Source organism: Chiroxiphia lanceolata, chromosome 4 (assembly GCF_009829145.1).
Source record: "Chiroxiphia lanceolata isolate bChiLan1 chromosome 4, bChiLan1.pri, whole genome shotgun sequence".
NCBI classification, from domain to species: domain Eukaryota; kingdom Metazoa; phylum Chordata; class Aves; order Passeriformes; family Pipridae; genus Chiroxiphia; species Chiroxiphia lanceolata.
The window spans coordinates 19,850,921-19,995,099 of NC_045640.1; the positions used below are offsets into that span (position 1 = coordinate 19,850,921).

Below are 144,179 nucleotides of genomic sequence, written 5' to 3' on the forward strand. Positions count from 1 at the left end.
CACGCTTGATAAGACTGCAGCACATAATTGGTGGTGATGCAACCTGACTGTGCTAAATACTGACAGGGTATCAGCCTTAAAATGAATACAAAGGGAGAAATACTGCTTTTTGGCAATTTTTTTTTTGAGGCTTTGTTTAAGCCCAGGGAGGTTCACCTGCTTCTGTGTCTTGTCAGACACTGCTGGTTATAGGATGTGAACTTGAGGGTCTCTGAAGAAGGATGCAGTGGGGCCTCTTGTGTGCCCACATTTCAAACTCAGCATGTTGTTGTGGATGTTGGACTACTGATATGTGCAAACAATTATCTCTAGAGAATAGGCTTTATGAAGGACCACAGTGCTTTGCCAAATGACATTGTATTTGGCTGAACAATTTGAACAAATTGTTTCTTTTGGGATTATGACCAAAATAAATGGAATACTTATCAAAAGAGTTAAAGATCACAATTTGTGCAAGACAAAGTGTGTGACCAATTTCTGTGCTTTGTTTTAAACAAAAAAGTCTGTATCATGTTGCTAAGAGACAAGTTGGAACTTGATAGTCAAGGACAAAATATTATGTTATAGCCACCTAATATGTTTTAGTAGGTATCTGATAGTTCATTTTTTCAAGAGTCATGTGTTCCATGAATGGTACATTCTATGATTTTTTTTCTGAAAAAGCCTACCTAGGATAGTTACAACCTGAATACGACCAATTATAAACAGTGTATCAGCACAAATATAGATTGTAAAGATCAATAATATTTAATTTTCTATCTGTTCAGTACTATTTATTATCTAAATTTGTTTGATTATGTCTAGTGTCACAACATTTTCCCTTTTCTCCCATTTTTTTTGAAGTGCATCTGGGTTACAAAAACATAAGCATTGCTTTGAAGCCCAGTCATCGTTCATTAATGTTAACATCAAGTTCTAACTATGGAAAACTGGCATAGCTACAGCTTGTGAAGGAAGTTCAGTTGCTTGCAGCGCTCACATTAGTGGTGAAGAAATTATCTCCATAATTTCTGACAATAAGACATAATTAGATGGTTAATTTTAGTTTGTGATACATTTGAGATATTCTAACTAAAAGCAGTTTCTGAAGGCGTTACAGTTAACAGACATGGGAAAGTGGTCTTATGAGTATTAATACCTTTCACCACTAACACATAGGCAGGAGAGCTTGTCTCCCAGCTCTGCCTCATGCTCATGGAATGCACTTCCACTATGGGGAAAGCTACTCCTGAAAGAAAAGATGTGTGGAAAAAGGTGCTCAAACTCTGTAGACTGTGACGTCTGCAACACAGAAAGGGATCATTTGCTATTTGTATGTTTAACAAAGGGATCATTTGCTATTTGTATGTTTAACTTTGTTCTACTGACTTTATATTGCATCTTTATTCAACAATTAAAACATATATGTCAAAAGGTAAAAAGATGTTTCTGAATTCTTATTTTTTTATTTTAAAAGCTCAAATAAGTTTTGTTGATCATGTGAAAGATAAAGTGTCTTTTTGGTACGTTCATATAAATTTTGAAATTCAAACTCATACCACTGTTTCTGTTCCAGAGCTTTATCTTCTCCTCTCTTTTCTTTTTCCAATATTCAACAAACATCCTTACATAGTTTTGCCTTATCTGGTTTTCCTGTCTTTGTGAATTACAGTTTACAGCTTACAGAAAATATAATCCTTTATGATTAGGGCTCTTATCTTTCCCTGAGAAATATTACGTTTCTATTCTGCTGTGAAGGAATCCTGGAAAAACTTTAAAATTTTGGTATTAATCCATTTCTGCATTAGGTGGTAATAGGCATAAGGGGTAAGTGCTGTAGTGGAGAGTCAGTTTACAGCAGATATTTAGGCAGATAATCAATATTCAGACCTGAAAACATACAATTAAAAGATGGAAGTAGTAGATGCTTGGGCTTGCAACACTCTAGGTTAATAAAGACTAAATAAAGGTTTGAAATCTTAGAAAGCCAAATCCATGAAAGACCTTCCTGTCAGTGCAGTGCTCCCAAAACAGTAGGGACTGATGCCCGAGATGTTTTCTTGAACATCCTATGCCACCATTCTGAATGCAAACACTGGAGAAACTTTGTGGAGAAGGGTTGTGCTGCAGTGTGCCAGGCTTTCTGTTAGAAGGGGATAATGGGAGAGAAGCATGGAAGTTGCAGGCACCACAGTAAGTGCAAATTTTCTCAGGCTGGATGTTAAACTATGTGCTTGCTCAAAGGTGGAAAAAACCCATCAAAGACCTTAGTGATCACCTTTCCTTTGAAAGAAATCACACACAACAGTGTTATGTACTAACTTTCAAGCAGGTAATGGAATATATTCCCAGAAAACTCATCCCTTTTACTGAACTTTGGTTGAGGGAAGGGCCAAGATGGTAGATTGCACAAATAAACTTCTTTGTTTTGTATACACTAGATCTTTACACAGTATTCTAGAACATGAGGCTAGGACAAAATAAAAGTATTGTTTTCACAGAAAAAACCCAGAATGGTGAAACCTGGGCAAAGAAAAAACTAAATATCATCTTACATGGTATGTACAATAAGAATCTGTGATGTTAGAGTCTTTACGCTTTTTTCTACTTTGTCAAACTTTTCCTCATCTCTGCAAAGTGGTGAAATTGTCCCCCTGAGGTTTTTCAAAATATTTTTTTTGTAAGTAAAATGTAGGGGTTTTTTTAACATAAAGAGCAAGAGTCTCTCTGACATGTAAGGTTCATCTTTGCCTATTCAGATGTGATTTTTTTGTTTTCGTTGAATAACAAACTTTTTATATTATTATATGTATTTGTATTTTCTCTAGTTTAAAAGCATTAACTGTAATCTCACAGTTATTCTGTGTTTTCAGCTCAAGGCTGCTATTCTTCTAGCTAAGCAATTCTGAATGATATTATAAAATCTCAGTTCAGTCTGTTTTACTTTTATAAAGGAAAATATCACCTTTTTTTTCAGCAGCTCAAACACATATGCAATGTAAAATGTTATAGAAGAAATAGCCCCTCATAGACACAGGCTTTTTGTTCACAAGTTCCAAACAGTTTAATGAAAAATATTCTGAGTTACACTGGTTTTGTAGTCCTGCTTTTATAGAATTTACTGCAGATCTCTCAGAAAACTGGGCACAACCCAACCAAAATGAGCGTGTTCTCCATGTAAATGTAAGCCACCTTTACAATTTTCTCTAGACTGAAATGTTGCCCCTTTTTAGAAAACACCATGGTGAGATTATTAAATGACAAGTGCAGGATAAATTACTCTTTCCTGACTTCAGCCCAGACATTTAAACACAGAGATGGTTACTGATACTGCTCAGGAAATTGTTCCAATGCAAACAGGTCAAATCTGCTTTTCGTGGGACTGGGCCATTCAAAGGCAGGGCTATTATGGGAGAGAAACATTTTTTCAAGACTCCATGCTGTATTAAAATTTTAGTGAGGATTAATGCAAGCATTCAAGATTTTTCTTTCCACCATAATGGATTATATTTTAAATTTTGACTACCCCCCTTATTTAATTGTGAGTTTTCAGGCCATCAGTTAGTCCTAAAAGAGGAAGTTGATAGAATTTAAGAAGTATATCACGCATTCTTTATGGCTTAAAACTCTAGGGACAAGGCAACTGCTCCACTTTGAGGACCAATACCCACTACCATACTTTATAGTTTACTGCACTCTCTCTCCAGTAACTCTGGATAGGTGTCACATCTGCCTCAAGCCTTCACAGTTCAGAAGCCATTAGCAACCTCCTAGATGACCTTTAAGGTCTCTTCCAACCCAACCCATTCTATCATTCTATTAACCTAATTTTTTGGTTCTTGTAGCTAACTGTTTCTCGAGCTTGTTTGTTTTTACGGATTAAAAAAATATAAAGACTGAGTAGAAGGGACTAGCCCCGGAGTGATACTGAAACTTCCAGTATTGAATGATCACAGACACTGATTCCAGGTGAAGGAGAACACTGCTGGTGTTAGCACAGCTAATCCCACTAGGAATACATCTTTGGAGCCAGATACTTTGCTGAGTCTCTCTCTAGTCCTTCAAGATTGGTTCTGAAGATATTCTCTGAAATTACTGCAGCGTAAATACAAAGGCAGTTAATAAATAATTAGGAAAAGTTTACCTCTTGCTACTGCATAATCATTCAAACTCCTTAATGCTGTGAATACTTACCTTTATGGTTGTTTTCTAGTTATATCATCCCAGTAAGGCTCCTCCCCTCCCCTCATGTTTGAAAAGTTGTCAGATCTCAGATGCTTATTTTAGTAAGAAATGAACAACCTGAAGTTCCCATCACTCTCTATTGATTCTAAAGGGATTAGGAGTTGACTGACTTTGATTTAGACTTTTAGTTGAGCCCTTCCCCATGTTTTCTATTAACTACCATGAAAAATTTAAAAAGAACTGCTAAAACTCATTAAATAGTAGATAAATAGTAAAAAATATGACCTGTCCTATACAGGTCATATCAGAGAAAGCTAACAAACATCATTGAATGCAGAACTTTTTTGTCCCACCCCTAACCAAAACTCTCCCAATTTCATCATGAAGGCAGATAAAGGAATAAAAAAAAAAGTCCAGATCCAAGGAATATCATGAAAGCTTGTTCAACTCCAGTGCTCAAGGATTGCATACAACCTTCCAAGTACCACAGCCTGCAAAGCAGGGACAAAAATGAACTGCGTGTACTGTTTCTGAAAATGTAAACAATGGATGAAATTTTACTCTTTTCCCTGAGAAACAGAGCTGTTTGTAGTAAGTCATAATGCCAAATGTCCAAGGTTGTGTTCTGACAGTAGCAAAACCATCTGTATTCAATGACCTTGTAACTAAGCGTATGGTCTCTGATGCTTTTTCTCCATTACCCAAACCAAAACATATAAAAATTGAGGCAAGGACAAAATACCTGTTATGTGATTTTCTCAGCAGCGGTCTCTACATCTCCTTCAACTTTCTGGGTGATTTGAGACTACCTGCCTCTGCCTCTGCAGAATGATCTTATTTATTATGTGCTGTGTCACTCACAGTACCTGGCAGTGCATGCCATGAATCTAGAGAGCTCCTATTTATTTACAGGATGTGCAACTTGCCTGCAGAAATTCCAGGAAACAGTCTGCTTGCTGTGACCTTAGAGCAGCCATTTCAATTTACCACAAACCATCTGACAATAGAACTGTATTTACACGATACATATGTTCACTAGGTTTTTTATGACTTGCTGTTAGTCACAGATCATGAGAATATAATCTCCCACTCACTGAAGCTCTGACCTCTGATTGAGTGATTGCTCATTCCACTTTTCAATCAACAGCTGCTAAAACTACCAAAAGCACACTTGAAGTAAAAGCTCTGGTCACTTTCTTCTTGCTTCTTCGTAAGGTCATAAATATTCTTTGTTCTTATCCCAAATTGTCTTAGAGGGGCAAATGATTTCCACTGTAAGGCAGACTCCATCCTGACAGTTCCTGTTACAAACAAGTAGGAACTTTGTTTTCTCTGAGTGAAAACATACACATCCCAGGAGGCTGCCTTCAATACTTGCTGCAATCATGAGTACATGCAATATTATTATGTCCAAATTATATTTATTAAAAATTGTGATTTTTTTCTTCTATTTCTTTTTTGCACAGTTGGTCAGTATGTTTATTATAAGATAAAAGCTACTCGTGTGCAGCAGTGACTTTCATCACCTCCCGATTGTGCTTTTTCTTGTTTCCTGTCTACCAGGAAGGAAGGGAATAAGAAGACACAAAGCACTGGCTGTCTCTGCTTAGGTAATGGTGGATTTAGAGATTTACTGAGATTCAGGGAAGGTGAAAGAAAGATTATGTATATACTGGATCTTTTTTCTTTTGCATTTGGCAATGAAATGATCTGTACTCCCTTTCCTCTGAGACAGCCTTTTTCAGTGAGTCACCTCTATAGCTATCACTTCTGTTTTGACATGGATTGAATTCTCACATTGCTTGAAAACTGAAAAAGAGACCCAGCAAATTATTTTTAATGTATGGATTTGTTGTGTTAATATTGCTGTTCATTAAACATCAGGAGTGATTATATTGATCATTTAAAAACAGTATGAACTACAAATGAACCGATTATGTCTCTACTGTAGATGCAAAATTGCAACAATCAAAACCTTCTTAAAATTTAATAAGATGCCCAGACTTTTACAGTCTGGCAATCAATTGGGCAAAACCAGTTAGTGAGGTATGTTCTGGGTAGGTCAGATGAGGAGAGGAACTCTGTTACATCATGACCTCCAATATTGTACCTTGGCAGTTTTTAACATACTTCTGATTACCTAAATCTGCATTGTATTCATTCCACAACCATTTTTGTGTTACTCCAAATGCCCTTGAACTGTCCCAACACCACTTTGTTGTAACCTAACTGACATGCCAAATAATACTGAGTCAGATGGCAAGATCCCTGCTCCTTCATCACTGGTAAGATTGTGTCCTGGCAAGCTGCTCGGCTCCTACTATAGATTCCAGAAATCAAAGTGCTGCCTGAAATGTTTTAGCCACTCATTCTGCCATTGTTTTCCTTCAGACTTCATATCTCCGGACGTGCCTCCAGATTTTGTATAAGCAGATTGAGTCTTTGTTTATTTTTGAAATAAACAGAATCCAACCACAGTCTGCCTAGCCAACATCTTCTAGCTGGAATGGCATCTTTGTTCCCATAAAGAATTCAACAAATTGAAAAAAGCTTCCATGAAAATAGGAGACTCAGCTGCAATGAACATTTTGCTGAACATGGTACGCTCCAAGACTTCTTTTACATTTGTCTTTACTCCATAAATGTTATAGAAAAAGAAGCCTTCTGCAATACTAGTGACAATGTTGATTGAAAAAAATATCTAAAATTAGGAGACTTAATCAAAAAGTTCTTTGCAGCTCTGCAGATCTGGTTTTCACTTAATGACTGCTCTTTCTTGCTGATTGAAAGATATTTTCTCATTTTCTTCCAGCATTTTAGCCTATTACCAGGCAATTTGCTCATTTGAGAGATACACAGACTCTTGGCCATTGATAAGAAGATCATAAGTGCTAATACTCTCATCAGATAATGAAGATGTTTCATTCATTTCCATCCTCTCTGTTCCAATTTCATTATTGGACTGCAATAGCATCTATAACCCATAGTTTCTTAGTCCATTAACAGCTTGGAATACAGGACTATTTAAAATACTTGGTTAAGTTTCCTCTTGAACTAACGTCTTTCCCTCCTCAAAAAATAAATTTCAGTAACCCGGCAACAATTGAGAAGAGGTTTCTAAACCAATCCTCTCATCCTGACAAATACAAAGCATATAAAATTCCACCTTCATCAGAGGTTTTATCAGTGCATGAAATCTGAGAACTAGAAAGTTTTATAATTTGGGTGCAGATATGAGTAACTTCTCTAATCAAGAGAAGACATTTGAATTTTACTCTCAAGCTTGTTCAAAATTAATGCTTCTTTTCACATAATTTGTAGATTTAAATGTTTATTGGACAATTTACCAGTAATCTGGTGGTCGTTGCTTATTGGAATTTGAACTTTGTCAGTTTGTATTTGCATTATTTTTTAATAAATAAATTTCATTGTCTGAATCTTCCTCTCTGTAATGTGACCTTGCATCATTTTTTTCAGCTTGTGCTTTGTTTCTGTTTTGCCAACAAGTTTTCTTTATTATCAGCCTGGTTTATATTTTTGCTCATGAGTTCTCACATCTACCCAGAGAATTCACAGCTTGTACTTTAGAGATATTGTAAATGGCACCAAACAGCAGCAAAAGCATTTTTTCCCCTTTATTCTACCATTCAAACCTGCTTCAGGGGTATTTTAGGAATGGCTGAATGTATACATTGTAAAGCACTGTGGGCATTAAACAACTCTGAAGATTATTTCCTCTCCCTTTTTCTGTTCAGATAAATCAATGTAGTGATTAAGGCTAGGTGAATGATAAAGTTGCTGACAGAAATGGCAACTCAAAGCAGTAAAATACACACTAATGGAAAGAAAAAAAGCTTTCTGCTCCAAAGGTCAATGGAAGGATAGAGGACCGGACTCAAAAAAAGTCTCTCATGTTATCCATACAGCAAAGTACACTCAGAAAATTCAACCAAGACTGTAGGAGTCCATTAATACTGAGCAGGATTTATGACAGAAAATAACATAAATGGCTGAATTCTTAGATGTTGAGACCAGTTTGCTTCCTGCAAAAGATAAACATACCCACTTGTGGGGAATACTGTTGCAACACTCTATCAACAGGGTTGCCCAGGCCAGCGCCAGACCTTCTGCTGCGAAGGTGGATGTATTCAAAGCAGACCAGGTCATGAGCTTCCATGAGCCTGCACAGCCATGGGGCACCACAGCAGTGGTGACCAGGCTGCCCATCTGCCATGGCCATGTCTGTGTCCAGATGCTGTTAGGTCCAGCATCCACTGCAATTACGTGGGAGGGAAGTGACACTGGCTGTGAAGATCTCCTCATGTCTTCTGGGTTCTTAGGCTGGCAACCATGCACAGATTTTGAATATGCCTCTTCGTAGCCTTTAGCAGCTGATAGTGATCAGTGTCCCCATCCTGTCCCACCTCTGTGAGTCATCAGGGTTTCTTCATTGCCCTTTTTCTCCAGAAAGGGGTGTCTTGTGAAACTGCCCAAAGATGTACTGGGTGATGACCTGCTAATCTGGATCCCAGTAGCATAGTCCATGCTGAGAGCCCTCTCCTTGTTGTGTGCTCCATCCAGTGCCCCCACACGCAGATATTACCATTTGTACTCCATTCACACCAATGCCAGCATGTCTATCACAGCTGTCTACACCCAGAGGCAGAGAAAACCATCAAACCAGTCTCATTACAAGCAAGCAACCCTAAGAACCACAGGCTCTGCTGATGAATGGGCAGGTGACCTAGCAATGAAGGATGGTGAAAAGGCTGACATACTCAAAGCCCTCTTTCCTTTGTTCTTTACTAGCAAGGTCAGCCCTCAGGCCTCACAGAGCTCTATTTGGCAAAGTCTGGAGTAGGAGACTACTACTGACTGTAGAGGAAGGTTGAACTGGGGACACTCTAGCAAATGAGATGTTTGCAAGTCCTCAGGACTGGGCAGAAGGTACTTGTAAAGGTGCTGAGGAAGCTGAGTAATATTATTAGGCTGCTTCCTATCACCTTTGAAAGGCTGTGGCAATCAGATGGGATTTCCAGTTACTGGGAAAAAAAAGCAAATGTCACATCTATCGTCAAAGCAAAGTACAGGAAACTACAGAACAGTCATCCTTACCTAGCATCTCTCTCAGAGGAGATAATGGAGTAAATCTTTCTGTAAGCCTTTTCTAGGATGATGAAAGACAAGTCAAGACAGAAAAAGCCGCACAGTTCTACCAACACCATTGCCTTCTGTCATGAGATGATTGGCTCTATGGTTGAGGTGATAAGAGCGGCACACATTATTTTTAGCATGGTTTTTGCCATGGTATTCACAGCATCTTTGTAGTCCTGTAGGGACTGGGTAAGTGGATGAGGAAGGCGGAAAGCAGTCTGAACCACTCTACTTAAAAAGTAGCCGTCAACAGTCCAAAATGAAACTGCCATGTGGTTATGAGTGATGTTCCTCAGGCCTGAGTAGGGGGGTTATATCAGATGAACTCAAAAGGTCATATATTTTTCTCTGATTCTGTGATCAAGCCTTATAGGGCACTCAGCAGAATTTGTGTCCTCAGTATTGAAACCAGAACTTGATTAGGTTACTGTGGATTAAGGGGTTAGGCTGAAGCCCTTTCTTGATTCTGAGCTCATGCAGCTGATTCTGCACAATATGAAGTGGCAGTGCATCATGAGGTGTTTCCAGTTAATGTGCTTCTCCCTGTGAAATCTTCTGCTAGGGTGACCTTCCACCAGCTCCAGAACACAGGCATTGCTTGAGAACAATCCTTTTAATGCTTCCCTGTTTGGGTCATAGTTGAAAGCAAGAGGTGAAAATGAACTGATATCGAAAGAGGATTTTTAACAAGGATAATTTTCTATTTCAGGCTCAGGGCATTTTCATTGAAGTGCTCTCCATTAGTGCCCCCATCTCACAGCTATTCTAATACATGGCTTTTCTTCATAGGACTCATGAAGTCCATATCCTTTGACTGCAGTGGCTCTCAGCTAAAATAGTTCACACTCCAGGAAACTTGCCTCTTCATGTACCTTTCATGAATACCTCTCTGTTTGTATTTTAAAATTAACTAATTAATTAAATTAACAGCTGGTTTCTTCATTTCCAGCTGGGAAATTTACTCTGCTCCAGCTCCCCTCCCTAAAGTTAAACAAACTGAACAAGCTTTCTTAAGATACAGGCTTTACATTGTTCTCTTTGCACAAGATCTGCTCAGATACTGTTGGTCTCTAAAGGCTGCTGTATTAACCAACAGAAATAATAAGGCTATGCACGGACTTCACAATTCAAACACAACTCATTAGGTTTAGACACATTTTCCAAATCTTCATATGAGTACTTTAAAGTTTTGGTATTTTTTTTTCCCATAAAAATATGGCTCAGCTGGGATGGAGTATGCACGCCAACTATGTTGCTAGGGAAATTGTTTCCTGCTGCATTTAATACTGTTATAGGATTTCACAGTTAGCTTCACAGATTTTGCTGACCTGCAGAAGTACCTTGTACCACTCCACTTCATGCTCCTGTCTGCTTAGGGTCTACGAAGCCCGCAAAGGCTTTTCTCAACTCTTTCAACCCCCTCCTGTTATTTCTTAGGTAATTGCGACGGTTAATAGGAAATGTAATGTTTATATAGCTTTTGGTATCTGTGCTGCATTATTTTCTCATATTGTGTACCTAAGATATTAGATTGAATTCGATCTTTAAAGGCTATGTTATTCTCATTAAATGTCTCTAAACAGAACGGTGGAAAATCCCACAGGTTTCAACAGGAGAAATAGATTTTACTCCCATTCAGTGACTTGATGGAAACACCTTAAGCAAAAGCCTTTTTTTTTCAGTCAAGGTTTTAATCACAATGACATCGGGGTTTAATCTCTGTGAAGACTCAGTTTTCTTGATTTCAGTTTGTCGGATCATATTTGAAACGCCTCTTTTTTTTCGTTTTGTTATTGTTTTGAGCGTGCTGCAGCACACACCGAAACTCCTTTCGTACTTCCCGTTCAGAACGCTCCTCTCAGGTGCCTGACCGGCGGCGTAAAAAGGGCAACAAAGTCTAAGGTCTCGGTTTTGCGCTGTAGCCCAAAATGCCTTGTTTTCCCGTTGTGCCTTTCCTGAATTCGGCCAAGCGCCCAGTTTGCTCTGAGGGGTTCAGCGGCCCGGGAGAGAGGCCCCTCGGTGGGGTCCGGGGCGGGCTGGCCGGGGCCGCTTCTCCCGCAGCCGGACACAACTTTCCCACCGCCCGCCGGCACGGCCGCGTCTTGCCACACTCCGGGCGCGCCGGTCCGGTCTGCCCGGGGCTGGGGATCGGGGTCGAGACCGAGATGGGACCCGGCACCGAGACCCGGCACCGAGACCCGGCACCGGCAGCAGACCCGCGCTCCGCCCGCCGCTCCCTGACGGTGACGTCACGGCGCGGTGACGTGTCGCCCGGCGGCGCGGGGGCCGCCGGAAGCGGCGGGTGGTGGCGGGGCCGGCGCGGAGCGGGTTCGAGCCGCCGGGGCGGCAGCGGCGCAGCCGGAGCTCTTGCCCCTTCCTTCCTTCCTTCCTTCCTTCCTTTCTTTCCTCCGTGCTCGTGTTCCTGCCTTCGCTCCGCTGCAGCGCGGCACCGATGAGCGCGCTCCGAGCGCCCGGCGTGCGGCCGGTGCCGACCTGGCTGCTCCTGCCGGGGCTGTTCCTGCTGGCGCTGCTCCTGCCGGGGCTGCTCCTGCCTGGCGCCGCCGCGGGCGCGGGCTGCGACCTGGAGGCTGCGGCCGGCGGCGGCGGCCGGCGGGGAGGACGGGGAGGTGCCGCCGCCTCTGCGGCGGAGCCGGCGACAGGTAACGGCCCCGCGGGTCCCGCCGGGCTGCCGGCGAGGGGAGGGAGCCTTTCCCGCGGTGTCCGCGGCGCTCCCGAGCGCCTCCGAGCCGGCCCCTTTCGCCGCGGGGCAGCCGCGGTGCGGCTCTGCAGAGGGCGCCGGGCCGGGCTGCGGGGGGTCCGGCTGCGGCGGCGGCGGCACTGCGGTACTGCCCGACGCGGCCCTTCCCGGGAAGGAGCCCGCCGCAGGATGTGTGCCGGGTCCTGTTGAATAGCGATATTGTTGGGAGCCGGAGCCTCCGCTTCCGCGTTGGCTCCCGCGGTGCCGCCCGTGCGGGGTCTGTGTGTGAGCGCCGAGCGCGGCTGCGGGGCCGGCACGGTGGGACCCGCCCCGGCACCTCGCGGGCCCCGCGGTATCGGAGCGCTGCCCCGCGCTGCACAGGAAGGGATGTCCATCCCTGCCCTCAGGGGCGTTCAGTTCTCCAGGAAAGTGTGGAAAGCATTCCAGCCCTCACTTAATTCTGTTAAGAAAAGTGAGTATGTTCATACTAAAGTACTTCAGGGCAAATGGTAATGCCTGCAGTTAAAACCAGCAGTTGGGCTGAAAACGTTTAAAACAATCTAATTTCAGCAGGCTCTGGTGGCTTTGAATTGCTTATACGCACTCTGAATCTGTTTTGTAATGAGTGGTAGGAAGCTTTACAGTTTTTCAGACAGTTCACTTAGGAAAATGGGATTTGCATGCAGGGAAGTGCTATAAAACATTCAGGAGTTTGTCATATCTCATAATGTGCTTTTTAAAAAGCTCTGTAATTGGAAGGAGGAGCATGGAAGGTGGAAGAAAAAGAATAACCTGTACCCCTTCATAATCACAGTAGTGTGGTTTCTTATCAGAGAAAAACTTCTGATGTTGTTTGGAGTAGTATTGACACCCTGAGCTAAAATTTCTGAACTTCAGTGGATGGGATATGCATGGATTTCTTCCCAGCCTAACACATCTTAAAAACATGAATTTTAATTATAACTAATGAAACTTCAGCAGTATTCACGAAATAACTCTGAGATGGAGATGCAAAGCTACGTGATCTAGCGGTCTTGTTTGAGGACATGACATTTCTGAATTCTGAATTGTCCAATCTGTTGGCTTACTGTATAAACTAAGGAAGTTGGAACATCCGCAGTCTGTGAAGCAGCAGTTGTATCTCCCAAGGGTGCTGTGAAAATGCTATATCGGAACAGCTCGCTCTCTCTTGTTTTTTTTTTTTTTAATCATAATTAATCTGGTTGTAGGTGGTATTAAATGTTTCTTACTATGTATAGTGCTGATGCTTTCTACATTTTGTGCTTAATCAATTTTGATGTGTCTGTATGGAAAAAAGTAATTTTTTTTTTTGTATATTTTATGGACTAAAATACTGAGATGCCTGTCAGCCATGCCCTCTCCCTCTCAGCAGTGAAGAAATGCAATCCTTCTTCTCTGGTGAAGAAATACAATTATTTGAGAAATCTAACATGTTATAAGTGGGCTTATTGTGTTACATAACATTTTGGTCTGGAAAATAAATATGGTTAAAAGCCATCTTAGAATCAGTTTTAAACTTTAGGAGGTTTCAACGTAGTTCCCTGTTCATCAGGTTGATCAATACGGTATTTCAGTTGGTCATATAAGTTTGCATGTCAAGTAACTAATCCCTAAATAACTTTAAATTACTTTTTGCAAAGCTGGAGGATCTCTTGAAAGTTGGGAGAAAACCAGATGACTTGTTCTGGGGGTGATTTTAGTTATATTATCTATCATTTTCTTGAAAGTTAAAACTTGCAGATGTACCACTGAGTTAGGAGGGAATGCCAACACTTGTCTGGAAAAGAATAGAATAAACTTTTAATTCAATCATTTTAACAGGTTTGGGAAGTACAACCCAAAAGTTAAAAAGCTGCTATGTACAAAATGCCACACTAGGAAGAGGCTGTAGGATGCTCAAATACAGATGTTTGGGAAGCAGAGGTGTAGGAAATAATTCAGGACTCCTAGTCACAAATTGGTCTGTGAGCAACATGTGGATGACAAAAGTGGATGTTATCCTTGGATATGTGGAATCAGTTTAAGTTACAGAAGGCTTTTATTTTTTCTTTTTGATTGCACTTTTGTGTTTAGTCTTTGGTATTAAACAACCCAAAAAGTACAGAGGAAAGTAGCAACGTGGATTGAGAGGCTCCAAACCCATGAATAATTTCTTTTTTTTGTTGAAGTATTGCATTATTTTGGTGTGGTTGAAAAGGCTGTGGGATGGGTATGTATGCATGCAAGAAATAGTTCACAGAAGCACTGTTCTCTTTTTAAACTTTTTTTCTTTTTTTTTTTTTTCTGTGGTTCTGATGTAGATTAAGAGGAAGTAAATTTTAGTGGGTGAGATTTAGATTAAATATAGGCTGGAAAGTTTTTACCTATAACAGTCAAATTACATAGATTTTTAAACAAGTTCCCATTATCAGAGGTTATTGGTGGGTTAGAGCAGAAGCTGGCAAAGATAATCTAAACACTTGACAGAAAAGAGATGTAAAATGAATTTTAGCACTAGGGAAGAGCCTAAGATTCTATTTTTGCCATATTTCTTCAGGTATTCAAGGATTTATTTAATTGTTTACATCGGTTATCATTACTGTTGTTTTGCCTGTGTATACATGCCTTTTTAACAGTATTTTTAAATGACAGCTAAATAGGTAACATCTGACACTGTGCTTGAAGGTATTTAGTTGTGGTTATGAAAATTGGATCAACAAAACTGTGTCTCCACTGGATGGAACACCATGAGGCTGTTTCCCTGCTCACGCTGGCTCTGCTTGTTCCCTAGTTAATTTGGTAGAAAGTTTTAAGGAACCTTCTGTTCTGAGCCTGCAGATGACACTGGGTTTTTGCATGCTGTTTATTCATTGACTTTTAAGTTGCTTTGTAAGTCTGGATAATTTTGGCTAATTCTGGATTCTTTTCTTGTTTAAATTTAATCCATGATTGTGGATTAATTTGCTGCCTTTGAGGTGAGACAGAGAACTTGGACCTGTATTTGGCTAATAAATTTCTCTCAAATTATGTCTTATAATATTGAGCTAGATCAGTTTTTAATACAGCACTACATTGTATTTACTGAAGGAACAGTGCACTGCATAACATCACCTTTCCTTAAAGTAATTCAAAGATTTTTCTTTCAGTTGAGTTTCTATTCTGGAATTAGCCATCATCTTAACACTGAGCTCTTCAAATTAATCAAACTTGGGCATTTGAGAAGCGAAGGTTTCTGGAAAACATGGTTTTAGATGCAGGTTACAATGGGCTTGAGCCATTCTCATGGGGGTGACTGTTGAAGTGTGGCTTTTTTCTCTGGAGTTGACCCCAGCTGGCCATGCAAGCAATACTGTTAGCACAAGAGAGCTAGTAGGAGTAGGCATGCTCATCCCACTACTTGAAACCCAGGAGGAGGGAAGGAGTTCATGCTCCCTTTCTACTTTGTACCTGGGTTGCCCCTAGTGCCGATGAGCGCTGTCTGTTGCTTTAACTTGCTTGGATGTGAAAAAAACCACAGGCAACTGGAAAAATTATGAATTTCTTATCCTGACTTGCTTTAAGCACTAGCACCAGTGCAAAGAAGAGGGAGGACTGTGTGGGTGGGGGTCAACAGGGGTGAACAAGGATGGTCTGCTTCCTGTGATGGCACCAAGTGATGGTCTGAACAGAGCTGCCCATAGAATTGTATCACTAAGGTGACTGTGAAACTGTGGCAGTGACCTTTTGAGGCTTGAATAATGCATTTGGAATTTGGTGGTTGTGTGTTAGACTTCATGTGTGGTGGACTAATACAAAGAGGATGATGAATTTGGTCACATAGCGAAATGCTTTTGCATGATTATTTTGGCATGCACTGGTCTTAAAAGTTTGTGAGCTGTGAGATTTCTGCTGCTTCCTTAGTAAACTGCTTTTTACGGCTAGTAGATTTTGCTAGTGATGAAAACTCAACATTACAGGTTTGGGATATTTTTAATTCCATTACTTCTATTTGTTTGTCTGTAGTTAAACTTATTGTGATCTGGTCTTACCATTTCTGTTGAGAGGACAGAAATTTCAAGTCCTCTCTCCTCTAAAGGATGATGACTTCAAGCTATCCTTTACTTTTTGATAGCTTCTCAATGCAGTCATCTGTCTTGGAAATCTAATTAGTTTCTCAGTTTAATTAAGTTTTTAGTTTCTTATCATATTTATTTTTAGTGATAAAGAATAGGAGAAATTCAGGAGAGATCTGTGTTTGGATAGCTCAGTCAGCAATTGACTTGTTGTAACTATGGCAGATAGCTAAAAAAGCTGTGGATGGCTGGATTTGCAGAGGGTTTTGAAGCAAATATTAAAAAACAATTAACCAGGAAAATTCTTGACCTTTAAGTAGCTGAGTGGCATTGGACTCCCAGGCAGAGTTAAGATATCAAGCACTTGTAACTTCCTTTGCCCATAGTTGAGTATTTTTGCCTTACAGCCTTCCAGTGTTTTGACTGTAACTCTTCTGTGCTTCTGCTAGTGCATTCTGCACCTTCTGGTGTCCTGTGAGCTTTTTTCCTTGACCATCAGCTTCACCTCTTCTGAAGATTCGGTCTTACTGTTGTGATTTAGTCAGATTATTTAGCTGGTATTTTGTTCTCGTCTTACAGTAGTAATCTGTAGTGGACCCTTTCTTAAAACCCCTCTCTCCCTGAAACATTTGGACTCTTGTGTCATCCCTCCCTCAGCAGGTTTTTGTGTTGCCCTTTCAGCTATAAGCTTTCTGAAGACAGCTCTGCTTTTCTGAGGACCTCCTACCAGATTCTGGCTGACTGGTCCTACGCAACTTGGGCATGACTCATTTTCTTCTGCCTAACTCCAGGGATACTGATCTATCATGACTAGATTGAGCTGCCATATATTTGTCAAAGGAGGACTGTACCCAGTGACAGGCGCAGTTGATCTGGATAAGATTTCCCATGATGATACTATCACTATGAAAAACACCTAAAAATACAGGGGTTTTCTAATGTTTGTGTGGAGTAAGCAGTTTGATATCCTTTAATTGATTTTTAGCTTGCCTGCTCTAACTTGTATGTCTTTTTTGTATTTAGAATCTGTTTTCAGTCAGCATTGAGGAACATGTAGCAAAGAGTTGTGATGTGCAAAAGCTAAGAAAATTAGTAGTGCTCCCTTTTTTTTTTTTTTTAAGGCATTGTCAGAGAATGCTCAGAAGTCAAGAATATGTTATTTTAGACATAAGTGTTGAGTAATTTACTGCGGAAATCCTGATGTCTGAAAAGACTTCATTGGGATTAGCGTGTTACATCCTATCTGTGAAACTGACTTTTTAAAATACAGGGATTTGAGATGTTTATTTTGACCATAATAGGGTGTGTGTAAAGAATAAATAGCCACTGTGTTTGTTGTCCTAAAATAAGCACATATACATTTTAGAAACCAAGGTGAGTTTCAAGTTCTTACATAAGTTAGTGCTATTCTGCCTTTGGTTACTACTAAGTCTCTCCTGTTACTATGGAAACTGTCTTTGCATATCTGAAAGGGGAGGGGTGAATAAAATGATAATGCGTTGTTAAAATTTAGAATCAGCATAAACAGAATGTGATGACTGTGTGGGTACTAGAAAATTTGCATTTGTTTACTTCATTCCTCTGAGCACTTCAAACAACTGAAGGGAGTTTTATTTGTGATAGCTTTCTTCCCCGTGCCCTTTTCTTCTGGATCTTGCTCATTTTCTTTCAAATCCAAAAACCATGGCATTTTTCAGAGACCTGGTACAAACATCTTGAAATCTGTGTAATGAGTTTTAACTAAAAACTGTCGTGGAAATTGAAGGTAATGTGCTTGTCAGAACAGTTAAGAATTTGAGCTCACAGTGCTCAGAACTCTGTTGATTCAACAGAATTTGAATTAACAGGTAAGAACCACTGACCTTTTAAATCTCATTCCTGTGGTCCCTTGCAAAGATCTTGAAGTATATCTGGAGAAAATTTACTCTCTGTGCAGACAGTGTTATGCTACTGCAAATGAATCTTGCTTCTCCAGTGATTCCTGGATGCTGAGGTGGGAAGGAAGTCCATCACTGACTTCTTGCAGCTTGTATTGCCAACCACAAGCAGCACCACAGAAGCTTGTGTACCCTGGAATGGTTGTTGAGGCTACTTGGATTGTGTGAAGCTTTAACTTTTGCAGTAGCTGAGAATTTATAGAAATGCAAAGATAGATTTGATCTTTTTCCTCTAGGGAACACTTTCTGTTTTCTGCCTTTTCTTCTGCATCATGAAGCTTTTAAAAGTGGTCAGCAGCTCAGCCCTCTGGTACTGTCTCCAGTTAAAATTTTAATACCTGATTTTTTTGTGTGTACCATATATCTGTGATTAGTGTTCATTTGTAAGAAGTTGGCATGTTCTCAGCTTCTAAAACTGAGATGAGCAATAAACAGTAGTTTATCTGAACCTATTTAAAGCTGTGTTTAAAAGCCAACAAACCTCGTGGTAGAGTGTTTAAGCAAGATTATGTTGAATAAAAAACTGGTGAAGACATTTTGGTTTTTTAGGCTCTGTGTACTTACTCCTTGGAAAGGGAAACCTTCCATACCTGAAGGTGTTGTATGAATGCTTTCTTGCTTTGTGGGTTAGAATAAAGTAAGGAGTTAATTGTATGCAATTACTAAGCATGTGTAGTAATGTGACACAGATAAAGGAACAGTTTTTCTCAGTTCCATCTAGTGTCTCTGTGCACTGAATTACTTAAAATTCAGAGCTTTCTGCAAGTTAAATATGTTATTTAGAAAGGAAATTTTCACACAAATGCTGTTTTATTCCTAATAGTAAATATCTCCACTTGGCTTCCCTGGAGTTTGGTTAACATTAATTCCTGAATGTTTCTTGTTTTTGTGTTTTGGTTTTTTTTTTTTTCCTATGTGTAGCATTTGATGAATGAGTGAATGGCTCAATAAGTGATTTTTTATTTTTGAGATTTATTCTGTTTACATGTAGAAATATGTTCAGTCAGCTTTGGTAGGAAATTATCGATTTTGACTAATAACTTTTGTCAGTCTGCTGAATTTTTTTTTGCCAGCCACAGATTTTTACTTGAAATGCATTCCTACCCCCTGCCCTCACTAGATGCAGTAAGCAGGTGAATCTTTTGTTTGTATGCCCATATCTAAAGCAAATAAAAAGAATGTCTTATGTTGTTTCTCTCTAGTAGTCTTAAAATAACAAGCTTGATTAGTTTTTCCTCGTTCTGAAATGCTTCACAATATTTTATTTGAATAACAATGACCAAGAAATACTATAGTGTTAACAAATAAAACCCACACCCAAATCACGTGTTCTGGGATGATTTTGAAACAAATATGAAAGGTAGTTATTCTGAGTAGGAGACTTCCCTCTACTGTAGTTTTAATTCTAGATTGCTATATATAGAAGGTTGCAAGGTAACTTGCTGTAACATTGTATGCCTATGTGAAAAATACCTTTGGCTTAGTTATTTTCATTGCCTGAAGTATTAAAAATTATTTTGAAGTGAAAATTAAAAGACTTTTTTAGTGCCAAGTATTGTTTACTGATTTGCTAAATATGAAAATTGGACTATATAGTGTCAGATAGTTCCAAAATTTATATTGTCATGTGTCAGGAAGGGAAAATATATTTATATCCTTTCCTACTTGTGGTTTTTAGTTGCGGATGAAATGCATGAAGACAGCTCCATCTTTCTCAGCATATGTTTTTAATTTTTATTTCAAAAACTTAACTTTGTCAGTATTGTTTTTGAACACGGCTGCCTCAGTCTCTTGTTCATACCTGGCTGGCTTGTGTGGCCTAAATATATTTACTGAAACTATCAGTGCCATAGAGGGTATTGTAGTTACTTTGGAAACAACACAGCGATATGTCAGTCTAAAGTACAGATAAGAGCCCATGAAATGGATTCTATTGACTTCGGTGTACAAACCTCTGTTATGTATTTATTCACTGGCATTTCATTCTAAGGCTGCCTTTTGGTTTTGGTCTTGTGAAACTCCACTTACGATAATTGGCCTTACTGCGTTAGTGTTGCAGGCAGCAGTGCCAGACCTCTGCAGCCTTTAAAGGATGTGACTTCCTGACTGGTTTAACCTGACCTTGGAATTGGCGGTTTCTCAGAAAGGGCTGCTCCTGCTTTCTGCGTGTTGCTTTCTCTCTCTCCCGGCCTATTCTGTGTGTTCCAGTTGCTCACTTATCACATCTGGAGTTGGACTAGTTTGGGGGAATTGATCAAGATGAAAGTTGTGACTGATTTTTAATTTTTTTTTTTACGTCAGTATCAGGTCTTTGCTTCAGTTCAGTGCACAGCTGCACAACAGCATCTGTGAGAAGGTAACAGGGCTGGAGGAAGGTATTATTAACCATTTCAGTGGAAGCCCACTCATGGCTTCCACTAAATAGTGACTGAGAAAGGTGGGTAAGGGAGACTTAGGTACTCACAAAAAGCAGTGTTTTACACAGGTCATACCAACTGTGAATCTGAAAAATGACATTCAAAATTGATAAGGAAATACCGAACTATCCATAATATTTGCAGAGGGAGACTTTTAGATTAGCTGTAGAGCCGTGATTTTAGTAGGGCTTCTTAAAGAGATTAGTTATTCTAGATGATAGTTAACTGATGTTAGATGATAATAGGTAGTAAGCTTATATAAAAACCCATGCTCTGGAATGAAACCTGTCTTTCAGGAATTAATTTGGGTTTTGCCAGTTGATTTATTTTAATAGAGGTCACTCTCAAAGCTAAAATTGCATGTCTGGTATAACTGTTTACTTCTATAAAGTAAATCTGATGAAATATGATTTTATTACTACAGCATAATAGGAACACGTCCCATTCTGATTCAGCTGTAGATGTTTGAAAGAAAAAAATTCCACCTATCTGAACTCTAAATGCATCCAATTGACTACTTTTAAGCACTGTTATAAAAGAATGCAAGTAAAACTGGTTTGTTTCCTCTATGAAGTAAACATCCTAAGAAAGTATGCATCTGTGATGTTTCTCTTTTGTCTCAGAAGCACTGGGAAGCTGGTTTTATGTTGCCTCATGTCTGTTTATAGTATCCTATGAACAGTAGTCAAGGCTCTAATTTCTCTTGATGTTGACAAGTGGTAAGACTTCCTTATTCCAACCAAATGGAAGCTCTGTGTGCAACCTGGCCTGTGCTCAGTTTCACGGAAATCGCAATTTCCTTACGAAAGAGTGATGAGCAATCCCAGGTACAGTGTTATCTTAATGGAAAGAAAAAGGATGCATCTTCACAGAACTAGAAGGTTACAGATGGAGCATTAGAAGGGAGTGAAAGTTTGGTGTGTAGCAGGATGATGAAGTGGGACTCAAGGTAAACTACTATTGCTTGCAGAGGTCTCTGGTATTTCACAGTATGTGTGACTGTGACAGGGTGATGAGATGGTAGTACTGAAGTGCAAAAAAGTGGTGCAGGGGGAGAAGAGAGGAAGGAGCTTACTCTAGTCAGTACTTTCAAACCATTAAGTGTATACTTGGACTGGATTTAACTGATTAATTAAATCTCTGATTAGCTGTTATACTTGAGATTTTTTGGGAGTAATAGTGGATTGTTCTTTGGAAAAAGCCTAGTTATTGCTCAGGAAGAAATACTACAAATTATGAAGACAGGGAAATAAAATACTAATCATTGTCACTTGAAAGGATATGTAAAACTAGAAAATGTTTGAATAAAGTTTGCCAGTCAGTGCTTTTATAAGTATGTTTTTGTTAAGAAAAGAAAGTAGGACTTTTTGGTGTTAAAAGACCTGCCTTGTGGCTGTAGTTCTTCAAAAGCTAAAGACATTATGTGTTGGCGGCTGTGGTTTAGGCCTTCAGCCTGTCCTCTTTCTCATGCTGAGCTATTTCAGTTTAGTTGTTGGGTTCCTTTTTTTCTGGAATAATATGTTGAAGTTAGCTAAACAAAGGTTGAATGAACAGTGGACTGGCAGCAAGGAAGGTCAAGGAGAGGTGGAGAGGGGGATGGAAAAGCACTGTGGCAGCCAGAGGGGTTTTGGGTCTTAGGAGGTGATAGCGAGGATGTCGTAGACCTCTTTGAAGGTCTACTTATCTTGAGTATTGTAAGGGAGGCAACTATAGGAAGACTGGTACTTATTTTCATGCTGTGAGGCCTGGAGGCATTAACTGAAAATCAGGAGAATGTTTAAAAATATCCCCACCCCACTTCCCAGTTTCCAGGGCAAACGGGCAGAACATGCCTGCATGAACAAGTAGAATTGAGTTAGAAAACTCACTACAGCAGACTGTTTTGCAAAATAAAAAGGTGTTGTTTTGGGGAAGGTTTATACTTCCATCACCCTTTGTCCTGCACCATTTGCTGCTAACTGGTCCTCTGCAAGGCTGAAGTAGATGGACACCTTTGAGTCAGTGTGGCCAATTCACATAGTTGTGCTAGTCGTCTGAAACTGTAAGGTATGGTTGTGTTGTTTGAGACAAGACACTTTGACAAAATAGTTGCTCTTTCCATTAGCACTTCAGTTTTGTTGTTGTGCAAATGTTTAAATTAACTGCTAAAGTGGAAAGCATAAGGATAAAATGCTTAAAGGAGAATGACATAATGTTGTAGTAAGCTGCATCATAATTTATGTGGTTAGTTTTTGGGAGGTGTAACTAGGTGGATGTTTTCAATTTGAGGACTGGCAAAACTTTTCCTGGCACTGGCTCACTTTTTAAATTGATTTTATTGAACTGTGTTTCTTCTGTTGATTTGTATTGGTTTTCAGTCTCCTAAAACTGAAATTTCTTTCCTGCCAGGAGTTAGCAAAATTACAATGACTTTTTTGGTTTTGATTTTTTTATCACAGTTAGTTTTCTGTGCCCAAAAGGTTGTCAGAAGCAGATTAACATTCTTACAGAATCCAAAGAACAAGACAGCCATTGTCTTGTTACCCAAATTATTGCTTTTATTCTTTAAATATAAATATAGTAGTTGATTATTCATTTGAATTGAATTTTTTTGATGCTTTAGTACAAATGTTTTAAAAAATGCTGCTTTAATTCTAGTAATTTGTTGTTTTGATACTGTATTTTTTGGATCTGTGAAGTGTTTGAGAAGGCTTTAGGCAGAGGACTAATCATCCCAACCGAATATACTGAATTTTCAGAATACTGTAATTTTCAGAATACTTAATTAAAGACTAGATATCGTGCCTTGCTATCTGTGATGGGAGAACCAGTCTGTTGTCTTTCACCTTCTGATCTGACTGTGGGTGAAGATCTTAGGCAGCTGTAATGTTTTAGATAGTAGTGTGGCAATTTTAGAGGTTGATCAACCCATTTTTGAAGATCACTCATCCTGTTTGCTTTGGAAAATGGGCATTCACTCTGTAGTTCCTACCAGGCCACTCTTATTTGCAGGGTGTTGAGGGAAAATCACTAACTGTTCAGACTTTGTGGCCTCTTGTATCTTTTATTCCCACCATCATCCCTCCCCCCCCCCCCCAAAAAAAAAGGGTTTAGAAGGCTTCGTGGAACAAAAGTAATTGTTTCACTGCTTCTTGTATCATTGTCAATACTTGAAGTGAAACTGTCTGGTCTTGCCTTGGGTTCTGCTCTGAAAACCGACTGCAGAAACGTTTCATGAATGTCTGGTTTAGTTTGCCTTTTTCAAAATTTTTTTGCACACGATTAAAACGAAAGTGGAAGTGAAACAATCTGCTGGTGACAAGAACATCTTGCACATGAAAATAAAGAAAAGCATGATGTTCCAAGGAGAGAAAATTGAGTTTGCTTTTTCGGGTCCATGCTGTATTTTTAATGATCGTAAAGGAGAAGCTTAATTCTAGTACGTTTAGTTTATTGGGAGTGTAGTAAGAGATTGGTTAGCAGCTGGAAAGGAGCATGTACTTCACGATAAAGACAGAGCTATAATTATATGTTCCTTGGCAAGTTTTGCATTCAGAATTTTGAAGAAGACTGACATATATAAAATTCTTCAGCGCTTTCTGCACATGGATAAAAACAACAGCTTATGTCCTGGGATCAGCACAGAGGCTGCCATTCGTACAACTGCTTGAATATTTCAAAGAGCTCCTTTTGGTTGGCTAGGTAGTGAGTTTAGCATCAGAACTTGACTACGGAGCATTCCATATTGTGTGGAGCTAAAGCATATAAGGCATTTCTTAAAGTATTTTACTTAACCCCAGGGTTGTTGGACACATAGTTCCTGAGTATTTTCTTAGTGTTGGTGTGTGAAGTAAGTTAGAGATGTTGTAAAGGGTGAATTATGACGTTCATACTGGTGTCAAGTAGAACTGCCAACACCAGTAATGAAGTTCTCACAGTATTTCAGTTGTAAGTGCTAGGGCAAGGTAAGTGCTGTACTTGTCCTGTGCATCTTGTCCAAGAGCTGTAAGTAGCCTGTAATATTTGCATGAATCCTGAGCCATTGGCTCTGACATCTTCACGTGTTTTATGAAATACCCTCACCTGATGGTCTTGGATGTCTCGCTTATAAATATTTTGAAACTTGCTACCTCTTTGGCCTATCTTGAACTGTTGTTAAATAGAGAATGCTTCAAAGTACAAGTTTGAGTTAGTTGGTTTGTTAAATAGGAGAAATCCCTTGATTTTACTGATTGTAATTTTTTGTTTAGCAATTAAAATGGATATGAAATTTAATTGTAATGAAAGTAACTTAAATTATTTAATTCTTAACCTGAAAGATTTTAAAGACAATAGGTATACCTATATATCTGAATATTGGTTAAATACTTTTATGAGAAATTATATTTTATTTTTCTTGAGGTGTCATCATCCAAAGGATGGCTTTCATGCCTCCTACAGCTCTTGTGCAATTGTTCCTTTTAGAGGAAATAGGGAAATAATAGTTTGCATTTGGCAGAGCAGGCAGGAAGTTTTGCTGTTGGCCTCAGTGCTGGGTGAAGCATTTGTGGTGGCTACTGGGGAGGTACAGGGCCCAGAGTGGAGGAAAGCAGCCAGCCCAGCAGCAGCTGTTACTGCCCACGCTGGATATATCCAGCAGCGAGCCTGCTTCCTTCTCCTTGGCTTTTCTGAAAGGCTGTTGCTCATGCCAAGGCTATTGTTGATATACTAACTCAGAAAGAATCGTGTCTTGCAGGATATACCACCTAAGGAGTCTTTCTGCTGTGCCTTTTGCAACCGGAGGTGTCTATCTTGTATTGGCCTTTTTAGCCACCAGCACGCTGGTAACAAATGTGGGTAGAGCCCCTCCCAAATCCTTGTTCGTGAAGCCCAGCCATGAATGAATGAGACTTCGAGAAAGCCAACATCATTTGGGAGATGGTGATTCAGACCATGCAAACGTCAAGATGTGGTCAGAAAAACATACTTGGGCAGCCATTATTATGCACAGTTTCTGCTTCACCTATTCATATTACTTTAATTTGGTGTTTAACATTGTCGAGTTTGTAGGGCCCAGAGGTGTTGAAGCACATACCCATGGTGTTACTTGATCAGAAGCTTTAAGGATGGGATTCATTTCACATCTCTTGAGGTGTCACCATCTGGGCTCCTTCTCTAACAGAGCAAACTTGTTTTGCCATGAGGTAGAAAGCCCTGTTTCAACATATGGATCTTGTCACTAAGTCTGCTCACTGTTAGATTTCTTTTGAGTGTGAAGGGGACACTTAGTTCAGATACAGTGCAAAAATATTGCTCTTCTGGCTTTATATGAGAACTGTTCTAGAAGCAGCGCCTTAATATGCCTTATTCTGTTTAAGGAGCCTCTAATCTGTTTAGATTTATATGTAAACTTAAACTCTTTTTAGTCAGGTATTTTTGTCATATTTCTTTCATGTCTAAGTTTTTTGAATGCTACAGAATGAATAATTACTGCTCAGGTTGGATATTAATTTGATATTTATGTTTGCAGTGCTTTCTAAGTGCACTTAAGCTTTGTTTTCTGTGTGATTTAGCTTTCAAATGCTGCAGGATAAGATTTCAGCCAATCAGTAATACTACCTAGGAAGCTATAATTAATATGTTACTCAGGGAAAGGGAGGTGGTGTTAACTCCTTCTCCCCATCTTTGATAGCCTTGTTAGAAATAATTTATCACTTTCAGAAGGTTTGAGACTTCTTAGTATATGACTTATTTACTAGAGAAGATGATCTATGTTGGCATTCACTTCACCTTTTGAACTGTTTTACTGACTTCATCTGAATGTTTGGGTTGCAGCATAAGGAACATTTTTAATATGTAATGTTTCATAATATATTTGGTAAAATTTTTTAAAAATGTTTTATCTGTTGCATTTACTTTGCCTACTTCACCCCAACAAATCCTGTACATGTTTCGTATGTTCTGATTGTGTACCCCAACCCTCTTTAACAGGCTTTCTCAACTCATTTGATTTACTCCTTATTTTTTGCTCCAATTTAAGAATGGAAAAGGAATATTGAAAAGCTAAATACAGCATTTCTCTACTGCTAAACTTTTGCTGCAGGAGTTGTGTGGGTCTTGTAAGATGCTGGGTGCAGTAGTACATAACTGAAAACGCTGTGTAGGTTCCAGAAAGAATTTCCCTGCTTTGCTAAATTTATTTTTTTTGTGGGTGTAAGATGCGCAGCTGGTGCTGCCTATGTTCATAAGGAATATCAGAAGTAAAGAGTAGCCATCAACTAATGTAGTTCTGAAAACTCCTAACAGAAATATTTTAGATCTGTAGACAAGACTGAAGCACAGCTATGGAAAAAGGAAAGAACAATTCCACCTCTGCATTAATTGCATCAGGGAAATTCAAGTAACACTTTGTACTTTGTAGCAGAATGTTGTACTAAATTAGAAGTAGTGATATCCTCGCCCACAATTGTTCAGTATCATGCAACTGTGATTGGTTTAGTCACAAGCAGAATGCTGTGCTGCCTACTCTGCTTTTGAAGCTACCTTAGCCCTGGAGTTGCTCTTAGTGGTTCATTCCTGTTCAAACGTGTTTTGCAGTTGGAAGGATGAGAGTTGTGGGCAATGACTTTTCTTCTGATGGCATAGGCTTGTCTTTGAAAGATATCAGAGAGACAGAGAAAACCCAGAATCTTCAGGAATGTTCAGTGACATATAATCTGAAGCTTGTTAGGAGGCTACGGTTGTTCTGCCTTTGAGGATCTTTTAAAAGTTGTTGGGAATATTTTATAGGATTCTCCTGAGTGTCTGTTCATTTTTTTGGACTAACACTGGAATGTGCAGAGAAGTCTTATCTGTTATCTTTGATTAATGCAAGTTGTAATAAGTGAATTATGCTTAAGTTCTGTACTATAATTTTGAGCACAGCTGAATGTGTTTCATGTAATTAAGACTTCTAGAAATCTGCAGGGTAACTCTTTATATGCAAATATTTTAATAACTAAATAATATATTTAGAAATACTGTTTTTTCTAGTATAGAATGATTTATTCTGTCATGTAATTTTTTAACTTAATGTCTTTTTTTTTCCTTGGGCAAAACTCTGTCTTTGGATGCCTGTCCAACATGACCTTTCCTTTTGGTCACACCTGTTATTTACTTCTTCAGTTGAATGTCCAATGGAACTTGCTAAGTGAGGTGTTCAAAAAATATTCCAGGAGTAAATTTCTACGCAGCTTTTGCTTTTACATTTTTTATGAGGTGGTTCAGTTCAGATGGGGGGTAAATGAGTACTTGAGAAATCCGGAGCTTGTTCTTAATAAATATGATGCAAAGCAATTTAGATTAGTTAAGGCCTCATTACTGTCTGAACTTATTTTGACTTTTTGTGATTTCTGCCCAATCAGTGAATGCCTGTATCATTGCAGTCAGAGTTTGATGATTGACCCAACACTTAATGTTGGAAATGATTTTTGTGTTCAGTTTAACACAATATATGCAAAAGGACCTTTATATGTTGTGTGTCTGTGTTAATATCTCCTCTGAACTGGGACCTTAGTAATGCTGAATATTGCATGAATATTAAATATTCTGTAATTAAAAGTAGCATAGTCAACTTTCAGCAAAAAGTATGTCAAAGTTAAGTCTTCCATTCTGTCCATGCACCTGCTTGGACTAATATGTGATGTCTCAAGCAGCTGTCACTGTTGCCCTACCAGATTGCAGAAAGAAAAGAGTAACTAAGGAGAGGTTGCTGGTCTGACCTTATGAACGTTCAACAGAAGATGGATACTGACTGAGCATGGATAGAGAAACTAAGTAAAAGTTGCCAGTGGAATAAGGGATGGGTTGAGAAAAGCTCTGTAAAGGAGGGTAGCAAAGATTGTCCATGATGCACAATCCATTGTAAAAAGGCTGCATGTGTTTAGAAAAAAACCCTCTTGGCATTAACAGCATGCTGTCCTAGAGAAGTGCAGGTGTTTAGGATAGCAGTGGTGACAGATTTGATTTGTGTAGGGTTTAAAGGTTTGCATATGCAGTTCCCAGCAGTGAACAAGTCAGGAAGCTGTGAAATGTTGCTCAGGATTATTCTTTGTCTGTCATTCTTTTGGTGTGTTTGTTCATGTAATTAAATAATAATTTTTTAGCTGTATAAAGTTTATAACTGCATAAGAAACAATTATAAAGCAAAACAGAAGTGCTAAATTAAGAAACATCTTTAATTACATAGTTTATTTTTATATGAGAAATGTGGTGATTCTGAAACTTTCCACTCTGAGGGCGCCTGGCAGGTTACATTTTGTATTCTTTATTCCACTCATGGCATAGTCTTGCATACTTTTGTTACGTGACTGAAAGTTCTTAGCTAATTAATTGACAAAGCACCTTTGTTTTTAGGGTAGGTTTACTTTTTTTAAAAAAAACTTCATTTAGCAGAATTTATGTTAGTGTATGCATGAGAACGGATTGTCCAAAAATTACTAGTACTGAAAATACACTGCAAAAAACCCTAAATGCTTCCTAAATGCTTTTTTCACTGTTCTGTACATAATTAGCTTTACTTATGACTATTTATTTACTTCCAAAGACTTGGAAAACAGACAAGGAGGATGCATGTATCACATTCTTCTGTTACCTCGTTTTTTAAAAAGTATTAATGGAGTCAAATTGTGCATGTGACTGTAGATCTTCACAGACTATCAAAATATTGTGTTCAGAACAAAGTGGTCTTGGGCAATATTTTTACTGCTTTCGTAAAAGAGCCAACTTACGTGCATTTCTACAGAGCATCTATCACTGTCTGTTATTCAGAACCATATTGGTAAAACTTCACTTCCTGATAGGAGAGTGGATTCAATTCCTGTGGGATCAACTTTAACTAAAACATTGGTGTCTGCTTCTTTAAGCTAAAAGCCATGTATATTATCCATGATGGTGTAATGTAGAAATCCATGGAGACTCCTTAGGGAATTGTATTTTTTTCCAAAGACTGCTCTTTCAGACAATAATTGATGCTAGGCTTTTAGGCATATTATGGTGTGCTTCTCACCCCTTGCTGGTCCAGAAGTAAATGGTTAAAACCTTGTTTAAGAACCTAATAATTACCTTACAAATTCAGAAAAATAAATAGTTTATCTAGTATCTTGAAATAACCTTTCCCTGGAGCTTGAGAAAGGATATTGCAGGAAGTCTAGCACATAGTTGCAGCACAGCAATTTAGTATAACTCTTCCTAACAAAAAACATTCACTAGTTGCCTTGTGTCCTGAAGTGTGAAGGCTTGTTCCAGACTGCTTGATTTTTATCTTATCTAAAATAAACATGGCTTTATGTTCCAGCATGTAGCTCTCACTTGGAAAAAAGTTTGATGTCTTGGACATGATGATCAATTGAACTTATTGTCATAATGGTGTATTACACCATGTAAAGGCAGTTTGTCTCTCTTTTTTTTTTTTTTTTTTTTTTAATTAGTAGCTTTTCAAAATACTATCAATTTGAAAAAACCTCACTATTTGGTTTACTTTCTTTACTTTGTTTTCTATCGTATGCTTTTTGCATATGAAGATCTCCCCTTTCTTCCTTTGGAATGATGCTCGTTCTGTTTAGAGATGAGCAGAACAGCACACAGTACTCAAGCAAGGAAGGTGTAATTACCTCTGCTTTTCTCTGTTTAGCAACTTTTAATAGCTGCTTATTAAGCAAATAACTTAATGTAGTTAACACCAATTAGGAGTCTTTCTGGTAAGAAGTTCTCTAAAACATTCCAATATGTTTAATTACCTTGGGTGACTTAGTGTGGAGATCAGCAGTGGTCAGCTGTTCTGTCCCTTCCCCTCCACATCTCCCTCTCTGCAGCTCAGGCTTGGATTTCTTTGCAGATTGTCATAGATGGCATTTTCTGTTAACATACTTTCCTTTGTCAACAGCAAAACTCAGTAGGAAGGAAGAAGATCATTATGCTCGGTGTCATTTCTGCAATTGAACTTGTAGCTTTCCAGCACTGACAGGAAAAAAGGAAGTCTCAGTGTTTGTTTCAAGTATAAACTGCATGGTTCTAAGCCTCTGAGTACAAAAGATCTGCTCCATATGTTGTGTTCAATATTTTTCTTCGGCATTTACATCCCATCTCTGAAAATTGTCTTTTGTTTTGTTTTACATGTTGTACTCTCTCTTCTGTGGTGTACAACCGCTTATGACAAGAATTTTGTATGATTTACTGGCTGTTGAATTTGTCTTCAGGTAAAATACTATCTCACCTTCAAGAAACAAAGTCGAAGCTTTTCAGGCAGAATTGAATGTAGCTGTTTTTCTCCTAGAATATATTTATGCAATATTTATTGTATTGATGAACGAAGAGAAAAACTCAAGGCACTCTGGTAGACTGAGTAAAAAAAGGCATTAAGGGGAGAGGTAATTTTCCCATATTTGGTAAATGTGTTAAATAGCAAACAAATGGAGGACATCGTATCAGGAATCTGTGGCTCTGTATGTCCAAGAATTCCTGTGGATTCAAACTGAAACAAGGCAAAATTTTCTTGATTTCTGCTAATAAAACATTTTACATACCAAATGAGGAATGGTATGATTTTTTTTTTTTTTTAACTAACTCCTATTAAGAAGCAACATTTTATGCACATTTTTCACAAACCTTCTTTGGTAATGTTGCTTAGATTCTAGTGAGTTACAGTATATCCAATTGAGTATGTAATTATGGGGATATTATTTCCTTTAGTTTCAACACATTTCTTGTCTCTCTTGTCCCCTAAAAGAAGAGAAAGTATTTTCCTGGCTGTGAATTGAGCACTGTGCAAAACCACAGGCTGGTGGTTCTAGTTGTGCTGCTCAGCGATGTGCTAAAAGTGATTATGTTCACTTTGTAAGTCCTGCCTGAGGCGAGTGCAAGCTGAGTTAAATATTTACACCCATACAGAAAATCTCAAGACTGACTTAGGAAATCATCTTTCTGTTATCTGCCTGATTAGTTACTGACGCACCAGAGGCTGCAGCTTCAGCTTGGACTGGGCTTGTGCTGCAGTTTATTCTCCTGTCTCGAGCTTGTGCCAGGGACCTGGGAGTGTCTTGGCAGTGGGGCTTTGGCGGGACAGGGAAGATGCTAATGAGAAGAGAGAGGTTTTTGAGTTAGTTTGCAGTCTCAGAGGTGACAGGAAGACATGATGCAGCAGACATAGCTGTATGTTTGGCCTGATTTCCTTGTTTTTGCTTGAAGCCTCTCTGAGGTGTGGCTTCTATCAGCCACATCTTCATGTGGGTGGGTAACTCTACACTGCAGAGACAGATTAAACTAATGTAGAGTGTGCAGGCAGAGCTGGGGTGGCATTTTTAGGTTTGGATCAAGATCATGGGGATGACTGAACAGATTCTAACTGACATTTTTTGGAGGAAAAATGTAAAATGAAACTGTTGCCCAAGTTTGTTCTTTTTAAGTTGCCATTTGGCCTAATTTTGACAAGGTGGAAAACCATTCTTGCTTCAGTGTTTTACTGGGCTACTGCAGGTGTTGTTCATATGTAGGTCAATGGGCCTGTGCTCAGTTATTGTTATATGAACTTGGCATGTACTGTTGTCGTTTACTGTGTAGCAATACCTACAGAAATAAAAATAAAATATTTGAGGAAGCATAAGTCTTCAGACCTCATTTGCATCAAGATGTCCCGGTGAAAAACTGGAGCTTAAATCCTGCTTGTCTTTATTTTAATTTTTTGCAGTTGCTTGTGTTCTGTTACTTCAGATATCTTTCATTTAGCAATTGTCTACACTCTTATTTGTCCTGATGAGTATACTGGGGTTTTTTTGTACATACATAGAATTATATTATTCTGACAAATGCTGATCTAATTTGAAAAGTGCAAGTGGGTGTTTAAGCATATAAAAGCTTATTTCTTTTTATGACAGCCCTCACCCTCGTGCTGTCTCTTTTTTGGAGTCATTTCAAATAGGCCTGCAGGTAGAAAGCCCTTTCAGATAAGAAAAGCGTGTTCTTGTGTTCATTTAAGGAGTTTTTTTTTAAAGTGAATATATGATGTTGCATGTGATGGAATGTGGGCAGGAATTACTTGTTACTTGTTTTTAGAATAAATGGAATACTTGCTTTCAAAATAAAAGGATGTAAAAATCCATGTTCTGGATTGATCCATGGAGCTGGGTATTTCATTTGTCACCTCACTGGTCTGCACTTATGGAATTTCCTGTATTTGTTTGGCCTATTCTGGAAAAATACTGTAAATGACGGCAAAAGGAATGATTTTTTTTCAAAGCCGTGCTTTGGTAGCAACATGGGATTGTATTTTTAGTAAAGTAGATTTTTTTTTATTATCTCTGTAGGTATTTGCAGAATTTTGTTGTAATTTGAAAAATTGTACTTGGCTCTCAACTTTCCTGTTGTTAAAGTTAGGTTTTGTTTTTTTTTTTTACTTGTTTGACAGTTTCTGTAAGTTTTTGGTATTCTGTACTTGGAATAGTATATACTTAATTTTTGCTGTGGTCTGGGAGTCTTGCAGTCCTGTCTATGGCTTTAAGTTGTGGTATAATATTTATTTTAATTGCCAAGCTAAAGGAATTCTAATAATCAGGCTTTACTATAACAGATAATCCTTTGTAAGGGATCAGTAAATCAATAACCATGTGATTTTGTATGTAACAAGGGAATTTAAAGAACCCAAGTGTTTAAGTTTGTTTGTTAAAACTTCTGTTGAAATAATTACGATTCTTGGGGGGAAAAAAACCCCCCAACAACAACCGAACAAAGAAACTCTTAGTGCTGAGATTAAATTTTACTACCAGTAATTTACATTACCTACTGACTTCTGCATTCTCCAAAGCTTTAGATTTAAAAGCTCAATGAAACTTGCAGTTGTTTACACCATTACATTTAGTAAACATAAGCAATGTTTGCTGCAGTGATTTCTTTATGTTAGTTTGCTACTTGAGACTGATTAACTACTGGTACTTAAAAATGTTAATAGCGTTACTCTACTTACTAGGTAAGCTATTCCTGGCAAGTGTTAGAGAAAAGGTTTTAATTGATTGCATTAAAGCCTACCCTTAAGTAATGCCCAAGTTCAGTGTGCAGTTACATGGAACAGCTGATGCTGCTCAGAAAAGGTTGGAATGAATTCTTGTTGGTGTTCTGTTTAAGCCCTGAATGTGTTTCAGACTTTGCACCTTCCCTAAGATGATGCTGTGGGTAGTTACACACTACTGAACTCAGTATTTTTCATGTTAAGGTAGAACTTGTTTCAGCTTAAGAACTGATCTATTGGATTAGATTTGGATACCTTTTCAGGGTGCTGGTTGCATTAATTCTGCATATCTCCTTAATTTCACTTCAATTTATCTGATTTTGATTGTTTCTCTTTCTTAGTGCAATAATATGTGCAATAATTTCTACAGCTTTCCAGTCAAAATATGGCTAAAGTCTGTTACCTAAAATGGCAAATAATTATTTTTTTAAAATATATTAAATGTTTTTTGTGAGGTGGTTTTTTTACATTGCTCTAAGTCAATCAGTAAAACTGATGATTTACTATCTTATCCACACTCTTTCCCTTCCCCCTGCTCTTAACGGCAACTTAGCTAACAGCATCTTATTTTTGATCAAGATTGCAGTTGTAGTGCAGTAACTTATGTAACACTTTTCATTAATTACTTTTGCAGGTTATAAAAACAGTAAAAGCATTTTGAAACAACCCTGTCTTTTCTTCCCTTCTTCTGCATATGAAAATTGCTAATCGTTCTCAAAATATTTACCTTTAAACTTTGTAAATGGCTTATGGCCGTTAAAACTTTTTTAATGTATTAGTCCCTAGAGAATCTCAGATGTCTCAATTTTTAAATCACTGAAAGGAAAAGTGAGGTTTCTTACCAAAACAACATGGAATCTTACTGGAGCTTTAGAAAACTAACCGTGTCAATGTTTCTTTGCTCTAGCCATGGCACAAATGTGTAGACTTATGCAATTGTTCTCACTTAAAAGTGTGAGTTGTCATTCATTTGTGGCTAGACATGGCCATGTAAAGTAGATTTCTAGCTTTTTTGCCTTTATAAGATTGTCTGTAGAAAATGCCTCTTTGTGTAAAAAGTATTTCTTGTGGAACTACAAGGTGCAAAGCAATTTTGTACATCATAGTGTAGCTTTAAAAAAATCCCTCGTTCTTGAAATGAATGTGCCTGTTCTTGTTGAGATAGATTTTCAAGCTCTGGGCTTCTATGGGCATAACAATTCTTGACACCCTGTTCTCCTAGCATGCCTTAAGTTCAGCTGAAACTCATCTCTCTTCCTTATATACAATGTACTGGTTATAGCTGATGTGATGGTAAAAACATACAGATTTTACAAGGCATTGCTTAGGAGAAGTTGATTTGTATGCATGAATACTTACTATTGACATGAGGAGTACGTATACATGTTGAAAGGAAGTAAAACCTGTGCACAGATGATACTATTTGGGATTTCATTGGGATTTTCCAAGGGCTTCTTCAGAGTTGCCTTGTTCTTTCTTCTGCTTGTTATTATTAGGTATTTACTTCATACTTTGGGATGTAAATGTGCTGGGTAAGCAACTTCTTCAATAAAGAGTGCTTCCTAGGAGCATCCTAGGAACATAGGGTGAGGATACAATTAAGATTTTGTAAATAAGGTTGGCTGCTGCAATTACATGTTTATTTGTATTTGTGAATTGGAGCCCCCAGTATGGGGGGAAGAGAGCAGAAGTGACGATTACCCACAGTTGTTACTGTAGAATCGGCCTTTCAGAAGAGGTGATGGAGATGCTGATTGAAGAGGGACCACTGAATGTCAAACTTGTGCTTTGAGCAAGAATGTCACCAATGTGAGATGATGTCATCTGGCCGGGTCCTGAAAGCTGAGAGAAGTAAATCTGTAGACTTGTTTAAAAGAAAGGTTTCAGATTGAATTTCTGATATGCCTGGATGGAAGACTTTTCCTTTAATGCTATGACACTTCCTCCTTTAAATATCTTAAGAATACCAAATTTAAATTTTAAACTAGAAAGGAAGGACAAACTGAGAATTTAACTGATAATTGCTAAGCTAGTAGGGTAGTGGGTCAGTAGCGTTGTCTGTCTGGTGTAGGCTGTGTGTAATGTTATCATAGGTAAAGGGAGTGAGAAAATAATTCTGTGAGATTGTTGTCTGCTTACAATATGGTGAGCATACTAAGCTTTTGATTTGTGATGCTACCACTTTGAAGTAAACTATGAAAATCATGGTTTTCAAAGTTGGGTTCTGTTCTCTTCTTGTCATAGCCCCATCTTTGTCACATATACACATATTGCTGTTCTTTGGTCTGTCTCCAGCATGTTTTTCCAGAGAGAATTTCTGAGTAGGAGGGAAATTTTCCCTGAACATATCCTCCTAGTTTGAAAAATTTTAATTCTTTTTGTTTGGATAATGTTAACTGACTAAGTTTAAAAATATTTTAGAGGCAGCATTACCTGGCTTTGTTTTAGCGTAGGTAGTAAAACTTCACTTGCATGAAGAGAACTTCAGCAAATTTTTTAAATGTCAGAAGAGGGTTTTTTTTATGTTTCTCTCTTTTCATGGTAACTGGAAACTTTTACAAGTGATACCTTATAGGTGTTAATTTAAATATTAGTAAAGTAATGAAATTTAATGAAAGAGGGAAACTATTTCCTTTGTATTTTAATAGAACAAATAGAGAACATAGCATTTTGTTTTGGAGAGTAAGGCATAAATATGCTACCCGTTTTCTGGTGTCCACTGTAGGTCTATGGTGCTTGGTATTCCTCAGAAATACAGAATAGAAAAACAGTCCCCCTGCTCCCAGCTGATGACTTGGTATAAAAATTGCTTTAAAATTGTTACAGACAAAAAAAGATTTAAAGCAAAGTTTTATAACAAATCACTGTGTTAGTACAGAAAATATTAAAACATTTGTGCTGGTTGATAGATATGACTGACATTGAATACTTGATTTTTTGGATGTCAGCTTTGTCAGGTATTGCATTTAGGGCATGAGAGTAGGCCTTGGAGATAAAACCTGGAGTATATATGTCCTTGTATTTGATTAAACCAAAGTGAAATTACAAAGCAGAATAGTATTACAAAACATGCCTCTCTGAGATGGGAATGAAAAACTTCAGGTGCACTTCATTGTCTCTGAAAGCCATAAACCAGCAACAGGACACCTAACAAAACTAGACAGAAACCCCAACACTAAACCCTACTGGTTTAGTAAAGGTGTTTTTTCTGTATGGTCTATTTTTAATGTGTTTCAGTGGGAAGCAGAAAGTGTTGTGTGAAATTAACTTCCTGGGTTTTTGAAAATGGAATCTAATTGAACATATTGAAGTAGAATTAATCTGTCATGGTTCTGGTTTGTTTTTGTTTATGTTTAATGACGGGCAAATGGCTTTTTTTACTTTATGAGGTCACTTGGTTTTTGACATTGAAAATGATGGACTGCTGCCTATATGTGTTGATATTTGATATATTAAAAGGAGTTAATGTAGTGGAAACACTTGTCTCTTGCAGTTTGACTCTGTGCCTGTTTTCCTACTGCTGTCTGTTACGGAGAGCAAATAGCAACAGAAGCATTGGTAATGCTGTGCATGAGACACACAGCTCAGCTCTGTTCACAGTATGTGTCCAGCAGAGTTTAAAAAAAAAATTAGGATATAAATTTTCATGCTTTATTATTTTCAAATATGATAGATACAAATCAATATTAGTGTTTAAACTCTTATGTGAGAGTCTAAAATATAGACTGAAATTTTATGTTTAAATAAATTATATGCATATATGTCATAAAGTATTTGTAATGACTCTAGGAAGTAAAAGTAGTCATCATCTGGAAAAAGCATACTACCCTTCATTTCATCTTGACTTTTCCCAGTACATGTCAGGAACATAAGACATAAGACTTAAGAGTAGATTATATATAACTTAGTGTTAGTGGCTACCTTTAAAGATATCTTATACCGATATTCTTTTGCAGTTGGTTGTAACCTCAGTTATCACAGTGTTAAATTATAAAAGATCTTTATACTTTCTTGTTCTTCCCTTTAAGCTTTCCCTGAGTGTATTTCTGGCTGTTTCTTATCTTGAGAAAGCTGTCATCTCGTGCTGCCAGTAATAAAAATTTAAGAAAGGCTCTGAAGAAAGCCAAAAAAATCCCCAAACACAAACTCATTTGGCTTTATGTAGCCAAGTGTCATAGTTTGTCAGCCTTGGGATGGATTCTGCTATGCTGCTTTTTTTATAGTCCTGTGTATTTAATTCTTAATGCATGCTCTGGCGCCAAGGTTTTGGAAAATGAATCTTGAATGAAGGCACAACATAAATTACAGCAGTATTTGGGGCAGACATGCACTTAGCAGACACCTTGAGCTTGCTGGTGTGTGTTTGTAGAGATGTGGTGTCTCTCATGACCTGCTGTTTACGATGTGGTGACTGACTGCCACCAAAGCCGGCTTTGCCTGGAGCTTTCTCCAGGCTCTTGGGGAGAGCCTTGGAGAAAGGACAAATTCTGGTTTTGCTGGCAGTGGTGGTAGAAGTTGTTTTGTCAAATGTTGTGGAGTTTTATTTGTGTTTGCTATTACTTCATCTCTTATAGCGTTACACAAGTCTGTTTTAGGTTTTATAAGGCCACAAGATCCTTGAAAAAAACTTGTAAAAACACTTGATAGTTAGTTGCAACAAGTTGCCTCGGAGACAGCCTTGTCCTATGCCTCCTAGTAGCAAAACCCAGAATCTAAAAAATGAGGTGGAGTTTTTCGCTCAAGTAGTGTAGATGCTGTTCCACTACATTAATTCAATTTTTTCAGTTTATTGGTCACCTAGCATGTTGCTGGTTAGATTCACTTGTAACATGGGGCACGTCAGGACCAGGGTTTAGCAGCAGCACTGGCTGTAAAGTGCATTTCTCTCTGCTTCTACATGGATTTCCTCCTCCTCCCCTGCACCGCTGCTGTCACAAGTGCTTGTGCAGGCGCATAGAGAAAACATTCAGACAGAATCAGTTTCCTGATCCTTCTTGCATCACGATTGCACAAATGTGCTTGTGTTGGTACAAGAAAGGAGATAATACAGGGACAGGAATGAATGGTGGGATGGTGGGGGCGTGAACAATTAGGAATCCTTTTAGCGTTAGTCTTTGGCTTACTGTGCCTTAGAGCATATGTGAAATTATTGCCTTGGCTTTTCCTTGTATCCTGAATATGCTCGTGCTGTTGGGGAGCACTGATGGTGTTTGAAGCTGTACAAGTAGTACTTGGCAATGTGTGTTGTTCAAGCAAATGCAGAGTTTTTGGGGACCTTTCTGTTTCCTTCTCTATGCAACCACTTGAGGTTTATGTAGAGGTGGAATACTGTACTTTAAACTTGTATCCAAATTGTATCTAACTCGTTTTGATGGGAAGAGCCATGTGTGAACTTGTATGAACTTCTTTTAAAAACGATCCGTCTGAGCTAAATCTCTAACATGATAGGACGGAGTTCTTATTTAATTGAATTGAGTTTCTCTTTTTCTACTCTGAGTGATTCCAGTTCATGACTTTATGCACAGAGTATGTGCTGAGTGTGTGCTCATTCTGTAAGAATTGCCTTCTGTTTTATTCACCACTTTAACAGCTACAAAACACGTGTTGGAAAACTACAGCATTTCCTACTGTTTTTATGGGCCCTGAAATACATTTGTTGGAACAGTATCGACCAAGATGTATCTGAGATATGCGCAACTATGGCTTTTTCTAACATTCTGATAATTGTAAATCTTACTATTTGTGCTAAGTTTGAGCCTGAGCATAATGATGTTATCTCCAGAGATGTGTATCTAATTCTTAAATTTTTTTTTTGCTTCCTTAAAAGCTTGTTTTTTTTAAAAGGCTCTTTAAATCTAATTTGCATCAAATAAGCCAAGGTGAACTGAGACGCCATAAGTAGATTTGTCAGCCTGTTTTATCACTTGGTGAAATTCATCATGAGAAAAATATTTAGCAGCATATTAGTAGGAGCAAAACTGCCAGTTATGCAATCTGGAGTTGGAGTGCTAACAGCAGAGCAGTTCACGTAAGCCTCTGGAAGTAGGTTAGTCCTTAACTAGCCAGCAATCTGTACCACTAAATTTTTGCATAAGCTAATAGGACTATTTAAAGAAACTGATATTTATACATACTTACAATTACTGATATATCGAATGGTGCTAAAAGGAAGTGTTTCATTATGCTGTTATTGATTAAATAAAATGAATCTATGCACTCTGTATTTCTGAAAGTATAAACATAGGCTGGCAATTTAATACTCAAATGCTAGAATCCTAACAGATTGTGTCTTAAAAAAAAGGGTCCTGATGCTTTATTTCAATCTTCCTTTATTGTTAGTATTATGTTACATCTTTTTAATTTAGGTTTCAGTTGTATAATTCTGATATGATCTCTTAAAGTATAAATACATCCTGACAACATGTTGTTACAGGAACTTTGAGGGAACTGATGATGCTACAGATGGTGCTCACAGAGGATTAAATTTGATTCCTTGGTTGGAACAGTTAATAATATGCGTACTAGATCAGATGGTGTAGAAGAGTGAAGCAATGCAGTAATGCCAGCAATGTCATGCTTACATGCCTGATTCATGGATATAGGATAGGATTATGAATCACATGTGAAAACAAATATATCAGAGGAAACAATGACGTGATTAAAACTTTAAAGTTATATATGTAAAACGTTTTATATGAAAATAATTAATTTGACTTCATTACACTCCTAATTTTAGCAAATTTCTTTTTATTTGTCTGAAAGTGTAAAGTGGCTTTTAAATCTTAAAACTACATCTGTAAAACTTCTTATGCCTTTTACTACACTTTTTACAAAAATTTATAACATGATAAAATCCTTTTCCAGTGCTTCTCCCCTTCTTCTTTTTCAGTCTTAAAAGTTGTGAACTACCTTTTCAGTATGAATAAAAAAAATTGTAAATTTTTCAATCATAAGCCATACTGTCATGGTTGCTGTATTCTGCATATCACTGTCTTCCAAAAAGGAATTTAGTGCCTCGTGCTCTTTTTAGCTCTTGGGCTGTATCTGAATAGAAATTAGTACATTGAATATTGACTACAGGCTTTCAGCAGGAGGCTGAAGATCCAGCTTCCAGATTAATGTGTTAACAAGGATGAAATTCTAAGCAAGAAAATGAGGCTTTAGTTAGAAAATGATTACTATAGCAAGTTTGCTTTGGAAATCACATGAACATATTATCAGTCATTTGGAGATCACCTGTATATCAGTCCTCTGATTTCCTGGCCAAATTAAGAAAGTGGCTTAAATGCTACGCTGCTGTTCTTTCTTAAGAACTGAAAAGCTCTTGGGCAGATTAAAGTATACCATCAGGGATATACTGCATCTTTTCCCGCTTCCTGCTGTTAGAAGAGGGAGGAAATAGCAGTAAAGAACCAGTCAGACCTAAAATATATAAAAACTTAGATATGTGTTGTTATATGTGCTTAGATGCCTATTATGCATTGTCACTGAATATATATAAATACACGTCTGTAACTTACTTCATCAGCTTAATGAATGTTCTACTGACAAATGAACTCAAAATTCAAAATTGTATTTCTTAGATAGCTGTAACTTCTGAACATGTATGGAATATAAGGCAGAAATACTTGACTGTCCTTTTTAATTTTGTCTGAGTTAAGGATGTGTGTTTATTCCAGGTGAAGTTAGGAATTTAGGTCATATTCGAACCCCTGTAAATTTTTTTTTTCTTGGAGCTATTATAATTTTAGCTGTTGATAATTGCTCTAATGTGCAAAGAATACATCATACATTTTTAATGATGCATAAAGTAGTTTTCACTACCAAATCATGAAAACTTAGATTTAAACTACTTTAAATACTTCCCCTCTTGGTCTTTTACTAATAAATATAAGTAAAGTGAAAAAGACCTTACTATTGCTGAGAATAAGAATGAGACATCTGGAACTTTTTTTTTGCACTGAATATTCATATATGTTTGCAACTTTGTATAGTAAGTATCATAGAAGTACAGGTAATGTTGGAAGGAGGAAAAAACAGAATTTTAGAGGCCTTGTGTAAGATGCATCTCCCAGTTTCCTCTCATCCTGCTTTGTTAGGGTTGGCAGGAGTTCCTTTTCTAAATCAGTCTACTTTGACCATTGTATACAATAATTGTCCAACTTCCTCTTCCCTTCAAACTGTGTCATTGCTCAGGGAGGGTGTGGGAAGGAGATGGAAAAGCCATGAATCCATCTTCTCGATTTTTATGTAGTCAGAACAGTGTTGTAATTTTATAATTAATTTCCTATCAGTCTAAATGAAGTGTTTATACTGATAATTTTGTCTTGTCAGAATAATCCTTGGCATGATTAACATATTCAAAACCCTTTTTGCAATTTCCTTTTAAAACAAGCATTGCTGATTTGGAATAGTTGCTTTTAATGCAGTTAAATTAAAGGAAAATTAGATTTGCCATCAAATATAATTCTCTGGAGAATTCCTATTGTATCTTTTCCTTTGAGTAAATGGTTTTCTGGCTACAAAGTTCTTAAATAGTTATCTAAGATAGCATAAGATGTTTTGAATGTCTTAACAGGTGATCAGAAAGTTAAGTGTCTGCTGTTCTGCAGTTTGTTTTGAGGCTTTTTATCTAGGAAAGATTAGAAAAACTTTAAACCTGTCTTAACACTTGATTTTGCTAATGACATTATTTGACTGAATTTCTGCTTTAAATAAACTGATCTCACTGATTCTCCCCCCCCGTGTATAGAAAATGAAGTTGAAGTTCAGAATTAGACAGATTTTTTGTGGGTGTGGAGAAAGCAGAGATGAGCTAGTGGTGATTTAAGAAAAAATCAAAGCCTTGCTTGCCTCATCAAGTTTCCATGTGGGGGAAAGGGGGAATATAATTGATCTGTATATATTAAAAGATACTGAAGTAGCAGAATAAATGGACACTTTTCAGTAGTGACAAAACCAGGTTTGGCTCCCTCATGCAAAGATCACTTGTATACATAGTGAAGTTGTAATGATTTATTTTAGGGTTGTTTGACATGTCATTTTTTTTAAATGAAGAATGTTTAGTGGATTTTAAAAGAATCATGGCAGCTTTCATGAGGCCTGACTGTAAATAGGTGGGATTTTTTGGTGGTGTGTATATATATATTTGTTGTTAAACTGCAGCATTACCAGTTACTAAGTATTACATCTGTATTCAGAAATCAGTGCTCCATATACCAGACTTTGCAGTCAGGAGTTTAATTTAGGAGTCTAATCTGCTGTTATTGAATGAGTTTACAAAGAGTTTGAGAAGTTAGTTCAATTTCTAATACAGAGCAGCAGAAAAACCTAATGTGAAACTTAACACTTTCAAATTTTTTAGAGACAACATTGTTCTGAATCTCCTTTCCTGTTGCACCCCTTCCCCTTGCCCTGCTGTCATTAGGGTTATTGCATTTTCCTCTTCAGGAAGCTCAGTTAAGTAACATCAGTGTTGTGATTAGAAGACAAGGTACTCTATGCTTTTTGTCAAAATTTTGTCTGGTTTTTTCAACTGTTTTTAGTGGAAAGATGTGTTGCAGTGATGAACTTTTATTGAAATGATTGGAGTGAAAAATAATGCCACAAATTACTTTGTCAAGTTAACTGTTAGATCCTGCTCAGCCTACTTGCCATATGGAGGAGTTTAATTATTAAGAGTAGGAGTGATTTGCTTTGGGAGCTTCTAATTGAAAGATTAAATGAAGCTCACTGTAAGGCTGTGTCTCAAGCATTTGAACATTTTTATTGACAACTTATGTAAGGGTTTAAGATAAAAACATGTTTATTGCCTTTACTGTGAATAGCTGTTTGAATGTCAGGCAAAATTCTTGAAAACACTTGCTTTTTTCAGTAGTTTCATTAATCCCTTTTGTATTTGACACTTAGATTTGTACTCAGGTCTTCAAAAATTTTTGTTTTTTTACAGGTTTTGTGCATTGAAAGGAGTCATATTTTGAATTGGTGATGAAACTGTAATGTATTGAAGTACATGTAAAACTAAAGCACAGCAGAAATATAAGGAAATAGAAATCCTAGTTAGGGGAAGATGCATTTGGTAGGGGGTTGGGGGTATCGCAGATACCTGCTTTGTCTCTGGAAAATGCAAAGAAATCCACTTCTGTCATCATGGCAGATGCTGGAACGTGGTTATTTTAAGCTGGGAGTACGTACTTAGGAAACTGACACTGCATAGTGCTTGCCTTTTCTGTGAGGCTTCCCCTTATTCCAGATGGCTTTGAGGAATGAGGAATCATAAACCTAGCACAACAGTGCTGAATTCATCAGTAATAGGCAGTCATGGAAACACTGCGTGTTTCCATAGGACGGCCATATGTTATCGTAAAAACAGTGCTCTTCCTTCTTGGTGAACGCTCACAGAACAAAAGGGATATGTAGTAGTCGGCCTCCAAACTTCCAGCTGCTAAGTTCGAAATAACTTCTAACTGCCAAGTTGCTCTGAGCGAACTAATGGGAAAATTTAAAGGCATTTAAATCTTGAATTTGATGGTTTGTACCTGATTCCAGGTAGCCCTGAAAAATCATGAAGGTTTTGTTTGTCCATTCATTTTTAAAAAGGCTCTTTCAGGCATTGAAAACACTTAAAGGCTCAGGCACTTTGGGAACAGATTGGAACTGCAAACACCTGGTTGGGGTCACTGTCACAGGCTTTGGCATAGGCATAGCTTTTGTGCTCCAGGGTCCACATGCAAAGGAAGTGTGTGAGAAAGAACTGCTGTTTGTTGATCTGTCAGTCCTTTTCGTTCTGAAGTCTGTTACACTTGCAGCAGTAAATGCAGGATAGATGAAAGACTATGCAGTGCGTATACCCTTTTGATTTGGAACCATTTCTAATGGTGTATCCCTAAATAAATTTTAAGGGCTTTGCTAACATGAGCTCTTGAAGATATCAAGATACCAGTGTAATTAATTTTCCTTAATGTCTTGTGTTGACAGTGTCACTTTCTAAGTTTAACTTGTGTTGTATTTTCCCCTGGCCTGTAAATACAAAGTTTCCTGTATCTTGGGTTGGTTAACTGTGCTTTGTTCATTATCAAACTGTCTCTCGTGAGAGACTTCTGTGGACTGGTGAAGACTTTCTGCCCTTGCCTTAGAGCTGAGAGGCAGTTACTGCCTCAAGGCAGGAGAGGGGTTTGTTTCAAAACCCTATGCCAAGTTTGTTGATCCATGAGTTTGGCATTTAGTTTTTAGTAACAAATTACCTCCTTATTATGACCAGTAGTTCTGAAACTTCGTCACTTCTGACCAACATGAAAAACTAGGCTGTAAAATAAATGGTGCCTGGAGTGACATATGCTGTGCTTTTATGCCTCTTGTCCACCTTCTCTCTTTTGTTTGCTTTTGCTAATTCTTCTGTGCTTTTTGTTAAAGGAAGGCTCAAATTCCAAGCTATCTGTTCATTCCATGGGCGAATTTATCATCTCTGCTTTTTCCTGTGATGATCATTTTAGACTAAGTGTATTTATGACAACACACCAGACTAGGACAGAGAAATTGGTCCAGACATGAAATTAGGTTTGTCCTTAAAATACAGTAGAAGGTTTGGAATCCCAGAACACCTTCAATAGGGTGGATTCAAAGTGAAAAATAAATTATCAGCTAGTCTTATGACTTGTTGTGGGGCCTCAGGGCTATATCTATGGTGTTTGCTGTATCTTAAGACTTTTCCTCTTGACTTTTATCTTGGAAACTTCCCAAATAGCCAATTAACTAACCATACTTCATCTAGTATTAATTTGAATTGTTTTTACCATGCAATTGAGGCAAAATACTGCATGATAGAATATTCTGCAGAGCTGCAGATGATTCAGTTTCCATCAGCTGTTTTTTGGATTTGGTAGGGCTCCATAGGTGTGCTTGTGAAATGCTTTTCACTTGTTCTTTAGATTGGAGTGGCTTTCTAATTTGTTTTTGTTTTGAGATTGGTCTCTGAAGAAGGGGATGATGACCCATGTTGTCAGTCTGGGAATGTTTAATTTTACCATCTTCATAATAGTAAGTAGCTTCAAAATAAATCTGGATTCTTGTTTAGAGTGGGTTAATTTTTATTACAGTTAACATGTGGTCCTACTCTGTTTCTCAGTCTCAAAATGAGCAATTGGCACTATCGTTTCTTAAGAGAGAGATCAAGTGTTCTTGGAGCCAGCTCATGGGACATTTGAAGCACTAGCAGCCTGTTTACTTCTCTCAAGAAGAACCATAGCTCCTTAAAGTGCCTTCATGCTTAAATATCCTAAAAAGGCATATTTAAGATAAGTACTCTGATTAAGGAACTGATCAGGCTCAACTGTGTGAAATTGTACTTAGAGAAAACCTTTATGATTTGAAAAGCTGGGCTTTCAGCTGAACAAAATGGAAGAACATTTGAGTGGGTGCTTGCAAATTGTGAACACTATCTGACGTTTTCTTCTATGCAAGAATAGAACTAAGTACAAATTAAGCAAGTTGGGTGTGTTTGGGGGACCTCTTTATCCATTTTTGATGTTTATGCTTTCTTCTAACTTAAAATACAGTATAGATCTAAACATGTAATACAAAGATGATTCTTCTAATATATGGTTGTATTTTAAGTAAATTCATATCCCTTTTTCATGGCCACTGGAATTTAATTACTAGCAGTGGTGATTCATTATGGTTGCAAGGGAAGCCTTTCTGCAGCAATTCTATATAGTCCTTTATTTCAGGGCTGAGTCCTTTGATGCCTCTGGCCATATTAATGTTTTAATTGCAGGGCAAAAATTTAAAGGCTGAGTATTGCGAAATTAAACCTTTTGTGATAAAACAAAGATGGAAAAATAAAATAGATATTTCTTTAAAAGTAAAAAAAAAATTACGTGGTTTTTCTTAATAAAATATTAGTTGCATTCCAAAGTTGAAAATTATAGTTTGTGATTGGCCTGGTTTAATAGTTAGTAATGAATTATTTAGTAATATTTAATACTTAGTAATTTAGTAAAGAAGAGATTTAGAAGTTTGTCTTTCTGAATTACGTGAATTATTTCTAAAAGCAGCATCTCTGTTCTGGGACACTGTCAGTGAGGTGTTTGAGTTTTTTTAATGTTGATTTTTTTTGTTCGTTTTTGTTTGTTTTGGTTTTGTTTGGGTTTTTTTTTTCATGGACATAGATGACAGATTTCTGTTAATTTCTGTGTAATAAAACTTGACCATAATTAAGGAGGCGTTGACTTGCATCTAGCCTTGGGAATCAGTTATGTTAATTATGCATCTGAGATTCCAACTATGTTTTGGTTGTTATCTTCATTCTTCTACTTTGTAGCCTTATGCATTCCATTATTTTTGATTTTTGATTATTTTAAAATTCATAATAGAAAAGCAGAATCATGATAATCCAACTAGTATGAAATAGTAAAACAATAAATTAATTTTTCTGTGCAAACTCTTCATTCTCTCTATTTCTGTGCTTCCTTCACATTACTTATATAAATGAGCCTTTTAATAAATTCTGTAGCAATATGAAAGTTTAATTGTCTGATAGACTAGAAGAAGCAAAAATTACTCATATGTTGCCTCAATTTGTATTTGCATTGATTAAAGTGTAGTGCACCAGTTTATGGGACTAGACACTGCATTTTTATAATGGCTATCATGGTGGGAATTCACTATCTTATTAAAGATGAACTTTCAAAAAATGATTTCTGTATCCTTCTTCATATTCTGTTCTTTGGTGTTGGATACATCAGAATTAATGAAATAGTTAGCTCTTAGTTAATGCCAAGGTCTGTGAAAGACCAGTGTAATGATGGTTGATCATCATGTGTTGCAGATTTTTGGAGCATTTGGCATATGCCTTGTAGAAGGGAAAGAACAGAGACTTAACAGGCTGATGTGGTGCAAGCCGAGCCATAAGCTGTGCACAAATCATGAGTCTTCAGTAATGAATGCAAATGAAAACATACTATTTTTGACTTGGAAACGTGCTCCACAGCGACTGCCGTTTGTAATCAGAGGGTACATGAGCGATATATCATGTATTACATGGTCATATAAATATATCAGCTGAAATTTTTTTGCAGTGCATTTTCTTCTCTTGCAGTCCTCTTTGAATATTTTGTGTTCAGTAGTAATACTACTGACTTAGATTTTTATCTGCAATGTGATTACCATCCCTTTCTTATCTGTTTATGAAGCTATGATTGTATGACATGACAGTTCTTTTCCTTCTCTGCCACTGCTCTCTGTGTAGCCCAGAGGTGCAGAAAGGAGGTTGGGAAGTGCAATGACTTTATTTGCTATTGTAGTGACATATTACTGAGGGTAGATGATAGAAGAAAAAGTGGAAATTGTAAGTTACTGAGGTGGAAAAAACAAAGTGTCAAAACTATTCCAGCTTATTTTTGGGGATTCCTTCCTGGATAAAAAAAAGAGTTGATTTGCACACATCCCCCTTTCACTTTTTTTGGTAATAATTATTATTTTACAGTTAAATTTGATGTCTATTACCTGGTCATTATGTGCAATGAAGTACAGGTACACAATACAGAAATTAAGCCCTTTCTTCTGCTTGGGAACATTATATTCTGGAGAGACACTAACTGATGTTTCTGGTTTGTTTTTGGTTTTTTTCCCCACTTTAGATCCCTGCAGTTCACTCAGCCCACCATGCTTTACTGAGGAGGACCGATTCAGCCTAGAAGCTCTCCGCATGATCCATAAACAAATGGATGATGACAAAGATGGTGGTATTGAAGTAGATGAAAGTGATGAGGTATGAATAAAAAAAACTTCACTTGTGCATGCATGAGGTCTCTTTTTTCCCTTCATTGTTTTGCATAGCTGCTCTTTATCTTCCAGCGCTTGAGTAGTTGTTGCTGTTTTTCTTAATGCAGCCCTTCCCTCAGCCAAATATGTAGGGAAAGTCTGATTTCTGTAAATGTCTGAAATGGCATATTGTTGTCCATTGTTCTAGCCTACAGGAAGGTTTTGTACGACTATGTATAAAAGCTGTTATTTTTGTGATTGGTGTAAGAAGTAGGCAAATGGTGTTGGCTTAGCTTGCAATGAAGTTGATGTGATCCATCACCTGGTGTTACAGTTTCTTTGCTCAAAGTTTTCTTGCTTAAGGCATCACTGGCTTTCCTATTTGCCTTTCATCTGTTGCAAGTACTTCATGGTGCAAAGCAATACCTTTTACAGACAGCAGTTTAGAAAGATTTCCGGTTTTGCTTACATTTTACAGGGAAGTAGTAATCACCTCCTGCTGTAGGCTAATGGTAGATTAAGACCTATGAACTAAGGAAGGTTATACAGACCTGCCTGAAGTTTTTTGTGTCTGTGTTCAAATGAGTTTGGCAGGCAGGCTCCTGGTGGTCCTGGCAAAGGACATGCCCTTGCACTTAACTTTACCATCAGGATTCTCAAAATTACTAGTAGGAGTGGAAATATCTGTGTAGTTTTGTTGTGTTTACTTTGCATTCTGGCAGTTGTTAGGCACAAGCTTGAGAAAGGAAGGAGAGTGAAGATATCCCCTAAAAATAAGGGTATTGCCATGTGGCTCTGATACCCATTGTCACTGTAGATGAATGGGAGAAGAATCTTGCCCTTCTTTGTCATCCTTTTTTATGACATCTAGGGGAAGATTGTTCTCCCTGAATGAGTTAGGTTATGAATTATCATTTGTCAAGTTTAATATGATGCTACTTACCTTTCTGTGTGCCCGTGTGCAAACAGCATCAACAGGCCCCATCCAACCTGATCTTGAGTTCTTTCAGGGATGGGACATCCACAGCTTCTCTGAGCAACTTGTTCTGGTGCCTCACTGTCCTCTGAGTAAAGAATTTATTCCTAACATGTAATCTAAATCTCTCTTATTTTAGTTTAAAACCTTTCTCCTATGTCTCATCACTACTTGCCTGTGTAAAAAGTTGTTCTCCCTGTTTTTTATACCCTCCATTTAAGTACTGAAGGTCACAATAAGATCTCCCTGGGGCCTTCTACAGGCTGAACAGTCACAGCTCTCTGTCTGTCTTCATAGGAGAGGTGCTCCAGCCTTCTGAGCATCTTGGTGGCTTCCTCTGGACTTGCTCCAACAGGTCAATGTGTTTCTTGTGCTGAGGACCTCAGAACTGGATGCAGTACTCCAGGTGGGGGTCTCACAAGAGCAGAATAGAAGGGGAAAATCAATTCCCTTGACCTGCTGGCCACTTTTTTTTGGTGCAGCCCAGGATATAGTTGGCTTTCTGGACTGTGAGTGCACACTGTTGGCTCACATACAGCTTTTCATCCATGAGAACCTCCCAAGTCTTTCTCCGCAGGGCTGCTCTCAGTGAGTTCTCCCAGTCAGTGCTCATGTCTGGCTTGGCCCAACCCAGGTGCAGCACCTTGGACTTCAGGAGGTTCTCCTGGGCCTACTTCTCAGGGTTGTCCAGGTCCCTCTGGATGACATCCCTTCTTTCTGTTGTGCCAACTGCACTGCTCAGCTTTGGGTCATCTGTAAACTTGCTGAGGGTGCATTTGATCTCACTGTCTGTCATTGATGAAGATATCACAGAGCACTTGTCCTGACAGAAGTCCCTGATGGGCACCACTCATTACTGGCCTCCACCTGGACATGGAGCCACTGACCTCAACTCTGGCTGTGTCCATTCAGCCAGTTCCTTATCCACCGAATGGTCCACCCTTTTAATCCATCTCTCTCCAATTTGGCGAAAAGGATGTTATGTGGGATCATGTCAGAAGCCTTTCAGAAGTCTAGATAGACAACATGGGTTCGTGTTCCTTCTCTGACCGCTGCAGTCACCCTGGGGCCACCAGGTTGGTTAGACACTATTTGTGTCTTAGCGAAGCAGTGCTGGCTGTCTCGAATCACATCATTGTGTGTGCCTTAACATTGTTTCCTTGAGGATCTACTCCAGGCACAGAGCTGAGACTCACTGTTCTACAGTTCCCCGGTCTTCCTTTCTTCTCATTTTAAATAGGAGTGATGTTTCTTTCCCTTTTCCCAGTTAGGGATTTTGCCTGACTACCATGGCTTTTATAATATAATGGAGATAGTCTAGCTCTGTTATTGCAGAATGTTGGGTGGTTGTCATTAATGTTTGGGATAGGCACAGTCCAGTCTGAAAAATGAAACATCAGTGATGGAGTATGATCTTCCTAATGAACTTCCCAGCACTTTGATTGATTCTCTTGACTTGTACTGCATTTGTTATACATGGAAGCTGAGAAAGTTAGAAGAAAATACAGAAATATTTATACATTGGAAACTTTTTATTAGTATTCAGAAGATCTGTCCTGATTTTCAGTGGACCATCTTTATATCTGACCTTAAGTTTCTTCCTGTTCCAGAGGAAGCAACAGAAGCTACTCTTAAGACCTGTTTAAGAGGCTGAAATTAGAACAGTTGATGAGGGATGCTGTTTCAGCCGGGGTAGTGACAGATGAGTGAAACTGTGTATTCAAACTACTCATTGTGCGTAAAATAAGATGACTGAAATGTAGCCCTTGTTTCTGCTAGTTCATTTTAAACTATTGAAGAAATATTTAATAACCCCCTCCCTGCAAAGTAGCTCTACATATATTTTCCATGCAAATTGGTGATGAATATGTATTTGCATAGGGTGTTTTCTTCTAAGAGATTAAATGCAAGTCTGAAATTAATAAGAAATGCAGTTTAATTGCAAGTTCAGCTAGTAATTTGTATGTTCTTCTTTTACTTAGTAGTGCTTTTACTGGATCTTTACAATAATCTTAAAAGATCTACATTTCAACAACATAGTTACATAGTTGTCTGATTACAGTAGGTCTGAATAAACGCTAAGTATATCCTAATATACACTATTTCAGAACCGGATTTTTTTTTTGTTCTGTCACAGTGGGTAGTGCTGCTTGCCTTGATTAAAAATGAGGACTGATAATTAAAAAATCTTTATTAGAAGTAAAGCTTACATGAAATGCAGGGATTTTACTTAGCAGCAGGGAATGGATTTTCTGTTTTATGCTGCATGGTTTTTACTTGCAAGACTCCTGGAAGAGCGGCATATTGAGTATGTTAGTTAGATATTCCTCAGCTTTATATTTGGCAGGAAGAATGTCACAAAGTAGAATAACTTTCTGCTGTTTTACCAGCACTACAACACTATTACAAGTGTATATTTACACCAAGGAAGGAAGTTCTTGTAAATAAGTTATTTTGAGAGGGAAGGTAAAAAGGTGAACTATTTATTTTAACTATTTTAATTTGCTAATCCAGTTAACTCCCAATGGTGATTTCAGACACTTCATCTGCACACAGTTTATTTTTCCTAATGTTTTCATGCCCTGTTTTATGTTGTAGTTTGTTTTTCCTCTGTAAAATGAAGGCTCACATAAAATCATTCTGTAGAGAAGGAGTTTTTTTAGGATATAAGAAAATTTGAACTTGTTAGAAGAAATTTCTTTTTTTCTCAGAAATGATCTGATACTGGAAGCCTGTTGGACCTACTTTATATGGGCTGGAAAGAAGCTTGTATTTGACCTTGATGACATTAATGTGGGGAAACCTGATCTAAATTTTTAGCACGGGATTTAATAGTTACGGAAACACATGAGGGATTTGTTGAAGTCTTCTAAGGAAGTTAAAGGGGCTCTAGTCTGAGCACAGACTAGTTAGATTTTTTTTTTCTTCTTTATTTTTTGATATGGTACAGCAGAGAAAAGGAAAAAGGAAGGATGTGAAAAAACCCCCAAACCTATGCTTATTGTTAAGGCAGTCTAATATGAATTTTTCTATGAGATCTAGGTCCTGCTATTATTACTTTATTATTAATATGTACAAGATTGCAATTGTTTAAACTGGTTTCAAGAGATATGCTGTAAATGGGTAACTGAAAGGGAGAATGTAATATTACTAACTGAGATTTTAGTTGTGTTGTGGGAGGTTATCCACCTCAGGAAGCATCTGTTGCACCATGTGAACGTGACTTGTTTTAATGATGAGGAGGCACAAGAAGTAAGACAGACTTATCATATGTTCACTATTTACATAGGTTCTTCCTGTTTCCAAAGAACCTCCGTATGTAGATCCTACATGAAGTAATTTCCTCAAGGAATCTCTCTATAGTACTAGAATAAATTGACGTTTTTGAAATATTAGTATCTTACTGTGTGTCTGTCATACCAAGCTACTGCCACAAATGTACATCTTTGCATGGGATATTTGGGTAGGTCACTTAGTGTATTCATATTTTGTTTAACTTTTTTTAATGAGGGAATTTGCATTATTACTTAACAAAAAAAACCCCCAAAACCAAACAAACCCCACAGGAAACAAACAAACAAACAAAAGACAAAGTACAGTATGGAGAGGAAAAGACTGCAGCATTGAAAGCATTGAATGGCTTTTAACAGAATGGTCAAAGAAGTTTAAACTGCAGAGATGATATGCAGAAGTGCCTGACTTAAAAATGTTGTCTGGAGACAAGAATCAAATAGAATCTAGCTTTAGTTGCCTAAACCAGGGAAGATGATTGTCTTCTATACAGTGATTAAAGCAGGAAAATTAGCTAGTATGATCTGATCTGGAATAGTAATAGTAATATAGCACTTTGGCTATAGTAACTCTACCAGGGGCAGAATGTTTGATAACCCAAGATCTTCCTTTTGAAGTGACCCTTTCTGAATGGATGGGCTCTGTGAAGATATTGTCTGAGGATTTATGTTCATATTTGCATCCATGATGCAAATAATCTGGGAGGTTCAACAAACATGATGTCTTGAGAGAGAGCATGCTTTATTTTTTGAGAGAAGAAAAAAGGTCAAAGGAAGAATCCAGAAAGAAATAGAAATTGATAAAATACAGAGGTCAAGTGTAAACAACTCAGTTAAAAATTAATAATTTATAGAACTGGGATGGGTTCAGAAGCATATGCTTCAGTATATCCTGCCTTTAGTGCTAATTTGTGATGCAAAGTTTTACAGTAGAGGAGAATCAGTCCATGCTGCTAATACTTATTTTTATTACATAATTAATTTGCTAGTCATATTTTTGGTTGTTTATGCATCCTTTCTTTTAGCAGTTAAAATGGTACATGCACTGGTACATCATAATCTATTTTATAAGCTTTCTAAATTAAATTATTTTGCACCAGCAATACTATTTTTGGGCAACCCGGAGAAATGAAATTTAAAATCTAACTTTGCAATGTGAAATTATTTTCTGAATTACTACTGAAATAGATCTGCCTATTCAATTTGGACTGGTGAAAGAAGACTGCAGATATCTTTGTTCTTTATTTAGTTCCTTAAGAGATATAAAAAACGAATGAGACATGAATTACTGCTTTGGACCAGAGACCTATTCATTTGGATAATCTGCTCTGGACAGTAGTGAGCACCAAACACTTAGGGCAAAATTACAAGAAATTCCATGACAGGAAATCTTGAAGAACTAGATGCTGAGCTGGTGTGGTGCTCCCATTTTAAGTATGTGTATTTTGGATATTAGGAGCATAAAGTGTGAGGTGAAAAAACATTTTGAGAATTTAACATTAAACTTGGAATGACGCTAATTGAATAGCCCTTCTGTCTTATTGAACAAAAGCAAATTCTTGTGCAAAATTTGTCTTTCTTTTGATCTTGGGGGGAGTAAAGATTTAGCAGAAGATTTTGAAGAGGAGGGAGTACTGCTGTGTATGATGTAACAGATGATATAGTTCAGAAGCTTGATTTCCATTTCTTTAGTGCATCTTAGGCCCTGGTTAAACTTCAGGAGCCTACCTCAGGTGTTATTTCAGCTGAGAGAGGTTCTGCTGTAGACCAAGTTCTTAGTTCATTTTGTTCTCTGCAAATATGCTCTTATTAAGATGTTAAATGTCCTTTAAAATTCCCTTAGTATTCTGGTAATTTTGTCCTTGTCATTTGTATAATAAAGGTCCTTAAACTGGTGTTCATATTTCTGTAAACTACTTTATATTTCAGTGTCAGCTGGTTAGGCAAAATTCTGCATGTGGAGAAATACCTGCTGCAGTGGTTCAGAAACTGAAAACATTAGAACTGTTCTTTTCATGATACTGGGATGGCTCTTGAGCATGTTTTACATCTCGCTGTACAAGAACATTCTGTTACAAACGCTGATCATTCAAATAAGTATTTTGAACTTCCTAACCAGTGTCTCAAACCTTTTTCCCCAAAGCTATTTGGTTACTTTAATTCCCTTAATTTATTGTGACTCTCTTAATAGAGGCCTTTTGTGCATTAATTTTTTTTCATTCAACTGCTAATGTATTTGTCCCCAGGCAGAGTGTCTTTTAGTCTCTGGAAGTTTTGTGAGTAATTCTGAATATGTCTACACAGTTTGTTTTTTCAGAGCAAGATAAGGAGCCAGGACTTGTCTGAAAACCTTATGAGCGTGTTAGTTGACAGCTAACTTGTGCTAAGTCCTGTAGAGAAGCAGTGTGTGTTATCATGGGTACAGTTGCATGGAAACCTATTCCAACGTGATTTGGATCAGACCTACCTCATGCCTTGTCTCCTTGGAGGTACTTAAGCTAATAATATGTAGCTGTCTGCACCTGTTTATGTAGCACTGCGGGCATTTAGTCCTGCTACAATGGAATGCCTCCTTGGAAATTCTTTGGCTTTGAAAGGTTGCAAAGTTTACTTTGCAGTAGAATAGCTGCAGTTTGTTTTGAGCTGCAATAAGTTTTTTTTCAGTAGAATGTGTAGATTACTTAAGGTGTACTTGGTAGAACTTTCCTTATTATGTCCTACGTTTTTCTAGTAATGTTTTTATTATGCTCGAATACATTTTCTTATTTTACTGTGTAACACCTTTAGAAGCCACTTCTGTAGGGTAGGCAGTTGCAAAAGCTGTATTACCTGAATTATAGTATGTTGCCTTTTAAAAGCACATTTGCCATTTTAATTTATTCAGTACATGTGAAATTGTAATAGCTGCAACAAGTCTGGTTGCAATAGATGAGAAGGCTGTCTAGCAATGACTTGGGTGTATCTGAAGGTTTATAGGAAATCTGAAGGGTTATAGAACTGAAGTTGTAACTTTTGTAGGTTTCCCTTTGAATCAAGGAATAAAACTGAAGGAAATAACACTGCTTGAGGAATAGAGTAATACTTAGGCAGGAAATATTATGAATTACTCTTAAAGTAAACTTGTCAGTTAGAGGGTCTATTTTATGTTGCTGAAACTGAAAATCATGAACTTGAGCCTTCACCCAGAACAAAATATAAACAGCATATGAATGCTTCCTGCTGCAGTTAGTGAGTGTGGTTAATTTTACTTTTCTGCTGGCATTTGCAAAAATATGCAATTTCTCATTTGCTCTTCAAGGAACGTCTCTTACAGCTTCCATATTTTAACTTGAGTTTAGTTTGTAAGCACTCTCTCTGATACCAGTCAAACTTATATTGGATTTTGGGGTGTCTTTTTACCTCTTTTACAATGGTCAGATTTTTTTTTTTTGGTGGTTCTTGCTTCAGGTTGGTCTTTGTTTATGAGTTGACTGGATTTTGGTGAAAGTTACAGTACTAAAGGCTTTCTGAAGAGGAAGGAAGGTGGCATGTACCTGACTGTGGAACTTCTCCAGGGCTCCATAAGTCCTGTCCCCTCCAGGCAGGCAGAAGTTTCCTCTCTAGCTATTACACTGCCAAACCTTGGACTTTAGGATGTTGATCTTTGTAGAGGTATGGTTGTTATGGAGTTTTGGGATCAAGACTCCATTTCAAGTCTAGGTGTGGTGTTTTTTTTACTGTCTACTTGTTTTTGAAGTAACTACAAAATCATTGACAAATGATTTTTTTTTTTTGTTTCTCACAGAGTTTTTAGGTAACTTATCTATTGCTTTCTTGGTTTCAACTTTGTAGTCTTAAAAGGACTTCTCCTTCCTGAGTAATTATGTTGGCTAAGATAATCCCTAGATGTGTTTTTGTTAGAGCTTATTCTTTTAACCTCCCTATTTAGAGTTATTTTTCTAACCTTTTCTTTGTATACTTAATGACCAGGGCAACAGAAGAGAGATTAGCTGCCATGACAAGGAACAGAAAAATCCTCTTTTTACTAGAGTTGTTCTGTTTTTGTCTTTCTTCAATTTAGGACACGGTTCTTTTTCATGAAGAAGCACTTCCATATTAGGCCAGTTTCAAAATGAAGATCCTTTAAACTAAAGAAAGATATTTGATGTTGTTATATACCTCCTCTTTAGTAAATGCATTCATTCTTGGAAACACAATGGCCTCTTTCTAGCTATGTGTACTCTTAACTTTAGTCCTGGGACCATGTGGTGCCAGAGAACTTTGTCGAGGAAGCCATCCTGATTATTTTCACAGATCTGGGAGCAGCGTGGGTAGCACAGAACACAAGAGGGGCTTTTCACTTGGAAGAAGTTCTCATGGGTGTAGAACCTCTCCCCCTGAGCAATAACTGTACTGGTTACTGACTGCAAGCTGCTCACAAGTCTGAGTGCTGACAGCCCCTTTTTAAAAAAGGACGTTAGTCAAATCCGTCTGTCCGTGTAAACGAGGTGCACCGTCACCCTCTCCTCCCGGGAAGTGCGGTGTTGCGGGCTTGGATCCGTGCTTCCCGTGCCGCTGTGGGCGCGGGAGCGCGGGGGCTGCTGCGCCCTCTGCGGGCGCCGGGGCCGAACGGCAGGAGCCGCTCCGGGTCTCTCACGCTGCTGCCGGCGCTGCTCGTCCGGGTGCCGAGACAGCCGGTGTCCGTCCCGTGTTTAAATCGCAGCGCTCTCTTAGAGTTCCTTGTAGTGCTTAGTTTGGGGTGGGATGTAACACCTCGAAGCTTTTCTGTTTGTCATTTGGCATCTTCCTTCTCTTCTTTACTTCTGACCACGTATGTGGCATTGTTAACAGCAATTCAGATTTTCCTTGACAGCACCTCCAACTGCACAGGTGTTCTCATCCTTCAATATTTTACAGCCTTTGCTGGCAACTAGCAGTAAAGATAGGAGCAAGTTTGTACAAACAAAACTGATCTGAGGTTGCAGATCTGAGAAGATGCAAAATGGGCTTAAGCCTGTACATGCAACATATGTACATGTATACATTCTGTTCCTCTTCAGGAACGCCATCACCCTACAACAACAATTTGTTTTTAAAACAAATGTCCATACCTGACATTTGGAGTCACCAAGGACAGTCTTATCATCACAGTCACTAAAAAGCTGAAGAGTGTTAGCATTTACCTTAGCCCTCACATGAAGAGAGACAATCTTTACAGGGAGCGACGTAGAATATATTTTTTTGCTGAATTTTTAGTATATTTTTTCCAAGTTCACAAAAGATATGCTGGGGATGTCAGCTGATAATAGGTACTTGCAGTCTGGAGGGAAAAGGTGAGGTGGGCAAACATCAATTCTTTCCTGATGTTCCAGATGTGAGACTACTTTATCTGGAAAGGCTTACAGACACAAGTGGATAAGAATATTATTTTGCTTGTTTTCTTACTGTTTAGTTCCTGCTTTTCAGTTTACCCTTTAATAAACATGGTATGGGAATGAATAAGATAATCCGTCTTTGGTTGCACATTGAATGATAGTTTTAGAATTTTCCAGCTTTGTGGTAGTATTGCCAATGTGGGAAGGTTTCAGAGTTCCTGCTTGGACTATGGAATATGCAGCAGATATTTCTACATTTGCATACATTTACAGCATACTGTTCTGTGTTTATTAAACATTTTTACTGCTGCTGATCCATAATGTTTCAGAAGTTCTGTAATAGCCCTTGCCCAACAGGCTGCTGTTTTCAGTTCTCATATGTTTCGTAAATTTCTCCCATATTTCTCATGGATGTGCATGTTTGTGCATATATATTTTTTTATATCTGAATTTATGCCATTCACATGGGGAAGAGAAGTTGAAAATGCAATTTTCCCTTACTAAAAAGCTTGCGTATTTCTGCTCTCATACTCTATATCTTGTTATAAAGAGTTAATGTTATGGTTTAGCATTGGCTACTTTTCAGTCTCTCCTGCAGGAAGCTCTGCACATAAATTATTACTTGGACTAAATTTTAAGAATTGGGCTCTTCTGCAGTGCATCACTAACTTGGCCTTCTTCCTCCCTTCTGCTTGAAGTGGTGATGACATATGACCAGCCACATAGAAAAGCTGGTTTTTACTTAGCTGTTATGCCTATTTGTAGCTGGTTTTGTTTGAGCAACTTCATCCTTCAGGAACTGAAGAAAACAAGCTCTCTACTGTGGAAGATTACTTAGTTTTTTGGTACTGTTTGTACCAAATGTAAGTTATCTGATATGAATACTAAGGTCTTCACCCACGGAGACTGCTCATACTGTGATTTTAGGGACTGATACCAATGCAGGGTTTGCACTATTAGTGGGAGGTTGTTTGCCAACCACTATTCCAACTTTTCTAGACCTGTATGAAATAAAAATAGAATGGGTTTTACAGTTCCATGGGGGGTTTTTGTGCATGTATTTGGAGAACCTGTTTGTAGTGACTTGTGAAACGCTAGTACAACACTGCTGTCATAAAATCATAGAAGGCTTTGGGTTGGAAGGGACCTTAAAGATCATTTAGTCTCAATCTCTGTGTTGTAGGCAGGGACACCTTCCACTAGATGAGATTGTTCAAAGCCCCATCCAACCTGGCCTCAAATACTTCCAGGAATGGGACATTCACAGCTTCACTGGGCAACCTGTTCCAGTGCCTCACCACCCATTATGTTTGGCGTGATTGCATGAACTTCTTTTATCATGTTTACTAAAAGGCTTCCCGTTAATTACTGAGAATGAAGCAGCTTTATGTAATGCATCTGTACTTGGAGTGTAACCACTGAGGAATGATTAGTGAGAAGAAAATTGGCCCTCTGATGGCTTCTGTTGTTTGATTTGATGAAATAAAGTCAAATTTTTGTTGTCTAATTAAAAGACTTTACTAATACTTAGTCAACAGTTTACTTTCATCCTCAAGCACAGTTGCATTTAAGTGGTGTAGCAGGATTCAAGGATTACTCATCCATAAAGGACTGATGCACTTTCAAATCTTACATGGTCTTATTTTCAAGTAGACAAAGTTGGTTAAATGTCTTCAGAGTACAGAAGTATGCAGTATGACTTGTGTGGTGCATTCTTGTAATCACTGTAAATCTAAGGCATACTGAAAATGTTGTTAAATCTAGTATACTAGCAACTGAACCTTCAGTTTTTCTAGGATATAATCATGGTGAAAACCAAATCTTATAAGAGATTTCTGATAATGTGCTTCCTGAGTCTTTATAGAGAACTTAGATGAATTCTGTGTTGCTCACATGGGGAAGAGATAGCAAAGAACTCTTGTCTACCTGATTTCCTTCTAGTTTCTGTTCAGAAATTGTTATTTTGGCATTTAAGATGACATTTTTCCTTTTTCTTCAGTTTCTAAGGGAAGATATGCAGTACAAGGATGCTTCTAATAAACATAGTCACCTGCACAGAGAAGACAAACATATCACCATTGAGGATCTGTGGAAACGCTGGAAAACATCTGAAGGTAGGTAAAGAAGTATAGCTAAAAATGATGATGGTTACTGACAGAGACATAAGTCAAGAATTTTTCCACCAAGTATAGACTAGTAAATGAATGACTTGAAGCATCTTCATTAATCCATTTTGATACTTTTATTTATAGGCACATGTAAACCTGACTAAGAACTTATTTAGTACAGCTAGTGTTAATTTTCTCTGCGTGTCCTTGGTGCATTGTAAGTAAACTAACATAGCTTACACCCTCATCTGTATAAGGTTCTAATTTATCAAGGTGACTGGTGCAAGAGCTGCATTCCAGATTAGCATATTTTTAATTTAATAAACCCTAAGGGTTGCTCTCAAGCTATTTTTAAATATTTATTGCATGTTGTATTGAGTTGAAAGTTCAGTGTACTTCTACTTCAATGTAAATTTTATTTGGGTTATGAAGAGCTAGAATTCTTAGTCCAAAGCATTTTTGAAAATCCTTTTAAACTTGAGGCACAGTAAAATGGACTGACAACACCACCAGCCTTCTCTCATGCTGTTTTAAATGAAATAAGTTGAGCCAAATATTCCAAGTATCAAGAGACAGTATTTAACGTACAGTACAGTGTTCATTGCCAAATATGTTCCAGGATATAGTGATTTAAAAAAAATTCCAGATATCTAGAATGTTAGAATTGTTAGGAGAAAAATACTTAACTTTTTTTTTTTCCTCACACCATTCTGAAGGTGTTGTGCTGTCCTGGTTCTGGCCAGAACAGGGTTAATTTTTTGCAGTAGCTGAGAGGGTGTGTGGCTAAGGCCCTATGTTGCCCATATGCCCTAACATTGTTGCTGGGGGATGGGAAAGGAACTCTGTCTCTCTGCTGGGGAGAAGGGGTTCCTTCTATGAGAAATGTGGGGGATGGACCCATATTTGTTTATTGTGGGGGGCTTTCTGTGTAAATAGTTTCTTTTTCTTATACCTTTTGTTATTAATATTGTTGCTGTTACTGTTAGTTTTCTTATTTCATTGCCTCTTACAGTGAATTGTTCTTATCTCAACCTCTGGATTTCCTTTTTGTGCCTTCAGTTGGAGCTGTCAGGGAAACCAAGTACTATATATGGGAATACCATTCCTAAACTAGGACATGTGCTAATGGTGCACATAGAGAGATCTAAAAGTTGGTATTGGTCAAACAACTAGAAGTAGGAACAAGAGAGGAATGGAGCTAGGAACATGCCATGGTTCATTCTGCTTATGTAGGAAGTCATTTAAGTGCAGTCTGAAGTAAGAGGTGTTTGCTATGAAGTAAATATCTGTTTTAACTAGTGATTTTTAACCTCATCTCTTCAAATATTCTGTAAAGACTTATTTGCTGAAATTCTTGTTCTATGAAAGTATTACAACTGAATTATCAGAAAAAATTATCTCCCCATAATTGTTGATTTAACTCATGAATAACTCCTCAAAAATGTAGGCTATAATGATCCCAGAAGTATGTAATTTGTCTATTGCATATATCTTTATTTCACGTTTCTTGAATATAGTGAGTAGTGTGAGTAAGACTCAAAAGACTTTGAGAGGAATGTCATGTTTCATAGTGTCTGCATATAGTGGCTTTACTGGGCATGCTGTTGAGGGAACTTAAGTTGCACCACAGGGAGACCTTTAGAATGAGACTCCTGAGCTGTGTTACCAGTGCTGTGCTGACTGTTAGAAAGCAGGAAGCCCCTCAGAAAATGAACTACCTTCATTTGATTTTAGGTGACATGGAAAATACTGTTTGTCCTTTCTAAATGTTTTAGGAATTTTGATTGATTTGTTTTCTTATGTGCTGCTGTTTTATAGTGCCAGTTTAATGCAATTTGACAACATTAAACAAGAGGAGGGAAGGTAGTGTAAATGACAGTATCAGTAATTTGAAACTTTTAAGTACTCTATTCAGAGTGTGTGAGAATTACAAGCTCTAAATAGTGCTCTTGACAGTGTATGCAGAAGCATCTTATGGATCTATTGCTGCCTGCTTTATGCTGAGTAGAATTGCACATTCCTTGCCATAAAGCTTGCTTTATGTGAATGTTTAAGTATTTGTCAAATACTTTAAAGGTGCTTTCTGTTTAAGATATTGGTGATGCAAGACAGATAAGACTTGAGGGAAGAAAGTGAAAACATGCCATTGCTGTTTGGTGTCTCTTTTTAGCATTAAGGAAAACAGAGTTTCCTTTTAAGTAATTGCTTCAGAAGGATCTTACACAGTGAGAAGAACCCTGAGGATTGGCTCCATTCAAAGCTTTAAAAATTGCCTAATAAAAGAAGGAGCTTCAGAATATTGCTTTTTAATATTCCTGACGCTGGGCAGGCTTTTGGTGTCCCTTCCTGGTGCAGAATTTCATATAAGGCAAAGTCTGTGCTGGTGCAAATTAAAGGATTTTCAAGGCTGCTGTAAGTTTTACCTGCATGGAAGGAATCATATCATAACTTGAATCAGCATCCAGCATTTTGTTGCTGCGTTGCCACACAGTTTAAATGAGTCCTTGAGTACAAAACAAGACTTTAATTTAATTTAGTTTAGTTTAGTTATGATATGCTTTTTGTGACCTTTGAAATTTTCTAATCTCATAGTCTGATTCTACAGAGTGATCTATTTAGAGGAGTGACTATGAACTAGCACACCTGTTTAAAACAGAAAACACTGCTCTCTGAGTCATCTGACTTACTGTGTGTTACTGCTCTTTAAATGTTAATGCCAGTATATGCTTGTTGTATTCTTTGACTGCCTTGTCTTCTAACTAAGCAGTATTTATACATGCACTACAGAGCCTTTCAGCTATTCAAAAGTAATAAGCTTAGTAGCTACTGATAGGTTAAAATCAAAGGAGCATCTTTAGTTTTTTTTCTGCAAGAGCCTTGAAGAGGTAGAGGTTTTGAGTACAGACAAGGGGACAGATGAGCATTTGTTTTGATATCTTAGTACCAGTCTCTGTACACTTATCTTTGAAAGTTCTCTCACTCAAAGGTGCCTGCCTTTTCTTTTTGCCCCTGTGATGGGCCGTGATCATACGAATTTTCTGTCTGTGCAAGGTGAGTGGGTAGGTATTTAGACTCGGTAGCAAGAGAGGCTGTAAAATCAGTGCAGGGCCTTCAGCTGGGTAGTTCTCTGACATGTCTCTGAGTAGGGTATGGTGCTGCATTCTTGGTGATGTAGCATTGTCCCTTGGGACTTGATTTTGTAATAAAGTAAACCTGTCATGATCAAACCTGGAGTTCATGAATGGCCAGCTATTGTCAGACTAATTTAAATCCTACCAAACCTACTTGTTACATACTATACTTTAATGTATAGTATGTCCTGCAGACTGCCCTATAATACAAAAAACCTTCTCCCTTGCCTTGTATTTGTACCTTTTTGTTTTCTTTAACTCTCTTTCCTTCTCTATGAAAAACAGATAGTGAACTAAAGTCTGGTACCTTATTTATTAGGGTAAAAAGATAAAAAAATGGTTTTATGTTTGTATGTGTGATCATCTGTTGTATTCTGATTTACTGTTGCACAAGTATTGCAGCAAATGGGACTAAACTGTGTACCACAAAGGTGTTATGGTTGCCTTGCACTTTAATAATTTGGTTTCTCAGGTTTTAAATATCTGGAGGTTAGAAATGTATGCAAGCAGGGGTTGGCTAAGGATGAGTTACATAATGCTGTGTACTGCTGATGTTACTGTTGAAGGTCCTAAAAACTTAAGTTTTGAATGCTTTTGTATGCTTGATACAGAACAATGTTGTGGTCAGCCTGTTCTCAACTTTAAGCCTAATGTATGGCTGTCATTCACTCCTTGCCATGAAATACTCCTGTAAAATGTAATTTGATTTCTGAAAGGAGTAGGAGGCCCATAAGAGTACTGAGGCTGACATGCAATGTTATTTTACTTCAGGTCTCCCTGCCTGGAAGCACTGTGCTATGTGATAAATATTGAAAAATGATCTTCTAATAGGCCATTAATGTGGGTTAGCAAGGACCAACTTCCAGACAGGGCCAGTTTAAAGCTACTTTAGCTGTCTTCATCTTCAGCATGTTGATAGGGCAGTTAAAAAAAAGTAGGAAAAAAACCAACCCAATAACTTGTGATCTGAAATAGAACAGCTGATGCAACTCTAGAGACTGAGTGCTGCTCTGAGGTGTAAACACTAGTGTAGCTTCTACACCTGCCTTCCCAAGGCATGTTCTTGGCATGCTCTCTCTCAAGATATCTGTTTGTGAAAAGAGGTGTGAGAAGGAAGGATGTTATAATTACTCTGTAATGCTGTATGCATTTAACTTGGAGTAATTGTGACTTGCTACTCTACTGTCTGAAGCACTGTAGTCTTTTTTGGTGACTAAATGAAGGAAAAGTTACAACCCCACCTAATTAGTAGGAGTTGGCACATTATAACTGGCAGTGCTGATTAAGATGAGTTTCAGCTGGCCTGCTTGCCCTTCAGTACACCTGGTGTGTATCACACTTGCCTTGTATCGTGTTTCAGTGGGCTGGAACAGCTTCTATTGAAGAAAGGCCAGTTTGCTTTTTGGTACTGTATGCTGTTGTAGAATTAAGAAATATGTGTTTCATAAGGTTTTATTCGAGATAAGTGAAGCAATACTTTTTACCAACATACAACATATAGAAGATACCAACAAAAAGAAACTGAATGTTTTCACTGACAGAGTCGGAAAGGGAGAACAGAGTAGTTTAGTCTGAGTCAACCTGGAAAATTTGGGGATTTGCAGACACCTACAGTGAACTTCTGTGAATGAAGTATTAGTTTACATAATAAATCTAAATTTCTTGTAAAATGCGTACATGAGCAGAGATTCAGACTGTGAAATCTCAGAATAAGAGATGACTATGTATTGATAGCTTAAATGATGAGTGGTCGTTTAAAAGGACACAACATAATCAAAGAAGTAATTGATATTAATTTTTAGGTAAACAGGTAACAGTGTAAGAATACAGGAAGTACAAGTTCTGATTCTGTTTTTGGATAGACCTTAGTTGCTTCATTTTACAGTCTCTGTACTAATGGAATTATCTGATAGATAATGAATAATAAAGTTTTCCTGAATATAACTGATTTGTTTGGGAAAATATCCTTTATATTCTATGAAGACAACATCACACCAGTCTAGGCAGTAGAAAAGATATGATTGGCTCTATGGTAAACCACTTAAATATGTACCTAGTTTCTTACAAAATAATATGTTCGAAATTACTACTTACTTGTAAAAAACCTACAAATTTATGTAAAATTTGATGGAGTGTCTACAAAATACTTTCAGCAACAGAAGTGAAACGTCTCAATGGTATTTTTTTCCCTTCCCCAAGATTTATTAACTCAGCGAATTGTGTGGCTTCTGAAATTGCATGTTCTGTCCTGTCAGTGATAGTCTGTAGTGTGTAGTGGCTATTTTAGGTAGGTTTTTTTTTCACATGTCACATCAAAGCAATGCTTTTGCTTTGGATCAGTCTCTGAACGTATTTCTAGAATGCAGTTAAGATGATATTTTTCTGGATTATTTTACCACCCTTTTGAGACTTATAATGACCAGTCTTGAATGACTTTGAATGACATGTAAGTCTGATTGCTTATTATTCACAAAAGAGTTAAGAATCTTTGCAATGGGAACACAATCTGTTTACAAACAGAGCCCAGACATTTTGCATAAAATCTTAGAGTAATATGATAAAACTGTTTCAAATCAATACCTGATTGTGGCTTAGAAGGAGAGAAGGAAATGGGACAGTACGCTGGGAAGGTTGTGTAGGCATTCATATGGATAGAAAACGAGTGGTTTGTACTGCAAGTTTGTTTCTTAAAGCTATGAGTGGGTCTGTGGAATGTGTTCTGTCTCTGGTTTTCTGGAATGATGAAAATCTAAAATGTTTGAGCTTATTTTTCAGCTATGCTAGTGTAGACAAGAGACCTAGAAGTCCTTATTTCAGTTTCAGTGTGAAGTGAAATATGAATTTGAACTCACAAAAACTTCCATTGCCTGCAGCTTTACCAATCAAGCTTTTAACAGCTCTTTTGAAAGGGTCATTGTCAAAATTCACCACTGAGAATGTGTCTTTATGATAAGGTTTCTACAGAAACCTCTGCCTAGCATTGTCACATGCAAGTAGTTCTAGGTAGAGAAATATTAAAAAAAATTTAAAATTTTTTTGCGTGAATTGTCTTGAAAAGGAGGCTGTCACAGTTTCTTTCATGTGTAGACAAACTTTTGCAGAGTCATAAATGGAGCGAACAATTTCCCTTCCATTTTGTCAGTGTGAAGCTTTAAGCTGTAGCAAGTGGTCTGTAAGGACCACAGTGTGATCTCCCCCCCTTTTTAAAATCTCTGGGTAGGATTTTCCTAGAGCATTTGTAGGTGTGAAAGTTTATGTAGACTATTGATGTTACAGAGGAAAACTGTTAAATTATTCTCTACATACTTAAATAATTATTCTTAGTGGAAGTATTTTTGCATTTAAACCTGCTTTTTTGGGCAGGTTTGAGAGAGATTTAAGTGTTTTTCTGTTATATTATTACTGTCTTTTGGTGTTTTCTTTGTCTCCTCTATTCATCTCTCATCGGCTCCCATTTTGTGGTTGGTAGGCATGAGCCTGTAAGAAAATTTTTGTGAAAACAAGTTCTTAAGACACCATCCAGGGAAAGATCTTGATGTTGCCTTAAATGACTACATCACGAGCTGATGTGTGTTTAGTTCTGCAAGGGTAGCAAGGACAAAGGAATTGAGGCTGAGATCAGTTTAAGTAGATCAAAGTCACAAGAGATCACAAATTGCTGTCCTGATTTAAACTAAGGAAAAGACTAAATTATTCTGTGGAATTTTTAATAAAGAAATGTTTCTATTTGTTCCATGCTTGTTTTTTTTTTATAGTTTGCCTAAGCTTTTACTGAGAAGCATATAATGAAAAAGGCAAAATGCCAGAAACACCTTAGTGCTAATTTTTCTGCAATTATATTTGACTAAACTCTTGGTCATTGTAGCCTGCTTTTCTACTGCTTGTCTTCTATGTCTTGCTGTTAAATTTTACAAAAATGTAAGGTAATTAAACTGAATTTTTCTTTCAGTTCATAACTGGACTCAAGAGGACACTCTTCAGTGGCTTTCAGAATTTGTTGAACTGCCACAATATGAGAAGAATTTCAGAGAGAGCAATGTCAATGGAACAACACTTCCCAGGTGAATGTTTCTTCAGGATTAGTTTCAAATAATTCCTTGTAGGTTTCTCTTTTAGTCTGTGGGTGGGAACAACGATGTGAACCTGAAGTCTAACAAGATACGGTCAACTGCTTGAAATGAAAAACATCCTTGCAGTTTTGGAGAAGTGGCTGCATTTTTTTCCCTGCCAAAATATTTTAAAATATGACTTTTATGAAAGTTTTGTTTCTTGCTGTGGAAGCTTTTATCAAAGGTCACATAATTCTGTGTGGTAGCAAACTTTCTTTTGAACATCTTCCAGTCTATTGTATGGGTATATGTAACAAACTATCTGTAGAACCCGTTTCCTGGAGTGTGACTACCACATCTGAGCATGTTGCATGTATTACAGAGTTGGTGTCACAAATATATCTTTACCTTTAACTTTGCTAAATGGATTTATTTCACAATTTTTCCAGAAAGAAAAGAACAAGTAAATGATTTTATGTTCCTTTTTGCAACATTCTGATATGCTTTTTTTTCCAGCCCTACTGTCGTATTGTATTTCTCACTCTTATCTGTAATCTGTAGAACTATGAGAAATGTTGTGGATGTCTTTTTTTTTGCATAGACTGATTCTGAGTGTAATTTATGGTATAGGTAATGTTTTGTCTTATCATTAACAGGATAGCAGTAAATGAACATGCTTTCATGATCTCTCACTTGAAAATAATTGACCGGAGCCATAGACAGAAGCTTCAGCTTAAAGCCTTGGATGTGGTTTTATTTGGACCTCTTACCCGTTAGTAACTTCTTGGAGTTTTTTCTTATCTCTTAATTATAAGAATTCAACAGAGCATATTTTCAATGACACTTGATACTGTAGATAGGACAACTTATCTGTGTTGTGGATGTACTGATGGATTGCTTGGCATGTGTTGTGGAAGTCTGCAGTGAATTAAAAAAGATTGTTGAGGTGCTGTGACCAGGACAAAGGTTCACTTCTGTATATAAGATCATATAAATATTTTAGTATAACCCCACTTCCAAAATGAAGTTGGCTTTTGTGTCACAAGAAGCGTCCTCTAAATGTTTTTGACTGTTTAAATTACAGTTACAGCTAATGTTACATTCACTTCCCAATTAGCTTGGACAGTGCAGCTGGGATGCTGAAATGAGAGGGGATGACCTTCCCCAAGAAGAAAACAGGAGAGGGTGGTGCAAATCCAATAACTGCGTCTTTTGTGCAGAGTTGAACTTAAGTGCGGTTAAACTCAATGCAGCAGTTCCACATCTGACCTATTTTACCATATGCAGACATGTCTATACCACATCACCAATGCTCTGCATTCTTGCTTGTGCACAGCTACAGATTTGTTGTGGTGCTGTGCATGTCTGGTGTTCCTGAATCAGTCAGGCCAGATCTGATCTGGGGATTTTGGGGGGGGGGGGAAAGCACTTTGTATTTGTATTATACCTTTAATGCTAGCAGAAAGTCTTACAAAAGTTCAAATGACTAAAATTATACTAACAAAGATGCGTAAGTGAATCTTGGATATGATAATTTGATGATCCAAGTTTTGCTTTTAAGAAGGGCTGCTGTTAACCACTCACCATTTTAAAATGTACTTTATTTTTTCCAAGTGCATTTTTAACCCAGCATAGGGTATTCCAGAGGGTGCAAACTGGGGAAAATTTGCTCAAATATAATTAAAACTGTTACTGGCATGATAAAGTGTAATTAAATAAGTAAAAATAAAGATACAGAGTATGTACTGTAAAGGTTTGATAAGCTTTTCTAATCTAATGAATGTTTTAGTGTAGATTAAGTAAATTGTGTTAGAGCAGAGCTGCTTATGTTGTATGCAAAATGCTCTGTTGTTTGTATCAGTGAACTAGCTAATGATGGTGTTATTCTCTGCACAGGTCCCCCTCACAACTGGATGAAGGATTTTATATTGACAGTTTCTATAGTTATTGGTTTTGGAGGCTGCTGGTTTGCATATACACAGAACAGAACCTCAAGAGAACATATCACAAAAATGATGAAGGACTTAGAAAGTCTTCAAACAGCAGAGCAAAGTCTTCTTGACTTGCAGGAAAGGTATAAAGCCTAAAAATAAAAAAAGTTAATGTCTAATTGTCCTTTTGTTTTGAGGTTAAATACAAACATAGATCCTTTACAGTAATAAATTATTTGCATTAAGATGCCTTTGGATTTTGTTCATCTTCCCTTTGCATGGAAATTGTGATTGATATTGGTTTTGTGGGTAGAAATTGCACCTGGATATTTTCGCAGGCAGTACGAACTTGTGGATGAAGGTAAAGAATAGAGGTTGTCTTTTTTACCTACGGATTTACAAGTATGTATTGTTATTTTCATATAATTACAGTTTACTTTGGAATATTTACATACAGGGGAATGAGAACATTTCTCCTGTTTTTAAGCTCTTAAGGTTGAAACAAACCAGGACTGATTACTTTCTACCGCTTATATAGCAGTGTGAGAGTTGAAAGTCTTCTCTGGTGCACCTGTAACTCAATTGTATACAGAGTCTTGTATTTTGATATTACACCTTTAATGATGGTTCACTTAAAAGCTTGTGTTTTTGCCTGATGGGGATATCACATTGTGTGATGCAGTTGCTGCTGATTCATGAAGGTTGCAGAGTCTTTATTATCACAGAGAGGTTGAGGTTGGAAGAGACTTCTGGAATTCATCCGGCCCTTCCTGCTCAAGCAGGATCATCTGGAACAGGTTGCCTAGGACCATGTCCAGGTGGCTTCTGAATATGTCCAAGGATGGAGACTCTACCACCTCTCTGGGCAACTTGTGCCAGTGCTCAGTCACTCTCATGGTGAAAGTGTTTCCTGATGTTCAGATGGAACCTCATGCTTTGGTTTGTGCCATTGCCTCTTGCCCTGTTGCTGGATGCATTTTCTTCTTCTGAGGACTACAACTTTTAACAAATATGCTGTGTATTTTCTTATATTTTTTGTTCAATTTTGAAGGCTGGAGAAGGCACAAGAAGAGAACAGAAATGTTGCTGTGGAAAAGCAAAATCTGGAGCGCAAAATGATGGATGAGATCAATGATGCAAAACGGGAAGCTCATCGCCTAAGGGAATTAAGGGAGGGAGCTGAATGTGAGCTCAGCAGGCTCAAATATGCAGAGGAAGAATTAGTACAGGTATCTGCAAACTGTTTATAGTGTTGACTTTGAATTGGTTGTACTTTTATTAGATCCTTAGGAGTTTTTAAAGCAGCATTCCTCAAATGCTAGGTTTTAATGGAAAAATTCTAAGCGTGCTTAATGACTGTCTTTCAATCATACTAGATAAAAGTATGATTTTATCTAGTAAAATAATCCTGAAACTATAAAAAGCTGTAAACTTTGTATATTAGCTTATCGTAACCTTTTTGGATTCACTGAACAAAAATATATACAAAAGCTTTTTTTATCTTGTTATCAGAAGAGAGATAGTAGCTTTGTCTCCTCTGAAAGCAATAAATTTGGATTTATTGTACTAAAAAAATGCTGTCTTACAAAGAAATTTAAGCTTCAAATTAGGAACCATATGTCAAAAGAAAAAAAAATCTGAGTATAGTACAGTATATGGAAGGTCTTATGCCAGATTTCAGAAATGCCAGATCTGCCTTCCTAGTATAAGGGTGCTTATACTTCACTTTCTTCTGCTGTAGGTTCTAATGATACTCTTGGTGACTCTTATTTCTTATTGATTGCTAGGTTCGCATGGCTTTAAAAAAGGCTGAGAAGGAGTTTGAGTTGAGAAGTAATTGGTCTGTTCCTGAAGCTTTGCAGAAGTGGCTTCAGTTAACACATGAAGTTGAAGTACAATATTACAACATCAAAAGACAGCATGCAGAAATGCAATTAGCAATTGCCAAAGATGAGGTAATAACTTATTCTTCAGCTACTTAAAGACTTTTCTGATCTGTTGCTAGATACATGAAGTAGTAAACACAAAGCAGATAAGCATTTGGGTGTTTTTTTCTTCTCTGAATTGTTTGCTACCTCTCAATATTGCTAATGTTTTATCATCTGTTATGTATATTACTCCTAGTTTTATGCATTTCATTTTATCTTGCCTTTTAGGCAGAAAAGATAAAAAAGAAGAGAAGCACTGTATTTGGAACATTACATGTTGCACACAGCTCCTCCCTGGATGAAGTGGACCATAAAATTCTTGAAGCAAAGTAAGAGGATTACCAGGACAGGTTGCATAGTCTTTTGTGCTTACTTATTCCTGAAACAATGGCATTTTTGAGAGTTACAGAATTGAGTGTCATAGTGATTTTGCATTTTAAGAAAAGCAGTTTAAAATATGTTAAAATCTCAATATTTGAACTGTCCTAATGGATCTTCTGGTATGCGGGAATGAATGCACTTGTTTGCTTTGCTTTATCATTAAGAACAGTGTGTGTAATTTTAATGTGTGCTTTTCTTCAGGAAAGCACTCTCTGAGTTGACAACGTGTTTGCGAGAGCGTCTTTATCGATGGCAACAGATTGAGAAGATTTGCGGGTTTCAAATCGCACACAATTCTGGGCTACCAAGCTTGACCTCCTCTCTCTACTCTGATCACAGCTGGGTAGTTATGCCTCGAGTCTCCATTCCTCCTTACCCAATTGCAGGGGGAGTTGATGACTTAGATGAAGATACTCCTCCAATAGTTTCACAGTTTCATGGTAAGTGGTGAGCTCAGTAAAAAGAAGGGGAAAGGTTGAGGGGACATGGGAGTTCCCAGTTAGGTAGGAGGATTTGTAATGAATAATGCTGAATTTCTATTCGCACATTTATTCTTTCAGATGGAAGAGATAGTGTTAATCTAGAGTCCTTTGAGCTATTTGGAAGATCACACCCTTTGAGAGGCCGCATGCTACATGGATGTGCAAACGTTCTTTAGTGGTTGGAGCAAAATCCTGTTGACAAGGAAAGCTTTCAGGCAGAATGTTTGTGTTTGGATACAGTGGGTTGTTTGAGTGCAAGGCAAAGAAGCCAAATGCTGGAGGGAGGCCAATTCAGCTTTGGTTAAACTATGATCAGAAGATATACACTGGGGACTCAGACCACCCTGGTATCATGAGTCATTGTGTCAGTACAAGAGCCTGTTTTGTGGAAGCTTTGATTAACTGGACTCTAGAGGAAAATCAAAGATGAGCTCCCATGTAGCTATTCAAACAACCAATATCAAGCTGAGGAATAAGTAGGGAAAAAAGCTATCATATGAGTATATTTTTTCTTCCAGGGCTGGGATTCTCAGAAGTAGTACAAACTGTATTTTAAAATAGCTTAAGATCACCACTTCGCTGGCTTCATTTAGTGTGCCTTGGGCACATGTTTTTCTTCTAAGTGTACCAACCTGTTTTCTACAAACCACACTGAAAAGTTCATTGATCCCCTTGCAACACTACTTACTACAAGTTCTGATCACTTTTAAGGCATGCTGTTTCTCTAGTTGTCTTCACTGTGAAGGCTTTGATTTAAACCCTAGCAACAAATTTATTGGGTGGCCCAATACAAAATGGATGCCTAAACTTCTAATTCAATGTAGAGAAACCTCTGGTCTGATTTCAAAATGAAGAGATCCATTTATTATCACGATTTTCCAGATAGTATAAAATGACAACACTTGGATATGTATACAAGACATCAGACTTGTGGGGTTTTTTTCGTCACTCTTCTCGTTCAGCTCTTGCTTAGAAGTGAAGCCAGAGAAGAGAGTGCAGTTGGTTCAGAGCAACTACAATTAGAGAAGGACTGTAGTTTGTACGAGCATACTTAGCTGAAACTTTACTTTGTGCTTTTTCAATTATGGTTTAATTTCTGTGTATTGAAGTTCAGTTCATTTGGAAGTGTTTCTGTCTCAGTGATGAAAGTTATCTGAATCTTAATAACACTACAAAAACTTTAATTTTAGTAAGGCCCCAGAGCCTGATGTTGTTAAAGTGATCACATGAAGGAAGTAGTTTATCCTTAATTTACTAGCTTTTAAAATTTCTACTCAGTAAAAAAACCCTGTAAACATTTGGGAGTGGGGAAGGAGAGGGAAAATATGCTAAGTGATCTGTTGTCGAAACTAGTTTAGGAGTCAAATTATTGTAGGTTAGTTTGGTAACTGCTGAATTACTCCCATCCTTCAGAGAAAAATAACAAATGCATGCAAGGAAGGACAGAAGCAAAATGACTTGTCATGCTCATGAGGCTTCAGGGAAAGTGCAGCATGCAGAAGGTCAGTTAAGACTGAGACTATTACAGTCTCTGGATCTGAACTGAACCGGGCTGTTACCTTGCCCCCGCCCTTTGATCTCATAAGATTGACAAAATTTGAAGTCTGTCAGACAGGCTTCTTTGTGGCAGAGCAGTTGAGTTCATAGGCTGAAATGGTGTCAAGTAATAGAGTGGTTTGATCAATCTCAAGCTGAAGAACAAAAGGCGGTAAGAAATAGATGTACGACACGGGAACAAAGACCTTACAGGAGGGTCATAGTGAAACTTCTACTCTTCCATGGACTGATCAGGATTCAGCTGGTTCCTGGATTTAGTGACTTTCATTTGCACTTGAAAATTCTATATGTTAAATTGTCATAGCTGAACCCTTCATATTCCTGGGTATATACACCTACAAGGAATTAAAATGCTTGTAACTTCTCTCAAAATTCACTGATGGTGCAATCTTGGGGATTTTTTTATACCAGTGAGTAGGATGGCATCTGATTTACCTGGACATGTAGCACAAATTTACTAAAGGGATTCTTATTCCCATCTCAGTTCACATTTGCTCTTTTAGGAGTACTTTTAAAATGACACAAGATGAATTCTGAGCTCGCAGCACCTGCTTTTAGGGTCAGTAGGGAGTTCATCAAAAGTAAAATGAAAAGTTTGAGATACATGACAACTCTCATGTTGGGGCTTATAAACCTTTCATTTCTGCTCAGGAATGGAAATGAATTTATGTGCTGGCAAAGGTGCAGTTACTCACTGTTTTCTAAAAGTTGTGATTTCCTGTACTGAAACGGACTGACAACCTTTTCTGAGATTCTAGGAAGCGAATCTATAACTTACCTGATGCTAAACTAGTATTGCGAAAAATAAAATATATTTTTTCAGGCTAGACAGAAATAGTTGAATTTTTTTATCGTATTGTGTTTGTTAAACATTTTGAACATCAGTAAGGGGCTGGTGTGTCTAATGTAAACAGTGATGCATTCATTCTATGGGACTGTTTGAGGAGGGGTATGAAAAATCCTGAGACTCATAACAGCTAGCCTGAAAACAGGTCTGCAGCTTTATTTCTGTACTAGTATTGCTGCCTAATAACCTTTTGAAGGAGGAATTGGATTAGGAAAATTTGAGTTTGTCACTTCCTGTTGAGACTTTCCTGGTCAAGTCTTGTGTTGCTGTTTCCTCCATACTTATATTTTTGTTTCTGGAAATTCATAGTTAACCTGGCAAAAGAAAGTGGTATCTGAAAGGAAATTCTTGAGCTTAAAAAGAGGTTGAATTATATATTTTCTATCCTGTTACATAAATGAAACTGGTCTTCTATGTCTAACCTACTTTTCAACTAATGCAGTGTATTTCAGTTGGCTGTTTGGTTAGGCATACCTACATTGCAAAACTTTTGCATATTTTTTTTTAAATTCCAGATCACCACACAAGTAAAATCCAGGACATTGTGTAACATACTAATTTCAGCCCTGCTATTTTTAGTTTATAAGGGGTTGTGAGTTTCAGTAAAATCTTTCTCTGTTTTTTTTTTTTTTTTTCTCAGGAGAGCATAGTGAGCCAGAGCTTTGGTGTGTGGTTAGTGTAGTATTTGGCTGGCACAAAATCTCTGCAGTTGCATCTTGATTAGCTGCTGCATCTAACTGTAGAATGTATAAGGTGTTCAGTGTTTCGTGCTCTGGAACAGTCAAACAATGTCAAAGTTGTTTAAAAATCATTGTCACTGAAGCAGATACCTGCTATTTAGGCTTCAGAGTAGATATTGTTAACATCAATGTAACTTGGAGGGTTATGGTTTGCTTTTTCTCTGCCTCAGGGTCCATTGTGAAACCTCCCAGCAGCACACTGGCAAGAAGCAGTAGCTTGTGTCGATCAAGACGCAATGTTGTGCCATCATCTCCGCAGTCTCAGCACGCTTTGCACTCCCCTGACCCTGACATCCTTTCTGTGTCGAGCTGCCCAGCTCTTTATCGAACTGAAGAGGAGGAGGAAGCCATTTACTTCTCTGCTGATAAACAATGGTACGGAGATTAGCAAACAGCACTCGGAACTCTGATAGGGTTATTGAGACTAATAGTTTAGAATTAGAGGTTAAACCAAGCCAAAAGTTAAAGTAATCTATAGGGTAATATAAACTAATATAGTCTACGTGGAACAGAGAGTTCTTGTCTGGTATGTGTATGTAAATAGCTAGCTTGTCATATACAGTTAAGTATGTTACAATCCAGGGTGCACTGAACTAACCCTGATTCTCCATTACAATATGTTACTGGCTTTTACATCTGAAACTAGGATCAAAAGCAATGTCAGCTACTGGGCGAAGAGAAGATGGATGGTAACACAATTCTTACAGCATGTTGAGCGTGTACCTACTCTTGTTACATGGCCTCATAGGAAAAGGTTAAATTCCTTTTGGAAGGAGCAAATGAGCTTGTTGAAAGGTAGGGACACTTGTCCTGAAGAAACTTTTTATATATGATAGGCTTAAATCTCCTCCTTTCATTTCATAACTTTTCTGACTTCATGTGCCAGAAAGATAGTTTTGTTCTTTGAAGTGAGATACAAATGACTGATTCTGGGCAGATGCTGCTGCCCACAAAAGCAAGATTGCACAGATTAATGACCTTAAGTTTAGATAATAAAATGATGTAATGCAAGTTTTAACTTAATGTTTAACTTTATGTTTTTTGTTTAATTAACTACTAAGGAAAAGTGTGGGTGGTGCTTTTAGACTAACGTTATTGATTCTAAATTAATTTCCTTTTTAACTGTATGAAGGAAATAGTTTCATTATGTTTTCTCTTCTCTTTACTCTGACTCAGGGAAGTACAGGAAACCGGTTCGGAATGTGACTCCTTAAATTCATCCATTGGAAGGAAGCAGTCTCCTCCAGCAAGTCTTGAGATGTACCAGACAATTTCTCCTCAGAAAGTATCCCCAGAAGAATTCTCACTGGAGGAATCATCTACAGGAGACTCCTCTTCTTTAACTGCAGATATTTCTAGGGGCTCTCCTGACTGTGTAGGCATGGCAGAAACTAAGAGCATGATCTTTAGTCCTGCAAGCAAAGTTTATAATGGAATCCTGGAGAAGTCCTGCAGCATGAACCAGCTTTCAACTGGGATCCCAGTCCCAAAGCCTCGGCACACCTCGTGTTCTTCAACCGGCAGTGATAGTAAACCCAGCCATGAAGCTGCTTCTGTCCCCAGGATAAGTAGCATCCCACAGGACCTCTGCCAAAATGGTGAAAAAAATAAAAAGCCATCAAAAATAAAAAACCTCTTTAAGAAGAAGTGTAAGTGAGATGGGCAGAAGAAAACCTATAGTAATGTTATGAGAACTCTTTTTTTTACACCTTTAGGAATGTAATTCCATTTGAGCATTCCAGACTGGATGCCCTAGTGGAATGCTCAGTAGGTCACCTATATTTAACTGACTGTAACGGTCGTGCCAGCTGTCAATGAGAAATCATTAAAAAGTTCAGACAGTTTACATTAATTTCTGCCTATTTATTTCTTTTTTTTTTTTTATTTTAGTTTGTCTTTTTCAGTGTGTTTTTTTTTTTTTTAAATTTGTTGGTTTTTTAAAGTTTTATTCATAAACCATTTTTAAGCCACTTTGGACTCCTAAGCTTTAATGGACTAGTAAGCCTTCCTGGGCTTGCCAAAGTTTCTTGTTTACTGGAGCATCTTCCTATCTTTCCATAGAACTAGGACATTTGTCTACCGGACTTTAACAAAAATAAAAGAAGTAGAACTAAATGAATTGCACTACTGTTTTACAGACTGGAACAGTCTCTGCAAGTGAAACTGAAAGACTTGTATTTGACTGAGAAGATAAATCTTTTCACTTTTAGATCTTTTGGGGTTTTTAAGTAGAATTTAGCATTTCTAATTGACTTGATTTCTGGAAATGGAAATGTCATGCTTTTACTATGGGAAGCTTTGTTAGATGCATTTATTATTAGAATGGTTCAAGTCCTGCTGTAAAGATCATTTTTTTCCCAGGACTTTCACTGTGATTTTACTTCACTGCAGGCTGTATGACAAAAAAAAAAGTAATTTATCAAGAGAAAAGGCTCTTGATTCCTTATGCAAGTGATGGTTGTGAAACTTGACTGAAGACTGAAAATATTCACTCTCTAAGTGAGGAGAGGAAATAGTAGCTTTTGTTTACAGACTGAGAGACAACGGACATTTGGGTTGTGAAAGTTTGTACTGTGGTAAAGATAATAAATTGGAAACATTATTGTGCTTGGGAATGTTCCAATTTTAGCTAATGCTTGTTTCAGACATGTTTCAGAGTTCCTGTTAATTGAAAGCTGTCGTAGGCTACATTGCTTATGCTTACTGCTGTGTATAAGTTATTATTATATTTTTTGAATTAGCTATTATTGTCTTAATGTCCTCCTTTTGTAAGATTTCATACACTTTATTTTTGTATAGTTTGAAGATCTAGCTGTTCAGACATGTCTGAAGTAAATGATATAATTTTATAATGCATACTGTCATACTAACTCATAATTTCAGATATAAAGATAGATATAAAGGTGAGACTTGACATGCTTCAGATAAAAGCAATTTTTGTTAAGCTTTTATAGGGAGAGATGAAATGACTGTGAGGTAACAAGGAAGCCTTCTTAGGGTAGTAGTAGTAGCTAGTTGTTCAAAAACATCTTTTTATTTTTTTAAACAGTTGGAGACAAGAAATATACTGCTTAAGCAACAGTGCCTTTTATTCCGTTTGAAAATATTGATACTGAGCAGGAATTTCTTTTGAGACAAATTCCAAAGAAATATTCCCTGCTCTAGTAAACACAAGCAATTTACCCAATGATGACTAAACGGTTTCAGCTCTTCCATAGGGGTGTTATAGTTGCCTCAGTAGCAGGTGCCATTGCCAGGGACCTGTGATTAGGGCCTCACTTCTTGCCAATATGTATGTGATGTACTGTACGAAAGAATTAATTCACTGAATGCCTAAATTTTTTCTAGCACGGAGTCTTCAAAACTTGTAGCTAGTTGAAATCAAGTGATATGTGTATTTTCTATCATTCTCTACTTAGGTTCCACTGTACATAACCAATGTGTTAGTTCTGTCCTTGAAGTGGTGGTGATTTTAACAGAAGGCATTTACTGTGGCTAGTGAAATGGTTAGAAGAGGATGGTTATAAAATGGGATGGAAACCTTAGATGTGCAAGTACCTTAAAAGTCCTAGTACATTGATTAATTCCTTAAGAGAACACAGTGAATCCAGAATTGTACTGTCTAACAAAGAATGATTGTATGCCATCTATACAGAAAAGCATTGGAGGAATCCTATCCTTTGCGGAGTTTGGAGAAGAAAAAATTGGGGGGACTAGAAAATAATGACAGCATAATATTGTTCCATTATTCTCTGAATCATCAGATTGAAAAGCCTTAGCTTCAAAAAAAAGTCATCACAAGGTAACAATGGTCCCTTTAAACAAAGACTGTACACCCTGTACATGGTGGAGAAAAAAAAGAAGTGATGCAAAAAGACTTGTGCTAAAGAACCACCTCAATGCTAAGCCTTCAGAGATGTAGTTAAAAGCCTGATGAAGTACTTGAACATCTACAAAGGGAAAAATTACTTTTATAAAAGTAGGGAACTTATTGTGCCTCCCTGACAACATGGAGAAAGCTACTACCAGAAAAGTGTTGATGCAATTGAGAAGTCTATAGCAATAATTGAGTTTAAAGTAAGATCTGGGACTGAACAGTAGACCTTGGTGTAAGGTTTGAGGAACTCTATCATTGTCAAAAAGATGAAGTGGCATTTTGATACTGGAGAGAAGATATTTACACATGAAAAAAAATCTGGTACCAAGGAGTGGGAGGTCAGCTCTTCTTAATCCTGATATCAAAGTCAGGCAAACTCAAATACTGAGAAGCTAAAACAGGCAAATTCAGTTTTCTGTAGTAAGTATAATTAAAAACTTAAGTGGAGGACATGTTGAACTCATCACTGGCTGTGAGTTTGTGTGTTAAATATCTTTTTAAAATAAACAATTTAACTATCTTCAAGAAAAAATATGGTGTTGTACAAACAAATCAGATGAGAATATCATAGGGATATATTTTGGCTTCAAAATAGCAAACCTTTGGAGAACAGACTGCTCTCAACACTCAGTTTATTACCAGCTGTCCTCTTAACTTTATAGCTGCTTCTTAATAAATATTAGATATCTAAAAGCTTAAATTAATACAATCAGAAGTGGTGAGTATTGTATGTTGGAGCACAAACTAATTTTAAGTTAATTGAGTTAGGTTTATTTTTTAATTACTTTGATAGACTGCTTTCATTTCTTGCTGCCTGAATTTGTCTGCAATGTAAGTGGCTTCCATTGCTCCTACTGCGGCTAATGCAGAAATTCCTGTCTTGAACCAGTTAGTGTCCTTTTAGTGAGGGGGTGTTGAGAGCACTGACACTAAGGTAGAACCTCATTGGCAAACGTCAAATCCAATCCTGATGTTGAGGTACCTGGCATGGATCAACACATCAGAAGTGAGACAATGTGCTTTAAAGGTCCTCTGTTCTGACTCCATTTGCTTAGCAGTGTAACTTGAACTCGCTGGCAGTCAGTGAGTCTAGCCAGCCTTCCAGCCACTGGGATTTCATAAGACACATCAGTCATCCTAGACAATCATCTAGTGTCATTAGAGATTTTTTTGTTTGTTTTGGGTTTTTTTGTTCTGTTTAGCTTTTATAGCTAAAATCCATGTTTTATTTTAAACTCTCCAGTATTTCGAAAGGTGAGGATCTTTGCTTTCTTCAGTATCTTGTTAGAGTATTTTGTCAAGACAGCAGCCCCTTTGTGGAAATTGCCTAAAAGGCTTCTCCCTGAAGAGGTTACCGTTTAAGTCTTTTACCTGTAAAATGAAGAAGTGTCAAGTGTGTGATTCTATACAAAGAAGAAGAAAAATCTTTCCACGGTTCTTACTAAAACTATATGACAATTTTTTACTAAAAGCGTAAAGATTTTAGGAAAGGCATTTCTACTTGCCGTGGGAAATACTTTTGACCAGTTTACAGTGGACTTAAAGATTAAAGCAGTTGATTTTTTTTTTTTAAATTTTATTTTTTTTTCACTGCTTGGTGAATGAATTTAAAATAGATCATTGACAGTTCCAGGCCTATGTCAACTTTTCTTTCCCCACTGGTACCTACGTAGCAGATTACTCTCTACTTCCTGATGGACAATTTGCTGAAAGAGGGAAGATTCTCCATCATAGTCTAGGTAGTATTGTTGTAGTAAGAATACAGTTCCTCCTTTGGAAGCCTTGAAGATGGTGAAGCCAAGAATACGTGACTTCAGTTTTGTTATGATATTTATGGATGCCAACTGGAGTTAGGCATTAATTTATGACTGATTGTCTAAAAAGATAAAATTAATTAGAAAACTTTCAAGATTTTGCCCTTTTGCTTCCCAATATATAGGAACATGGCATGCTCAGGAGGGAAATAAGCTAATTAGCATTTCTCATACCACCAACTTTGAGAACTTCAGGATAATTTCATTCCATTTCCAAGATACATTGTTGGAGAGGGATTACTACCTTACGTAATGTATACAAAGAAATATTTGTTTTTCGTTTACTTAAAAGTATATTTACAAGCAGTGGAGAATGTAATAAAATACCTTTTTTTTAAAATCAAATAGAGGAATTACTAGTTCTTGGACCTCTTGTCTATTTGCTTATCTCCTTGTACAATATGTTAAGTAGGGTGAACAAACTTTTCTAATCTGTTCCAGTTGCTCTCACTTAAAGGGTGTGTGGGTGCCTTACTGTCATGTTTGAAACACTGCTCTGAAGTGCTCGTAGGCATTTTGTTCCTGGATGTTGCATCTTCATTGATTAATAGTTAAGCCCACCATGGCTGTTTCATTCTAACTGCTGCTAAAATTTTCTACCAGTGGCAGAGATGTTGGGATAACTAGTAACCAAAAAAGGCTTTTGCCTGTAGAGTTGGACTACCTGACAGTGTGTAAATATTTAGGTAACCATTCTTTAAGGCTTCAGTAGCTGTTCAAAGGTGTCATACATGTTTCATTTCCAGACCAGTAAAGATGATGTTTATCTGACACTCCACTTAGTTCTCTATTGCATGAACAGAAGGCACCAATGGTAACAGTGGTAACAATATTAACCTTTGTTATTCCTGGGTGCTCTTGCATCCGACATTGCTTAAGCAAGATGGCAGTACTCAAAAGTCCCCTTCAGGCGTTCAGAAACACAGTAGATTTCTGTTACCTTTTGGTTTTCTCTGCAGCTTTGAATCTCAAGTTTACCAAATTGTGTGTGTGTGTTCTATGTATTTAATGTTCCACTGAAATGAAAGTGGGAAGGTTGTTCTCAATTTAGATGTTAGGGAAAGCACATTTGAGCAAGGTAAAAAGAAATTCCTCTTGTTCATTGCAGAGGGTGAAAAAGAGTTCAGAGGTATTTCATCTACTCCTAAGTCAGAAGACTAGGGAACAGTCACAACTTAGATTGCTGGAGGTAAAAGGTACACTCAATCTCAACCTTTCCGATCAGTAACTCTTTATCCAAGAAAAAACCCCCACTTTCTTCTTTAGGTGTACTCTTCAGGGCTTTACCTTTGTATTTCTAATTTCTATTCTATTTTTGACCTAGCATTAAGTTTGGTAGTCACAGCACTAACTTAGGTGATTGCCAGACCTCAGAGCAGTTTCAGATAAATTTCTGTAGCGTCTTAATTTTGTTTTAATATGTGCTAAAGACATCTAAATTAGAACTTTTCCCTTCACATTCCTTTTACTTCAACTCAGTTCTTTGTGATCTCTCTACTGTTAAAAAAATAAACAGGTACTGATAGTTGTTTAGAGTACTATAATTTTTTTTGAGTTGGAAATTACTAATAGATAAATGGTAAATACTTGCCTTTTAAAGACTAGATCATGGTTGGATATTATAAAAACACTGCTGTACTTTAGTTGAACTAGGTAGAGCATTGACTGGTGCAATTTGTGAATGAATGGTTAATTTATCTTTCTTAAATAATCCTTTGATTGTTTATATGTGTCTAAAATTAATGCTGCACAATTATTTTCAGACTTGAATTCATTTAAAATTAAGGTCTGTATGTCCAACCCTACAAAAGTCAGTCTTCAGTTGTCAGCCATCACTCCATTCTTACAGAAATTAATTACAATCTTGAATATTTGTACTAGCATATTAGGTGGTAGAATGGATTCCTGTAAGTCTTTGGGTGGAAGGCAGAGAACTTCTGAAGTGAAGCAGGTAACCTGTGTTCTTTATCAGCTTTCAAATCCATCTCCCAGTAAGATGGAGTCTCCCCAGGGGAATGTAGATGTACTTACTGCTTGGAATTTTGTAGTTAATTATATTTGGCTCTCTAATTCTAATAACTTGCATGTGCGCTATGCTTGCTTGCTTATCAATGGCTGACAAAAGCTATAGGAGATCTTGGGGGTTTGTTTTAAAAAATTGCTGTGGGGAAAAAAAAAAAAGACTGACAAGAGAAATCTGTCAGGCTGTGAACTGAACAGAACCTAGAACCAGCAAAGATCCCAGCTATTTGTAAAAAAGTACAATTTAAGTAATTCTTAATGAAATGAATTGGGTAGCACGTGTATTTTCACATTGCTCTTCTCCAAGCAACAAACGTAATTAATATACCCTAGACTTCAGCAAGGCTATTTGGGAGATGTCTTGCCCTGTTTTTATTTTTAATTTAAATAACATTGAGTTGTAGTGAGTGTTCAGCATATTAATGCCTGAATTAAAAGATTAACAGAATTTGAATGACTTGCATTGTTTTGTTTAATTACTGCTTTATAAAAATGTAGATACTTGCATAAAGCCCATCGTTGGAGCTGGGTATGTTTCAATGACATAGCAAGAAGAGGACCAAGACAAGTAAATATATGCACAATTTGAATCTTAAGATGCTTTACTGTTCGGGGAAGAGATGTTGTTCTCCATGCAGGTTCTGCTCTTCCTCTGCTTGCTCTTGGCTTCTGTTTGTTTTCATTAGTTGAACTAAAATAAGAAACAAAACCCTCAGACTGACCAGTTTCTGTCTCTAATATATACACTGTACTTGCTTTTAACCTCATTTACTGCATGTTGTTAATGCTGTACACAAATGCATTTGGAGTATTTCTTTGGTGTTGTACAGCATGATGCATTTCATTCCTTTTTCTAGTTTACCTCCCATTAGCTATATATTGCTTTACAACTGGAAAAAACTGAGTTTTTGGGAATTGAGTCTGTTTGCATATAAAAATATTTTTTTTTCTTTTCTGTGAGTCTTATGAGAAATGTCCTGCTTGGAGAGTCTCAGACAGTATTTTCCTGTGTTAATTCATGTTACTTTGCTTTATTTTATAAGTGGAAATTGATTTTATTGATTTCTGATGTGTTGTTACACTTAATGTTGAATAAATCTGACTTCCATTTTGAAAAGTGAAACCGTGTTAGTGAAAATGTTATGTAGTGTTAATCTTAGACTATTCCCTAAGTATAAAAACTTTGATTTTATTTTTTTTAATTTTATTTTTTTTATCTTAAGATAAATTTTCTTTGTTCTGCTTAGGATTCTGGCCAATATTTCTTTGCTTCATGCTATTATTAAAGCTTGACAGCAATATTACTGGGAAGGGAAAGGTGGAGACAGTTGTTTGGCAACCAAGGTGCTACAGTTAGGCTTAGAAATCCTGAGTCTTACTGCTTTTGCTGGAAAGAGCCTTTCTGAGTAAGTTACTTAACATTTTGAAGATTTGGGATTTTGGTTTTGTGGGTTGCTTTTTTTTTCCCCCTGAACAAGCTGAAAAGCCTTTCCAAGTGACTGCTGGAATAATGTGTAGCCTTGTGATTTTGAGCATGAGGATTAGTTTGAAAGCCTGTGGCTCTCTACCAAAAAAACCAAACATCTTTGTTGTTGTTTAATATTCCTTTTAACTTGTAGTGGCTCTGAGAAGGAAGAAGCTCAAGCAGAGCTTTTTAAAAGTGGCTTCTCTTGTAACCAAAAATCCCACCTGTGTGGAGGTGACAAGATTGTAGTGAGGTAAAGGAGTGAGTGACAATTCAGGTGTGGACCATGGGATCACTATGAGTCATGTTTAGAGAATTTACAGTGCAAAATAAATTATTTTTTTCCTGGATAAAGAGAAAGGATAATTGAATCTGTATATAAATTATTTTCTGCTGTAGTTTTCTAATACAGCCCACTTCAGAAGCAATAACTTGATGTGTGTGAGTTGATCACTACTTTCACTTCGATTTGTCCTTAGTGTTCTTGATTAAGCAGTGGTAACTGTTTATCAGTGGGAAAATCATATAGGCTGGCAAAGCCTATATCACTTTGGCATCTTCAGAGCTAAATGCCTTTCTGTTGGGGACCTGCTGTTAATTTCTTCTGCAAATTTTGATTGAGCTATTATAGCACAGCTTATATTAAATGTCTTATTTACTGTAAGACTTGGCACCCAAGCAAGTGGAACACAGAGCATTCTAATCCCATAGGACATTACTGAGCTTTGGTTAATTAACAGCTTTAATGAGCTGGTATGCAGTTACTGAAGTCAGGGTTTGATTAGTTGGGGTTTTTTTCCTAGATGAAGTGCTTTTGATTACTATTGAATCAAAGTCTTGCCTTACCCTGCCAAAAATAGGCTTTTAAACTGATAGTTTTTCCAACTCCACTGGGTGATGGCATCACTTGTGAAATTCTATAGCACCCTACTTGCCCTCAGTGAGATGGAGAAGGTGGAAATAGGTTTGAAATGCGACAGGTAATCTCCTCTAAGGTCCTTTGGGCATTTTGCTGTTCCTAGGAGCAGAGTGCTCCTGATAAAGTCAGTTCTGGAGCAGTTTCAGAAAGGTTTCCCAGTACTTCCTGTAATTTTGAATGCCTTATAAGGATGTGCTAAACATCCACAACCATAACTATACAGTGGAAAGTATTTCTTTATTCAATGAAGTTACCTGTATTTGAAGAGAGGTTTAGCTGAATTTTCTGTTGGCTTAATGCTGCAGTACTTGTCTGCTTCAATCCTTTCTCTCCTACTTCTGTACTTAAAATTATCACCTTTTCCCTAGTGTTTGTAAGAGGAAGTTAAACAGTTGAGTTCCAAAAGCCACATGTATTCTAAGAGGCCTTATCTTTCAGCTAGTGGCTGGTCATAGTCTGGAAGTGATTTTTGAACCTCATGTTGGATTTCCTGTTTGTTCTGTGCACTACTAAGCTACTCACTCTCCAGTTTTTCTCATTGGTTTTATACAGAGGACACTTAGCAATAGAGAAATATTCCAGAAATTGTATGTGACAATTGCAACATGGGGGTGAAGGCATGTGAATATGTGTTTGGGTGAAGAAAGAGACTGGGGACAGGGACACAGGAGAAACAGTATACCATTAATTGTTTGTACTCTGAAATGCAGGAGTCTGGAAGAATGATTGAAGGGATAAGGTTTGTGTAAGGGAAGTTTGAAGACAGACTATGCAATTGTAGCTCTTGTTTCTTTTTCCCCTCCCTTACTCCTGCTATCATGAAATACACCCATTTTTAGGGTTTAGGTAGAAAATCCTAAGGAGGATTGTGAATCAAAATACTACTTTTTGGGGAAAAAGAGGGGTCCATTCTGCTTTCTCCTCAGCCTATAGTTTGTATAAACAATTTTGTAGCGATTTTAGATAAAATATTTTGAGAAAGATGAATAAAAAACCAGAAATAAAATCTGATGTACCACTGGAGATAAAATGCTTTTTACCAGGAACACTCCAAGATAGATAACTGCCCTAAATTTGTACAACAACAACAAAAAACACACACCAAAGCCAAACAAAACTCAAACAAATAAACCAACAAAAAGCCTAAAACAAAACACAAACCAAAAAAACCCCAAATCCTGCAGTGTTTAAAGTGTTTTCTTTTTTTGAAATTGCTGTTACCTAGTTAGAGCATATAACAGCCTGGATAATTGCAGTTGACATGGTCAGAGACTTTGATTAATTTCTGTTCAGGGTGGGAGAAGCAGCAGAGATATAAACACACACTGAGTTTTGATGAAAGTTGGTGAAATTAGTGTATCACCAGTACCTAACAAGCAAAGGGCTTTTTCTTATAAGATTCCTGTCACTTTAAAAAGCCCTTGCCTTCATGCATCTAGGCATTGCTGAATTGTTCAGCCACAGGGGTGCTTAAACTGTGTAGTTTCTGCTTTGGTGTATGAATTCTGATTTGTAAACAATAAAACCTCTAAAATTAATATGTAGATGTTAAAAAAAAAAAAGGCAATTCCAAAAAACTCAGTTTAGAAACTTTGAATAGAAAAGAATACATCCTCTTAAGTTTTCTGGTGTAGACTAACTAAATATGACAATTAGTTGTGTTTTGGTGATCTTGATTTCTTTCAGTAAGCAGCTCATTCCTTAGTCCCACCATCTCCCTCAACGTGAAGTTATGTTTTGTAGTGAATCTCACTTTTGTCTTGTGTAATAAAAGTTTCTGCAGTGCAGTGTAGGCCCTCCAGTTACCTCTGCGTTCTCCAGTGTCTAAATCAGGTCTGGGACACCTCTGCTGCTTTGCTGTTGGTGATATATCTCTTCATCTTACAAGCAAATCCAAGTTTTCTGGAAAGTTCAGATTTTTTAGTTGGAATTTTGTTTTGTTGAGCCTGGAATACTTCAGTCAGGCAGGTCTGGCCAGAGCTACTGGGCATTGTTAGTGATCACGTGTCTGAGTCAACTGCTGTGTAGCTACTTGGTGCCATTGCTAATATTAACCATAGGCAAGTATATTAGTTGAGGCTCTGCAGGCAAATGGAGAAAATTCTCTAATTTCAAATCATGCCAATATAAATTAAGGAAAAGCCTTGAAGGAGTTCTAGTTATTGCAGTCTTGAATTAGGTTCTTTTCTTGAAAAGAAAAAATTAGTATTATTTTGTTCTTCAACATCCCAAAGTAGCGTGAGTAAAAGGAAACATGGTAGTTCTTCTGAGAGGTCTGCAAGGTCTCTGTTTGTGACAGTGTTCATGACATAGCAGCCAGGAATTAAGAAACTAAAAGGAGTAATATGCTTGCATAGCTGATAGGAACAGTGAAGGCACCTTGATAGATTTACCCGTCTTTAATTTCATTAAAGATAGGAAAGATGGAATTTGCATAAAAAAAGTGTAGAAGAGCAATTAGATGATCAGTTTTGATAATGTCAACTACTTTATTCCCCAGAATGCTCTAGATGTCATTTAGATCTCAGGAAAGAGACTTGGCAGCCTCATGTAGGATTTGGTGTTGAGCTGCTAATGAACTTGAACTTGCCCGATGTCGGGATTGGAATTAGGTGTGTAGAAAATATGATAAAGACACTTATAGTGTGCCCAGTTGTGCAAGGCAGTCATTAGCTGCTGTGATACTAGTTTCTCTTGTAAGAGTTAACTTTACTCTTCTTGAGTCAATCATGTTGAGAGATGTAATGTATTTTTCAACATTTAAGCAAGCTAAAGAAAAAAACAAATGGGGCTCCTCCACATTTCTGAAGAGACTCCTGCTGTTCAGAGCCTCATTAGTAACATTGAATGGTAATAATTTGAGAATTATCTGGAGATTCTGTAATTAAAAAATAAAGGTCCTGCAGGAGCCTGTGAAGGAGAGCTGAACAAGAGCAGAAACTCCAGCTGGCATTTTCCCAGCTTAAAGACTGTATACTTTTCAATGCCTTGTTTTTGGGTGTGTAGCAGAGAATACAGCTCTGCTGCTCATGCTGCCCTTTTTATCTAGAGCTATTGAAATCAAGTGTAAGATCCCCAATAACATATACTCATTCAGTCCTTTATCTAGATTCTATTAGAAATGTCCTTTGCTGAAATCGGGAAGAATATTTGCCCCATGCAACCTTCTTGCCATACACAGCTGTAGGTAAAGGTGGTGTCTTTTGGTTCAGATGATCATCTGATGTCTTTTTTGGCTTCTACCCGATCTTTCATTATTCCTGTGGAACCAAACTGTTCTGAGATTTGCATGGAAATAATTCAGCCTTCCTAGCTACTAATTTACTGAACTGCAAAGGCTATTTTGGATTTGTATCTACTGTAGTTAAGTATTCTCAAGTGTCCTATTTTCCAGGGGAGCTCAGACAAACCTATCATCAAAGAGCTGTGATTGATTTTTTTTTTTTTGTTACATTACAACCAAACATAATTTTCTTCTTTTGTTCCGTAGGGAGAAGGGGGTGTATGTTTTCCATGTCTTTAAAGACACATTCCATCTCCAAGCACTGTGTAAACCGGCATATGTTAAATTTCGAACATCAATGGAGAAAGCAGCACTGTAATTCACACATTTTGATTTGACAGTTAGGTTGCAAATATGCTAACATTCAACTTGTTGGTTATTATTGCTGCTCCTTTTCACAAGGGAAAATTAGTATGCACATTAGAGGATGACTTCTCTGCAAAGAATTACATAAACTAGGCAGGCAGCTCCATTTCTTAGCTGTTTGTGCAAAAAGCCTTTTACTTCTTACTGTATTCCCTGCCTGGGAGAAGTCAAACATTCATTTGAACAGAAAGGCTTGGAAATTAAACAAATAGTTCCCTCACTTTAAATGCAACCTGAACTCTGCTAAAACATTAGCTATTTCCTCTTTTTTTCTTCAGGGCCTTGCACTGGTGAATGACTGTTTTAGTGCTGTGTTTATGATATGGCACATTCATAATTTGCCTGCTGAAGACTTAGGGAAATCTCTGTGTCCTACCGATAGATGCTTTTCTAGATAAGAAAAGAGGATTGTAGCAGTAAGAGACACCTGCTTTGATCAGTACTCTGCTGTAGGGTGTAATAGGAACAATGAAGAATTTGGGGGAGAGAGAATAATAGAAATGGCACGAATTCAAAGGTCACATTGATATTACTTTTCAGGAAAATACTATTGGATTGTGAAACTATAGTTGGAAGTATCCTTGAATTTTTATGGTTTACTGGTATAGACACCAGAAAGATTTACCGACACCAGGAAGATTTACCAACACCTATCATTTTTAAGTTAGTTTAAAATATTATCCTATAAATTGGAAACACTTGAATAGTGCTCCATCAACTTGCTGACTTGAAATTATAGCTTATGTAATTTGGCTCGGGAGTGTCTTCTAAATAAAGTGGTTTCCAGTAGGAATATTACTAATGTTTCTATTCACTTCTACCCCCCATGTGGTCAGCTTAAATCAACAAATTCTTGCCAAGTCCTACTGGAAGTGCAACTAAAGCCTTAGTTACTGAATTTTTATTTACACTTTCCACAACACTGTAGAACTGGTTTGTAAAAGTACACAGGATACATCTCTTGTGTATGAAGACACAAAGTGCAGTCTCACAGTGTAAGAGTACAATTTACTATTACATATAGTCTGCACTATTGCAAGTCATTCCCCTGTCTTTAGTGAAAACGAGGTAGAGTGGTGTTTATTTCTCTTTTTTTTTTTTTTCAGTGATAACACATAGTAGTAATGCCTTGCTCACAACTGGGAAGAAGTTTGCTTTGTGAACCTTTCTTTACATAGCTCTCTTCATCTTATGTGGTGTTGGCTGCTCTGGAAATACTCGACAAAAATACAGGTCTTTCAAAGCCGCTTTTAATGAACTGGCAGGACCTTGTTCTTTTCTGTTCCAGGAGCCAGATAAAGCAGTCCCAGCTGAGGTTTCCCAGTGCACTCCAGCTTAGCATTTGATCGCTCTGCCTACGCTGCTGCTGGCTGTCCTTTGTATGGTTTGTGAGCTGTACCTGATAGAACCCAACCCTGAGCAGATCAACCAGGTTTAGTCTAGATGAAATAGCTACCACCTAGCATGGCAATCTTCACAGTAACATGACAGGAAAAAAAAGAAACCAAACTCCAAAAGCTTCCTTAAAAAAAATTGACATTGTCTACTTCAAACTCCATCTAATGTGTATGTATGTATTTTTTATATATATATATATATATACATACATGTACATATGTATGTATAAAATAAATATATGGCTAAGTATCCATATAAATTGCCACTTATACCTTAGAGCAATGAATCTTTCAAGTGAAAAATTCTGTTGTTTTGTCTGTTGTCACTTTGAAGTGAAAGATTTCTTTTGTCTTCTGGCCCTTCAAAGGTGAGTATCGGCAAAGGTAGTGCCTTTAGATCTTTGCTCTAATGAATATAAATAGATAACATAACACATTTAGTTAAACTTCAGAAGTTGAAATCTAGTTCTCATTGTCACTTATTTGTTTTGTGACTTCTAATTTGACAGTTCAGTTGTTCTATAACATAAAAGCAATAGTGACTGGCTTCTTGCAAGGGGTTGAATGAATGTTAAGCTTCTGTTAATTAAAAGAACTGTTCTGAATTCACCAGATTAAGGGATAAAACTCTTCTGAGAGCTAAGCGTTTTCCTTTGCAAAGAGAAATGTTGATTTTCAGAGATACATTAAACTCTCTTCTGTCTTTCAGAATACTCTAACCTATTCATATTTGGGGAGGGAGTGGGGGGAAGTGAATGGAAAGTAAAATGAAAAGCCAGGAAGGAGTATAATGTAAAAAGCAGGTTTCACTTTCCTTCATCTTAAACAGGGACTTTCATAGTGACATAATGGGGGAATGGAAAAGACACAAAAGTATGAGGATGTAAAGCATAAGTGGTACGAAACCATCAAAAAGACTTTCAATAGTGCTATCTATGTATTTCATATCTATGTTGGTAGTTATTCTAAAAACCTCTATATATTAATGGAGTACACACAAATAGGAGAGAGGAAAGCTCAAGCTTCCCTGTCATTTCTGCTCGTTAGCTGATGACATTAACATAACGACTTTGCTAAAGCATAGTCCCTGTTTCTGTAGTTTGTATTTCCAGTGAAAAAGTCTTGCAGCTTGACTTGATTGGAATTCAACGTGTCCAGTGAGCCCACCTAGTGTTTCAAAAGTGTTCTGACCTTTTGTGGGTAAGATGTCTGATGGCTTAACCTGCTGGTGGATTGCAGTTACTGTATGAGAACGTCTAACAATCTCTTATCTCTTGCCGTATGTTGAATTTGAAACATATTGAGGAACAGTCAGTTTCCTTTTTTAAAAAACATTTTATTTTATTTTCATCTCACTTGATTACCAGAACACGGATCACAGAATCACAGAACCTTTAGGATCAGAAGGAACCACTGGAGACTGTCCAATCTAACACCTCTGCTGAACACAGGGTTACCTACAGCAAGTTGTTCAGGACTGTATTCAGTTTGGTTTTGTATGTCTCCACATATGGAGACTCCACAATGTCTCTAGGCTGTAATTGCTCCAGTTTGTCCATCTCTCCCTTGTACTGTGGAGTGCAGGGGTGGTGACAGCACCTACGATGTATATCAACAGTGGAAGTACCTCTACATGCTGGCATGGCTCTGCCTAGTGCACCCTGAATGTTTCAAGGGTACAGTGGTGACTCAAGTTCAATTTCTTGTCCACCAGGATCCCCCAACCCTTCTCTGCAGAGCTGCTTTCCTTCCAGTTGCCCCTCCAAGCCTATGCTGGTACATGGGGTTATTTTTCCCCAAATACCTGACTTGAGATTTGACTTCCCTGAACTTCACAGGTTTCTGTTGTCTCATTTCTCTAGACTGTTGAGGTAGGTCCCTTGGAATGGCAATATAGCCACCTGGTGTATCAGCCACTCCTCCCCAACATTTATTGTCTGCAAGGTTGCTGTTGGCATGCTCTGTTCCATCTTTCAGTTCTTTAATGAAAATGGTAAACAGTACTGGCCCTAGTATCAACCTCAGAGATATAACATTAGTGACTGGCCTTCAGCTAGGCATTGTGCTGCTGACCGCAACAACCAGTCTGAGCCTGGCAGTTCAACCAGTTTTCAATCCACTTTATTATCCATTTATCTAGTCTGTATTTTGTCAGTGAATCTATAAGAAAGTTATGTGAGACTGTCAAAAGCCTTACAAAAGTAAAGATAAACCACATCCCCTACTCTCTTCTCACCTGCTAAGCTTATCACTTTGTTGTGAAAGGTTATTAGGCTGTTCACATATGATTCCTGCTCTGTAAGTTTGTGCTGACTCATCACCTCCCTGTCCTTCATGAGTTTGGAAATATTTTCCAGGATTATCACCTTACCAGGGTTTGAGGTGAGATCAATTGACCTGTAGTTTCTAAGATCTTTCTCCTTGCCCTTCTGGAAGATGACACTTGCTGTCTTCCAGTCCTCAGAAACCTTCAATCACTATGACCTTTCAAAGATCACTGTTTGTGGTCTCCCAATGACATTGGCCAGCCCTTTCAGCACTTGTGGGTGCATCCCTTCTGTATTGACACTGTCTTCCCTGCTCTAGACTTTTCTGCTAATTTCAAGAAACTGAGATTTCTGAAAGGCAGATTTTGCTAGTAAGGACCAAAGTGTAGGAGGCATTGAGTACCTCCGCCTTATCTGTGCTGACTGCCACCATAGACTGTGTTCCCCATTCAGCAGGTCCACACTGGCCCATGTCTTCCTTAAGTTGCTGATGTGCCTGAAGAAAGCCTTTTTTTATTTCCTTTTCTGTCCCTCACTGGGTTCAGCTTCAGATGGGCTTTGATGTACCTAGCTTCATCACTGCACACTTGGACAGTGGCTCTGTATTCATTCTGGGTCACTTGTCCCTGTTGCCATCCCTTGTTTTGTTTCCTTTTTGATAGATGAGTTTTTGCACATTGAGACAGACAATTACTGAGCTTGGAGGAGGTGATCCTTGAACAAAAATCAACCAGTTGCTATCAACCCCTCTTTTCTTCAGAACTGCACTCCGCATGGCTCCTCCAAACAGATCCCTAAGGGAACCAAAAGTAATCTTTCCTGGAGTACAGGATCCTGCTGTTTGCCTTGTTTCCTCCTTTCTGGATCTTAAACTGCACACCTCATGATTGCTTCCAGCCTTCATACCCCCTTTACTGGGTCTGGCTGGGATGTAGTTAATTTTCCTTATGGCAGACTATAGGGTGGTGTGTTTTGGGTGGGTGTCCAAAGTGATGCTGTTTGCATGCCAATATTTTCACTATTGCTGAACAGTGCTGAAACAGTATCAAGGCCACCTCTGTTTCTCACTGTGCCTGCTGCAGTGAGTAGGCTAGAGATGGACAAGAAGCCAGGATAGCACACAGATGGGACAGCTGACCCCAACTGACCAAAGGGATATTCCATAACATATGACATTGTTCTCAGCAGTAAGACTGGGAAGGAGTTTCCCAGGTAGTTTCTGTTGCTAGGGGACTTAGCAAACAATTGCTTTTGCCAATTTTTATCTCAACCTTGTTTTTTATCCTAACCTACAATTTTTCTTATGTTTACTGCTCTTCTAATTCTCTGCCTCATCCCTCTGTGGGGGTAGTGAGTGAGAGGCTGTATGGGGCTGAGATGCCTGTTCGTGGTTGAATCATAACACCCCCAATTATTTTTTCTTTCTTTGTAAGTATGAAATCCAGCAGAGCATCTCCCCTTGTTGGCTGCTTGATTACTAGTATCAGAAAGTCATCATTAATGTGATACTGAAACATCCTTAATTCTTGAGCTCTGCTGTGTTCTCCCTCCACCACAAATTGGGGTGATCCAAGTCTGCATGAGCACCAGGGCCTATGCATGTGAGGCTTCTATAGTTGTCTGGAGAAGTCCACAAATATCTAATACTTTGGATCAGGTGGTTGATAGCAAACATTCACTACAGCGTTACCAGTTTTGGTCTGCCCAGTGATTCTGACCCGTAATCTGTCAACTGGTTTATCATTCATGCCCAGGCAGAGCTCTTATCCTCTGCACTGCTCTCGTGTCAAGGGCAATTCCACCTCCTTACCGTCATGCCCTGTATCCACTCCTTTCAGCAGGTGAACTGTGTGAGCCACCCCACGATGTCTCCATGGTCCCAGGGAGATCGTAGCCCTGCCGACTTCGTGCAGACTTCTACGTCCTCATGTCTGCACACTGTGAGTGTTGGTGTACAGGCAATCCAGAGAGGTGCTCTGTCATCCTGGCTTCTTGTTGATAACATGACTGATGCTATAAAGACCTATCATAACACGGAACACACCAGTTACTGAACAAGTCAGGACGCATTCTTCAGTGTGTTTCTGCTGTAATGGAGATGAGAAGAAAGGAAGTAGGAATGGACAATGAATGCTTACTGCTCTTTGCTCCCAAGATCCACTATGTCTATTTACTCCCTGTTCCTAGCAATAGGAAATGATTTGCTCCCCAGGGAGTCAGGAATGATCAGTGCAGTATTGAAAAATGTGGTAAAGGTTGAGAAAGGAAAAATGTTCTCTGACTTCTGGAGGGAAATGTCAAGTGAAAGAATTTGAGGTATAGGGTGTTTGGAGGAAATGTGATACTCAAAGGTCAAATGATTGGAAGTAGGTCAAGACTAGCAGATTTGAAAAGAAATGTGTATGTATTCAAGGTTAGAGAGATAACAGAGTATACAGAAATAATAGTAGGATTGGGAAATGCTAATAATATATAATCCTGCAAGTGACAAGAAAAGAAAGAAAGGTCAGAAGAAACCAGTACTTTTAAAAAGTATCTATGCTTCATAAATCACATAAAAATCACCTACTCTGTTCTGAGTAATTCTTGACTTTACTTTCTTTGTCCTGTAGGTTGATGTGAACTGTAATGGAGTCATAGTGCTTTCAAGGGCTTGCTTCCCTATTCTTTGCTTCAATGGCTTTCTTTCCTGCATCCCTTGGGTGTGATAATGGCATTCTGTGAATCATATTAGCAGTGCAGAGCTTAATTAATGTTTGCAAAACACTTAGATCTTCAGACGAAGTGTGCTATGTGCATTCGGTGCAACGTATTATTGCCAATAAGCACAGGCTTTTTTTAATTCCAGCAACAACTCATTTTTGGTGCTTTTTTATCACAAAAGCAACCACATGAGGATGGCTAGGAAGGGTCGTGCCAAGGTTCAGCTATCTCACTATCTCAGCTTCAGGAATAGCAGGTGTTTTAAGGAAGAGAACTGCAAAAAAGACAGATGCTTTATCTGGCAAACTCTCCTGGCTTCTAGCAACAAATTTTTAAAGACTTTGTGATCTGAAGGTTACATCCAATACCTGCCTCTGAAGGGAATTCTTGTACATGTCTTTTCAACCAATATGTGGTGAGCCACAGGATTAACCCTGCATACTCTCTATAGGGTGTTCTCCATTCTCTGAGATGGAGAACCTAGAGGAAGAAAATAATATTTTTAGCCTGTTTAGTTGCAAGCAAATCTCCATCTACCATAATGACAAATGTATTTGAGTCACTAGTGGAAAAATTATGTGCTATTTGGTACTTTGACATAACTGCTCATGGAAGAGCTCAGCATATGTTCTTTCAGCCCTCAGAATGGGATGATTTATTGCTTTAAATTTATCAGAATCCTTAAAACCACAGATTTATATTCAAGGAGACATAAGTTCTTCATCCTTGTGAGATAGAAAACTGGGTGTAGATGCATTAATTCATACTAATAAGATGTTAAAATCCTAGCTTTTATATAAATTAAAATGAAGATCATCAGCTCTTCGTAAGGAATTGCTTTGCCTTGTCATTGCCTCACTTTTCCCCTCCCAGCTAACAGGCAGTGTTTTACATATCAAATGGTAGCAGGTTTTGGCCTCTGAAATAGGAATCTTTAGAAATATAACACACACACACACACACATATATATATATATGAAGGAATGAACTGGAGCCATTTTTCAGTTCAATTGGGTTATAATTTTCTGATTTGTCCAGATAGGCTAATTCCTAATTTAAAACCTTGTTAAGGGAATTCTATCCCATTTATATGGGGAGATGGATAACTACTTTGTGAAGTTGTGGAAATATTTGGATATGTATGTAATGAAAGGGCCAATAAAAATGTAAATTATCTCAACTGTATTTATTATATATTTCACCTGGTTCTCTGGCAATGCTGCTGATTTCGATAGCAAGCTGCTGACTAAATATTTGTAGCATGATTTAAAAAAAAGGTGAATAAACCCATAATATTTGCATTTAATTATCTGCCACAGAAGGTACCTCTTCCATTTCAAATTAGTCAAGCATGTAGTGCATGTTCACCAAAATCTTTTTATCTTGGACCTGGATTTTACTCTAGGTGGCAGAATTGCTCTACCTACAGCACTTGAAGAACAGATTAAGAAACAAAAAATGGTTAATGATATATATCTCCCTAGTATTAATAATTCTTGTTTCCTAAATCAGCTGCCTTATTTTTCCAATAGTGTCAAATGTATCAGTAAGCAGGTAGAATTCATAAGCTGTGTTTTTTACAAGGGGAAAAAATAATAAAGCACTTTTCTTTGTAAAAACTGTATGGCTCCACTAGAAGCTCCAGAATTTTTTGTAAAGTATAATTGCTATGAAACGCTGGTATTTGAAGCAACTTTGAGGTAATGTATATGAACTGCCACCTGTATAGAGTTTCCTAGGAGGGGTTGAGGTTGGGGGAAGAGTTAATCTTTCCAACAATGTGTCAAATTCTTTGCATATGGAGGAATTAAATTCTAACACAAAATGCATGCTAAACAGGAAGATGGGGTACTTTAGACACTGTAAGGAAACTGTTCTTTCAGCCTAAAATACATGTGCATAAACTGAGTGAGTATGGGCTCTATTCGTTCTGTGCATTGTAAGAGCCTGGAAGGATTGAGCTGCTCTAATGATTACCTAGATTAACACTTTGACGAAAGCTCCACCCTGAATCCTCTAATTCCAAGAATATTGTTTTGAAATATTGGATACTGTTTCTTTAGCCAGTGTAATATATTTTAAGCACAATCTCTTGTGTCTTCCTGACAGTGTTTCTGAACTTTAGATTAAAGAGAAAATAAAATAAAAAAAAAAATTGGCAATAAAAGCTTTCAGGAGAAGGGAGGATTAAGTTAGACTCTTTAGGAGATCAGACATTTGAAGTCTAGAAACTCTTTCTGGAACTGTGGAGCGGGGTAGAGAATTCCAAAGATGTCATGTTCTTCCTTCCCCTGCTTTAATGATGCTACTTTTGTTTAGTATGTGTTTTCCCTGACTGAGTTGTTAGACTCCCTGTCCATCCTTGGTGAGTATGTTATTGCTACTCCTAAATGAAAACTACTTAGAAAAAAAAAAAATCTTCTCAGTGTGCTTACCATTTGTTCTGGATTTTGTAGCAGGGTTGCTGTTGTGGGAGTTGTAAGCACTATTGTGTAGTGCTATCCCTGAAACTGATATTGCCCTTCTTTGCAAAGGTGAGGAGAGTGAGTTGGGCACATATTGAATAGAGACTTAGCTGGGCAAATATTGGAACATGGGGGAAAGGAATAATACACTCTTTCAAAATTATGCTATGTTTTACCAAAAGCTTTCTACATTTTTAGGGGTTTAAAAAGAGAGTGAAGCGGTTATAGCATTAGCTTGCTTAAAGTTGGAGAAAGTATAATAGTTTTTTTTCCCTCCTTCTCATAGAAAATAGACTTGTTGACTACATGCTTGTCTTTGGTTTGTGGACTATGTAGGCTTTTTTTCCCCCTTCTGAATGGTTGTTGCTGTATAATCTGCCTTGTATTTTGAGTTGAAAGCACCCTTTACTCATGCTGAGTGTTACCTTCCTTCTTGGAGGATCCATTGGAATAAAATGGAGCTGCTTTGAAAGTGCAGGGACTATAAATTCTCTACATGAGTGTGAATGCAGTCCTTGCCTGAGCACACCAGAAGTGAGAATAGAAGGTGGAAGACTCCCGTGACAATTTATCCATGGATACTTTTGAAGTGTATTTCTTGATTTCGCTTCAATCAGCAGTTTGTAAGGCTATGTGGGAGTAGGTAGGGGTATGTCAAACTAACGATAAAGAATGTGGGGGACATGGGAACACTTATTTCTGTAAGACTATTGGGTCAAGGGCCTTCTCAAATGTGATGTAAAGGACAAGGGTGAAGCAATAACTGAAATAGAGAGACAGACCTGGCAGACAAATATAATGGTACCAAGGCAAGAAAAAAAATTAATGAACTATTTTTAAGCAAACTGGGACATTGTAACTGATAAGGTTGTAAAACCTGAGAGTCCAAGATTTTGCAGTGTGGTACTGCTCAAACTGATGAGGGAATATGCAGGGGAAGAGGGTTGGGAGGAACAGTGTGGGTGTAGACAGAAAGGTGTGTGAAAGGGATTGGTCACTTGTAAAACAGAGCTGGTCAGTATGTATGCCTGACTGAGCCCTGCACCTGATCACTGCAGTCTGTCCTGTCTTCTGGTTAAATCCTGTTTTAAAGATTTCTCTCTGTAATCTCATTGTGTGTGAGTGCTGTAAGGAGAATCTGCCAGCTGCTGAGGTCCTGTGTGAATGGATTGGGGGCAACTGGAGTCAGACTGGGGGTGTGGGCACCCCTGGCCTGTGATGTCACCCACTGGAGCCAGTGGCATCTTTGTGCCACCCACTGGAGTAGGCGGAGAGGTCTCATCTCCCACCACTGGGCCAGGAGCAGTGTGAGTGAGGTGAGTGAGGGGCTCAGCGCCCGCAGCTGGAGGGGGAGTGTGGGTCAGAGCCTGTGTGCCTGGTGCCAGCTGCTGCTGGTGGGGTGAGTGTATGTCCCCCAGATCAGGTGCGAGTGCGTGTTCACTGGCAAACCCCAGGCAGGACCGGCTGGCGAGTAGAGACCCTGTGGCGTGGGTAGTAGGGCACAGGACCTGGGCAGGGGAGTTGGATGGAGAAGCTGTGTCGGTACTTGAGCGATCCGCAATGGGGCATGTTTGTGTGCTTTCACTAGTGACCTTCTGTCTCTACCAGCTGGAGAGGAGGAGGGGACTTGGCTGTCTGGTTTGTGTTTTATGAGCTCTGTATGTAGGTGCTGTTGAAGGCAGCACCTTGTCTGTGGCAGCCTGTGTGATCAGCTGTGTCAGTGTCCTCTGTGTGTGTGTGTGTCTGGGACACGTGTAGCTTCACTACTGGTTGAACCTACAACTTGGAAAGCAGCAGCCATGTCCCTTGGGCTGGGTGGAGCCATGGGTCCCCAAGCATTGGGCTGGGCTCCAGCAACCATGACAGAAGGTGCTGGGCTGGAGATGCTGGAGGTATCTGCACCTCTCAACATCTCTTAACAAAGCTCTTTTTTAAAAGAAAAAATTAGGAGAACCATACTGATGAGGTATTTGTTTGTTTGTTTGTTTGTTTAACAGTGAAAAGCGAAAGGAAGTATAAATAACTAGAATTTCTAATGTAAAAGTTTCAGGAAAATATGAATATTTGAATTTATGAAAAATCCATCATTCAGCTTGGCTCAAAGACTCTTAAATATTTTTAAACAGCAGTGAAAGGATGCCATGCCTATTTCTGAGCTTCATCTTTATTTATGTATAAATCCTCAAAGCTTATAAGTTTAGCATTTCTATAGACTATAAAAGCAGCATTTTATTGACTAAAACTTGTATGAATTTGTACTCTTATTGCTTCTTAAAAAAATAAATCAACCCGATTACTAAATAAAATTGAGACCTGACTTCAATTGCTCAATTTGTTTGTAGGAAATCTGTTGTGTTTACTTTCTAAAACTTTCCAAAATCAGTGATATATATTTGTGGAAATATTTTGGCTCTCAAGGGATTTTGGCACTCTGCATGCTAACTAGTGCTACTGCAATGCAACCATTTATCATTAGGGAGTCTTGAAGGTCTTCAGCATTAATGCTGCTATGCACTGCTTGATATGACAAGACTGGTGTTTCTATAGATTACTCATACCCTGTTGTCAATGGGAAAGGTCATACAAAACTGAATTCTTCCTAATGTAATCATATTTCTTAATTTGTAGTTTCTTAAATTTAAACAAAATACTTTCTCCTTGCTATAGGAGAATTGAACTAATCCTCCTTAGCTAGTTACTGCAATTCTTGTGCTGTTCTATTTTGGGAGAATAGGTTTATATTATCACTTCTCTATAAAACTATTCAGAGGTCACCTTTTGCGACATCATTTTTCTTCTTGTCTTGCTCTAGTCACCATGAGAAGATTCGGTTCTCTGTGAAGCAGGAAGCTCTATGCTAATATTGTTTAATGTGTTTTCCACAGGGATTTGCTATCAAGTAACATAAAGTGATGTTCAGGAGGTGAGGGTTACTACCTTTGTAGCTGTTCTCTGTACAAGAAGAATGTCATACTTTTACATCTTTTTAATGTTAATGAAGCTATCTCTTACAAAAGGTTTTTGACTGTGTTTTATGAAGCTATTGTACAAAAGGTTTTTGACTTTTCTTTCTCTGGGAGCAAATACATCAGCAAAACCTTAACACCCACCACTTTACCAACTATTGCATACAATGTTATTTATGTGAGCTGCAAACAGTATTGGTGTCTATGCCACCCCTTATTAACATAGCATTAAATAAAAGTGTCTCAGCTTTTCCCTGAGATGTCAGTTTGTGCGCTTTGACCTTCCTCTGTATCAATGTTCCCCTCATTTTCCTTCAGCAATATTCTTTCAGTGTTTTAGTACTCAAACACAGTGATTGAAATGATTTGTCTGGCCTCTTAAAAGCAATGTGCTGTGCTGGTGACTGCCCACCTGGGTGAGCCTCCGTGCTCCTGTGGAGCCCATCAGGGAAAAATCTGTTGAGATATGTTTCCAGAACCTAAAGCTGGTGTCTGTTGTGGCTGCTGTAATTTCACTGAGAAAACCTGAAGACAACTTAGTAATAAATATTTGCTCAAATATTTTGTCTTTTAATCAAAAGAGAGAAGTTTGTTTTCAGAGTTTTTTTTAATTTTAATTTTTTTTATTCTCAATTTGAAGCTTTCTCTATGGAAAACACATTTTAACAGAAGCATAGGCTGTTTTAGGTAGTGGTTGTTTGTGGGATGACCTGCAGAGGAAAGAGAGGTGTGAGAAATCTGTGCTTGCAAAACAATGAAATATAACAAATTGTAGGTCTGACCTACAAAGAACCCGAAGAGGTAGAAAAAATAATTTAAAGTTGAGTAGTTTTCAAAATATTGTCTGAAGAAAGATATGAAGTCTATGCTGCATCTCAAATCCAGTTATTAAAAGGGAGCATTACAACACAGTAAATGCTGAAAATGAAGTAAATGCTGAACCCCCTCATGCATTAATGGGGGTTGATCAGAATAAAGATAAATATTTTGGAATTAAAAGATGTTTCAATGGAGTTTGATGATGCTGAAATACTGCTTAGTTATTAATTGACACATTTCATCATTGTTAGAGTACCTAAAATGTGTCCCTAGCTAAAGTTCACCTTATAGCCTTGCCCTTAAAAATGCTGTTTATGGGACAGTAACTCTCCTTACATTTTGAAGGAGGAGAAGGTCTGGTCTTCTTCCTAGAGCCACTGGCAATCATTGCCTGCTCTTCTCCCATACAACGGAGATATCACAGAGTCACAGAATGTTCTGATCATTGAGTCCAACTTGTAAGTGATCAAACAGGGATCAAACCCACAACCTTAGCATTTTTAGCACTGTGCTCTAACCAACTGAGCTAATCTCAGAGTTGTGTGTCTGGTTTGCCTGTATTTTTGACCTGAATTGGTTTTCTCTGGAAGAAAAGAGAGCATGTGCCTGTGTCATTACTTTCATTTTAAGGGACAGTTCTGTTTCAAAGGGAGGTGAAACTAGGATTTGTCATATTGATCATATTGCAGGGACATAGTTTATCAATTTACAACTCTTTTAAGGAAGGTAAAACCGAGAAAATCAGCTTCCAGGGATAAATAATGAACAGAGTCTGATATATTCTTATCCTCATAAGGAGGAGAGGAGCCAAGGGATTTGCTTTAAAAGTGCTAACTGTGATTCCTTGACTGATGAAAGAAGTAATTTAACTCAGTCTAGGCCCAGTAAGGTGACATGTTTGTGGGAGACGGGGATCACCTTGCAGTTAATAAAGACTCAATCTTCTACTTCAAAATCCATGCAGATGCATCATTCATCTATTGTTGAAGAATGATTAATATTAGAACATTATTAATGATTAAAAACGGCAAAGTTGAGATTGGCTAGGTGGTACATGTTGGAAGCTGAAGGATCGTGAAGGATTATTGTGTCAACAGGGGATCAGAGATCCTTGAACAAACTGGATCCATTTACGGGATGGATTTTCAGGAGTTATGGAATTTTTTTTTTTAGTATTTCTTGGTGGTTTTTTTATTTGTTTGTTAAAAAAAAAAAAGGCAATCCAAGCAAAGATGCTACCTGAAAACTAAACAACTTTAAAATTTTATTTCTCACAACATATTTTTCCTGACTGAGTCATTTGCGCTTGCAGTCTTACTTAAAAAAATTGTAATGATGAGTATTTAAAATCCAATTCATGGGAAAACTAATTCTAAAAAATGAACTTCTGGGATAGAGATAGAATGGGCAGAAACAGAAAATTATGTGGGGAAAAAAAGAATACTCCATTTTAAATCATGCTTAGTCTCATAAAACTCTCAGAGCAGACTGTGGCTGCAGGGTGTAGTTTGTAGGTTTTTTCTGCAAATGGTACAAAAATGGGATTTTTAAAGTTTGTGCAATATGCTAAAACTCTCTTCATCTCATCTTGGAATGGGTTTTTAAGCTTCTCTTGATGTAACTCAATCCCAATTTGCTTGTATTTTGGTAGTTTTTAGCTTTTCTAATGGCTGCTAAGTAATACATGTGAATACTTGATGTTTTACTTGGAAAGGTCTATGTTAGTTCTTGAATCAATGTGGAAAAAACCCCCAAACATTTCAAGATATAATTGCAAAAATAATTTTCATGCACTTCATCTGCACAGATTCTTAGAATACAATATTTATTCATAGTATTTGGAGTAGATGGATTTTAGACAGCAAAGAAACCTATCCTTCCTAATATTGAGGATGCCTGAACTTTTCTCAGGCTCTTTTATTTCTGGCAATGAGGATCTGCTTGCTTTTCTACATATCTAGATTTGCTATTTTGTTAATTTTTCTTTTGTAGGCTTCAGGGATTTTCTCATTTTACATTCTTCCTCTTTTTTTGATGGTTCCTTGAATGGGGAAGATAGAAGCAGAGGACATTGCAAGCAGCCTGGTGTAAGCCCCAAAAGCAGCTTACCTGGCATATTCACCTCTGGTTTCAATGAGTCTGTGTGTCTCCAAAGAAGCTCCTGAAGCAGCACACATGGTCGGTCGCACAGAGCAGGGATGTCTGTATAGTCTATGGGACAGCTTATGCCCACAGAGAGATGAGCGTCTTTGGAGAGACTATACAGGTCACATGCACAGAAAATGAGAATATAATAATATCTAATACAGCTACCGTGGTTGTAGCTTGATATTGTATTTTCACTGTCATACCTATTTTTTCAGATTTTTTTCTTTCTTTTTAAAGGTCAAATCCTATTACTTCATAAAGTCATGTGGTGTTTTAGGTATCACCTGCACTCTCTTGTGTGCATATGTCTCTATATGAGAATTTACTCACACAAATTCTCATGATTTCTGGGTACTGTTTTTGAATATTTTGGTGACTACAAGTTTGTATTCATTGCCTTAATCCCAATACGTGCAATGTTACATCTATAACTGAAGCTCTTTTTATCAGCTATGACAACTGAAGAACAGCAATAGGGAGAACAAAATATGTGGGTAGGAAAAGGGTCTAACATGTTCTTTAAGCTCCTACAAAAGTCAAGCAATCATCTGCAAAGACTCCCTTCTACTGTCGAGCAGTAATTTGGACACTACCATTTGTGGTGAATTTGTACCCTAGTCCTACCTATTCAGTACCGAAATATGTTTTAAAGCAATTGTATCCTGCGTATTAAGGTACTGCTCTGTCATGCTGTGTTAAGAGTATAAATACTCTGGTGGGAACAGGAAGGGAATAAAAAAACCTATTTCCTATTCTACACATAGAAAACTTCCTAAAATTTGTTGTTGTGGTGTTTGGCGTTTTTTCTTTTCTTTTGCTTACTATTGGACATACAATTTTAATGCAATTAAACTATACTGTCTAAATTGGAAATCCTATTTTTTTTAAATTGTTTGTGAGAAGAAAGGGAATCTAGCTCATCTACAAAGAGAACTCCAGTGCTAGATCAAGCCAGACTCTCATATACTCGTTTTATCCATGTGACACCTTGAAAAGCAGAGAGAATCAATAATTTTTGGTTTTGACTTAATCTAAGTGGTGTTCAGTCATGTGACTCTGAATGGGGAACAAATTTGCCTGAAGATCTTCAATAGGTCTCTTCTGAGGGGTGTGTTAATCTGTGAACAGAGCAGGATTCTGCAGCCAATTTAATTTTCCAGTGACGCCAGAGTTACCTTATTTCACTGTGTTAGAAAAGCTCAGAGATTGTCACTAGAACTACTTTTTATTTGGAAAAACTCCTTAGAGTTCAGGAGACTGTGCTCCATTATTGTTAATTAAAAAAAAAATTCTCACCCATATAGCCAATTAAAAAAAACCACTTATGCTACGAATGCTAAAGTTGGCATTAAACACTGCCTGTAGCAACGTTCCCCAACACTGCTGGCCCGGGGGTAGTGATACTGAATGAGTCATGTGCTGCAGGCCTATTGTACTTTGTTCTTTCCTTCAGCTAAAATTCAACTTTATAATTTCTTCTGCCTGTGAGGGGTGTTGGAGGGTACTGTGGGCAAACAGGACTCATGAGCTGTAGGGATGGAGGGGTGGCCTACGGTGTCTCTCCCTTTGCTGCCTCTGATCTGTCACATTTGTGCTACTCATTATGGACTTATTCCCAGAGTTAACTAAATTCCATGAAAAGTTTCATAAACTGAAAACTGAGCTGGCAGAGAAGTGTGTGGCTTGTGCAAGGTCTGTCGTATAATGATGTTACTATTGTGCACAAGCGGGCACAGTTATGCTTTCCCATGCAATTTTAATGTCTTAATAACATCTCAGGAAATTAAGCAAACATACTCCTGTTCTCTGAAAATACTGGGGTATTTAGTACAATAGTATGTTAAGCTGGAAGTCAGCTTAAAGAAGACAAAAGTTCTCTATCAACCTGCACCTCAGGAAGTCTTCCTTCATCCCCATATCACCACTGGCGAATCAGAGCTCAAATCAGTCCAGCTGTTTAATTACCTGGGTAGCCTCATCTCCTCGGACGGTAAGATTGATGGGGAGACAGACAACAGGTTAGCAAAGGCATATAGTGCTTTCAGAAAGCTTCATAAAAGAGTTTGGCAAAATAAACACCTGAAGAAAAGTACAAAGATCAGTGTTTACAGAGCCATAGTGCTGTCTACTCTCTTATATGGATCTCAATCATGGATCATCTACCTCCACCACCTACGTCTCCTAGAACGCTTCCATCAACGCTGTCTCTGTACAATCCTAAACATCCACTGGTCAGATTATGTGACCAATACATCTGTTCTAGAATAAGCAGCAAGTATTGAGGCCATGTTGCTGAGAACACAGCTACGTTGGGCAGGGCACGTCTCCAGGATGAAGGACCACCACCTCCCTAAGATCGTGCTCTATGGTGTACTTGCCACCCCCTGCTGCAAGAGAGGAGCCCCAAAGAGAAGATACAAGGACTCCCTGAAACAACATCTCAGCCTTGGCCATATTGATCAACATAACTGGGAGGATCAACATAACTCCTCCAGTTGGGAGGTCTGGAGACACACTATCGCTGCTGATGCTTTTGAGAAAGCACGCAGGATCACCCTTGAGGAGAAGAGACAACGCAGAAAGAATCGTACCTTGCAGAATATACCATCTAAGGAGTCTTTCTGCTGTGCCTTTTGCAACGGGACATGCCTGTCTCGTATTGGCCTTTTGAGCCACCAGCGTGCTTGTGACAAATGTGGGTAGAGCCCTTCCCAAATCTTTTTTCGCGAAGCCCAGCCATGATGATGTTAAGCTGTTCAAATTCCAAGTTGGCTTTTTTAAGATGCTAAACTTGTGTTTAAACTCCATCTCTCTAAACAATTACTAAATCCAAAAATAGATTTTGGATCTTGTACGAGTAAAGCATGTCACATACAGGTAAATTGCACGTTATGTGATCAGTTCTAAATTGTTGGTTTTCATCCACATTAAACAATTACAGATGATTGTCATGGCTTTCCTTCCTCATGGGTTGTTGAGGCAGGTTAATGTAATAATTTGTATCCTCTTAAGTGTCTCATCATCATGTTGTGTAGTTTAATATTTACACAGATCAAAATATTCACTTTTTCTCAGGTTCTTTGATGTCCAAAACCCCAATACTAACCCAGCACAATTCATAGTCTGATGGAGAGTTGTTGATACTAATAGAAATGAGTTTGGCACATTGATTCATGAACACTGTTTCTATTGTGCACTCATTGGAAAGCTCATGTCACATTCATGTATGCCATCATTTATGTGAAGTGTTGGATAAACCTGGAGCTACTAACACTTATTTTCCAGGTAAAAATCTGCTCCTCTAGAAAAACCCTATGGATTTGGTTGTGTCTGATACTTGAGGCCAGATCAGAGGTAGTGTCTAGTTTAGAGTCAATGATGTTACATCTTGCAAATGTTAAGCTAATTCAACCCCAAGTAGTGGAAAATAAATTCCTTTCAAGTAAAATTTCAAGGATGCCTATTTCATGAGCTTTATTTGTTTTCTCTCTTCACTAGAGAGTTGGTTCAGATATGAACAGATTTAGGCATAAAAATTTCATCCTAAGTCCTGAAGCTTTTAGACAGCGACTTAAATATATATATGTGGGTGCATGTGTATATCTATCTATATCTGTCTCTAAATGTGCTAATTCCTATTGTTCTCAGGGCTATATCTTGTTTTCCAAATGGCAGTAAAGTGAGATTTTTTTTTACATGCACTGAAGAAAAAGAGTTGTGCCTGAACTGTCTCTGTGGCAATTTATAAGAGTATGCAATTATTATTTTAAATACTGGCCAGCTATGTAGCTTCACATAGCAGACATCATCTTACTGAAGGCCAGCAATAACCATTTCCCCTACCCTTGGTATTTCACTGCTTTGCTTGGGAAAATAGATTTGTATTTCACTTGGAAATGTACTGAACACCTTTCTGTGAACCTGCTACAGAAAGGGCTATTTCTACCTATATTTGGAAATGGCAATGTACAGTAGAAAGTGGTGTTGCCCTGGGAAGGTCAAGACTTCAGTTTAAAAGCAAAATGCTTTTGCCAATAAAGCTGGTGCAAAACAAGCTTGGGTTTTTAGATGTTTGCAAATCTAGGGCCTGCTGACTGCCAATGCTTCATGGATGCAGTATTGTAGCGTTGATTTAGCCTAAAAGTGCTGAAACATGGTTTGGCACAGGCTTAAGTTTTACTGCGTGTGAGGTCTAACTGGAAACCATTATTGTTGAAGGAGAGTTATTTATATTACATATTAATTTATATGTAATGAATTTTATGCAAGACAAAATCATTTTATGCATATAAATAATTTTCAATATATATACACATGCATATGCTTGTCAGTGCAATGCTATTAATTATAGGCCAACTGTAACTGTCTGATCCTTTAACATTATAGTATTCTCAGGTGTAACAATTTATGCGTTCTGTTGATGGGGATTTCTGCAGTAATGTCTGTATTTCTTTCAGACATAATGCCTCAGAGCTCTATAAGAAAGTGTACAGATTCTGGACTTATACTAGCCTACTGCAAAAGACCACCATTAATTTTGAGGGAATAATTGAAATAAAGTTTGCAAAAATCTAGGCATACCTATGTTGTTATGACCGTACAGATGCAAAAAAACCCTTCATAAAATCAACGGGTATGATTTTGAGCAGTAGATAGACATTTATAATTCCTTTGAATGCAGTGAGTTTTGAAAATAGGCTGCAACACAGTGGAGTTTGTGGCTTGACTTTCAGGACTGTTGAAGTTAAAGCTTCTCTTCTGTTGCCAAACAAGAAACTCCTATATGACAAAGATGCTAGCAGTTTCAGGACAAGAATCTTTTTGAGGGGAAAACGGTTAACCAGTTTTCATCTGTGATCAGTATAATATGAAACTGATGCAAAATCTTTGCTATAGCAGTTCCCATGGAGGTGATGAGCTGCTAGATGAAGGGTTTATACTGGTGTTATTTTTGCTCCTTCACTTGTGTATTATGTGTATGTGATATAAAAGGGACTTGAATGCTTTCTTTGTTTCTTTTCTTCTGCCTAGAGGAGCTTGCAAGCTTAATTTTTGGTGCATGCCAGAGAGTCTCTGACTCTGATGACTCTTTATTCACAAGAATTCGAGTGATGTCTCCCGAAGACTGCATATAAGTTGATGTTGTTGTCTGAACAACACCAATTGAAGATTTTTTTGTTGTTGTTGATGAAAGGAATGCTTATCTTTTTGGCTATACTTTTTGTTGAATCTGAAATTATTTCTGAAATGATATTTATGTATCATGATAGAATAACCACATTCACAGCTTGGGGAGTATGCAGAGGCAAATTACTGTAAACAGTAGTCAGATAAAGAAAAAAGACATACCCAGATGGGCTGTGATTGCTAACACTACAGTCAAGCACAATGAACATGCAGATCAAAAAAAGTATGGCTTGTAGCTGTTTATGGAAATAAAGCTGGGAAGAAGCTGTGAGGAGCAAAGTTTAGAGATAAAAATGTGTAGGAACCCAACTTGCAGTTGAGGGCACAAAAATATCTTGGGGACAATAGATATTCCTTGCTTCTGAAAAGGCTTTTCTCTTCTTCTAGTCAAATATTTTATGAGAAAAGTACCTCACCTCGGAGCAGTAATATGTTGTAATATTCCTTAGTGCGATGAAAATCTAGGAAGGGTTAAGGCAACTTCTCTAGATGAAGTTAATGGAAGCTGTTGTGTCTGATCAAGAAATGATCAAAGAGAAATGATTTCTAGAGATGTGAGCTTTCCTTTTCTCTACTACTAAGCCAAAGAATGCCTAAATTGTCTAGTTTCTGAGAAATATAAGTCTGGAAGCGTTGTTAAAACAGATTTTGCTAGTGTTCACTGATCCTATTGATTTTTTTAGATAGCGTACATAGTAATGGTAGAAACAGCCTTCAGCAAAAGCTAGAAGAGACCATCAGAAATGATGGAGGAAGAAGTTGAACCTGGTGACTCTTGCACTTAATGAAAAAAACTTCCCTTTTACTAAAGTCCTGTCCTGTCTACATGACTGCTGGCTGTAATAACTGAGTATGTTGTGTTTAATCAGCTTTCTTCATGGAATCTGTGAATATTCATTTATAGATTTGTGGAAGAGGGGAAATAAGTTACTTAGTATATTTGAGCATCTCAGGGGCTTTGCTCAGGATAATAGCAATTTGATTCTCTGTTTAGGCAGAGCTCTCCCTGGTTTCATAAAATTCTTGATGTACAAGAATGGAAGTGTTGGAATTAATATTTTTCTGTGTCCCAACCAGAATAGCTTTCATAAAGCCAACAAAATTGGAGTGAGTGCCTTATGTGGGTGTTTTTCTGTGAATTTGAAAATGTAGTTTTCAGAAGTTTTCAAACTGGCTGATGCTGATATTGTGGTGCATCTGGCAAATATTTAGGAAATACTTCATTTAATGACGAGACTGTCTGCAGCTATGAGCTAGGACTAGGGACGTTAGCTCTGTCCTTGAATTGCAATCTTATCTTGCCATCTATTTATTCTATTTGTTACTCTATACTTCTACCTTTAAAGTGGCTTTACTATCTCTCCTACTGGATGTTTTGAAGGCTGGCACATGTATGCTGCCTTGAGCCTTTCGGATCGACAGCAAAATGGAATTGCAAAGGTTACTAGCTTTACTATTTGCTGGCAATCTGGAAAGAGCTTGTATTCCTAAGGGTTAATACAAAAATAACTTTAGTTTAGCACAGTTGTCAGCCAATTTAAGGTGAAGATTTCAGAGATTAGTTCTGACAATCCTGTGGAACACACCATATGTCATCTTTTGAAAACTGAAGAGAGTATTCCTTCTGGTCTTTGTTGTGAACTTAATGAGGTTAGAGAAATGTCCTTTGTCTTTTACAAGACACAAGGGTAGAAGGCCTTGATTTGAAGAATTCTGATCAACAATCTATCTTTAGTGAGAAAACCAATTGAATTATGCTGCTGGTTTTGTTCTATGGTGCCTCTCAATAACAATTTCATCACAAAATTGTTTAATTGTAATTGTTCATAAAAGCCACAGTTTGTTACAAGCCAAAGTGGAATCCAGTAAGGATGACTGATTATTAGTTTTGTGTTTGCTTACTGCATTTTAGGATATCTAAGCCTGATGGGACAGACTAATAGCTGCAGAGCTGTTTCTGGTTGGGAATCACTGGAGGAATGAGCCACAATCTTCCTCTGACTGAAAGAACTGACATGTCAGCATCCCTCAGGCCAGTTACAGCACGATGATGTTTTCATTGTTTCATATATTCATATAATGAATGTTGCTGCTACGACAGAGAAGTAGTCTTTATTAGGAGAAAAGAGACTGAAAATAAATTGTGCATCCAGCTGCCTTGCTGGCTGTATTTTTTTACTACCTGGGTCTCTTAAATGACAGCTCAAAAGCTACCTAGTTGCTGCACTACCAGCTCTGATCATTTTGGGTATATGCATCTCTTTCACCTACCACCTAGTTAGCCAAAAATGCTTCTAAGTAAAGTTTTGAATATTAGAAGATCCTGAGGAATGAATCTTTATGATTTGACTGTTGTTCTTATGTAATTAATATTATGTACACCAAACTGAACTAAAATGTTTGTATCTATCTCTAGCAAGTTACTGTTAACAAATACTTGTAGATATTTTCCTTCCTTTTTTAATAAAAATTTCCTCATTTTAAACAAAAAATGTCCACAATTTCTGCTATTTATTTGATCTCTTCTTTTTAAATCAAAGTTAAATTTTGAAATACAAGATGTAGGGATGATGCTAGGTTCTTCTTTTTAATTTAAAACTAAACCAGGAAAATAAAGGACAGCTTGTCATTTATTTTTAATTTCACATTGAAAGTATTTCAAACAACTGAAATAAGAAATATGTCATAAATGAAACCAAGGTGATGTTAAAAATAAAGCACTTCTTGAGACTGTTGGATTTAGATCAAGAGATTGGAAGTTTTTCCAACTTTCTGATTTCCTAGGTGATGGTGTTTAACTTCTCTGTGTGTTTCTGCAGCCACTCTTATCTCATAAGATTTTCTTATACTTTGCATCCATATTTTTTTATTAAGTGATATGTGGAGGGAGGGGAAAATTAAATAAGGTGCAGCGAGAGACACTGACTCCTTACTTATCCAAATGCTATCAAACTATGAGAAAATGTACTTTCTGAAAAGAGTAATAACCTGCAGAATACAACACTGATAAATCAAATGGATTGAAGTCTGTGTATATTTAAGATGAATGATCAAAAGAGCCAAGTGGCACAAAGCAGAAATGGGATGAGAAACAACAGTAATAATGATGGCAATTAGTTTACTTTCTCTGAGAGAACAAGATGCTTGTTGCCAACTGAATATCAAATTGCCTGGCAGCTGGGGATGGTGCATGAGGGGGCAGGAGCAGTGTGGTGAGTTGGCAGCAGTTATACTTTTCTCTGTCTCCCAGAGAGGTTCTGGGCCTGGAGCAGATGGGAGAAGGACATTCCTTCCTGCACGTGTAGGGCTGACCTGCCTTCCAGGACAGAGAGGTCTTGTGCTGGTGAGCTGAAACTTCCTGCAGGTGGCACTTCTCAGGAGGTTCTTCTGGAAGTGCCTTAAGCCCAGATCCCAGGGATGAATTAGTACTTTCCTAAAAGCCAGAATATCAGGATGCCTTTAAGTCTGATGAGTTCTTGACAAGGTGAACGAGATGGGGAGAGTTCGATGAGTAGAAATGGATGTCTTCCAGAACACAAGATTTGGATGTCTGATTTCTACATAGAAAATGTAGCTCAGGGTGATGGCTCAGTCTGCCTGTGATGTGAAACACAAAGTAAGAAAACAGCAATGTGCCTACTGAATAGAGAAAAGATAGAAGGCTAGAAATGGTGCTCTGGGGCTGCTGGCTTGTAGGAATGGATTATTAGTAGTTAACTATCAACGGAATTTAAATTCTCTGATGAAACTGTCCTTGGACAACTTTGTAGGAAATACATTTGGGTCTTAAAAGGCAGCTAAACTAAGTCATCCTCTCATATTCCAGAAGCTAACTTGTGATGAAAACTCTTTTCATTGAGCAAAGCTAACATGAACAGCTTTATTTTTTTGCTGATAGTAAAGAATGTGTGCAAGGTATGGTGGTTTTTTTTTGTACCAAAATTATTTACCACATCTTTATGATGTAATCACTCAAAAATGGCAAAGTTCAGGGCCTTCCTAGCCCGATTTTAAGTAAATGAAGTGCATAAGACCTATGTCTGCTTAACAGAAACCCTTTCTCATGTGGAATTATTATCTAAGTTAAAAGTACTTCGATGCACACTTTGTACAGAAAAAAGCAGGAACAGAGAGATGAGCCTTTGCTTTCACAGCATGCATATGATTTATCATGCGTTGCATTCTTTCCCTGGGGAAAGGTAGGTCAGCTGAAGCATGCAGTGGGGGATGTAAGGTGTTTTTATGGGGTTGCTTTTTTTTTGCCTCATTTCTGTTACCTTCAAGATATGCTTTGTACACACACATCAAGATAGCTTTCGTTAAGACTACTTTAGAATTAACACTATTAAAAGTAAACTATTGGATTTAAAATTTCTGTGTTGCTAGGATGAGTTCTCTGTTGTGGTAAAAAATTATAAATTATTTTCACAGAAAAGACAAATGCATGAAAATACTTGTTACTGTGAGAGACGACAGTTCTATGGTATTATATTTCGAAAAGCTGCCAAAAAAAATACTGTATGAATAACTAGCAATGCTCTGAAATGTCTAGTGCTGTGCCTGCAAATTGCTCCTTGGCATGAAATGTGTTTTGCAGCTGTTATAAAGGTACATCAAAGCCTGGGCTGGGGGAAAATTCAAGCTGGCAAACAAAGAAAAAAGTCCTGGGTGCAAATAGTTGATCTGCCCAGAGTGAGATGAAGCCAAATATTGTTTGTTCTGCATTGTCTGACAGAAGCATTGAGAAAAACTACACACAGGCCAAATTCACTGCTTGCGTAAACAAGCTGAATGTCACTGGAGTCAGCTGTTTGCACCAACAGTGAATTTACCTTCCAGGTTTCAAATGATTCTTACATCTTTTAATGTCAAAACATAAAACAACACTCATTAGAGGCTTTAAATTAACTAATTATGCATGTTTCCTGTTTCTCACTGCAGAGGTGGGAGTAAGGCTCCTTGTTCTACTGGGGAGACTCCTGCCCTGGTTTGTGTTACTTGAATCTGACACAGGGAGGTTCTCTGTGGATCTGCTCAGGGGAAAATGGATATAAAGGGTGGGGATCCTTACCCGAATGCAAAGACAAACCCCTGGCAAGGCCCATGGGGTGCAGAGTGGGGGTCAAACTGGAGAACACAAATGAACTGAGAGGCTGCAGTAGGGGAGGTGAGGAAATGTTTTGATTCTTTCTCTCTTGACGAGGTCAGACTTGGGGCCCTTGGGTGCTGCTTCTCCCAGCTTGTGCACATGCCACAGCCCTTAGCTCTGCACTGTCAATTCAGATCAGTCCTAGGGATATTTTGAACAGACTGCTCTAAGGCCCGCCTTAATTTTGCTTGTCTTTAGCCCTGTTGGGTGGGTGGGTGGTGTTGGGAGCCTACATGGAGGCTCAGTGAGGGGCCAGAATTAGTCAGAATTAGTGTTGCTGCCGCCCATGTCAGCCTTCCCTCTCTTCCCTGCTCTCGTCCTGTTATCCTGCAAGATGTGGAGGTAGATGAACAGGAGAATAACTTCTAAGTAGTTAATACTTCGCAGGATGCATCCTGACATAAGGGACTCGATCCTCACCACATGTAGAAATATGATGGTAATTGAAATCTGGTTTATTTTTCAAATCCCTAAGTATTAATACTAACACATTACTTAATTTACAAGCAAAGAGAATAGTTTTGCCTGATAACAATGGCGTAATATACCATCCACATCTGTTAGTAAGGTCCTCTGGGATCTTCTCTCTATTTAACTCTCTGTATAATCATCTTGCTTTCGCTGTTGTTGGGTTTTATTTAATTACCTCTCTTCCAACAAGGGCAGAAATTAGTCAGGGTTTTTTATTTTATTTTAATGGTTCTGCTTTAAGTGACTTGATGTTTTCGAAAGACTGTTTAAAATGAAACAATATCTAAACCCCCTCCCTTCCTAAAACAACTAAATTCTTTAGGAGGGACAAAAGCTTGTTTTTTTTATTTTCCATCTGACCATCTGCAGAAAAAAAATGTAATTCTTCTTACTTTTTGAACATAATTAGTTTTCTACAGAATTTTTTTAATACATACAATTCTGTGTTTTGCACAGGCACAATGAAACATTTTGCTTCAGAAAAATAATTCATAGTTGAAATGTTTTGGGATGAATTCCACTTAATCTTGTTCTTATCAGCTTCCAGATGGGAACTAGATGGAACTCATGAGCGATTGCCTTGCTTTGCTTTGTCTTCCATGGCATCATGTCCTGCAGGAGGGAAAACCAATAAAAATAAATTGGAAATCCCTATGACATTGGGAAAAAGTATTTTTCTGATTAAATTGTCTCTGCTTCTTAACCTTTTATTACATCTTTTATTAATTATTGGTGTATACTGTGCTTTATAAAACATATGACAAAGACTACTCTATGTGGCTCCTGTATAATACCTGACTGAAAAACCAGGATGAATGAAGCTTAGTGAAAGACCATGGACTTAGTCCCCCACAATCACGTTTCAACAAGGTGAGTTTTTAGGAAATATTTTAATGAGAAGTAATAGTTTGATAGCTGTAGAGTGCTAATGAGGGGAACAGCAGTTTTCTATTTGCCTGGCAACAAAAATTTAAGCTTCCAAGTGAAAACTTGGCACTGGGGCAGAAATTGTGATTTATTTGAAACGGATTCTTTATATAGTTAATATGTTTGTTCTAAGGATTTAGCTTCAGTAAAAGACATAAATTATTTGGCAGATGAGGAGCGTTTGCAACATTAAATAATGAAGGTTAATGTGCCAAAGCCGATTCCCATGTCAGTGCTGCCCTAGAAAAAACAAACTCTACTTGTGGAACCTGGAATAGGACTTTGAGAAACAGGCAATTACCCTCTGATTTAGGATGAATCCCCATCCAGAGCCACTGTGGAACACACTGGTGCCACTGATCTGAAATACTGATGTTTCCTTGAAGGAAGCTGTAGCTTTTTATCTAGGAATGGTATAGAGACAAATATCTCAGTAGTGCCTGAGTAAGTAGGAGATTTAAGAGATGGGGATGAAAAAGCTGGTTATATGAACTTTGTGTTTTGGCTTAGTAGCTTCTTTTACTGTGATAGAATTTCTGTTTGTGAGCATATTTAAGGACTCAAATTTCTGTATATAAATGAAGTTTAATTCTATACATCACATGCAGGTACTATGAGGAAAACTACTTGAATGACTGAAGTGATCCATTTATCAGTAAATGTTGTGCATTAGAAATGACTCATGGTGATCACAACCACTAGAAAAAAAACCTAAATAAGCCCTCTATTTACTTGTCTGTTTCTGCGTGATTTTTCTTTTGCACATAAATCACAGACTCAACCTGTTGAGTTTGAACTGCTTTGGATCAGACCCTTAATGTGATATACTCTAATGGAAGTAGATCTAAATCTATGTGGAGCAATGATATTTTGAAAACCCTGTTGTCTGTCAGTAGGTCCCTTCTTGAGCTATATATCTTGATTTTCAGACCACTACAGTCAATACATATATTTTTCTGCAGGCTACCATTAAATCAGTTGTATTTCCCAACTGTTTTTTACTGCAAAGTGATATAAGAAAGAGCTTCAATTTTTTTTTAGTGGAGACAAAGGCAGAACTGCTGGGAAGAGGACAGAGAGGCAACCATCAGAATTTCACATAGAAAATATGAAATCAATTTGATAAATAAGGGAAAACTCTGGGACTTCGATCATAATATTTTCTGAATAGAATCTCTCTGGAACCTGTTCATTTTACTTGGCTTTATTTCAAAAGTAATACTGTAAATTTTGGGAGAAACTGGAGGTATAGCCTTCAGATTAATGGCACTTTGTAAGGAAGTTGCATTCTATTTAATATGTGTAGCTGGATATTTCTAAAGCAATTCAAAATACCTTGTAGATCTAGGTCTTAAAGTTTCATTTCCTTCTGCATTGACTACTTTAGTAGGTCTTCGGATAAATGTCTAAAGAGCTTGGAAAGCAGAATAAGTATTTGATCCACTGAAATCTTCACCTTTCTCCCAGAAAAAGATCAAGTTATGAGCAAATACTACTTTTACTGCTGCTTTCACATGTATGAATACTACTGAAAAGACATCTAGAATAATGTTCAAGGAGAATGGGTGTTGCATCTATTATGCAAGTATTATAGTGTTTCTAAACCAGATAAAAATAATGTACTCAATAGACACTACAAAATGAACTCCAATCTAATTGCTCTCAACACTATATTATATCACTCCCATTTGCACCTCGCTAATGATTTCAGATGTTCAAACAAGCCATTTTTAAACTGATCAAAGTCTATTGCTGTTTTAACACTGATTCATTTCACCATCTAATCAGGTCTCCGACAAATTTTTGAGTACTCATTTCCTTGGAAGTAATTTGCAAACGGTGATACTCAGGGTATTATGAATTGGTGCAACATTCAGCTGCTTGTTAAGAGATACAGTGAAAAACCTGTGTTCAGAAGAGCATAAAGGATACCCTTATTTGGTCAAACTTATTTTTCATGTTTTGACAATAGAGCAAACTTAGCATGTATACTTGAATGTGGCTTTGCACCTGTTTCTCTATGTGTTTTGTAGACACACAGCTGTCACAGCATCTCAGGATATCAATGTCTTCAGCATTCTTGCTCTTTGAAATGATCGATCACACTGAAGCTTGTTCAGCGGAGGGTCGAAATGAGGCAGCATTTCTCTGGCACCATCCTGTACACATGTATGACAGATGTATGAAAAGGATTTATAAAAGTCTAGCTTTACTGGACAGGAAGCAATTTCTGTGTTTTTGTATTCCAGACCTTCTAAGTCTATCGCTAACTAAAATTCTCTTGGGCTTCCACCATTCCTTGTGTCAGAACCTCACGATCCCACTTATTTTTCCAAATACTGCATTTGCACTAAATTCCTGGGGAGTTCACTCTCACCTTGCCTACAAGTTGTGTTCAGACTGTGTTTTACAAATTGGTGTCTTGCACAACAGCTTTGGGTTTTGAAATGTGATTTTAAAGGGGTGTGTATTTGTTCCCTCATCTAAATGGATTGGCTAGTGATTGCCATAGATAACACATCTGTCTTTTTAAGAGAAACATGGCATTAGTTTGTGCACAGTAAAAACCTCTTAACTTGACCATGGAGTTTCCTATAATTGTAAGGTTCTGGTAATCTTCAGTTTGTACTGTTATTTCATTAGCTCTTTGTCTTTCACATTGAAGTTCCCTCCACAGAAGACTGTTTAGTTTTGCATATTGAGGAATTTGCAGTATTAAATTGAACAAAGTAATGATTTTCCAAGAATTTGAGACTGCTGTTTTTCCAAGGAAGATTCAAGTACAGTTTTATTTAAAGTTGGAAATTATTGCTTTTCATATCCATTTTGCTGGTTTTATTGACAATGCAATTTCCAGCATTTTAATGGATTCAAAAGTGAGTTTGCAGTAGGGAATTTACTGATGTCAGAGCTGAGCTGACATCACCAAAGTAGTGCGTGCTAGCCTGCCACTTCTCAGGAAGTGCTAATAAATCAGACTAGAACCACTTTGGATGCCTACATGCAAAAATTCTGGCTGTTCTTCATCACTTGTTAGTTAAAGAGACAAAATTCTATCCATAGTTAAGGTTAGATATTGTGTTAGCTAATGACTTGTATGTGTTGACTGAAATACTGTGGATTTTTTCTCTTACTGATCTTTTTAAAATACTTAAAATTCAGAGGAGATTGCCAACTAGATAATAATGGTATCTGCACATCAAATTAAGTTCAAATATGCCAAGCTGTTTACTTCGATTTAGGAATGATTTAAAGTTCAAACTTCATAAAATAACACACATCAAATCTGAAGAACTCAAAGAATTTTGCAGATACAAATTATTTAGATAGAATTAAACACCAGTGGGAGAGGACTTAAAACAGGAAATGCCTTTAAAGAAGAAACAAATTACAAAAAAACAGTAAATGGGCTCTAATTTTGCTGTAACAATTGACAAGATAGTTAAAATGCCTAAAGAAGAACACAGAAAATTACATGTAAAACCAGTGTAATTGTGGAGATTTTTCATCTCCAAGTCAGGACCGCTTCACGCCTTCATCCTGGTTCCCAAATGCACACGCATTTTGAGAGAGTTCCTTCTCATGGGGAGGTAGGTACCATCCAGGGCAGAAACTTTCACAGAGATCTTGTAGACTTTATCTTGTAGAATTAGAGATGGCACTATTCCTTTAGTACTTTGAGATGGGCCTGAAAATAGAGACACAAATTCACACACGTATTGAAAATACTGTATTTCCTGTTATAAGCACAATGAAATATTGAAGCACATGAACAGCATGAATTTGCTGTTTGATGAACAGCAGTAGGGTGAAAGCTGTGGGTTTTTTTATTTTTTTTTATTGATAAATCCAGAGCTACGTTGAGAGATAGGTGGTGTGATTGCTAACTTTCCTGTAGTCTGGCTTTTCTAGACATAAAATCTCAAATATTGTGAACTATATTTACACTTAAAATTAAATAAATTTGATTTTTGGCAACAGAGGGGTTGCATGGATGTGGAATAGTGTACTAGCTGTACCTCCAGTCACAAAATGGTTTTGTGGACAAGTTACACTAAGCCTATTATGAGAAGAGCTACAGCAAGTTGTTATGGTAACTGGATCTGTACAGTAACAGGATAGGATTAAATACTTGATTTTTTTCCCCCCATGTGGACTTCTGTGAAGCATTGTTTTCCACATACAAGGAAGAAAAAGCACTTCAGATGAAAATTAATGAGAAAATAGGCCAGTTAAATGTTTGGGTAAATTGGCTGTTGTACTTTCATGAAAGGCCTTGCCCCTCATAAATGATAGGTCTTGCTTCCTTTCAGGCGGAGATGAATATATTTACTCCACTGAAAGTCAATGTTTGTTTCAATTGTATGTTTTTAATACATTGTCGCATTTTGCCATTCCAGTTTTATTATTTTTGGTATAGTGATTCATTTACTGTTTCCATAGTTCGCTTAGAGGGTGTTTGCATCAAGAAATTTTGTGTCTCCGGGAAATCATGCTCATGTTACCGTATCACTGCAACAGGGACCTGGAAGTCAGAAGGACTCAGAAAAGTGGTGGTCAAGACAATGGCTGCTCCCTCCATCCTTCTTCCAAAGCCTGTTGCAACCATGTGGCACTTTGGTTATTTTGAATTGTCTTTGATAAGGATATCTTTCATAGCTGAAAACTTGCTTGAACCATGTTTAGCAGTGACGTAAACATATGTTTCCGTGATCATTTTCAGTAAGAGTAATTTGTTTGGCTCCTGCTTTTGTGTATAAGTGTGTAAGACTGTTTGTTGTCACTATTGTTGTGTCTGTTGGATCTCTTTCATGTGTATTTATACATTATTTTTGAGGTAGATGTAATTTTTTAAAGCAGTATATCACAAGGTTCAATGTGTTCTTAGTAAGTTTTTTGTCTTATGGGAAGTCTGGTTACTTTTGTTTTATGAAGCACCTTTTTAAATTCGTTTTGCAGATTAAATATGTTGACAAACCATACAGCACATATTATCCAAGTTCTGACCCTGGTGATCTAAGGCTCTTTTACATTTAAAATGATTACTAATATGTTGCTACAAATACTGAGCTGTTTAGAATTCAGGTTGCTAAACAGACTCCACAAATTGCCTTTAACCCACTGGTTACCAACTAAGTTGGATTTGAACTGATCGATTTTGTCATGAGTGTTTTTTCTAAAGCATTTCACTCTTCACATTTGCAGTCCACTTGAATTATAGCACTGCTCAGAAATAAGAGTTAAACTTTACTGACCATCGGAGAAATTCTCTGGTACCCTATTAGTTTCCCTCCTCTTTGCATTTAAAAGCTATAGCTATATAAAACACTCTACAGCTATACAAATCAAAGGTTGAGTCAATGTCTTGCAAAAACAAAGGGGGTCTCCATTATGTTGGTATTTCTTGTAATGAATTCCTGTCTTCAGATGCATAAATTTAAGCATGTGCCACTTAAAAATTTAGGCTTACAGATTAGGAAGAATAAAGCAGACAGTATATATAAAATATGCCAAGAAATAAGAAAAGAATAACAATGTAGATTACAAGATAACATCCTGGTGGAGAATGATAAAATATGCATGGTTCAGATGACAATAACACAAATAAAATGAAACATTTTACAGAATTGAACCACAGCTCCTGACATAGCTCTGGCACTAGCATGAGACAGGTGATTATTCCAATGTCTCCATGATTAATTCAGTTTGTATTGATGCAAATAATCCTAGAGGAGACCTGTGAGAGCTAATGCATTTTAGTTCTGTGGCTTTCCATTGATAACACAAAACAGCAAAGAGGAAAGTAATTTTCATGATATTAATAATGCGATTGCAGAATCAGGTCATTTAAAAGAATGGTGCTGACTCAGCTGTAGTAGTGCAGGGTTGAATGTGAAGATTAATTCTTGAGCATGCTACATAAAAATCCGCTGCTGGATATCTCATTGCACTAAAGCATATTTCCTCCTTTGTAGGAAATATTTAAAATGACAGCAGTTGATTTGATGCCTTCTTCCCTGCTGTTAGGAATTCTTTTATAACACCAGAGCTCTTTCTGTTGAAGTATTTACCTTTACACTGAGAGAGGGGGCTTGCCTTTCTCCCTCCTCCTTTCCAGGAATTGAAATTGGTTCCTTCTTTTCTAATTCCCTGAAGGTCAGTGAAAGTCTGAGGGGATCATAACTGCTGTGCATGAATAGCTGTCTCAGCCAATGAATCTTATTAAAATCAGTGATGAGAGGGAGCAAACATTTCTTTTTTTTGAAAGGACATCTTCATAGATGTCACTGGAGGCAGGCTCCTGGCTGGCTCTTGCTACCTTAGGTAATTCTAGCATTAGACATCTGTGCTTTTATTTTACTTTTTCTTTTTTGAGCAGGCCAATAAGCTTAACAGATATGCTGAAAGATGATTCTTGCACAAGTTCCTTGGAGAGAGAGAGAAAAGAAAAAACACGTTGCCATTGATTTTCTTTTTTTTGAAGTGCAAGTTACAAATGCACCACATAAAAATTTTGTTCCTGATGTTTAAAAGTACAGCATGGAAAAAGAGATGTTTAAGTAAAAAATACTTAAAACAAGCCTTTACTTGAGGTGGTTTTTCTTAATGTGGAGTTCTTGGGGACAGGCTAAAAGAAACAGGGAAAAAATTTCTATACATTTGCTATGTACTGTTTCTGCATTAGTGATATTTTTGCTTGCTTTGATGTAGAGAGCAGGAAAAGCCTATTTTTCTTTTGTGGAACTACAAAATTAAAAATTAGTTGAAAGTTAAATGCATATTTGTCCCTTTATTATTTGTTTCTAACATTACATTTTTCTGATCCCAACAAATTTATGTTTAAATAATATATTACTTCTAAAGTAAATAAGAAAATAATGTAACACAATCTAGAAAAAAACCCCATTCCTATATGAAATGGGGTTGGTTCATGATACTTGTAGTTTAAGCTTGCTGGTGATCAGTGAAAAAAATGAGAGGAGAGCATTAGCGAAGGATATTAGGAACATCATCTAGTAATTAGAGACATGAATATTTTTGAGATTCTATAGCAACACTGGAAGCTGAGAGACTTATTTTCCTCCTTAACATCTTGGGTGGTAAATAATTGAACTACTTTGGCCTCCCAGCACTTGCAAGTTAAGCTCATATTTTCTTGCTGAGAGTTATTTCCACATTTTGTGGTATAAAATAGGTCAGATGCATGCCATTGCCTTTGGCTCTGCATTGAGTCATATCACATAGCTGCAAACTCACCATCTTTTCTGAGGAAGTTGCAGTTTGCTGTCCGGGAATACAGGCTTTGGCTGGGAGGATTGATTCTTACCAGGAGCGCAGCATGATGGTTCCACTCCCACAAAGACTTCCTTCACAAGTATCATCTTAAGTTCCCTTCCTGAATGCCAAGATACTTTTTAGGTAGGATTTGGATAGGGGATTGTGATAAAGCCTTTGATGTTGATTCAAATCATCTGACTCTCATCACTTGCCAGGCTGGATTTGTACCTTGGTGTATTGCCAAGCATGGCCCCAGCTGCCCTGCTGATGCCCAGCCCATAACAACCCCAAATGCTCTCCGTTCAGCTTCACTGGCCTCACTGACCCCTTGGCATTCCTCCTCTGAGAATAGGTCTCACCCGCTCCTCTAGCAGTGTTGGAAGGGGTTAACACTGTTGCGTGCCTTGTGACTGGCTCCTGCAGTCCAAAAAGGATGAAATGCAAGCCCTTTTGAAAGGCTTCTGCTCCCTATTGTTAATGTCCAGGTCATAACCATGGTCTTGTTTCCCTGAGGGCTGTCACAGATCCATGTGCAGCCAAAGGGGAAGGGAAGGCAAGAGCCTTGAGAACCTGTACTCCTTCGTCTTGCTCAGATTTTTGAAATGAGATTTACTCATGAATGGATCATGATTTTATGAAAAACATAGTTGAATGCCAAAATACTACTATGTCAGCCTGTACTAAGCTTAGACTGAACTAAACTGGGATTCTGTACTATTGAATGCTGAGATGTGTGAAATTTGGCTGAGTCCAGGACAGTTGTTACCATATTTGTCTGTGCTGAAGGACTGGAAATTGGTATATTGCCTCAAAGTTTGCACAGGTGGGAGAATGATGTGGAAGAGTGAGCCATATCAATTTGAAATAGGAAAGGAGGCTAAAAAGGATTGTTTCAGTATTTATTTTTCTTGCTAGTGTGACTCCATTTTTAACTACTTTATTATCCTCTGTAGTTATTTTTTGCAAAGACATTTGCCAAGGATTAATTTTTGTTTGGTTGCAAATACTGTATGGCAGCTGGAAGCCTTTTTCTACAGCTTTCAAAAGCTGAGAAACTGGTTGTCAATGTGTGAAAAGTTCTTTCCTGGTATTGTAAACTGCTTTTCATTAGGATGTTGTATACTTAATGATTGCTAGCCCAATGGGGCATGTAAAATTTCCTGCTGTGGTCTTCTGTAAAAATTTATTGGATAAAGACATTGGGAAATGTTGCTGGTGTGCAATGATGCATAGAAAACATTCACATTTGTGTAAAAGTGATGCAAATCCTCAGGAACAGTTGCTAGACTAAAACTAAGCCAAAACCTTTGTGATTCTAGATGAGTTATCCTCACACAGATATTGGCAGGTAGGGTAGATGTTAGGTTTTTATCACTGCCTTTAGGCAGCCAGAAAACTTTCAGATCCAGGATTAAACTGTTTTTCTTTTGGGAGAGAAAATTAAAATGTTGTTTTCTCACTTATTTATATGCATGTGCAAAATTACAGAACAGCCAGTATAAATTGGACCATACAACCTACAAATAGAAGTCCCTCTTTCAGTGCTTAAAATGAAATTTTGGGATGTGGTGTCTATCATAAATCTTGTTGGAGCTTTCTCTGTTTTTCAAAATTTATTTGTCAGAGTCTGTGATTTTGTTTGTTTGTTTGTTTGTTGCCATATTGGAATAGCATGGCTCTCTGAATGCAGATGTCAAAACAACCAATGAACTGGATGCACTGGATCAAATAGGTCTGACTGAGGAAAATATGATATAGCTCAGGCTAGAGTGGAGCTGACACAGTTGTGAACTAAAGCTACTTAAGTGGTTTTCTGAAGTCAAAATTTTCAGGGATAAAAAGGCAATTTTTAGACCAGTGACTGGAAAGGAAGTGACTGACACAAGAGCCGCTAGAAGGACATCTTATGTTAGCCTAAGCACTAGGTGGTATTCAAGGAGTACTTTCCAGGCCAGACACTGCTGCTCTTGCTTTGAGCTAAACAGTAGATTGTATATTGAAAATACATCCCACATTCTAATTTCTAGCCTTTCAGTTTGATAATGAAATTGTGACTGTGGTTATTCTGCTGATGCATTCACTTCAGACTTTAGTTGTAAATACTGGACTTGTATATATTTGGTCCAAGACAAACAATAGTATCAAGAGCAGTATGCTTCTGCTAACTGATCTTTCACATGGCTCAATCCTTCAAGAGGGTCAATTCTCTTCCAGACCTACTGAAAATTTACCTGGACTTATTACAAAGATCCATTATAATGATGTAGTTGACTGTGACATTATGCAACCTCAGAATATCTAGAAAGAGCTGAGCTAAAATATGATCAATTTAATGCATGGCATATGGCATTGTTCAGTTGTGTAAGATATGACTCCCATCAAATGATCCAGGGGTGGGTCCAAAGCACAACTATATGGCATGTTAACAAGATACATGCAAGGATTTTAGTTTAGACTTAAATTGTACTTTGAGGTAATATTAGCCATGGTGTAGTATTCACTGTGGAGAGGATGAATTTCTCTGTGTGAGTTCTTGCATAATAGCATTTGAAAAACCCTCTACCATTCTCTGTACTGTCCTGCCCAGCAGATGATGCCTTAGCTGCAGCTTTGGAGTCTACAGCATTACAGTATGTTTAAACATGAACCTCAGTGACTTAGAAAGTTTTAACTCAGATCACAGCCATGTTTCAATTAAGTAAATACATAATTTATTTAGTGAGAGTCTGTCAGTGGGTCATCAGGATGGAGTACAAGGCATGTGCTCTTTGAGGGAGCTAGGCTTGCACACAGTCACACAGAGTCTAAGGAGTGATCTAGTAGATGTCTACAACTACTTTAAGAGGGGGACTTACGAAAATGAGAGAACCAAACATTCCTCAGAAGGTACAGATGATATATCAGGGGGTAACAACCACAGTCTCCGCATGGGGAGGGTCAAGTTAACCATCCTTTCTTCTCAGGAGTGCAGTGCAACACCCAGCTAGGTGACTGTCTTTTTTGGGGTTTCTATTGATGACTTGATTCGGTTCTCCTGATAATTCCGCTTGGAGGGTGAGACTGGACTGAAGAGCTTCAGTGATCTCTTGCAAGCAACACTTCAGTGATTCTGTTCTGTCTCCTTTACCAGATTTGAACCCCTTGAGAACTTGAAGGTGTTTAAAGGCTGGGTCCATGCAGCACCCCACCAAGCACAAGTTTAAGAAAAAAGCATTCAGACACAGACACTTTGTCTCTTCTGGCAATTAAGGTCCATTTCAGCAGAGGTTTTTAAATGATCTCCTGTAGGAAACTCAGTGGGAGTTGCTGCTTCAAATTGAAAGTACACTTTTTTGACCTTGACTTCTCTAATATAAGCACACAGCAGCATGTATATATTTATGCAGAGAAAAACAATCTTACCAGATCCTACTTTGCATGTGTAATTTGGTTACAGGGAAGAGAATGAGAGAACAAGCTGCTTGTGGCAAATATAAATAAATTAATTCATTACTGCATAGCACTTCTTGCTGTGACATTATAGGGTGTTTTCAAACCTTGTAGTACAAAGTCTTATTGTCTTGACCAGATGGACTAACAATCTTTCGGGTCCTATTATCTGTGGTCTGATGATTCTTTTAAATATTTGGATTCTGCACTAGACCAATTTTAAATATACCACTAAAAGACACATATAAAACTGCTGTTGGTAATTTTCTTGGCATTTTTTTGGGTGTGATTAGTGGTATATGAATGTAAAAAGGTGATTGCTGATAAGTCTTTGTGAAGGTGGTACTAATAAACTCAAATGCAGAGACGAAACCACTTGCCATGGACCACACAGCAAGTCAGGTGCTTTTCTCTTCATTAATTCTGATGATAAAATGGATGTGAAATCAATTTTTACACTGATCTGGAACAGCTACTGAAGATATTTTAACAGAACCCAAGTAGGAATAATGTCAAGCCAAAAGAGCTCTATGAGTAATTAGGCACAAATTAATAAAACCACAAAAGGTAGAGTCATAGTATGAACTCTAATTTAATCCCAAAGAAAAGAGAAAACTGAGAGGTGTTAAAATATTCTTGATGTATATGTGCAGTGGCTTTTGCCTGGGAATTTATATTCTTCTCATCAGTGTAAATGCTAAATATCTAAACAGGCAAGATCGAAGTGGTTACTGTGAGGGAGGGATGGGGAAAGCAGATGCTGCTGCCCTAATTATAAGGACATCTTTTCACAGAGTTTTGCCAGCTGGATGTATTTATTGATCCTCAATTGGGTTTGGGTTTATATGTGATAGTGATGTCCAAAGGACTCTTTTATTTTATTATGCAGCTGAAAACGTTGCAACAGTTTATTTATATTTGACTTCCATACTGCAGTAAAATTTATTTCCAGGAAAGCTCTGCAGAAGAAATTAGCTTATCACAATGTATCACAAAAGACAGGTAGATCCCTATACATCATGAGCAATATTTAAGCATTTAGAAACAAGTTCTTTCATACCGCTGCACTGTTAAGATTATCAGTAAATGAAAAGAAGAGATCATTTTGGGTGTACTCTGTTTTGTAAGAGAGAGAGAAGTTTGTGGTTAAAGCAAAAGTCAGGTAGCTAAAAGCTCAGGGAATTTCAGATTTTTTATGTAATTCTTGACAGAATTTTAAGCCACATCTCTTTATTTTTGTGATTAATAAAAGGGATAATCCCTTTTTTGTTTTCCTTTACTGTGTCACAGAGCACTAGTGATTTGTTCACTCCTGAGGAAAACACGAGCAGTTAGGATGATGTGAAATGCTATGTCTGCATGTGGTTAAATAACTGCAGTTTTTAGCAGTATCTATTGCTGTAGCTGCTTACTTTGATGCAGCCAGCTGTGACTCTATGAATGGTATCAGGCCCTGTCACTCTGTTCCAAAGCCTCAGAAGAGTTCAATCCATTCCATAAGTTTTGTTTTCCTAAATCCAAACAGAGCCATAGGGTCTTATCCTTTCTTGCTGAGTAGAGGAGAGAAGGTCTGGGGTCTGGATATTCTCTGTGGGGCTGTTGGCCCCTGGGCAGGGTCTAGCCTGCCATGTTGGGTCGATGTCACTACAAGCATCCTGATGGGTGGGAGCCAGTGCTGAGAGCTGGTCCCAGAGTGCTCCAGCCTTCCTGACAATCTCTCCCTCCTCTGTCACAGCTGTGCAGGTTAGAAAGGACCAGTACTTCTTCTTACTTTACATCAATCCAAGGCCTTATTGGATTAACTTCTACTAATACACATTTCCAGAGATGCAAAATCCACTTCAACCACTGAAATTTGACGAAATTGACCGTGGGGAAATAATGAAATGTTCTTGCATGAAATAAAATCTGCCAGAATGTTCTGTGTGCTCGGCCCTGGCATTGCTGCGTTAGGCTGGGATTTTGCCTTAAACATGCACTAGGTGGCACTTTAAGACTGGCTAAGAGAAGCAGAAAACTTTGCAACACTAATTCCACATCATCATGAGCAGAGTAAACAGTCTGGTGCAAAACAAAATATAAAAAAAACATAAGCAATTAAATATGTATTTAGCAGCAAGTGTGATTCGATTTCTGTTTTTCCCGCAGCAACTGCACTTGCTGAAAGTGGACATGCAACTGAAAATTACATTCTTGTTCTAAACAGATTGTATCTTTGTCGTCTTGTTCTTCTAAATAAATGGACTTTGCTTTTCAGCATCTAGCCAAACACAGGATCATATGCTATATTTTTTTTGTTAATCAGCCTGAGTCTCTACAGCTATCTCTGATGGTAGGTTTGCAATTCTTTCATTTCTTCATAGGAACTGCTGAAGTTTCTATTCTAGTTTATTTCCTTCAGCTGGTTTTATCTGATTTAAGCCCATCCAGAACTGAAGTTCTGTTCCAGGACAGCCCTCTAGGGTGTCTCCTGAATATGAGAAACTGGTTTTGCTGCCATGTTAATGTCCATTCACCTGCAAGGGATATATGTTGCCAAAGTGTTTGAATTCCATAATGATTTGTCTTGTGTAGCACATTGGAATGATATAATAATCATAACTCCTAAACCAGAGTTTTTTCCTTCTGAATAGTTTAGGAAAGCTTAGAAGTAATCAGATTAATTTGCGAGATGCAGATAAAGAAGCATAGTTTTGTGATATATTACTTTCCACAAAATGACAGACCATCCTTCTGTTAAAAATTTGATTTTGTAGTATCAATAAGCTATATAAACTGTGAAAAGGTAGATAATAATAACCCATTCAGATCACAGCAACAGGAAAATATACAGTAGTAGCTGAGGTGACTTAACATCTTGCAACAACAATAGGTTCTTGCCTCTACTATGCATTTGACTGCGGTTCATTGTTTCCGATACTGATGCTTTTGCTTATTTTAAGAAACTGGTACAATTTTTCAGCATTACTGGATGCACCATTTTTTTTTGTCAGAAAAAAACTATTTTGTAGAAGCTGAAACATTTTGTGGAAACAATGATTTTAAAACTTTGTCAGGAAGGTGTCTTAGCATCAGGAATACTGAGGTATTGCTAAAAATATATTCACCCAAGAACAGCTGACAGGCAGTCAGTGAGGATGACTGTTTCTTTGAGTTTGGTACTTATACTATACAGAGGCATCTATACAGCCCCTATATAAGGTGTTATGCAGCTATAGCTACCCCAAGTGCCATCCCAACCTGTTATGAAGAATTATTCTAAGAAAAGTCTGAAAACGTCAGAAAAGTAATGTGAACAGAGAGCTCTGCAGGCACAACCCGAGGGCTGCTTTCTACTGTAATATCTGCATAGTCAGGTGTTTGCTCTGAGCCAACTTCAGCCTGAAGCTTTCAGACCTGTTAGTGTGCAGCTGTGCCTGCAATAAAATGCCCTGCTCCTCACGTGGACTTCTGAGTTTGGGCACAGGCACAGGCAGAGCTGTGTGCTCATGGGGTTGCCAGGGCTGAGCCGGAGCAGGCTCACAGCCAGCTGCCGTGGGGCACATGTGGGGTCACAGTTACTGCTTCCTCTGAGCAGGGAGGAGGCATGTCTTTACAGTAAACAAGAAGAGTGGAAATCGATAGGTTGAACTTAGCAGATGAGAAATGAGGTCTAATTGGTGATTAAACAACAAGGTGGTTGAAACAATTAGATGTTGATCCATTTACCTCTCTCCTTTCTGAAGGAAAGCTAGGTTGAAGAGCTTAAATTTCATAGCCACATCCTAGGATCCTTAAAAGTATTCTGGGCTTTGGGTCTGCTGGACTTGGGAGAGAAACAGAGACTGATCAGGCAGCTGGGGTAAGAAGGGATCCCAGAGGATGCCTGGTTAATGGGCCTTGGTTGATTGAAATTAATATCTTGCTCTCATAGGCTCCTCATACCTCGCTGTGACTGCTTCTTAGCCAGGTGAGACTGCATCTTCTGAAATATTGTGATGTGAACCTTTGAACAAAGATGCAGATAGATGTTTCTTAGGTGTTAGTTAAAGTGGTATAAATTTACAAAGTTGCTGCCTCTTTGGCAGCTCTATAATCTGCTTTATGCTGATGATGCTGCCCTTGTTGCCCACACAGAAGCAGCTCTGCAGCGTTTAACATCCTGCTTTGCAGGTGCTGCTGAGCTCTTTGGGCTGGAAGTCAGCTTAAAGAAGACAGAGGTCCTCCATCAACCTGCACCTCAGGAAGTCTTCCTTCATCCCCACATCACCATTGGCCAATCAGAGCTCAAATCAGTCCAACAGTTTAATTACCTTGGTAGCCTCATCTCCTCAGATGGTAAGATCGACGGAGAGATAGACAACAGGTTAGCTAAGGCATATAATGCTTTTGGAAAACTCCACAAGAGAGTATGGCGTAATAAACACTTAAAGAAAAGCACCAAGATCAGTGTTTACAAAGCCATAGTCTTGTCTACTCTCCTATACGGCTCCGAATCATGGGTCATCTACCGCCACCACCTGCGTCTCCTAGAACGCTTCCATCAGCGCTGCCTCCGTACAATCCTTAACATCCACTGGTCAGATTTTGTGACCAATACATCTGTACTTGAGCAAGCAGCTGTCACAAGTATTGAGGCCATGTTACTGAGAACGCAGCTGCGATGGGCAGGGCACGTCTCGAGGATGAAGGACCACCGCCTCCCTAAGATCCTGCTCTATGGTGAACTTGCCACTGGCTGCCGCATGAGAGGAGCCCCGAAGAAAAGATTCAAGGACTCCCTGAAACAACATCTCAGCCTTGGCCATATTGATCACCATAACTGGTCTACTCTGGCCTCCAATCGGGAGGCCTGGAGACACACCATCTATAACGCTGCGGAAGCCTTTGAGAACTCACGCAGGATCACTCTCGAGGAAAAAAGGCAACGCAGAAAGAACCGTGTCTTGCAAAATACACCATCTAAGGAGTCTTTCTGCTGCGCCTTTTGCAATCGGATATGTCTATCACGTATTGGCCTCATAAGCCACCAGCGTGCCTGCTGCAAATGTGGATAGTGCCTTCACAAATCTTCGTTCGCGAAGCCTAGCCATGATGATGATGATGAATCTGCTCCTACTCTTTGTCCATGGATGATTTAATGTTGGAGAATATCTTTCAGTGGTACTAAATAAGTATGCCTTGTGACAATATATGAGGTTAGTTTTAAACATTCTGTTCCAAACACAGTTATTATTATTGCTTTGGAAGTGTAGGTCTTGGTACGGATTACCAAAGGGTCTTGAGTAAGTTTCTCAAATAGGTCTCCCAGTCTGCACTGAGATGCTGTGATTATGCTGACAATTACCTAATTAGCTTAAAGCTATCTTTGATGTGTCTATGCAAACAGGAGTGATACTGCATGTCATTGTGCGTATGTGTGGGTAAGTGTAGTTATATCGTATAACTAGAATATGTGGAGGTATAAGGTTCACAAGCAGCTATTATATCAATTATTGTATGTTCTACCTTTCTGATGTCGTAGGTGCTTATTTCATCTTGTTGGCTTTTGTTCTTAAAATTAACCTAGTTCATCCCATAGATGAACTCCTGTTTGCTCTCCTAAAAAGAACCTCTGTTAACATTGTAATCATCCTGTGCAATGTCCTTGGTGGTAGAAAAAAATAAACCCTCATCTAGAAATACGTCCCTTTAGATTTCAACATTTTTGCTTATTTTTCTGTTTTTCATAAGATGTTAAAAAATTATAATGGTTATTTTCTGCTAAGAATCTAAAGTGTGCAAACTTAGAACTGATTTATTTTAGTGCTTGATATTGTAAAGGCATAGTAAAGTCGTATTAGCCCCACAGACTTTTTCTTTGCCTAACATATTCCGCTGAATTAACCCGTAAGGCATTAACTGGGATTCTGAAGACCAGACTTCAAGTCCTTGCTTTGTTTAATTCAGAACAATAGAATGAACCTCCATCTCTACTTTCCTTTGCAGGTGCCAGAGACAATAGGATAGATGGAAATGGGATTTTTTTTGGTGTCCCCCTCCCAATGGTTTCTGGTTCAAAAAAGTGAAAATAATAATAAAAAAAATAACCTGAAAGATAGAAATATTTTGCAAACTAGACAGGTTATTTTTGTTCATAGCTGGTTCTAGTGAATGTGTTTTCAGTCTTCCTAATTCTTTTGTTAGCAAGCTCAGTCTTGTATGTAATCAGAGTAGAAAAAGAATGCAAAAATATTACAAAAATATTCCAACACAGAAAACGTTCCTCATCTCTGCTATTATATTATGAGTTCATAAGAATTTTCGTGAAGTTTGAAATCCTCTGTGGAAAATTACTGTAAATCAGAGTAATTCTTCCTGGGAGTTCTACTACCAGCAAATATAGCTTTGAATCCATAGCTAATTATAACATCTCTGCTTAGGCTTTTTAACTAAAAGAATCTACTCCATCAGCAGTTCCCAATGTTTCTGGTGCAGTGCGGCATACACATGTTCCTACAGCACTCCAGGGCTTATAGGTCATGATCCTCTTCTGTTATGGATATGAATGTATTCTTGTAATATAGCTAAAACAGAGGAGTGTTCCCATCAAGTGAACACAAATATATACATGACACAACAAAAGGTCCCTGCGTTTTGGTCACGTGTTTGGAAAGGCAACCAAACTGATCACAGAACCACAGACTCATTGAGGTGGAAAGGGACATCTGGAGATTGCCCAGTCCCATTTCTCCAAGAAAGGGTCAGCTAGAACAGGTTTCTCAGGACTGTGTTAAATCTGAATTTTAATATCTCCAAGGGCCAAAACTCCACAACCTCTCCGGGAAACCTGTTCCAATGCTTAATCTCCTTCACACTAAAAATGTGGGGGGTTTTCCTTCTATTTTTTTTTTTTTTATGGTTAAACAGAATTTCATGTATTTGAATTTATGGTTGGTACCATAACTCTGTCTCCATCTTCTTTACTGACAGGATCAGGTGTGAGCCTTCTTTTTCTAGAGTCCCAGCTCTCAGCTCTTCCTCATAGGACAGATACTTGTCTCTTAGTTGTCCTCATGGCCCATAAATGGAGTTGCTCCACTATGTCCATGTCTCTCTTGTACTGGGGATTCCAGGAATGCATTCAGTGGCTTCACCAGTGCTGAGAGAAAGAGAAGGATCACCTCTCTCAGCATTCTGGCAACACTCTTCTTAACACAAACCATGAGACTGCTGGCTGCATTTGCCATAAGGGCATGTTACTGGTTCATGGTCAACATGTTCATTCCCTCCTTTGCAGAGTCTCTGCAGAGCTGTTTCAAGCTAGTTGGCCCCCCAGCCTGTGCTGATGAATAGGATTATTCCTTCCCAGATGCAAGACTTCTGCCCTTCCTTCTGACCTCCCTGTTGGCTCAATTTTCCAGGCAGTTGAGGTGGCTCTGAAATGGCAACGCAACCAGCTAGAGTACCGGCCACTCTTCCCATTCATGTGCACGCAGGCTGATGCTCCAGATCACTAATGAACATGTTAACCAACACTGGCCCCAGAATCAACCCCAGGGGTACACTCTTAAGGATTGGTCTCCACCAGACCTTGTGCTGCAGATCACAGCCCTCTGAGGCTGGCAGTTCAGCCAGTTTTCAATCCACCTTACTATCCACTCATCTCCTCTGTATTTCATCAATATATGAGAAAATTACAGGAGATATTGTCAAAATCCTTGCTAAAGTCAAGAAAAAATGCCGTCATAAAAGGCTCTTAGATATCTGCTTCATAAATGCATACTGACTACTCTCTCCTTTTCTTTCATATTTTTGGAAATTGCTTCCAAGGTTATTTGCTCCATTACCTTCCCAGGGATTGAGGTGAGGCTGACTGCCCTGTGCCAAATTCAGCTCTGAATGGGTTTTGGTGTACCTAACACTATCACTCCACACTTGTACAGTGTCTGTGTATTCACCCTGGGTCACCTGTATCTGCTGCTATCTCTTCTTCTTTTTTTTATAGTTGAGATTTCAAGAGTTCCCTGCCACCTATGCTTGACTTTCTGCATATCGGGATGGACCGTTCTTGAACGTGGAGTAAGTGATCCTTGAAAAATCGAACAGTTCTTCTGGACTCTTCTTTTCAGTGTCGTAGCCTATGTGATTGTTCTAAACAGGTCCTTGAACAAGCCCATAGTCTACTCTTCTGAGTTCCAGGCCTGTGATCCTTCTATTTGTCTTCTCCCTCCTTCATGAATCCTGAGCTCCACATCTCATGGTCACTGTAGCCAAGGCTGACCCCAGCCTTCACACCCTTGATCAGCTCTTCCTTGTTTGTAAGTATAAGGTCCAATAGATCATGTCCCCTTATTGGCTGCTTGACCATAGATGTCAGAAAGTCAGCATTAAGGCACTCCTGAAACATCATCAATCACTTGTGCTCTGCTGTATTGTCCCTTCAGCAGATATTGGAGTGGTCGAAGTCTGCATGAATACCAGGGCCTGAGCAAGTGAAGCTTGTTAGAGCTGTCTGAAGAAGGCCACAAAATCCAGTATTTCCTCTTGATCAGGTGGTTGGTAGCAGAGATTCACCTCAGCATTGCTGATTTTGGTCTGCCCAATGATTTTGACCTGTAAGCTGTTAACTAGCTCATCACCCATCTGCTGTTCTCACATCAAGGGCAACTCTACCTCCTCACCATCCTCACCTTCCAAATGGTGAATCCATCTTGATCCACTATTCCTAATAAGGCTTCCTAATAAGCCTGTATCCACCCATTGCAGCACCTGAGTGTACTTCTCCACATCTCCAGCCAAGTGAGGTTGTAGCCCTGGAACTGCATACAGACATCTAATTACTCCTGTTGTTCCCTGTGCTGCAAACTCTGGTGTTCAGGCACTTCAGAGAGGTACCAGTTTACTTATTTCAGAGGAAACATGTGCAATTTGCTGTCCTTTTGGCGCTTCATTTTTTTGCATATACTTGGGGCAGCCACTTCATCTGAGACTGAGGTGTTTTCTGTCTATATCACATTGCACACTTTACTTGCCAACCCCATCCATCACTTCCTTTCTGTATTGGGTGTTGCCATCTGTCTTGGTCCCCTTGTTCCTGGTTTAAAGCTCTCCTCACTAGGCTGTCCAGCCTGTTGGCAAAGATGTTTTTGCTCCACTTGGTTGAGTGGATCCTGTTTCTTCCAAGCAGTCCTCAGTCCCCAAAGAGGATGCCAGGACTAGTTGCTCCAGTCATTGGTGGTGATTGTGCCTTATGTCATGTCACTACTGCTGGCTAGGCATGTAGAAAAATTTTTGTGCCCCTCTTATGCAGAAACTAATGCACTTTAGGTACCTGCTGAAAGGGTGCTTGACCCTTCCTAATATCCTGATTAGGACTATAACACCTTTTGATCAAGAGCGGCTGTGAGATCTTAGAAGCTGCTAGAGCTTGCTAGAGACTTCAGTCTCTGTAGCTGTCTTTTCCTGGCAGCAGCAGGAACCTTGATGACCCTCAGAGTACCCAGGAATTTTCCAGCATTCCCATGTGTTCAGGAAGATCTAAAAGGAGAGTCCAGAAACTGCTGCGCAAACCGCTGTGTCTGAATTCAACCCGGAGGAGGTCAGCTAGAAGCAGGTTGTAATTACCTGTTTGAGGCATTCATTTCCCCTCCTGCCTATGCCTGAGGTGCCCTGACTGCAAAACAGCAAGTGGAGAGGTAGATGAATTGTACTTATGCACTATCTCTGATCCAAGGCTGTAGGTTGACTGCTTCTTTTGTGTTTATTGTACACAAAAGGATAGGATGTGGAATGAAAGACTACCCTTGAATTTTGTCCTCAGTTGACTAGGTCTTTTTCATAATTTTCTGTATGTTTCAAGTTGCTCAGAGGCAGCCTACTCTAGATTTAAGAAAACCAGCAATATACCTAATATTGTAGATGGCAGGAGACTTTGCCTACTGCTGACACTTTGTACTGTTTTGTCATCATAAGTACAATGAAGAAGCACTCTTGTTGCTAAAAGTTTTCTTTCCATCTGCTCATTCTGACTTCAAGCATAAGCCTGCTTAACACAAAGGGAAGGCATCCTATTTAACAAGGAGAGGTTCAGGAGGGTTCACTGTAAACAAAATGATGGGATGAATGTAAACAGAAGCAATGTATTCTACTACAGATGGCTACCCCTCCCTCTTGCCTTATAATTTCCATGTTCATAATGAAATATTTTTGTTCCTTAAAATCCTATAACAAAATGTGAGTTAGCAAAAAATGGAATTTTGCATATAGGGTTGAATTCTTCATCTGCCACCAGTGATAATAGATGACTGAAGAATTAAACCCCTGACTTCACAGCTGACCTTGCTTTTGGAAGGAGGTTGAACTAGATTGTTAGAAAATTCCTTCTAACTGGAATTTTTTTGTGATTTTATGAATTATCTCCTACATAAGATGCTATAGCAATATTTTTCAGTATAGCAGTTTGGTATTTGACTGCACCAGGATAGATCTTAGCACCACTAATAAAAAGTGTATCTTACCTAATTTCTAACCTTTCTATTGCATTTCTTCCATAAGTTGTTACTGGATAAATGAAGGAATTTTTGATATGTTCTACTTCTTTCTAGAAGCTAATTTTCAACTACTTTAAAGATGATGAGGGAGCTGTAGCACTTGTCCTGTGAGGAGAGACTGAGGGAACTGGGTTTGTTCAACCTGGAGAAGAGATGGCTTTAAGGACACCTAACAGCGGCTTGCAGGAGGAAGAGGAGGTCATTGAGAAGATGGAGTCAGGTTCCAGGAGTCTGTCCTAAGAGTTGGCTCTGCTTTGAGCAGGAGGTTGAATTAGGGACATGCTGAGATCCCTTCCAAACTGAATTACTCTGTGATCATCACATAACAGGCTCTATATGTGTTCAGAAGATAATTGTAATTCCTGTTATGAAATATCAAATCTTAGCCTCCCCCTGACAATTATAATATATAAGGCTCATGACTCAGGATTTTTTTTTTGTTTGCTTATTTTTTAAACCTGGCAATAATATGACTTTAATTAAGCTTGAATCTTTGGCTGTCATATTTCTTGCCCCCCTGGTTATGAGAGGAACCATTGTAATCTGTGCAGTGATGTCATCAGAAGTTTGTGAAGAGAATTCAATGGAAGGAAGGGTTACAGTCTATGAATTCAAGGGAGTTGATGATGGTTACCACTTTTGGCCCCAAGGAGAACAGACCTCTCAACTTTTGATGGTATGGTTTCTCAGTTTAGTTCCTAATTGGGTATTCTGTATCAGCCTGTGGCGAAAGGAAGAGGGTGTAACTCACACTTTCAGGTTAGTGTTGCTCGTGGAAGGAATAATTAGTATCATAGCTTTTTGTTTATGATCTTCCTACATCTATGAATTTCTTTCTTGCTTTTTGAACTTAATTCAAACTTAAGGGATTTCTTTATAATTGTGATAGCCAGACCTGTGCTTTTTTTGCCTCCCCCTCCTCCCCCCTGCCCTGAAGATGAAATTCCATAGAATCAGAATAAAGGTGCAAAAATGCAGAAATCATGCATGATCAAGGATAATGCATAATTTGAACTCTCTCTCTGCTTTTCTTACCCCCACTGCTCAATACTTATTTGCCTTGTTATATCTCAGCAAAACACTGAATTTTCATGCTGTTGTTGCTGACGTTGACTCGCAGATGTGCACAGTCAGTACCTGGTCTGCTGAGAATTTTCTGGAATCACTTTGAATCATTGAGCAGCTGATCTCCAGCTTACCTTCTGGATTTTCAATCTATTTCTGGACTAAGTTGTTCAGAGAGACCAGAGCTGCTGTTTTTCAGAGGAGAAGGGTTAGCACAAAAGTACCAGTTCCACTCCCTCTCCTCTGCTGTGACGCATATATTTATTTTATTTAAACGGTACCTAGCATCTACCACTGTGCAGGGTGTAGGAGAAGCTGTTGCTTTTGTGGTTAAGAGAAAGAGCTTGTGCTCCAGTTTATTTCCTTGCTCCATACAAGATGGTGAGATGACTGGCAGATCTGCAGTCCTGTCTGTTCCTATCAATGATAATCTCTGCCTTGCTGTTTTCATTTCTGGGTGAAGCCTGGGCTATTGAATTTGGAGTGTGGAATCACCCACATATATTTGGAGACACAACTGAGGCTTTATTGCTGTTGTGGTCCTTTCTCATCTTTGTTAATGATCCCTGTAGTGATGAAGAGAAGAGGAATAAAGTTTTCTCTCCTCTGAGATTTTTCAAAGATGGGACATCAGTCTGTATATTAGCAACTATACTTCCCTTTGATTTAAAGGGGTATTTATAGGATTACAATGAGAAGGTTTTGTGAACTGCAAGCAAAAAAAAAAAAAAAAAGGCATTTTTACCTGTAGAAATCCTTATTGGAGCACACAGTATTTCTTCCAGGTGAGTTCTAGGACATCTGTATGTTGTGTGTTTGTCTGAAAGGAGCCTTTCAGCTGCCCTGAATTTCTCAGAGCCAAACTGGTTACATTGCTTTCAGTGTGCTCTGGCTTTGACTTCCAGTTACTAAAAACTTATAAGCAATAAAAGAATATTCTAATCACATTTAGTCTTAAACCTAAAAGTGTTGCAAGCAAAAGAGTTGTATTTTTTTTTTCACATTTATAGTTTAAGAAGCCTTTTTCTAGCTGTAGGTCCTGATAAAGATAGAAATATACTCGATAAAAGGAAGAAAGGTTTTAAATGGATGAAACATATCAACTTTGTCTTTCTGTCATTCCAAAACGTTGCCATTTATTGTACTCACTCTGAAGAGCTTTGCAGATATTTTCTATAACTCTTTTATTTAAGCTTGGGTACATTTTGAAATGATACCAAGAAGTTGACTGAATGGAGGCAAACCGAGGATTTAATGAATTGCAGTAGATATGCAATCTTACTTCCTTTTGTCCCTCAAATATGTGTGTAAATACATGTATACCTCCCCTCATCTTCCCTCTGTCTTGTCCAAAATTCCTTGCATTCCAGCCTCCAACTTCTTTGATTGCAACAATTCCAATCTTTTTTACTCTCTCCCACATCCTCAGGAACTTTTTAATACTGTCTCTGATAGAGACAGCTCTCTCCCTTGCCCTTGATTCCTATTACTTCAAAGTAACAGTAAACTTTTGGTGTGAAGGAGAAACTTTCAGAAGGAAGAGAGGTGGATGCAACAGAGAGGGATAGGAGAGAAGATGCAGAGATTGAATGACATTTTCCTGAGAAGTTTCCCAGCATAATAATCCTGAAAGCTATTCTCTGAAGGTATAACTGCAAAGTAAAATGTAGGTGTGATTATAGCACACTAAGAATAAAATGAATATATTTGTATCTCTCTTTCTACATATGCAACAACACATGGACTATTAACTAAAATTCAAGCTGGGTATTGACGTACATGGCTGCCAGTCTGTGACTGCATCTCCATTGCTGTATTACTGTGCCCACTGAAGCCTGCACAAAAGATTTCATTCTCTGGTGTAAAGTATTCTATGAAACTAGAGACCTTTGCTTAACTTCTCCTTGCTGTCAAATTCATGATAAAGGATTTGATATTCCAGTGGTTCAAGGTTCCACCCATTCTGTTCTGTAAATAGGAATTTACCTTTACGGAGACTGTAATCCTGGGTAATCTGATAGGAAGGAATCTTGGTCTGACAGACTTTACCATACTTTTTTTTGGAAATGCTTAACATGCAGTTTGTTCCTTGGCCCTTTAAGACCAATTGCCATACACACAAGGGTGAATTTGGCACAATGCACAAAAGCGCATTCCTAATCACATGACATATTTGGAAACCCTCTTATCTTACAAATTACAATTCAATCATAGTCACTTTTGGAGATGTGGTGGTGTGCTCTGCTTCTCTTTTGTGGGAGCCATTAACTACAAGAGTGGATTGTAAGTCATCCTCTTTTGAGAAGAAAAGTTTGTAACCACTTTGGAACCTCTTCTTTAGCATCTTGAGAATTTTGAACAGCATTTGAATTGGTTGCTCTGACAGGATATTTTTGAGCCTCTTTAGATAGTGAATAACTCAGAATTGCTGAATGTCAATTAGAAGTAAACATTACAATTAAAGCTAGTTAGACAGAAATCAGCTAAAAGACCAAAACCAATACTTATCTTACCAAATTAAATTGTAGAAAATTGCATCTGGGAAGATAAGTTAGATTGCTTTATTTTTGAACACGATACAGTTTCTACAAAATACTTGTCATATAGTTTACAATTCTTATTTTTAATCTTTCCCCACGAGGCTGGGTTGAAGTTTATTTTATGTTTTCTAGTGCACTCATAATTTTGAATCTTTTTAATTTCTTCCTCTTATCCTTTTTTGTTTTAGTATTTCCCACAAAGATTTATTTAATTTGTTTTGCCTTTTTTTTTCTCTACTGTCTCAAATGGCTCTTCATATTCGTTCACTTCTTTGTTAATCGTATCTTATTTTCACCTGTTTAAGGCTATTTCCCTGAGGAGTTTGGAGGATTAAGCTTTTGTTCAATAACAAAAAATTAATTTCTCAGATTATAACTAGACATGTGTGCGTATCTATAACAAGCTTGAGACTATGCTCAGATCCCCTGCTCTGTTTTATCTTTCAAGGGAGCATAACTTGAGCTTGTATTTCCACAAGGTGTCTGAATCTAACATGTTTATTTGGGGTTATATTTACTTCAAATATTAACACTTTAAAATTCTGTGCGAATTCAGTGTTTTAATTTTTATTGATATCTATAATCTTTAGTTAAAAAGCCCCCATTTTAAATGTCTTTTTCAGTTGAAATTGAAATATCTTCTAAACATAATTGGAAATATTTTCCATTGCACTGGCAAATCGTGGTACTCCTACCTGGGTAAAAATGCAGGAACAGCAGCAATAGCACTGAAATAACCTTTTGCAAAATCATCTGAATTCTAGAGCAAGTATATTCTGTCTGTGTGCTACATTCATATTGTTTTTAAATGCTGCATATCTTATTAACTCAGAGATGAAAAAAAATTCCGGATAAATTATTAAACTTTTTTTAAAGATGCCTAAGGAACTATATGCTGTGCTTTGCTCTCAATACCATGGATGTAGAACACATCATAGTATTTCAAGGTATATTTTTGTTTTATTAAAATAGAAAGACATACCATTTATAAAACATTATGATTAGCATAATTTAAAAATTTATTTTAGGTCCCTGTTGTGCAATTGGTTTCTGTAGGTCATAAGTGAGTTTTCTTAGCAAGCTCCACCACCTACTGCTAATACTCTACGTGCTTAAGCCAATCAAATGATAAGTTAACCTCTAATTTTAGAGCTAACCCAGAAATATTACTGTATTCCTTTTAGTAACTATAATATGGCTTTAATATACTCTGTACAGTTCCTCTGATCTATCAAACATGGATGATGCATTCCTGACAATCCTCTTTGGACCCATGCTGTGATCATAAGTGCTAGTAGATTGCAGGACACTTTTGTGGCTATATTCTACAAAACAGGACTGCTTTTTACAAATGCATTAAACATTAATACAGACAAATGTGAAGTTTTTTAGTGCAGAAGCTTTATTTGCTTGGACATGTATTTATTTTTTATTAATAATTTTTACCATAACACACATTTTTCTTTAGAATTTGAACTCTGAGAAAGATTCCTTGGACTTAGTAAATGTTGCTTCATTTAAGACCAAGGGAACAAATGAAAATCGCTCAGATTTACATTTCAGTGAAATCTCATAAGTAATACATGAACTGTGTTTTAGAACTGACTTGTACAGGGCCTTAAGTACCTCACAACACTCATCACCTTCCATAAGGAAACCGCAGAGAAGAGAAATTCTTCCCCCTTCTATGGTGATGGAGGCAATCATTGGTCAAAAAAAGTCAAAATGTTTATTTTTAATTGTCAGGGAATGTCCTGATTTATGGCATATCACAGAAAATACTTGTATTCTTGATGCATGTTGTGCAAAAGTCACTGTCACTGTCAGGACTTTTCAGTATATGTTTAATATGAATGGATAGATCCACTACCAAGAAACTTGCTGTTGGAAACAACTACACCAGTTCAAAGCCCTTATGAAAGCTTCTTTCTAAAGCTCCTCAGGTATTTTTCTTTGCTTTGTGAGGATTTGAGATCCTGACTCCAGTTTTAAATTGATTGTTTCATCTGACATGAAAATGGTTTTTCCTATAAGCCTACAGTAATCCACTACCACTGTCTGTCTATTGGTATCCTAAACTTATTCCTAAAGCATGACCTGCTTCTGTAATAAATAAACCCTTCCTATCATCTACTACTGCTACTACACATCCTTTTGCATGTTAATAGTATGTATCACAGTTGACCTTTATTATGCTATATAATCCTGCTGAATAGGATAGTAACTTCAATACTTTTCATTCAAATAGAACTTCTCTCTTGTGTAACATGTACTAGGTTGCCAGTTTAAGTTCTTGTGTGCATAAATCTACTGCAAGGTTATAAAAACTTAGAAGAAATGCCAAATCATAATCAATGAAAAATGTGTGCACATAGATGCAATACGAAGAGGAGAGAAATTAAAGATTTCAATGACAGCTCTAAGCAGCTACTGTTGACATTAGAAATGCAAGGATTAAAATGATATCTGCATTGAAATGCTAACAAGTATGATGATTTAGACAATGTGCCTTGTTTCTAATTATTATGCATAGCTAGCATATAACATAAGTAGTTGTAACCTTTGTGTGAAGAGCAAAGTCAGGAAATGTTAATCCGTAGGGAAACCATCACTTCTCTCCAACTGCCATACAGAAACTTTAGCTGAAATGATTACTCTTGTTCTCCAGTTCAGGGGAAAAACATCCTCTTTGTGGTTAAATACCCTATTTTATGCTGTGTGTATATTAGTCAAATTGATTTTCATGAGAGTTCTCCAGGCTGACTTGTACTAAACTATCATTCAGTGCATCTACAAAGGGCGAGATGGAGGGAAGAGGAAAAAAATGAGAAATATTGAAAAAATATTCTCTGGAAACCTGGAAGCAGCAATTTTGTCAAAACCAGCAAGACTTGAGACTGAAGATCCAATATACATGTTGTCTGGAAATAAATGTCTGGTGGAAAGGTCAGAATTTGAATTTATACTTCTGGTCTTCCTTCTCTCCTACAGATGGGCTGGCCACCTGGCTAAGGCTAGTTGGTGGGCTTGGTGTCACCTGGCAGGCAGGAAGGGACTGTTGGAGAAGGGTCTTAAGACCACTTTTGGCAAAGATCTGTTTATAATGCTTATGCACATGCCCTGCCTTTTTAAGGTCTGTTCTGGCTACCTTTTGAATGCCTCTAGGGCAACCACTCCTTGACACTTCTGTAACTGACTTATGGGCAGTGGTTTCAGCTACAGAAAAATAAATACTATCATGGCTTTTGAGCACTAGGACTAGAAATTATTATAGAGAGAAATAAGATGTGACTGATTGCAAAGTACAAATAAGTTTTTTAAGCAAATAAACATCACTATTTGATAGTCTGATCATGATCTTCAAAGCTATTGTGCTTTTGTTGCTCCCAGCTACATGGTTACTTCACTAAGTGAGTATCTGCTTTTTGCTTGAAAGGATTTAGTCAACTTCAAGTAAATAACTACTTCTTGCCCTGATTTTCATATTTCTGGTCAAGAACTTGTGATTTGTTTTCCTGCACATCAATACATACTGTTGCCATGACAATTGATTTTTGCAGTTGAATTTTTTCTCACTTGGATCTATCTCAAGACTCTTAAGTGTTGCACTGCTTTGGTCTCTTTCTCCAATGTAAACAGAGAATGCTAAAGAATGAAATACTTAATTTAGAAATTTTTGTGTTCTTTAGTATTATCTTGTGCATCTCATGCATTTTACACATACACTCTTACACGTACACTCTTCAGTGCATGGGCTATCTGCCACTGTACAGTGCAGAGGTGTTATAGAATGGTTTGAGTTGGAAGGAAATTTAAAGAACATCGAGCTCCAACTCCCCTGCCTTGGGCAGGGAATCTTATACTAGACTGGGTTACAAAGAGCCCCATCCAGCCTGGCCTTAAACACCTTCAGGGATGGGGCATCCACAGCTTCTCTGAGCAATCTGTTCCAGTGCCTCACCACTCTCACAGTAAAGAATTTCTTCATAATATCTAACCTAAGCCTATCCTCCTTCAGCTTAAGGTCATTCCTCCTTGTCCTATCACTACATGCCCTAGTGAAAAGTCCCTCTCCAGCCTTCTTATAAGCCCCTGTTAGACATTGGAGCCTCCCCTTAGGTTGTTGTCAATGAGAAACAGCTAAGTGTCTTCACACTTAAA

General features: G+C 37.9%; 1 protein-coding gene across 3 annotated transcripts; it reads left to right on the forward strand.

Moving 5' to 3' along the window:
* Positions 1-11,891: 11,891 nt before the first annotated feature.
* On the forward strand, positions 11,892-83,781 carry STIM2 (stromal interaction molecule 2). 3 transcript variants are annotated; one of them, XM_032685871.1, is made up of 13 exons: positions 12,401-12,488; positions 48,053-48,183; positions 59,796-59,910; positions 66,985-67,096; positions 67,741-67,856; positions 68,981-69,158; positions 70,067-70,244; positions 70,803-70,970; positions 71,172-71,272; positions 71,526-71,764; positions 75,121-75,325; positions 75,597-75,745; positions 76,127-83,781. In XM_032685871.1, the coding sequence occupies exons 1-13, from the start codon at positions 12,404-12,406 to the stop codon at positions 76,162-76,164; spliced, it is 1,815 nt and encodes a 604-aa protein (XP_032541762.1). In that variant the 5' UTR covers positions 12,401-12,403; the 3' UTR covers positions 76,165-83,781. The 3 variants fall into 3 exon arrangements, with proteins under 3 accessions (XP_032541763.1, XP_032541762.1, XP_032541761.1); XM_032685872.1 differs by lacking the exons at positions 12,401-12,488; positions 75,597-75,745 and adding an exon at positions 11,892-11,978; XM_032685870.1 differs by lacking the exon at positions 75,597-75,745.
* The last annotated feature ends 60,398 nt before the right edge of the window (positions 83,782-144,179 follow it).

What these genes read in the sequence shown, in the direction of transcription:
- STIM2 (XM_032685870.1), top strand. Translation starts at nt 12,404, where the DNA reads ATGTCCATCCCTGCCCTCAGGGGCGTTCAGTTCTCCAGGAAAGTGTGG. An exon ending in AATAGTTTCACAGTTTCATG is followed by an intron (nt 71,765 to 75,120) that starts GTAAGTGGTGAG and finishes TCTCTGCCTCAG; the next exon opens with GGTCCATTGTGAAACCTCCC. An exon ending in TTCTCTGCTGATAAACAATG is followed by an intron (nt 75,326 to 76,126) that starts GTACGGAGATTA and finishes ACTCTGACTCAG; the next exon opens with GGAAGTACAGGAAACCGGTT.